Genomic DNA, 144,179 nt, shown 5'->3' with positions numbered 1-144,179 from the left:
TCGTGTTACATGTTATAAAGATAACATTATCTTAGGGATGAGCAAGAAAAGAAGGGTGATTGTTTAAAATGGTGTGTTTTTACATCATATTCATAGTTAAGTTCACTTGTCAACGTATATGGAAGAGAAGGAACCACAAGTGAAAAATTATTTCTACTAAATTAGCCTGTAAATATATCTTTGAGATAATTTCTTAATTGATATATGATATAGGCAGATGAGACTATCCCCATAGAAGAAATCCAGTAAGTAACATTTGTCTATGATGTTTGCCTTGGTTCCAGCCTTGGGTTCCCACCTTGATTTTCCTCAATGTGGACTATAGCTTTTATGATAAAATAAACACTTTTCCCTACAAATAGCTCTTGGTACAAGTTTATCACAATAACAAAGAAAACTAGAATACTAACTATATGTTTCAATTCTTAATAATAATAAACACTTAAACTGCCCAGAGTTTATACACTAGAATTAAGTGTAACCAGCTAATTCGAACTCTAAAGCCAGTTTAAGCAACTTAATAAACATTATGGAATTATCTTTTTCTCTATAAGTCTATAGTTCATGAATTAACTTTATAATCTTTTAAGAATCTGCTTTGTTTGCTCCTGAAAACTTCATTAGGATTTAAAACAAAGTAAAAAAAAAAGTCATTTGCTAACATTATTGTAAAATCTGCCTGAGAGAAGGAATGGTGAGACTGATTTCATTGAAATGCTCTTTCCACAGTAATTGTTTTCTGCAATTTTTCTAGCTGTGTTTCCCTTTCATGGCTTCTGTCCACCACAATTAGAAGCTAGTTTAATAATGGGTGAGAGCCACAAAATGTATTGATATAAATATATTAATTTAGAAGGCAGTGGGACACTAAGCCATTTAAACAAAACAGTAGTACCAAGGTCCTCTATGGTCTATGACCTCTCCAGCCCTGGGTTCTTGGCTAGTTTTACAGTACCAAGAAATAATTACCTTATCAAGGGCACCTTAATTCCAATTGATTATTCCCAGGACGGTAATGTCAATATTTTACAGATGGACATATCATGCAAGGTTGGCTGTTTCTACGTGAGTTCACATGATTTTGGCCAGGGCAAGAGTGTTGGTACCTTTTCTCCGCGGTCAGCGTGCATAGCAACTTTTGATATTATAATAGCTAACCAATAAGGTGCAGGATCCTATGTCTGAAAACTTGCTTTCTCTGCTCCTGCTGCTAAAGTGTGTAATATTTTCAGGCTTAGGGAACATTATATAAGAGGAATAGAAAGACTGTAATAACCAGAAGATGGATATGACTTCTAAAGAATTATGGACAGGACAGAATTGTAGTTGTAGTATTTATAAACTCTAACCAAAGACCATGCATGAAGATAACTTAGACCACTTGCTTAGATATAGCATATGGCCGCTCAGTCTCCAAGTGGATTTAGTAATAATGGGAGCAGTGTCTGTCTCTGACATGATCTCAGTGGCTGGCTCTTTGATTACCTACCCCTGGGGGGAATCCAGCTGTACCAGGCCACAGAGGAAGACAATGTAGCCAGTCCTGATGAGACCTGATAGGCTAGGGTGAGATGGAAGGGGAGGAGGACCTTTCTCATCAGTGGACTGAGGGAAGGGCATGGGAAGAGAAAAAGGAGAGAAGGTGGGTTAGGGAGGGCATGAGGAAGGGAGCCACAGCTGGGATACAAAATGAATGAATTGTAATAATAAAAAAATGAACTTTCAACATTCAATGGTTGCCTGAACACGACCTTATCAAGACCACCTTCTTAAACTTCCTGGCAAGGACAAGAAAAGGACTCATGAGGCCTCTCTGCTAGTTGAGGAGCTATGGGTAATGGGTGGCCAGTAAGGGAGGGTAAATCAGTTTTCTTCATCAACGAGTTCCATTAAATGTTGCCAATATCAAAGCAGTCAATCCCACACTGATGTGCATACAGGAAACAATAATTAGATTCAGTAAATTTGATATACATAAGCCTATGCATGCTTTAAAAAGTTACATGTAATAATAATTATTGGTAAAGTGTACAAGAATTTGAAGAGGTTATTTGTGGAAGGGACATGGAAGGAGTTGGCAGAGAGATGGAGGGGTAGGAATAAAAACACACTGCATTGATGTATGCAAACAAATTCAAGTGACTTTTCAATTTAAAGTATGCACTAGATAGTGAGGCAAGTGTTACTATATGAGATAATCATTCTCCACCATAAGGACCAAAGAACATGCTCCTAATGGCTAATTACTTCAAATGCTATAATAAAATGTTAAATATTTCTCTTATAAGCAGGAAATCATATGAGGTCTAAAAAGCTGAAGTAAGGTCAAGTAATATTAGCCTTCAGGAAAATATATGCATAAAATAAAATTCCAGATACATTAATAATAAAAACTCATAGCCAAATTTTGGGAAGAGTGCAAATAATCTTATTTTTAAAAAGGGGGAGATAAAAATACCTGAAGCAGATAGGAGCTCCACAAGGAGAGCAACAGAACCAAAAAATCTGGACACAGGGATGTTTTCTGAGACTGATACTCCAACCAAGGACCATTCATAGAGATAACCTAGAACCCCTGCACAGATGTAGCCCATGGCAGCTCAGTGTCCAAGTGGGTTCCCTAGTAAGGGGAACAGGGACAGTGTCTGACATAAACTGATTAGCCTGCTTTTTGATCACCTCCCCCTCAGGTGGGTGCAACCTTACCAGGTCACAGAGGAAGACAGTGCAGCCACTCCTAATGAAACCTGATAGACTAGGATCAGATGGAAGGGAAGGAGGACCTCCCCTATCAGTGGACTGGGTAGCGTAGCATGGGTGGAGAAGTGGGAGGGAGCTGCAGGTGGAATATAAAGGGAATAAACTGTAATTAAGAAAAATAAAATATTATAAAACAATAATAAGTATGATCATCATCTTCATCATCATCATCATCATTATAATGATGTCTTGGTGTATCAGAGAACCTAAAGAGAAAAGTTGAGTGGCGCAATATGAAGACTTTGAATGGTTGAAATATTCAGGAGTACCTTGAAGACTTTTAAAGGTTTTAAGCAAGATATGCCCACCTTACTGAGCATAATATTTTTTTTAATCCCTTAACTACTTACAAGAGAATGAATTGTATGGAATGAATGGAATTGGAGAGTTTGATTCAAAAGGTAAAAGAGGATAGAGTGTTGATGGGAATGTCAGTGACAGGTAGAAGAAACAGCCATAAGTACTGCCTAAATGAATCCTAAACATATTATGCTGTCATCTTTGACCAGATCATTTAAATAGGCACAATATAAAATAAATACCTCAATAATGACTTTAACTAGCAAGTATATTGATTTAACTTTTAGAATACATTTATAGATAGTTCTACCAAAGACCCTGTAAATGCAATAAATAAAAGATAATATTCTTTTTTATATTTCATTTCTTTTCAGTGTTTTAACTGATATTCAATATCCTATATATATATTGCAGAAGCCACTTCATCAGAAACCTGGAAATAAACTTCATTAGTAATTATGCTTTAAAATACAGTGAAAATTATTTTTTAGAGATACTCAGGTTGCATACTTCTCCTTACATGTTGTAACATAGCATAGTCTCCTGAGACGAAATCATTGTGTAGATTAAACTCAGTTCTGAGTTGGAACTATGGAATGTTTCTTCTTTTTCATTTAATTGTATTATCTTCAGCATGTTTTCTTTAACTGCTTCTATGATACTTCTATACTTGAAGCATTGTGATTGTTCATGACCACTTTTCCTCCTTAATAAAACCCTTCTTGTTCTCAGCAAGCAGCTTTCAAGCTGACAAGCACTCTCCATTTATTATCCTCATCACAAAGCCTCTGGTGGAATGCCACTCTGTTATCATTAGCGACCTAGGTGAGTCTGTTGAACCTGCATGGTAGGGACAATCTGTGCCTGATGAAATGCTTCAACTTCCAGTTAGGGAAATTTTGTTCAATCAATATAAAGTGCTGAGGTGACACATTCTGCTTTAAACTGTGCGGGGTGTTTTTAAGTAGTCGACTATGATACTCAGTGTCAAGGAACTACAATGATGTATTTAAGTTTGAAACGGCTTACTGACTTTAAGTGCTATAAATTCCCCGTTTGTGAGTGATAATTATAAGTTTGACTTTACAGAAGTTTGGCAGAGTCTCACCATTCTTCCAGCAAATACTGAGAGTGAGCTTTATTTTTGTTAATGGTCTATTTTAGTGGAATCTCTTCAGTCCTTTCAAGCAAGATAACAGAATAAGTCAGGGAAATTTTTTATGTGTACGTACGCATCACATTTTGAGTTTACTATAAAAAGTCCATATTTTCACAAGAAGGAAACAAGGCAGAGTATTCAAGATGTCATCTGAATGTGAAAAAATCATGAAGAAAGATAAGACAGTTAGACATTTCTGTTAAATAGAGATAAAGGCAAAATATCAGTAAATACACAAACCTGGAATAATATAAACATTGTAACTATTCCTATGCTCAAAAAAAAAATAAACAAATTAAAGAAAAAAGAGGAAAAGGTTGTATTCATTCATCTGAAAAAGATACATGCAACTATATTTTTCTAGAATAGGAGAAGTTATTGTTATCTAAATATAGAGGCAATGTTGATTTAGGACATACTCCTAATAAAATATGACCATTTTAAATTCTGTCAGCAACATCTTTAGAATAAGTGCTCACTGAATTTTTGCTCTATGCATTGGCATTCCTTTATCCCCAACAGTATAGGCTATCTTATGGAATCATCTTTAGTTATTGGAATCCTCAAACTGGAGACTGAATTCACAGAACACAGAGATGATATTTACAAACTACATCTATATTAAAAATTTCTGCAGTGTTTTATCCTTGTTGCTATAGCAGTATGATAAAATTGATTACAATACCTTGTATTTAATTAAGACTACTCAAATGAGACATTTTTTCTCTCATTTTCTAAATATAAAAATACAGATATCCTAATAACCATAAATGATTTATTAGAATTCTGGTTTCTTGTGCATTTCAATTTAGGTCGTAGAAATTAAAATTTTCACATAGTAAAAACAAGAAAGTAGCATGTGATAAACCTATAGCACATTTTGGTTCAAAATACTAACTTCCAAAACGAGAGCAAACCACTGTTAACTAGAAGCTGACTTTATGCTGCCCAGTGTCCTTGCTTCAGCCAACCAGTTAATGGATTTGCTTTTACCAAAGGCAATCACTTTGGTGTGGTGATTCTGTGTGAGAGTATTCTGTGAAAGAAATTAAACAGAACATTAGAAATCTTGATAAATGTAATCCTACATAATGTTCAGTTCAATTGTAATTCACTAAACTGTTTAGTAGTAGAATTGAATTTCACTGAAAGTCATTTCCTATCATCTGCAGTCTGTAAAATAAGTGTATGATGAAAAATACATGTGAGCAACATTAATCTGTGGATTGGAAGTGAGGCCCTCATATTTGCATGGTAAGTATTTAAAACCCGCAGCCCAAGTATATGCTTTAATTTGCACTGGTACTATTCTCCAAAATTTCTATGTTAAAACTTTGCTCTGCAGCGTGACTAGAAGTGGGTGCATATTTAAGTGGTGAAGCCTCAAAAGAGACCCATAGATTCTTTAGGTTACTTCATTAGACTGAATAATGGAACTCTGACCCTCTGTCTTCTGGAGTTTTTGGACATGATGTGAGAAATTGGCTCTGCCACACATACCACACCATACTAATAAGAAAACTTCAAAAATATTAAAAGGAGGAACTATGTTAGCTTCACATACCTATTTTTCATGCCTGAGTCAACCAATTAACCACAAAATGTTTGTTTGGAACAACAGGTGAAGTATTTCCACTTCATAACCTATTGTTAAAATTTGTGATGGGATAGATCTTAAGGGCAGATCAAGTTTGGAAGCTGGCTAACCTGGGGTAGAAAAACTCCAAAATCCATTGAAGCAGGACAGTCTCCCCAAGCACGGTTGGCTACCATGAAATGTTAAGCTAAGGATGCGAGGCTAAGCACTGCACTCAGGGTCAGTCGCTTTCGACCCAGAGAAGACCATGTCTGATTGCATGCGGGTTGATGCCCCAGGTCCCGCCTCTGAGAAAAAGGTATCAGACGGGTCTGATGCTGTTTGGGTGGATGACACCTAAATGAACATCGGTACAAAGTCCCAATTTATTTCTAATATCAGAGATCAGACCTCTACTCTTGCCTGATGCGTCTAAAACAAAAAGGGGGAACTGTAGAGAGCTGCGTAATGCCGCGCCTTAAAGATGGAGCTGGTTCCCGCCTTCCACCTTCCCGATGGTTTATATATTATTTGCTGTTGATTTTGATACAAGGTATTGTATATCTTCATTTGGGCTTGAATTCCTATCATCCTGCTGCTATTTACTTGAATTGTTACATCATAAGTATGTATTATAACTCTATTAATGCTTTATTTTTAATTAATACAAAATAACCCATGTATTGTACGCAAAAATGAAATGTCATTAAATCTATCAATTCATACGTATTTTAAATATCACTAAACATTTGTGCTGGTTTCCACCTCCCACCTTCCCGATGGTGAGTGCTCTCTGTCACAAACAGCTCCACATTTGGTTAAGGCTGAGGATCTGGCTTGCTTCCATGTATGTGGACCTATCTGCATTGCCCATGTGGCACGCTGGGGTTGGCTACCCAGAGGCTATTTTAAGCTGTGGGCTGGCTTTCCCCAGGGTCAGAAGATTGTTCAAGGTTCCTGAATAAACTGCATTGAGAAGAACAACAACAACAACAAAAGATCAGAAAGAAGGAAAGGAGGACCTCCCCTATCAGTGGACTTGGGGAGAGGCATGCATGCAGAAAGGGGGGAGGGGGGACAGGGAGGGGAGGAGAGAGGGGCTTATGGGGGGAAACAAAAGGAATAAAGTGTAATTAATAAAAGTTAAATAAAAAATTAAAAAAATTCATAACTTAAAATAAAATGAAAAGTAGAGACTAGAACCTCTCAACTTAAGTATCACTCACACGTGAGCACATATCACACTTAAAAGAAATAATGGAAATAAAGGCAGCATTAGAAAAATATATTAACATTTTTCTCTGTCCAGTTTAAATAGCATTCCATATAGTGAGAAGTTGCAAGAAAAATATTTCTAACTTTTATATTTATTTTGTGGTGTGTGTGTGGGGGGGGCTTGGGTATGTAAGTGTTATGCCACATATGTGGAAGCCAGAGGGCAATTGGTGAGTATCAATACTTTCTTTCTCCTATGTGGGTTCCAGGAAGAGCAAACTCTTGCTGTGCATGAAGGCAAGAACCTTCACCTGCACAGCCATTGCAACAACACATAGTTTTAAATTTTGAACAGTTTTTTAAAAAAAGATTACAGTAAAACCTGCCTGATAAAAGTTTCTTATTACCAGAATCAAATTTTCAGCATTTGTGAGGAAAATGAGTCTGTACTAGTTATGTCCAGACTGCTATGTTACCATTGTTTCCTAAGAAGTGATTTGCCAAAAAGCAAATCAACTATACACAGCATTTACATTGTTGAAGTTATTTATGATAGGTAATCTTTACTGCCAGTCTGACATTTAGAATCTCCATGGAAATGTGCTCTGAGTGTGTGTGTATGTATACATACATATATGCATATGTGTGTGTGTGCTTAAAAAAAAAGGTTTATCTAATTAAAACAAGTCAACCCTGACTGAGCAGAACCATGGCTGTAAGTGTTGTTTTATTTCCTCAGGGGAGGGGAAGAGATGAGTGCTATTGCCCAGTGTTTCAAGTTCTTTCTGACCTTTTACTGGCTGGTTCAGCTAGTCCCTTTTATTGTGGAATTGATGGTCATTGCCTGTTTGTGTGCTTGTTTTCTGTTGTTGTTGTTGTTGCTTTGAAGTTGTCTTTTTCCTATTTTTTCTTGTGTGTAGTTAATCTTGTTAGGCTGGAGTTTTCTTTCGAGTATCTTCTGTTGGGCTCAGTTGCTACATATATATTGCTTAAATTTAGTTATGTCTTGGAATATTTTGTTATCTCCATCCATGTTAATTGAAAATTTTTGCTGGCTATGGTATTCTGGGTTGGTATCTGTTGTCTCTTAGTGTCTGCATATCTGCCCAGGACCTTTTGGCTTTCATAGTCTCTGCTGAGAAGTCTGGTGTGATTCTAACAGGCCTGTCTTTATATGTTACTTGGCTTCTCCCCTTACTGCTTTTAATAATTATTTTTCTTTATATTTATTGTTTAGATTATTACGTGGTAAGAAGAATTTCTTTTCTGGTCTAGACTATTTGGTGTTTTGTAAGCCTCTTGTATGTTTATGGGCATCTCTTAAGATATGAGAAATTTTCTTCTATGATGGTCTTAAAAATATTTTCTGGACCTTGGAGCCTCTAGTCTTCTTTGTCATCTATACATATTATCCTTAGGTTTTGTCCTTTCACGGTGTCTTCAATTTCTTGGATGTTTTGTTTCAGGAACTTTTCCATTTTTATGTTTTCTTTGAGAGATAAACCAATTTCTACAATTATACCTTCAATGCCTTAGATTTTCTCCTCTGTCTCTTGAATTTTGCTGGTGATACTTACCTCTGTGTTTCCAGATCTTCCCTCTAAATTCGCCGTCTCCAGGGTTATCTCAGGTTGTGTTTTCATTATTGATTATAATTCTGTTTTTATGTGTGAATGAATTTATTCATTTCCTTCACATGTTTGATAGTGGATTTCTGTCTGTCCATGATGGGCTCTATTTTTTTTTGTTCCTCTTTATGTGTCTCATATAATTGCATGATCATAGATTTAAGATCATTTTCCTGTTTTTCAGCTGCATTAGAATATCCATCAATTTTGCGGGATACTGGTGAAGACATGATGTCCTGGTTTTCATTGTTTGTATTCTTACACGGGCCTCTAACCATCTGGTTGTCTGTAGCCTTGACTCTGTTCCTGGAGCCTGTAATGCAAACTGGGTCCACCTGTCTTTGGAGTCTGGAGTAGTCTACAGAATGATGAGAGCAGTCTGGAATCTCAAGTCTGGTTGTTGGAGCTTCAGATCCAGCTAAGGACGGGAGGGTGCTGGTATTATTGTCTTGAACAGTGTTGCTAAGGAGTTGGAGTTTGTGCTTTGGCAGAAAGCTTCTGTGGACTTGGGTACAGGTGTGTGCACCTGTGTGCTAGCTGGGACTCGGGCAAGGGGTACAGGCAAGGGCACAGGGGTGTAAGTTGAAAGACAAGGGGTGTGCCTGCGCAGGCTGGAGTGCAGATGCAGATTGGATGTGAGCACAGCATGCATGAGCAGGTGCCCGGATTTGCTCTGCCTGGGTGGCCACCTCCAGGAGTCTCGGAGGAGAACTGGGCCACACAAGCCCCCCAGTCTTTGTGCCTTTGCCACTCAATCACATCTGGGCTGCACAATCCTGGATCCATTATCTGTGTGCTGTCACTGTTTTCTTGGTCTTCACAAGGTGTCCAGCAGAACCGTGGCCTGGATGCTGGGAACGCTACTCGAGAAATGCTGCTGCTGCTCTCCAGGGGGCTGGAGGGATCTTATGTCTGGTTGCTATAGGATAAATGTCACTGGGACTGGTAACTGCTGGGGGCCCACGGTTCAGGACTCACAGTCTAGAGAAAGAGCCTCAGAGCCAGTACTTGATAGGTCCCAAATGTCCCAGGAAACCTGAAGCTGTCCTCAGGAGAGCAGGAGTGACCCCAGTGTCCAGTCACTGCTAGAGCAGAAGGTACCTGGGATTCTGCACTCACTGGGGTTTGCTATAAATGCCCGGGTAGGAGGGAGATTTGGAGTGGTTCCGTTTATGATTCCCAGACCCCTGAGACAGCCAGGAGGGAAGGCCTGTATCTAATTGTCCTCAACTCAGAGATATCACCTGTAGTCCCGGGAAGCCCCAAGGTTGATGTTCCGGATCCAGCTGCCTGTCCACTCACCAGTATTGGAGTCTTGGATTCCCTGCCACTCAAATATGGTGCACACTGGTCACCGCCATCCTGAAATCCCCTCTTGTGGGGTTTTTATTCTTCCCCCACACTTCCAGAAGACCCCTGAGCTCACCTAATGTTTGGCTGGGATCTCAGCATTTGTTTCACTCTGCTGCTGGGTGATGCCTTTCAGAGACTAGTCACACTAGGTTCCTGTCTGCAAGCACAGCAGAGTATCATTAATAGTGTCTCTCTTGAGGTAGATCTCAGGATGGGCAAGTCATTGGATGGAGCTCACTACAATCTCTGTCCATCTTTATTCCAAAACAGTGAAGTAACAAGAAGGGCCAAATTTTTGGAAGTTGCTTGAATCTCATTCAGAAACAGAATAAACAATAGAAATGGAAAAAGAGAGGTAACTGGGTAGGAGATGGTATGGGACGGAAAGTAGGCTGGAGATCAGATGTGAGGAGAGTGGAGATAGGGGGTGAGAGGTCTGGGAGAGAGAAGGGGAACTGAGGGGGCATCTCTGAGAAAAGCTGGAGACCTGTGACAAGGTAGGCTCCTGGTAGGATAGGGGGTGACTCTGGCAGACACTCTTAGCAATGAGGACATGGAGACTTACAGGAGGGGAACCCCAACCTACGCACAAAACCTTCAACCCCAAATTTACCCTACCTACAAGAAGGATAATGATAGATGTCACTTTTAAACATGGCTGTTTTCTTCTATACAGTAAACCTAATTCCCTTCACTGTTTGGGATTCAAGGTGTATCCTAAGGGCACATCAATATTCCAGCCAGATTGTACAGTAGTCCAGAGCATATCTGCATTCTAGCTGGATCATGGAGATCTAGAAGATCTTTGACTGTGACCCCTTGCCAGAGCAGCCATGTTCCAGGATGAAAATTTCTCTTCATGTGGTTGTGGCCTTTTTGCCAGAAAGGAGAAATCCAACATTCATTTCATATCCTGGAAATCCAACATTCATTTCACATCTTGGACTGCTGATGTAGCGTCATTATCTCAACTATGCTTTTCCTTCCATTGGCTCAAAAAAATCTCCAGAATTTTTCTTTTCTTTCACAATGAGAGAAATAACTAGTATCTTGTGTTAACAAGAAGCTTGGGCATAACAGATGTTAACATTTGATGGAACTGGACTGATAGGCTGCTATAATAAATATTACTAGGAACAGCAGGAAAGACAACTGTATGATTTTAGTCAAGAAAGAAACAAAATTTCAGAACTGATTCAAATTAATATTATAATACAAGGGAACAGGATAGATCAAGATCAGTTTTTAAGTACAAGTAGCCTTCCACTTAGAAATGTTAACGGAAAGCTTAGCTATTTACATGCAAATTCTACGAAATATTGGATTTCATTCTACATTCAAGGATTGAATGATCACTGCGCTAGGTATGATCATGAGAGAACTGCTTTGTTATTTCTTTGATCTTCTCTATGGGCTCATTAAATTGGTTTTATCATTAATATTTATAAGTTGAGAAAACGAGGTTTAGAAAGGTTAAGTTAATTGCTCAAGATCAGTCAATTAGAAAAGGAGCAAAGGACAGTTTTTCTCCCAAATTTAGCTTGAACCAGTAACAGTAACTTAAATGTTAGAAGACTTTTTTTTTCCTTCCATAATAAACTTTTTCAACAAAATATTTTCAAAAGTAAAAAGAAACATAACAACAGCAATGTAAAATTTCAGTTGGCTGCATTATTTAATATTCTGGTGCTTTTGTTTACAGCTATAATATATATATATATTATATTATATTATATTAGTATAATACAATAATGTTTTATTTTATCTGAAAATCCTTTGTTTACATTTATTTTATGTGGAGAAATGTTTTTCCTGCACATACGCAAGTGAATACATGCATGTAATGGCTATGAAGGCCAAAAAACGATGAAAGATCCCATTGAGCTGCAGTTACAAATGGTTGTGAGTGTCCAGGTGGGCGGGGAAAACTGAACCAAGTCCTCTGTGAGGGCAGTAAGAGATCTTAGCTGCTTAGCCATCTCTCCAGCCTTGCAATTACAGATTTTAAATAAAACTCTTCAAAAAAAAAAAAACACTTCTAAAAGAAAGCTTCTATAATTTTAGGTAATCATACATGAAGAAGTACAGCTAAGAGATCCAGACTATCTTTAAAAATGTTATTTAATCGGTTATCCTTTAAACATTCTGATATTATTCAGTACCTTTAATGAGGAATGTAATAGCAGTTTCTATGATTATTTACAGCTTGAAAATTGTAGAGAAATTTTAATTCAACAATGCGACTGCTCTGGCAAAGACATCCAAAAACCTTCTAGGTCTGTGTGTTATGGGTGGAATGCAGACATGCACCTTTAATTCCGCTGGCTAGAATACAGAGATTTAATCCCAAACAATGATGTCTACTTCACGGGCAGACAAAGTGATGAATCAGAGGAAGATCTGAGAAAATGAATCAGGGATATGAATCACCCAAATCTCCTAAGAGATAGGAAAAAGAGTTCAGGTGAGTTCAGTGCAGTTGAGTTGAATGCATTTGAGTTCGTCTGAGTTTGTGCAGTTCTGGTTAGTTCCATTCAGTTGGTGCAGTCAGTGCAATTCAGTTCCTGGAATTTAGAGGCAGTTTTTCGAAGCAGAACAATTCAGTCAGAAGCCAAGAGAAGCCAGTTTGAATCAGTCTTCTTGGAGAGGAGTTTGAGCTAGAACAACTGAGTTGACCCATTTGGCAAGGGTTTAGCAAGAGCTAGAAATGGTGAATTTATTCAGCAGCAAGTTCCAGAGGCTGAAGACATTCTAAGACTAGATTAGCAGATGGAGGCTGGAAGCTGAATCCTTCAAGGTCTGGGTTCACAGAAGATTAGATTGCATGGGGCTTAGAAGCTTCCAGGCATAGGCTTAGGAATACCTAGAACAGAGAAAGAAAAATCTGGGCTCAGTCCAAGGCCAGATTCATACATCTAGGGTGTAGTTGTTATTTCATCCTTTCTTCTGAAGAACTAAATATAGCATTTGCTAAAATGTGTAAATTAAACACCACAGTGCAATATATGATGCACTATGGATTCTTTTAACAAATGTGATTTATTCTTTTATCAAGCCATGATTGTTCAGACAAGATAGACAATAGGTAATCTTACTGCCATGACATCATTTAAAAGAGCAATAAAACTGGTGGTGAATAGTAAGTTTTATCTTTTAATATCAAATCACCAATCCCTCACCATTTTTACTTCTGAAATAAAAATAAATGAATAAACCTGAGACAGTTTTGAGTCATCTTAACTCATTGTCATGCCTCTCATTGATTTCCATTCTATTTATCATCAATTGTGTGCTCACTCATGAAAACAGACCATCATCAAGCAAAATTATCACTTATTTTCTCATGATACTAGATACAAAATATTAGCGCTCAGTATCTAAATTATGTGCCCAACACTAAAGAGTACTGAACAATTTTAATATCAGATAAGTTTTTCAGATGATGCGTTTGTATTTCTTATCCAGTCCAAGACAACAGAGGAAAGAGTTTACTTGGATCTTAGATTCAGAAGTTTAGAGTCTGCTACCATCATGGTGAGCAGCATGGCTGTAACGACACAGGCACAGCACTGAAACAGTCACTGGGAGCTCACATCCTGCAGCACAAGCATCAAGCAGAGAGTGCTAACTAGAAAAGGGATGGTCCTTTGACACCTCCAACACCAGCCACAGTGATATCTTTTCCCACAAGGCTGTACCTACTAAACCTTCCCAAACACTCCCATTAACTACACACTAAATATTCAAAGATGTGAGCCTGGGGAGTTCGTTCTCATTCAGTCCTTTGCATGTTAATTATTGCAACCTTAAAATTTGTAGAAATCTTTATTCATTAGGCTTTGTTACCAAAGAAATAAATTATTGTAATTAAATCACTGATATTTAAAAAAAATCAGGTTACTGAAGTTCATAGACATTTAACTTTAAAGTATACCAAGAAGACTATTAGGTATTATTTTATTTATATTGTGGGAAAATAATACCAGAATTGTTTTTACTCTTTTAAAGAGATGATCATCTATACTACATAACTTTCTCCTTTATAGTCCTCATGTAAGAGGGGTGAGGGAGATGCTTTATTGCATCTTGGTTTAGCAATGATTCACATTCACACTGGAAAGCAGAACAGAGCTGCCTAGTGCAGAATGACCTGAGTACACAAAAAGACATCAAGGTCTCTCTGCCTACAGGAAGCTTTCGCTCTCAAATGCACAGCAGCTCAACTTAGGCTCCTAGTGCTTCTAGAAGAGATCATTACATAAGGCATTTTAATGCCTTGAAAAGGACATATTGCACAGCAAGAAAGAACAAACTGAGTCAAAGCTCGAAGATCACACAGTGAGGTCCACGCCACGCTCACAGGTTGACTTCAGAAATCCCACTCACAGTTTTCCGCCATAATTTGCTCTGCATTTTCATCTTAAAAGTAAAACCCATAGTTTTATAGTTCTGAAAATGGCAAGGAATAAAATGGTCAATTAACTTAAGTTCATAGTTCTTTTATTTATTACTTAAGCAAATAGCACAAGGATGAGCTGAGTAGTGCATTTCACGGCTGGAGCTGTGGACTCAAATTTTAGATTCAGCATTAGGAGCTCAGAATCTTGTTCATATAAAATGTGAAAGCACCGAAGTCTGGCTTCTCCCACTACTCACCCAATCAGACTGCACAGACGGACTGTGAAAAACTAGCTCAGGGAGTGTTCCTGAGAAAAACAATGGTGATTCTCATAAACGTCTTCCCAAACAGCTGGATAAATCAGTCAGACAGACCTCAGTAGAAAAGGAAATAAAATGAATCTGTACGGAAAACCATAGGGACCAAACAGGCTTAATTAATATTCATGGGATCCTCATTGTTCTAAAAAGAAAAAAGATTAGGAACATCCCACCATTGTGCCACTGACTTCCTTAATGAACAAAAAGAAGTTTTCTTGTTCAGTTCAGTTTTGATATGGGACTGAATAATGCAACTATTCCATTTTCTTTGAATAAGCTATTGTCTACAAGGTGAATTATGTAAAAATTCTTTAAGGTTTCATTGTATTTTACACTAAAATAACTGATTATTTTAGTGTAATTATGATTATTAAATGAAGACATTTTAGGTTATATTATCAATTGGATTTATTTGTGAATTAAAATCATATACATAATTGTCATTATTTGTACTATGAAGATAACAGGCTTTTTGTATGTGTGTTTTAATAGGTGCCATACATGATGAGCTCATTAACTTTTATTTTTCTTTTCATTTAAATACATTTTTTTGTTTTGGATTTTTTTTCTTATAATAGTTTCAGGCTAATAATGGCACTAATACAGATTCACAATATAGTTTTAAGTTTATATTTGTAGCCTTGTAGAAGTTCAGCAATTTTTTTCATTCAAATGATTTGTGGCTCAGAAATGAATCCTTTGTAAGAATGCTTTCTATGCAAACACAAAAAACGAGTTTTAATTCCTAGAACACATGAAGGAAACTGTCTGCAATTCTCCCACTATGCAATGGAAGGGGAACAAATTTCTGGGACTTGCTGGCTGCAAGTTTAGATCCGGTTTGTTTAAGATGCCTGTTTACAAAGGAATAAGGCAGACACTGATAGAGCCAACTATCCTCCTCTGGCATCTAGGTGTGGACAGAGCCATGTATTCCATCACAAATAGGCACACACACACACACAGAGGCTCACATGTAGACACACACATACAAAAACATAGACAACCCAGGTACACACAGTCACACACACATAGACATACACATACACAGAAACAAACACAGACTAAAACATAGACATACACAAGCACACACACACACACAGACACACACACAAAGAAATGCACATACACACACACACACACACACACACACACACACACACACCATCTTGCTGAGGGACTCAGGGAGCTCCCTATTCAGGAAACAGACAATGAAAAAGGGTTCTAAGTAGATTAATGTTCTCTGCGCTTATACACTTAAAATCATGACTTCCTGGTGACTTTTCACCTTCAAAACAGAGACTTTTGTGCTTTTCCCACTGTTCTGTTGGATAAAAAGGGTGGACTGTTCTATTGGATTTTTAAATCTTCTAGGGGTGTGGCAGTGTGAAGATTGAGGTTGTGGTTCCTGTGACTGAAACCATTCAGCTTCATCTTCTTTATCAAAATAACCAGTCAACCATAGTAGCCACAATCACTCTACTCTGAGAGAAGGGAAAACAGCCTTTACCCCTAAACATATTAAAAGTCTCACTTTTCCCAACTAACTCAAGTTCTAAGACCTGATTCTCCCTACCTCACATCAAGAATACCCAACAGCACATCAAGTATGGGGGATGGGATGGTTGTTCTTGATTTTGGAATGGGTCGAGTGAGAACTAAAAACTGCCCATTGATTGTATTAATATGAATTTCAACAGCAACTTTGATGAGAGAATTTCATGATAATTTTTTGGGACCAACAGCTTGTTTATGAGACAGAGAAGAAAACTGTGAGAGGGGGGTGAGTAGTTATACAATTCTTTCAAAAAAATTATACAGAAGAGCAGAGATATTCAGTCATCCTTAGGAGGGAGCACATGGTTTAACACTGTAAATGACTAAATACAAACGTGTCTTTTGGGCATAAGAAAATGCTATGTTGGTCAGACACAAATACAGTTATATTTTTAACTTTTAAGGCATACACAATAGAGTAATTTGTCCCAGGCATGAGTGAAGAAGAGCAGCCTTTGCCCTAGGGAAAGGCTGTCTCTATTATTCTACTGCCATTCGAGTTTTCAAATGTCCCTAATTTCTTCTTCTAAGATTGTACAGGTTAAGACTTGACATGACTGTGAGTGATCACCTTCTCATTAGCTCTAACCCAAACATTTCTTCTCTCCCCTAAAGCAACTGAAGGCTTAAAGATAACATTTTGCTGTTGAAGGAAAAACACCAAGCAAGTACTGAAACCAGGGAAAATATAATTCTTTACATTTCCTTCTCCTTCTATGATAGCATATCCAGTACATAACCTATATTGTTATAGGTGTATTTGTGTTTTGTTTTGTTTTGACTTTTAAAAGGAAGACATAAGGAAAATTATCACTGGATAAGATTTACTGTGCTTAGCATGGTATTATTATTGACAAAACTTACATTGGAATAATAAAATATAGTTGGAGTCAAATAAAAAGAGAATTACTAGAAAATAGTCTTAACAAAATAAAATTTCAAATTAAATACTAAATTTGTCTAATAAAGGTCCTGAAATGTCTGTAATGTTATTTTACCATTTCATCATACATATTCTTATTGTCACAAGTTTGTTTTTCTGGTGATGCATATTCAAGTTAAGAGTGAAGAGTAATCTTTTCCGTAATTAAGGTTAGTTATTAGAATAGTGGAAGTTCTCTGATTCCTTCAGAGTCTGAAGAAGTAGCTTGAGGATTAGAAAGACTTAATTGGTCTTACAGAGGACCTTAGTTCAGTTTCCAGCAACCAGGTCAGGTTGTGTCTCACAAATCTCTGTAATTCTGCTTCAAAATTTCAGGTATCTTTTTGTGGATGTCCTAGGAATTTAGGATTATACATCTACACACACACACACACACACACACACACACACACACATTTTAAAATAAAATTATTTAAATAAAAGTTTCTTTCACATGTCCATAACAGAAACATTAAGAAATGTAATTGATTACTTTTATAGACAGGTTTATATCATTTATGTTTCAGAAGCATTATTTAGTTAAAATCATTAGTAGGAGAAATTAAGTTTATGTCAGATTCATTTATCATTTTAAGTGAATTGAGAATAAACAAGTAGAAATAGCAGCACATTTTACTGAAATAAAAAAGTTTCAACTCTTCATTCTCGAATAGGAAAATAGAGAATTGATGCTGGAATATGGATAAATCTGGTTGTTTAGTTGACTATACCTTAAATCACCTAAACCCCAAGAAGCTGGCACAACTGTGAAAGAATTTTTTTATTATTATTATATTATTTACTGTGAGAAGACTCACCTCTAAATCTGAATCATTTCAGTTGGGAGGACATGCCCTAAATCAAGATCATTTGAGGTCCAAAGACTCAGCTTACATCTGGGCCATGCCTTTTATTCTAGTGTAAACCTATTAAAATGATGTAGAAAAAGAAAGCTTTTGTTTTTTTTTTTTTTCATATGCTTTTCTTTAATTTCCCTGGCAGTTCATCTGTGCTGACGTTCAAAAAATCATTTGCTGGTGTTAGAACCTACTTCTTCAGAATTCCACTCTATACTGAAGACCATGCTAAACTAGACATCTTGGCTTGTGAATTCAACATTTGTCTGATTCTTTAACTTTGTTTTTATATTTTTATTTAAAATAGACATTTTATCATACCATTCTGATTCTGTAAATCAAACACCTTGAAAAAAGATTGTGAAACCTGGAAAGACATTGTATTCACTGCAAAAAGATTAACTTCTACTTTACCTGAAAATTGATAAAATAGAAGTAGGTTGAAATATAGCTTGTTTCTCTGCTTATTTATTCAACACATTTTGTCTATATTACTTGGATTTTTTGAATATGAAAACAGTAAAAAATAATATTCATGAATGCATTTTTATTACTCATGAAGAAAAATTACAAAAATTGCATTGTCAATTTAAAAGAAATAAAGTGATCATGTGTTTTACAAGTCAAACTTCTTGGTTGTTAACTATGAAGAAGATACATAAGTAATGCAAAAGTTATATTTGGAAGTCGAACAATGTAAAAAAGAAGTGGCAGTTTCTAGATTCCTTGAAGAGTCAGTTTTGTCAAGTGATGTTTTGCTGCAAACTGGCCAAATGAAGTTTTGCTGGAGGTTGGCTTGTGAGAGGGCATGTGATATTTTGCTGTGAGCTCTCTCATGCAAGGGGCATGATTTTGGCCAGCTGAGAGAATCTGTGGGTGAGGAAAGAAGATATGTAGAGGCCCATGCACAGTGAGGGATCACTCTTTGCGTCAACATCATTGCACTCATCTTCCTGCTTCGACATTTGACTTGCAGAGAGAAATGTAGAGCAATCCAACTGAGTTTTGCAGCTTTCGCTGACTTTGCTGCTTTGTGTTGGCCTTTGTGCTGGTATGCTGAGGACTGAGTTTGGTAATCCCCTAAAGACCTATTGACCCTAATCAGAAAGAAATGGATAAAAGATCTCTAATCTCCTCCCTAAGGTCAGGGGGTAGGAAGGGAGGTAAGGTGTTAAAATCTCTAAATAAAGTAGATTTGATGAAAAAATAAGCCTACATAAAAGTAACTCCTATAAGCATATTAAGCACAGACAAGAATTGCTATGAAAATTTATAATAGAATATTTCATACATATTTAAATCAAACTCTAATAGTAAATTATCTTTATTACTTTCTATTCATTACTGTTTTACTGTTACCACATAAGAATATTTCACAATAAAATATTTTATTAAACTCATTCTATTATTTCATTATTTTATTTGGAACACTTCTAACAATTTTAGAAATCTATTTTCATATCAAATCAAATTATGTTGAATTGAAACCTGAATACTATATGGACCAAAACTCAATTTATTAAACTTACACTATTCTACTTAGAAAATTATTAAATAATTCATTGAGGGTATCTCTGAATCTTCAATACAAATGTTTCTATTGTTACTTGTGGGCTTGTATGTGAGTTTTCCTGAGAGGGAACATTAATTTCCTCTAACATAATAAATTTAAATTATAAACATTAGATTTCTGAATGTGAAAATCATGTATCTCAGTATATAATAGTAAAGGAGAAAGTCAAAGATGAAGAGAGACAGTTTAAACAGACTTCTTTGGCTTTGATTTTTCTCCTAGGAAATTAAAAAAAAATAACTATGGACAGATGAATATGGAAGTGGTGGTGGCAATGAAGAAGATTAAGAACATATTTATGCAGACAGAAAATTACAGCCTGACAGGTTTCATAGATTTACAAATATAAAGAAATGCCAGAGGATGAATGCAAACAAAAATCAAAATCGTACTCATGTTTTCATCTGGATATAGAGTCTGGAAATAAAAAACAATGTTCTGGTCTTCTAGCATAATAAGAATCAGACAATGAGCAGGAGTCTTTTCAGGGACTGATACTCCAACCAAGGATCATGCATGGAGATAACTTAGAACCCCTGCACATATGTAGCCTATGGCAGTTCAGTCTCCAAGTGGGTTCCCTGGTAAGGGGAACAGGGGCTGTCTCTGACATAAACTCAGTTGTTGGCTCTTTGAACACTTGCCCCTGAGTGGGAAACAGCCTTGCCAGGACACAGAGGAAGACAATGCAGCCAGTCCTGATGAGACCTGATAGACTAGGGTCAGATGAAAAGGAAGGAGGACCTCCCCTATCAGTGGACTTGGGGAGGGGCAGGGAGGAAAAGAAAGAGGGAGGTTGAGTTGAGAGGGGATGAGGGAGGGAGTTACAGCTGGGATACAAAGTGAATAAACTGTAATAAATAAAAAATAAATAATGTATAACTAAACAACAACAACAAAAAACCCTCAAAAATCAACAAATGCCGAATAGATGGGGGCAGGGACACGTATTCACTGCTGTTCAGAATGTAATCTGGGGAAGCCACTGTAAAAATTAATGTGGAGATTCCACAAGGATCTAGAAACAGGTCCAACACATGACCCAGCTGAACATGTACTTGGTATCAAACATCAGCAATGCTAAGTCATTTAAAAGTAAGAATAGATTTAATTATATTAATTATTTTTAAAGAATTTTCAATTTAATTTTAAGGTTAAATTTAACAAAAGTAAAAAACATAAATCTTTAGAGACATGAAGGTAACATAACAATGTCATAGCAAACTAGAAGAGTTATCTTTAGTAATTCACATAAAATTGTGATCCAAATTCTTAATTTGTACTGAAGAGAAAAATATCTCGTCTAAGTTTTTGGCCAACAATGTTACATTAAAATTGTAAGCAAATAAGTATAATCTAACAAGACAGATATGCTAAGCTTTACAGTAAGTAAATCCAGATTTTTTTCAAGATATTTTACAATTTAGAATTCAAAATATGAACTTCTGTTCAAAATATGAACAGAAATCTCTTCTTCTTGAGTAAAGTACTGTTTTAAGACAGCTTACATTTTATTTTTTCAGATTAAAAGCACTCAGTAATTTATATGCAATTGCACTCCATACAGAAATTAAATCATGGCTTTAGAGGATTTCCAAAATTATTTTAAGTTGTAAAATTATATTTACTTTGAAGATACTGAATGATATTTAAGGAATTATTAAATGATGTTTATAATATATGAAAACATACTTTTCCTAGCTTTCAAAGAAGCCATTTAGTAAAACAATTTCACCTACTGAGGAATGATTACTAAAGTAATTATATAAATCTATTACATAAAAAATCAATTATTTACATGTTATAAGAGATTTTACTGTATGAAATTTCTCTGAATAGATACTGAGAGACCAAAAAGATTAAAAATTAGCAGATTAAGGCCTAAACTATTTGGGTGGAGAAGTCTAGTAATGCCCTGAGGGGAAGGACGGCCTTACTGCATTCTTTCCCCACCTACTAAAGATAACAGTTGCTAGGAAACTGGCCCATCCCCCTAGGGAGGGACACCAGGTCATTATGGTCTGGGGACCTTCCTATAGCCAATCAATTCAAAATGTAGCATTTTGACCAATAGATGCTTGCCAGGCAGGAATCGCCCCTGCCTTGGGCATGCTGGGAGGAACTAAAATCTATATATCACCCAACTAACCTGGGTGCGGCGCGCTCAGCTCCCACCGCTTTGGTGGTGGGGCTGTGTAGCCCAAGCTGCAGCTTGTAATTTTCAATAAAAAGACCCTCATGTGTTTTGCAACGAAGTTGATTCCTGGAGATCTTTTGGGAGTCGATTACTGGAGATCTTTCGCGAACTGGGTATAACAATACATACACAATTTTAGCAAAAAAAAAAATTTCTTTGTTTCATTTCCAATATTATTTCATCATTTAAAGAGTTAATTGAGAGATTTGTGAACATTTTATTCTAAATCATTTACTGAAGCTCACTTAAGAGCTCTGAATTGTTCATGCAACATACTTCCTTCATATCAAGTGTATGTTATAGAAATGAGAGGAACGAGTGATTATTTGCTGTTAAAATTTTGAATGAAAAATTGGAATCATAAGTGGTAATTAAAAAAACCCAAACTAAATTTTAAACAAAGCATCTGTTCTTGTGGCCTGCTATTTTCCCTTTCTTTTATGAGGAATAGCCTTGCATTTAATTCTACATGCAATTGCACACCACTACTTTTCGAACTACTCAATTATTTTTATAATTCTTTTTGTATTTTCTTTTCATTCTGAGCCAAACTTTTTTCAGCATACATTATTAGCAATTCGGTACTTAAAATATTTTTGTCTCTCCTTAAACATAGCTAAATAGCTTATGATTCATCCTGAAATACTGAGAATAGAAACAAGATGTTTATGTATATTGGAACTGTTAATGAATCACAAGTCCATTCATTACTCTTTCATCTGCAAGAAAGCACTGACTTCCACAGAGAAAGAGCATTGCAAAGACAATGGACCTTATGCAGAGCTAGTGCTTCTCAGGAAGGTTAATGGCTTGAATTGCTAGAATTCCAACATACAGGCTGTAATTGGGAGAGTCTGATAAAAGCCTGCAGGATTACATGAAAAGGAAACATCTGCTTCTCCACAGTAATGGGTAATGGCTCTTTCGCTCTAGTACCCCCCCTCCATGTTAATAGCCTATTTTCTAAAATCTCATTCATTAATATGAGGTTAAAAGAAAATATAAGCCTATCAAATTTAAATGAATTCATTCTGTTTCACTCTTTTATGTTCTTTTCAGGCCAAAGATGAGGACAATGATGTATTATGGAACATAAGTTATTTGGTACTGAAAAGTACACAAGTATTGAGAGACCAAAAGATTAAAAATCAGTGGCTGTTATTAATGTTTAAGGCCTGATGTAAGGCTAGCTGGGTGGGGACTTGTCCAGTAATGTCCTGAGGGGAAGAACTCTTCCTACTGCATTCTTTCCCTGCCCTCTAATTATACAGTTGCTAGGAAACCAGCCCTTATGACCAGGCCAGAACTGTTTGTAGTCTTGGCGCCTAAAGTGGACCAATCATTTCAAAAGTAAATTTCTTTTACCTGATCATGTAATACCAAAACATGTACATCATTCCTTGCATTTTTTCCCCCTTAAAAAGTCTGTACCCCTAGACCTAGGGGTTGCATTCCTCTTCTGTTTCTATAGGAGTCTATTTATTCCTGGTCTTTTGGGGTTTGTGAGCCAGGCATAGCAGTATCACTATTCTTCTGTTTTAAATATATACATATATATGTATATACATATATGTATTACGTTCTATGTAAGTTGGAGAATTAGTTACTCCCATAAGAAATATTACACATTATTATTTCTGATAATATTAATCTAAATCTTCAGAAAAAGGATTTGAAATTTTAGTGTAGGTGTAGGTGACAAGAATAGAAAGGTTCTGGATATTTCATAAACTGCCTGGCCTAGACTGTGGGCATTAGTATTTTGGAACACAACCTGCTCCTGTGATGTCATCATGTGTCGCCAGCCAGGCACCACACCAGAAGGCGTGGTTACTGTGCCCCTTAGAGGGTCGGTACAAACAAGTGCACCCTCTTCTCTCTCTCTTACCCTCTGGGTATACCCTCTTACTCTTTCTCTCTCTCTCCCTCTGTCTCTTTCTCTCTCTTGGGGAACCCTTCCCTTTTCTCTCTCTCTCTCTCTCTCTCTCTCTCTCTCTCTCTCTCTCTCTCTCTCTCCATGTCCCCCTTCCCTCCTAATAAATCTCTTGCAGAGAATATCGGTTGACTCCTGCTTCTTCTTAATTTTTAACATTGGTGCGTTGGCTAGGATTGGGATCCCCTAGCTTTGCTAGGAACCCTTTGGGACTCCGGACAGGACAGTCACAACTGATTTTTTCTGCTCTATCCCCCCAAACCAAGCCCCAGCATAAAGCCTCATCTTGCTCTGGTGTGCAGACCCCTTAGGGCCATGGCCATGCAGCTGCTGCCACTCAGTCCTCTCTGGTTCCCCTGGCTGCTTCTGCTCTCCCCAGGCTTGGGTCCCAGTGCCCACGCTCCAATCCAGTAGAGTCGCAGCTATACAGAACAGCTCCCGCTGCTCCAGCAGTGAAGGCCAGCCCCTCCCTGGCTTGGATCTCTGTGCTGTCTGCAGCAGCGATGGTTTGGTAAGAGGGTAGGCACTCTGCCTGGGTCCCCTGGGGGGAGGCGAGCCAAAAGGGACAGGTGTGTGTTTGCTATTCTGCCGCTAAGGCTACATGCACCAACAACAAGACCCCACCCCAGCCAGTGCTCCCGAGTCACAGAGACACTCAACGCAAAAATCAACTTTGCAAAACTTGGTAAAAAAATTCTAAAAGACCCAGCACAGCTGCGGAACTTTTAAATTTCCCGCGGGATGCCCAGCCACCGCCATATTGGCTTTGGGAGGAAGTGGGGTGTAACTATAGCGTAACAACATGGCCCAGCACCATCTTCAGTTCGGGCAAATAGGCCCAGCCTCCCACACACGCAGCCGTCTCTCCACACGCTCCTCACACCCTTTCCCAAGCTGCTTTTCCATGCTTTCTTCTATTTCCAAGCTCTCTGTTCCTGATTTCTATACACCCTACTCTTATATTTTAAAATATAAAAGTATAATTTAAATTCCTTATCTAATACTTTATATAATTTATATAATTTTCTCATTGGGTTTGCATTTATAAGTCTTAATCATAATTAACTTTTTATCTCATCTTTTAGACTAGGATATAGAAGCGGTCATCAAAAGTCTCCCATCTAAAAACAGCCCAGGACCAGATGGTTTCAGTGCAGAATTCTACCAGACCTTCAAAGAAGAGCTAACACCAATATTCTTCAAACTATTTCACAAAATAGAAACGGAAGGAACACTATGAAACTCATTCTGTGAAGCTACAGTCACCTTGGTACCTAAACATCACAAAGACCCAACAAAGAAAGATAATTTCAGGTCAATCTCCCTTATGAACATTAATGCAAAATTGCTAGACAAAATACTTGCAAACCAAATACAAGAACTCATCAAAGATATCATCCACTATGACCAAGTAGGCTTCATCCCAGGTATGCAGGGGTGGTTCAATATACAGAAATCCATCAATGTGATCTACCATATAAACAATCTGAAAGAAAAAACAAAAACAAAACAAAACAAAACAAAAAAACCCACATGATAATCTCCTTAGATGCCAAAAAAAGCATTTGACAAAATCCAACATCCATTCACATTTCATATTTAAAGATGTGCCTCACATATATAGTTAAAAATCCCTTAAAAGGGATATTTTCTTTTATTTTTTTAATTTTTATTTTTTATATTAATTACAGTTTATTCACTTTGTATCCCGGCTCTAGCCCCCTCCCTCATTCACTCCTAACCGCACCCTCCTTCCCTCATCTCTTCCCATTCTCCTCTCCAAGTCCACTGACAGGGGTTGTCCTTCTCCCCTTCCATCTGGCTCTAGCCTATCAGGTCTAATCAGGACTGGCTGCATTGTTTTCCTCTGTGGCCAGGTAAGGCTGCTCCCTCATCACGGGGAGGTGATCATAGAGCCAGCTACTGAGTTTATGTCACAGACAGTCCCAATTCCCTTTACTAGTGAACCCACTTGGTCAGTACCCAAGGGCTATATTCTTTTCTTGTCAATCCCTTTAAAATAGAGAAATGACTGCTTCCTTGAGTGCATTGGTTTAAGCATTTTGTAAGTAGAGTTTGAAATCCAACAGATAGATGTATGATCTGTAGAGAGTATTTCTGGTATTGTTAACAAAATTTCATGTCCTCTGTGAGTTTCATATTTTGTTTGTCCTCACCTTCTCTCCCACAAGAAGTGTTAGTGGTATTAATTATGAATATAAAATTTAATTAAATCATAGAAAAATGCTTTGAAGAAAAGATAGATATGGCTGATGATATGGTTTAAGACAAAAACCTACTTCAAAACATGAGAACCTGAATTTCATTCCTAAATACTACATGAAAAAAGAGGAAAACAGCACCCATGACTTACCTTTTGATATATGTATGTATGCATGTATGTATATATGTATGTTTGTATATATATTTACCTATGTATATTTATATATACGTATGAGTTGCCATACATCTCCCATGACACACATATACACACACACATACACTCACACACATACATACACACACACACACACACACACACACACACTCACACACCACACTTAATTTTTTAACCACACAATTCATTTTAATTGCACTCTATTTGCAAAATGATGTCTCCTCCTCAAATTCCAGAATGCTCACACGACCGGATTCAGAGTGGTAGTAAGATTTACAGTGTTATAAATGGGGTCCTCTCTAGACATATCAGGTCCACTGCATCTTTTCATGATATACAATGACTCCCTAATTTGTATGTGAAAAGGTATAAATCTCGAATGAAGAGACATGTAAGTAGGAAATGAGGGGCTAAAGAAGCATTTCAGAAAACTGGATGTGTCTGTTTTAGGAGACAATAGTGAGTTTATAGCCATTACTCAGAGTTCCTGTGTCTACAAACATTGTGCTTTTAGGGCATAGGAGCCATGCTTTTTTTTTTTTTTTTTTTTTTTTTTTCTGTTACAGCCCTTATTTCGGGTGGCATACAGGAATTTGTGCTTGTTATGCAGCTGACCCTATCATCAAGCTGTCCATCAGACCAGAAATCACTGTGCTTTAATTCCTACAGATGGTATAGAGCTGGAAAGCCCAGTGTTCTGTTGCTATCATATAATCACCTGTTTGAGAAGCATAGGATGAGGAGGGATCAATGATAAAGTATTCAAAATGATATTTTTTATTATTAATATTATTATTAGTTACATTTTATTAACTCTGTATCCCAGCTGTATCCCGCTCCCTTATTCCCTCCCAACCCCACCCTCCCTCCCTCATCTCCTCCCTGTCCCTTTCCAAGTCCACGGATTAGGAAGGACCTCCTCCCCTTTCATCTGACCCTGTTTTATCAGGTATCTTCAGGACTGGCTGTAAAGTCCTCCTCTGTGGTCTAGCAGGACTGCTCCTCCCTTGGGGGGTGGGGAGGTCAAAGAGCCTGCCATTGAGTTCCTGTCAGAAATAGTCCCTGTTCCCCTTACTATGGGAAACCCATTGGTTACTGAGCTACCAGGAGCTTCGTCCGAGCAAAGATTCTAGGTTATATCCATACATGGTCCTTGGTTGGAGAAACAGTTTCAGCAAAGACCCCTGTGCCCAGATATATTTGGTCCTTGTGGAGCTCCTATCCTTTCCATGTCATACTAACTCCCCTTCTGCCGAAGGTTTGGTTATGGGTCTTAGTATCTGCTCTGAAACGCTGCTAGGTAACCTAGAGTCTTTCAGATTTTAAGAACACACCTGCACTAAAATGAAACTGTGTTAATGGAGATGTTTTCTAAGTGTAAATTGCATCTTAAATTTTGAATGTGAAATTTACAGTATATAGGTAATTTTTAATATTTACTACATGTTAAAATAATCTTTTGTATATATTGAATTGAGTAAAATATTCAAATTTAAAAAAAAAACTAGTTTATCATTTTAGGATTTTGTTTTCTCCTTAACTCTCCTATTTTCTCATCCTCATTCTCAGGTGATGGCCTTGTTCCTCATTCCTCAACTGAATTCGGTTAACATTAACCCCACAAAAAAAAACATTACTATTTACATAGCCAAGCACGGTAGTGTGTGCGTGTAGTTCCAGCTGTCAAGAGACAGAAGCAGGAAAATTGGGAAAAGTGTAAAGCCAGTGTAGACCACATAACAAAATCTTGACTCAAAAAGCAACAGCAAAATGAATGAATGAATTAATTAATTAATTTGCAGCAGTTCATGACGATAACGTGTATTTTTTCCAGAAGCACATAAGCAAGCATTTCACTTTTTGTCATCTCTTTTTTCTTTTATTTTTATTAATTACACTTTATTTACTTTGTATCCCCCCTGTAGTTCCCTCCCTCCTCCCTTCCCAATCCCTCACTTCCTTCTCCACCCATGCCCCTCCCCAAGTCCACTGATAGGGGAGGTCTTCCTCTCCTTCTGTCTGATCCTAGTCTATCAGGTCTCATCAGGAGTGGCTGCACTGTCTTCCTCTGTGGCCTGGTAAGGCTGCTCCCCCAACAGGGGGAGGTGTTCAAAGAGCAGGCCAATCAGTTCATGTCTTAGACAGTCCCTGTTCCCATTCCTATGGAACCCACTAAGAGACTGAACTGTCATGGGCTATATCTGTGCAGGGGCTCTGGGTTATCTCCATGCATGATACTTGGTTTGACTATCAGTCCCAGGGAAGACACATGCGCCCAGATTTTTTGGATCTGTTGCTCTCCTTGTGGAGCTCCTGTCCTCTCCAGGTCTTACTAACTCCCTCTTCTTTCATAAGATTCCCTGTAATCTCCTCAAAGGTTGGACATAAGTCTCACCGTCTGCTTTGATAGTCTGCAGGGCAGAGCCCTTCAGAGGCCCTCTTTGGCAGGCTCCTAACTTGTTCCCTGTGTCTTTAAAATACACAATCCAAAGTGTAGGTGAGGCAACTGGCCCAAATCTTTTCTCTGTATGCATTAAAGACCCTTGAAATAGGTTATGTCTTTTAGTATTTGCAGCTTTTTGTCTCACCATTCTGACATAAATTCAGTAGAACAAACGGCCATTTCTAAGCCTATTCAAATCTGTCAGTTTTGAAATAATTTGTAAGCTGAAAATTCTCTGCTTTACACTTCTGAATTTTGAACACATACCTCTACTTTCTTATAAATATTTTATTTCACTATTTTAATTTTTTCAAAATATAAAATATTCCTTATATACATATTCCACCATCCACTCCTCACTGTCTCAGCTGATGTAATTCCATCTTGTCATGTGCTCAGGTCAAGTTTGTCAGATTTATTATTTTCTATCTTTCTTTCCTCAAATCATCTTTATATCTCCCTCATTTCTTCCACTTTTCCTTTTTTAACCATAAGAAAACCAATATTGTAAATTTAATAAGATATACTGTAAAATTTAGGACAACTTGCAAAATACACTGATCAAATTAAGTTTCTTAGTTTCCTCATAGTCATATTTCATTATTTTTAGATAATTTAGTTTGGCTCTGATAGTTCTTGATAAATGTGTAATGTGTGCCAGATTCTATAGCTCCATACACATTGCTGAAACTGAGAGCACTGTATTGATTAGAGTTAAAAGATAATTCCCTGTTTATATCACACATTTTCTTTGTCACTCCATCCACGAAAGGATATTGTTCATTCAATATCTAAGCTATGATGAATAGAGGTCTTCAAAAATGGCATTTAAAATGCATCTTTAATGTGACAATTTCTCTTGTGTTTATACCTGGTAACAGGATGATTTGATGGACCCTTTCTTTTGTTTATTTCTCTTTTTGAAGAATCCATGCTGTTTTCCATAAAGACAGCCCTAAAAAATGTTTCTTCCAGCAGTGTGTTAGAGTTCTCTTTTCCTTACATCTTCACCTGCATTTATTATTTGCTGCTTGGTGGTCCACACATTTAATCCTAAATCTCATGAGGGCGAGGCATGTCAGTCAGGTCTGCATAGCTTCTTTAAGACTAGCCTTAGATACATAGTAAGAACCTATCACAAAACAGCAAACAAAATCCTCAAACAGAGTTGATATAATGTTTTTACTGAGTGACCACATATCTAGACTTGAGCACTTTCTTGAGATAAAGGGCTTCCAGTGTTAAAGAAGAATAATAGCAGGCAAAATGGGGCGGCTGAATGATATAACACTTTTGTCTCCCAATGACATTTTCTACTCATTGTTTTCCCTCTAACACATGGAGTGCTTTGTTTGCTATCACCATATCTTTGTTAGAATCTCATATTGCCTTGACTACTTTAAATGGCTAACTCTTCTGTCCCTTTTGCTTTCTCAGTGGTAGTTCTTTTGAACACAGAGTAAAGTCTCACTCCTTCACAATCACTTCGAATCACCTTATTACCTCAGACTTTAGATTACATCACAAGCCCAATCAAGATTATGAGGAAGAAAAATAATGTAGTACATAATTTTCAAAATTAGAAAATCACTAGGTACATTTAGTTTTATAACATGTAAGCTTAAATGATAATTTTGATAGCTCATGAGCATAAGTTTCACATTAACTATTGCTGTTAAATATATTTCATTATACATATATAATGTAAGAATTGCATCTGCATGCATTTAAGAAAAGTATGCAAGTTTGATAGTGAATTCAACTTTAGTAACTATCATAGCTATATACATTTTAGACTTTTATATAATTGTAATATAAATAGTGAGTGTTTCTTAAAAGAAAATCAACTGTTACACCCTGAATAGTCTTCAATATAAATACCTTCTATTCTGTAAGTTCATTTTAAATTTTTGGTTTTTATTATTTTGATCATGTATTTGTGCATATGTCTGTATGTGGATATAAGCACCTGTGTGCAGGTATCAGTGGAGGTCAGCTGGTTAGTCACTGACTTATGTAGGTCCTGCAAAGAGAGCATTGGTCATCTGGAAAAGGAGAAAGCTGGCTTCATCTTCCAATTCTGTAGGTTCCTAAGTAGGACATCTTTATTTTAACTAAATGGTTTCTTCTAGATATGTCTGAAACTAAGTTAAAAAATTAAGTAGCAAATAACTTCAATAAGTGAGGTAACAGTAATAAATTAAAACATATGGAAATGGCAGCAATATGAGAAATTATGGCAAAGGTGAATCTGACATAAGCAAGAAAAAAGCAACACTGCACAGAGAACAACAGTAAGAATAAGTTCTGGGCAGCTTTGCTTTTTGTCAAATTCTAAAGATGTCAATTCTCAAAACAAATCTATTCTAGGGCCCCTGAAGTTTATAATGCTGGAAAAAACATTCTATGATATTCTCAACAAATTTTACATTAATAATGTTATGTAACTAATTCATTGTAAAATTTGTCACATTCTTTCATATGTCAGTTTACACTGCAAAGCTTCAAGAGAAGAATCAAATTTATGAAGATCCATTAGCATTGTAAGTGTAGTTTTCTAAAGACTCTTTTCACACTCTCCACCATTTCTGATTGGTTAACATAATGGAAAGTCAAATGACTTGTACTTAAGTAAAAGAAGAGACAAAAGTCACTACTGAGATCAAGTACTAAAGAATGGCATCATCTACTCCACGACACACATAAGCTTTTAAGATAGTACAATGTAGTGACAAGATTTTAAAAAATGATTGAAAGCTATCTCCTCCTTAATTGTACGTAGAAATACTGAGTGTTTTATAAACAAAATGTGTCTTCTTCCATCTTCTGATGTTGGAAGTCCTATAATTCCAAAACTTGTATATTTCCATAAAACCATAGATGCCAAGCTTAGCTATATAATAAATCTTGTAACAGTTTGTACAAATGGAGAAAGCCTACTTCAAAAACAAGGAAACAAAGAAAAATAAAAACACTTCTTTTAAGCCAAACAGGAAAATAAAGGCACTTACAAATGTCCTAATTCAAACAGACCTACTAGATGTCTACAGGACTATTCACCCAAGCTCAAAAGAGTATACATTCTTTTCAGCAGCACATGGAATGTTCTCGAAAATAGACCATATAGTTCGTCACAAAGCAAGCGTCAACAGATACATGAAGATTGAAATAATTCCCTGTATACTATCTGACCACCATGGACTAAAGCTGGACCTCAACAACAATGGAAATAGCAAAAAGCCTAAAAGCACATGAAAACTTAACAACTTACTTATCAATGACAGCTGGGTTAAGGATGAAACAAAGAAAGAAATTAAAGACTTCCTAGAATTCAGTAAAAATGAAGGCACAACATACCCAAATTTATGAGACACAATGAAAGCAGTACTTAGAGGAAAACTCATAGCACTAAGTGCCTTTAAGAAGAAATTTGGGGCTGGAGAGATGGCTCAGAGGTTAAGAGCACAATCTGTTCTTTCAGAGGCCCTGAGTTCAATTCTCAGCACCCACATGTGGCTTACAAACATTTATAACGATATCTGATGCCCTCTTCTGACGTGCAGGCAGAACACTGTGTACATAATAATTTTTTTTTAAAAAAAGAAGAAATTTGTAACATTTCATACAAACAACTTAATGGCACAACTGAAAGCCATAGAAAAAAAGAAGCAGACACACCCAAGAGGAGCAGACATCTGGAAATAATCAAACTCAGGGCTGAAATCAATCAATTAGAAACAAATAAAACTATGCAAAGAACCAATGAAACCAAGAGCTGGTTCTTTGAGAAAATCAACAAGAGACAAACCCTTAGCCAAACTAACTAAAAGGCAGAGAGAAACTATCCAAATCAGCAAAATCAGAAATAAAAAGGGGGACATAACTACAGACATTTGAGGAAATCCAAACAATCATTGGGTCATACTACAAAAGCCTATATGCCACGAAGTTCGAAAAACTAAAAGAAATGGACAATTTTCTTGATAGACCCCATCTACCAAAATTAAGTCAAGACCAGGTAGAAAAATTGAAAAGCCCTATATCCCCCAATGAAATAGAAGCAGTCATCAACAGCCTCCCTTCCAAAAAAATCCTAGGGCCATATTATTTCAATGCAGAATTCAACCAGACCTTCAAGAAGTGCTAACTCCAATTCTCTCCAAACTATTCCACAAAATAGAAAAAGAAGGAACATTACTAAACTCATTCTATGAAGCCAGAGTCACTTTAATACTTAAACCATACAAAGATCCAACAAAAAAGAGAACTTCAGACCTCTCTTATGACCATTGATGCAAAAATACTCAATAAAATACTTGCAATCCGAATCCAAGAACACATCAAAGATATCATCCACCATGTCCAATTAGGCTTCATCACAGGCATGCAAGGGTGGCTCAACATACGGAAATCTATCAATGTAAACCACCACATAAACCAACTGAAGGAGAAAACCCACATGATCATCTCCTTAGATGCTGAAAAAGCATTTGACAAAGTCCAACACCCATTCATGTTTAAAGCCTTGGAGAGATCAGAGATACAAGGCACATTCTTAAACATAGTAAGGGCAATATACAGCAAGCCTATAGCCAACATCAAACTCAATGGAGAGAAACTTAAATCAATCCCACTGAAATCAGGGACAAGGCAAGGCTGTCCATTGTCTCCATATCTCTTCAACATAGTACATCAAGTCCTAGCTAGAGCAATAAGAAAAGTAAGGGAGATCAAGGGGATATAAATTGGAAAGGAAGAAGTCAAATTATCACTATTTGCAGATGATATGATAGTATACCTGAGTGACCCCAAAAACTCAACCAGAGAACTCCTTCAGCTGACAAATACCTTCAGCAAAGTGGTAGGATACAAACTTAATTCAAAAAAATCAGAAGCCTTCCTGTATACCCAAGACAAAAGGGCTGAGAAAGAAATCAGGGAAACAACACCCTTCACCATAGCCACTAATAACATAAAGTACCTTGGTGTGACTCTAACCAAGCAGGTGAAAGACGTGTTTGAAAAAAACTTCAAGTCTCTGAACAAAGAAATCAAAGAAGACATCAGAAAGTGGAAAGATCTCCCATGCTCATGGATCGGTAGGATTAACATAGTGAAGATGGCCATTCTGCCAAAAGCAGTCTACAGATTAAATGCAATTCCTATCAAAATATCAACACAATTCTTTATAGACCTTGAAAGAAAAATTCTCAACTTCATATGGAGAAAAAAAAAACAAACTAGAATTTCTAAAACAATTCTATACAATAACAGATCCTCTGGAGGTATCTCCATCATTGATCTCAAGTTGTACTACAGAGCAATAATAATAAAAACTGGTACTGGCATAGAAACAGAAAGGTGAATCCATGGAACCAAATAGAAGACCCAGAAATAAACCCACACACCTATGAATACTTGATTTTTGACAAATAAAACAAAATCATTCAATGGAAAAAAGCAGCAGCATCAACAAATGGAGCTGGTCCAACTGGATGTCTACATGCAAAAAAAAAAAATCCATATTTACCACCCTGCACAAAACTAAAGTCCATTTGTGTCAAAGACCTCAATATAAAATCAGATACTCTAAGTTGGTTAGAAGAAAAATTGGGGAAGAACCTAGAACTCATTAGCACAGGAGACAACTTCCTGAACAGAACACCATCAACACAGCAACAATCAATAAATGGGACCTCCTGAAACTGAAAATCTTCTGTAAAGCAAAAGACACCGTCATCAAAACAAAACCACTGCCTACAGATTGGGAAAGGATCTTCACCAACACAACATCTGACAGAGGGCTGATATCTGGAATATATAAAGAACAAAAGAAGGTAAAAGGCAATAATCCAAGTAACTCAATTAAAAAATGGGGTATGGAGCTAAACAGAGAATTCTCTGTAGAAGACTATAGAATGGCAGAGAAACACATAAGGAGATGTTCAACACCCCTAGCCATCACAGAGATGCAAATCAAAATGACCCTGAGATTTCACCTTATACCTACCAGAATGGCTAAGATCAAAAACTGAAGAGATAAAGCATGCTGGAGAGGCTGTGGAGAAAGGGGAACTCTCCTCCATTGCTGGTGGGAATGTCAACTGCTCCAACCACTATGGAAATCAATCTGGTGCTTTCTCAGCCAATTAGGAAGAGTGCTACCTCAAGACCCAGCTATACCACTCCTAGGCATATATCCAAAAGATGTTCAAGTACAAAACAAGGACATTAGCTCAACTATTTGTGTAGCAAACTTATTCGTAATTGCCAGAACCTGGAAACAACCCAGATGTCCATCAACGAAGGAATGGATACAGAAATTGTGGTACTTTTACACAATTTGTACTACAAATAGAATACTACTCAGAAATTAAAAACAAGGAAATCATGAATTTTGCAAGCAAATGGTGGGATCTAGAAAAAAATCATCCTGAGGGAGGTATCCCAAAAGCAGAAAGACACACATGGTATTTACTCACTTATATAGACCTATAAGATAGGATAAACATACTAAAATATGTACAACTAAAGACAGTAAACAAGAAAGAAGTCCAGGGTTCAGGTAATCAATCCTCATCTAGAAAGACAAAGGAGATGGACATTGGAAATAGGAGAAAACAAATAACAGGACAGTAGCCTACCACAGAAGGCACCTGAAAGACTCTACCTAGCAGTGTATCAAAGCAGATGCTGAGACCCATAACCAAACCTTGGGCAGAATATACGGAATCATATGAGGGAAGGAGGAATTTGTATATCCTAGAGGGGACAGGGAGCCCCACAAGGTCCAAATATATCTGAGCACAGGGGTCTTTTATGAGACTGTTTATCCAACCAAGGACCATGCATGGATATAACTTATAACCCCTGCTCAGTCATAGCCCATATTAACTCAGTATCCAAGTGGGTTCCCTAGTAAGGAGGGCAGGAACTGTTTCTGACATGAACTCATGAGCTTCCCCTCCCCACTGAGGGAGGAGCAGCCTTGTTAGGCCACAGATAAGGACATTGCAACCATCCTGAAGATAAGCTAAAGCCAGATGGAAGGAGAGGAGGACATCCTCTCTCAGTGGACTCAGAAGGGGGCAGGGAGGAGATGAAGGAGGGAGGGAAGGATTGGGAAAGAGGGAGTGGGCTACAGCTGGGATACAAGTGAATGTATAAAATTATTTAAAAATAAAAAATATTAATATTAAAAAAGGAAGAGCTATAAATCTTGGTGATATATAGACAGCTGAGCATGCCTTCATTTCAGCAAGTTTTTGGCCAGAAAGCCTTTTCAACCTACTGGAAGCACGGAAGTCTTTGAAGAGCACTTATTTTTGAAGAAGATAAGTGAGAGAAACAAATCTGTTCTCTTTGAAATACAATTGCTTTCTTTGAAAAGAAATAAAATAATGGTTCTAGCAATCTAAATCAATCTCATAGAGTAATAGAGCCTACTAAGTGCTGTGGGAGAAGTCTTTGACACGGGTTATGCCCACTCATGAAATAAAAAGAGGAAATACTATTTACTAAAGCACCAAAGTACCCAAGGTGAAGAGAGTGGGGTGAATTAATCTGTGTAATGGAACCCAAGTCAGCTATTTACCAGGGGAAGAGAAAGATGGGTCTTAATGAGTGGTTCATATGCAATCTGTTCAAGAATGTGGGATAGGGATTCTCAGTTTCTGTCTGCCTTGCCTGTGGCAACGGTAAACTTTGTAGAAAAGAGGTGACACAGATGCAGGAGCTTCACATAGATAGACTTGATCTGTGAGAAGTTTCTTCCCATGAGGATTCTCTTCTATACCTAGCACTTCATCTTGTTCTTTCCTACAAAGTGTGATTTTCTGTGGAGAGCCGGGGTTTGGTCGCCATGGTGCTGGCTTCCGCCCTCAAAACTGGTAAACAAGTCCTAGAGCGCATGACCGTTTGGCAATAGCGCGCCAAGTCACAAGCCCAGCCCGGGGCGTCATATGGGGTGATGGGTGAGCAGCCAATCAGGGAATGATACGTCATCTCACACCACTCTGGTGTGAGCAGGGTGCGAGCTGTTTATATAAACAGTGCCACTTTGGGGCTCGGGGTCTTCCTCCTTTCATCGCTTGACTGTAATAAAGCTTGCTGCAGAAGGATCCTGTTGTCCACGTGCGTTCTTGCTGGTGAGACGATTACGCGGGTCGCAACACTTTTCTGGAATTATTCTCTTACTTTTAACGTTCTGTTGCTTTGTTAAATCACAGTTGCTTAAAGTGGAACAGTACAGCTACACTCTGCACAAGAAAGTACATACAGCAGAAAATAGATACTGTTAAACACCACAGTGGTAAAAACAAAAACAAAAACAAAACAAAACAAAACAAAAAAACATAGGTGCCATAGGTGACTGTGGCAAAAGGGCTCCTTTCTGCTTTTAACAGAAGGAAGCTGCCTAGTGATAAGCATTGAGTTTGTGATTTAATTGTGCTATTTGGGCAGGTATTAAGACCTTTCCCCTCTTCCTTCTTGAACACCTCCTACTGTTTCCATTACTAGACTCTCAAATCCAGGTCACTGCATTCATCCATACCACTATAGAGTCGGGTACCAGGCAAGTAGCAAAAAAAAATGCTACCCACTAAAATTAAGTAAATCACAGATGCTGGAAACTCAAAGTCCTATTTTCTTGTTATATATAAATTACACCTTACTGCAAAATTGATTGTTAATTTTAGATTACAATCCAAGTAAATCCCTCTCCCAAATTCTTCTTAATTAAAGATAGATACATACAATGAAATACACTGTCTTCCCTGTATTTAGTTTCATCAAAAGAGCCTACATTTTACAAAACATTCTCGTTACCTAGTCAAAGAGAATTACAAGTGCAATATTTGTGGAAATACTTCGGGTGATTAAAACTTAAACCCTACATTCATGAGTTATTTTTCAATGAATTTCCTGATGAGTTTTGTGTAGAAATATGGACAACTTCAAACATGGAAAATGTCAGATAGCTGGTATTTCTGGGTTTAAGTTAGGAAAAATGTGCTCCTTGCAGACAATGGAGATATCCAGTCATTACAACAAACTCTATGGAGCTGTGACAGCATGGCCTGTCTGACATTCTATAAATGGTAAACTCTGATAAAAGGCTATGATAACTTATAAAAGTGGGTATTATACAGAGCCTTGAAACATGAGTAAATGTTATAAAATAAAGCAGAAAGGACTACACTGTAGTTTGTCACACAGAGTCACAAATACATTATGAAAAAGAGGGAAGGGAGATCAGAACATCAGTTATTAAAGCAAGGGTTATGCTTTTCAAGCATTGGTTCCAAATTGTGTCATTGAGAAGATATATGTTGGCATCTTAATATACAATATTGTTGAATGTATCTGGGGATTTAAAATGAGAGCACTGTAGATTTAGAATTGATCTGATCATACTGTAGTTCAATAGATCCTTTATCAAATAATATTTGTTTCAGTTGGCAGACAGAGACATGTGCATACAGACAGAAACTAGTGTGAACATTCCACAAGAAAGTATTGATTTTCACACTAAAATGGAAAGAAGGAATGGAAACCATTCTGGTAAAAGCCTTCTTAGGGAACAACTCTACTCATGTCTTCAATTTAGTGTAGGGAAGAATTTACAGAAAATAATTATGTTGCTTTTGGAAACTTTACTTATAATACTTTACTTATAAAATTTGAAGAATTTAAAAGAACCTCCAGTGTTTTCATTCCTCTGCTAGCCTTGAAATAATCAGAAAAAAAGCAGTTGAAGTGTGGAGAGCTGAGATTCAGTCGCCATCTAATGGTGCTGACATCCTTCCTCAGAACTGTAAAGAACCTCTAGAGCACATGTGCGAGTTGTGAAAGCGCACCAAGCCACTGCTCAAGCCCGGGCCATCAGACGGGGTGATGAGTGAGCAGCCAATCAGGGTATGACATGTCACTTCACGTCACTTAGGTGCGACCAGGGCTTATATAAACAGTGCCACTTCGGGGCTCCCTCTCTCCTCCTTTCATCACTTGACTGTAATAAAGCCTGTTGCAGAAGGATCCTGTTGTCCATGTGCATTGTTGCTGGTGAGACAATCACGCGGCTCGCAACATCTGGTGCCGAAACCTGGGATCGAACCACCCGGGAAGCAGGGAGCCTGCCATTGCTGGTGCCGAGGAGAGCCCCCGTTTGCAGGGAGGATTCAGAACTGCAGCATCGAGTTTAGTTCTGAGAGGCATGTTTGGTCTTGATTTATCTCATCTTTCATTTCAGCTAGCAGAAGCCCTTATTGCCTTCCCTGTTGTGATTGTTGCCCTAGCCCTCTTTCTTTTGGTTTCGTACAAGCTTGAGGGTGACCTCGAAAGGGAAGAGATTAACAAAAAGCTAAGAGTAGGCACTAAGGGAGTGTTAGAGGAGATACAAGACAGCATGTCAGAAACAGAACGTGACAAAAGATTAGGGGCCCCAATGGATAGAAATAAAGACGTCTCTAAGAAAAAAGGCCTTTCTGCGGATGTTAAAGCTGCAGAAGCGAGAGGTAGGGGAAAAGACGCCCTGGGGGAGAAAGGTGAGAAGGGAAGGAGAAACACAAAAGAGAAGCCTTTTTATCCGATAAAAAAATTGGAGGAAAAAAATTGGAGGCTTTGGGGCTTGATAGCTCTGAATCTGAGCAGTTAAATCCCTCTGAGGAAGAGGACTTAGAGGGGGAAGCAGCCCGCTATGAGGAAGAACAATACCACCCGGATGAGCGGCCATTACTGTTGTATCAGAAGCAAAGTAGTATGAGGAACAGGAAGGGCACACTTTCTCAGTCGGCCGCTCCCATTGTCTCTAGTGCTCCTCCACCCTACACAGGGAGGCACTGTCTTTCAACAAAAGATAGACACAAAATTTTTCAGACTTTTCCGGTATTTGAAGATGTGGAGAGAGGCCTTGTCCACGTACCTATAGATTACCCTCTAGTCAAGGAACTGGCAGAGTCAGTTAATAAGTACAGGGTGGATGCTAATTTCACAATTATGCAGCTTGAGAGGCTAGGCTCTACAGCAATGACCCCAAATGATTGGCAGACTGTAGTGAAAGCTGCCCTCCCTAATATGGGAGTGTATTTGGAATGGAAAGCATTATGGCATGATGCCTGTCAATCCCAAGCTAGGGCTAATGCCAATGCAGAAGACAATCAACGACGCTGGACATTTGAGCTACTAACAGGACAAGGTCCACATGTTCAGCAACAGACAGATTATGATTGGGGAGCGTATGGCCAAATATCCGCTGCTGCAATTAAAGCATGGAAGGCCCTTTCAAAGAAGGGTGGGACCGAGGGCCATTTAACAAAAATTATCCAGGGTCCTCAGGAGTCATTCCCAGAATTTGTGGCCAGAATGACAGACGCAGCAGGCAGAATATTTGGAGACCCGGAAAGGGTCCGACCAATGATAGAGCAACTGGTGTATGAGAATGCTTCACCAGAATGCAAGGCAGTCATTACCCCCAGAAAGAGCAAAGGACTAACAGATTGGATAAAAGTTTGCCGAGGACTCGGAGGCCCGCTTATCAACGCCGGCCTGGCGGCAGCCATATTACACAGCAATAACCGCCCAAGTTCTGGAAACAATAAAGTTTGTTTTAATTGTGGCACAATGGGTCATTTAAAAAGAGACTGTCGTGTGTCTGTGCAAAAGAAAGTTCCTGGACTTTGCCCTAAGTGTAGAAAAGGCAATCACTGGGCTAATGAATGCCACTCAGTTAGAGATATTCAGGCAAAACTTATCCAGCATGAAACCCCCCTAATGAGAGGAATGAGAATATTCCAAAAAATGGGTCTCAGGGCCCCAAGTCTCAGGGCGCCCCAAAAAATGGGACACAGGCAGACAACAGGAGGGTTTATCCAGCTGTAGAGCAACAAGAGGATCAACAGGGCTGGACCTCCCTTCCACCTCCCAATTCTTATTAATGCCACACATGGGGGTGCAACCTGTCCCAGTGGAGTTTGAAGGCCCCCTGCCTGAAGGAAGTGTTGGTCTTATTTTGGGTCACTCCTCTCTCACTTTAAAAGGACTTATGGTCCATCTTGGAATTTTAGATCAGGATTTTACGGGACAGCTCCAGGTGCTTTGTTCCTGCCCCCAAGGCGTATTTTCTATTTCTCCTGGAGATAGGATTGCTCAATTAGTCCTCCTCCCAAGCCTTCATGACTGTTTTCCATCTACCAGAACACCAACGGGCACAAAAGGACTCGGTTCCACAGGAACAGATTTTGCTCATTTGGTAGTTGATCTTAAGACTAGACCTACCCTACAAATACAAATAGAAGGAAAAAGTTTTACTGGTATTTTGGACACAGGGGCTGATAAAAGCATTATTTCTTCCACCTGGTGGCCTAAGGCGTGGCCTGTTACACAATCATCCCACTCCTTACAAGGGTTGGGATATGAGGCCAGCCCTACAGTTAGTTCACGTTCTTTGAGGTGGCAAGCACCGGAAGGTGAAGGTTCATACCATATGTTCTTCCTCTCCCTGTCAATCTCTGGGGAAGAGATATTTTGCAGGATTTAGGATTAGCATTGACAAATGAGTATTCTCAACAAGCGGTTGATATAATGAAAAGGATGGGTTATAAGGAAGGAAAAGGCCTTGGTAAACAGGAACAAGGGAGATTACACCCGATTTCACAGGAAAGTAATACAGGGAAACAAGGCCTGGGTTTTCATTAGCTGCCATTGATGGTTCCATGCCCATATCTTGGCTCACAGAGGAAGCCGTATGGGTTCCTCAATGGCCCCTTTCCTCTGAAAAGCTGGAAGCCTCTACAAGGCTGGTTAAAGAACAGGTACAGCTTGGTCATTTGGAACCATCTACTTCCCCCTGGAATACACCCATTTTTGTTATAAAAAAGAAATCAGGAAAATGGAGGCTTTTCCATGATTTGAGGGCTATTAATGCACAGATGCGATTATTTGGAACAGTGCAACGAGGCTTGCCTCTGCTTTCAGCCCTGCCTAAGCAATGGAGAATTATTATAATAATAGACATCAAGGATTGTTTTTTCTCCATTCCATTGTGCCCACAAGACAGACAGAGATTTGCCTTTACCCTACCTGCTGTTAATCACCATGAGCCAGACAAAAGATATCAATGGATGGTTTTACCTCAAGGCATGGCTAATAGCCCCACCATGTGTCAATTGTATGTGCAGGTGGCTCTTGAACCAGTTAAACAGCAATTTCCTTCCTTGTTGCTGATTCATTATATGGATGATATTCTCTTGTGCCATGAGGAGTTAGCCATCTTGCAAGATGCGTATCCTTTGTTGCAAAAAATGCTGCAACAATGGGGATTGTATATTGCCACTGAAAAGGTCCAAATTTCAGAAGTAGGTTCCTTTCTAGGGACTGTTATTTATCTGGAACGAATAGTTCCTCAGAAAATAGAAATTCGCAGGGATCATTTGCATACCTTAAATGATGTTCAAAAATTATTAGGTGATATAAATTGGCTTAGGCCGTTTTTAAAGATTCCTTCTACTGAATTAAAACCCCTATTTGATATTTTGGAAGGGGATGCTCATATTTCTTCACCCAGAGCCTTAACACCGGCTGCAAGCCACGCCCTGCAAGTGGTAGAAAACGCTTTACAAGATGCCCAATTAAAACGTGTAAATGAAACTAAGACCTTTGACCTGTGTGTCATTAAAACTAAACATTTACCAACTGCTGTATTATGGCAAGATGGACCCTTATTGTGGGTTCATCCCAATGCTTCTCCTGCAAAAATTATTGAATGGTATCCAGATGCAGTTGCTCAACTTGCACTTCGTGGGTTAAAAGCAGCCATTACATACTTTGGGAAGGAGCCAAAGTTCTTAATAGTGCCTTATACAGCTCACCAAGTTCAGGTATTGACAGCTACCTCTGATACTTGGGCGGTGCTAGTTACCTCCTTTAGTGGTTTGATTGATAATCATTACCCTCGACACCCTGTTTTGCAATTTGCTTTAACTCAAGAGGTAGTCTTCCCGCATGTAACGTCCCAGGAACCACTTCGGGATGGACTGGTGGTTTATACAGATGGGTCAAAAACAGGAGTGGGAGCTTATGTGGTTAATAATAAAGTTGTTTCTAAGCAATATCATGAGACCTCACCTCAAATTGTGGAATGTTTAGTAGTGCTAAAAGTTTTGGAAAAATTTCCAGGTCCTTTAAATATTGTTTCTGATTCTAGTTATGTGGTAAATGCAACCAAAATCTTAGAGGCTGCTGGATTCATTAAAGCATCTAGCAAGCTTGCAAAAATTTTTCAAAGGATTCAGTTTGCCTTAATTACCAGAAGATCCCCTGTTTTTATTACACATATTAGGGCTCATTCCGGTCTACTGGGGCTCATGTCCATGGAAATGACCTGGCAGATCGAGCCACAAAGATGATTGCATTTGCCCTCTTCTCAAATTTGGAATTGGCTAAAGAGTTTCATAAGAAATTTCATGTGACAGCTGAAACACTGCGTCATCGATTTGACATAACTAAAAAGGAAGCTAGAGATATTGTAGCACAATGTCAAAATTGTTGTCAGTTCTTACCTATGCCTCATGTTGGGATTAATCCCAGAGGAATCCGTCCACTACAAGTGTGGCAGATTGATGTTACCCACATTTCATCTTTTGGTAAACTTCAATATTTGCATGTTTCTGTTGATACTTGCTCTGGAGTTATGTTTGCTTCTCCCCTGACTGGAGAAAAGACAGCCCATGTTATTCAACATTGCCTGGAGGCATGGAGTGCCTGGGGAAAGCCCAAAATTCTAAAAACTGACAATGTGCCAGCCTATACTTCTCAGAAATTTGGACAGTTTTGTCATCAAATGGGAGTGACCCACCTAACAGGTCTCCCATATAACCCTCAGGGACAGGGTATTATTGAACGTGCTTATCGCACTCTAAAATCCTACTTAATAAAACAAAAAGGGGGAGTCGAGGAGGCTCTGCCCTCAGTGCCACGAGTGACTGTTTCCTTAGCACTCTTTACTCTCAATTTTTTAAATTTGGACAGTCAGGGCCACTCGGCGGCTGATCACCACTGCTTAGAGCCTGATAGGCCTAAGGAAATGTTCAAATGGAAGGATGTTTTGACTGGTCAATGGAAAGGCCTGGATCCTATCTTAATAAGATCCAGGGGAGCTGTCTGTGTTTTCCCACAGGAAGAAAACAATCCATTCTGGGTACCGGAGCGCCTCACGCGAAAGCTCATGGCAGCTGAAGATGATCTTTCAATGAATATACCTGCAACTACTTGAAGAACTAAGGGCGGTGGTGGTGACCACTAATTCTACTCGAGTGGATTTATCGCTCACAGATGGCTTATTATCCTGGGTTTCTTCAGCATTTTCTTATTTTAAAGATTGGGTGGGGGCTGGAATGTTTGGTGCAGCATTATGTTGTGCCTTAGTGTTTTTACTCTAGTTGTTCTACAAACTCAAAACCCAACAAAAACGTGACAAGGTGGTGATCGCACAAGCACTAGCAGCCCTAGAGCAAGGCTCGTCTCCCGAGGTTTGGCTTTCCATGTTAAAAGAATGATAAACAGCAAGGTTACCTCTGCCTTTGTAGTTGTAGTGCCACAAAATTGGATGAGACTGGATTAGCAGCCCTTGCACTCCCGGGGACGTGTTCCCATTGCACGGGGATGGGTGCAATTCCATGTTGTCTCCTCATGAGTATAAAAATCAAATGGTCTGGAAAGTCAGTGACGGAAGAGTGCAAATAAGTCTCTGCCCACCTAAGACAGGACAGCCTCGCTGTGAGGAGGTTGCTCCAATGACGGGTAAGGGCTGAGCATTGCCTTCCACCAGGCTCAGACGTTGGTAATGCTCTCAAATAAATTGGCATAGCACCTCGTCGGCGGAAGGGGACTTGCTATATTTAAAACAAAAAGGGGGAGATGTGGAGAACTGAGATTCAGTCTCCATCTAATGGCGCTGACATCCTTCCTCAGAACTGTAAAGAACCTCTAGAGCGCATGTGCAAGTTGTGAAAGCGCGCCAAGCCACTGCCCAAGCTCGGGCCATCAGACGGGGTGATGAGTGAGCAGCCAATCAGGGTATGACACGTCACTTCACGTCACTTAGGTGCAACCAGGGCTTATATAAACAGTGCCACTTCAGGGCTCGCTCTCTCCTCCTTTCATCACTTGACTGTAATAAAGCCTGTTGCAGAAGGATCCTGTTGTCCATGTGCGTTCTTGCTGGCGAGACGATCATACGGCTTACAACATTGAAGGAAGAATGGTACAATTGGGGTTGGTAGTTTCATCCAAGAACCAGGGTCAGAGAAAACTTTCGTTTGAGTTTATACAAAATCCCAATAATAAACTGAGATGAAGTGAACTAGAATGTGAAATACACATTTTGACACACTGCCGTGTTACTTTCTATTTGTATGTGTCTCTATTAAGATAATTACCAGAAAACATTAAGCAATGGAAAACGTAAATGTATAGTTAAGAACAACTATTAGGCAAATTAATGTTTAACATGTAAGATTAAATAAATAAGCCTGCCAATACTAGTCTACGGATAGCTCTATCTGAATGGGTGTTGGCAGGTAGCCATTATTCAAATTATTTTTTTAATTTGTCACAATTTTAAGAAAAGACCACTAAGAAGAAATAATGAAAAAATAGTGGACTAGGAGAGGGGCATAGGAAGGGAAGATGAGGGAGGGTAGAAGATAAGGAAATGAGGGTGGAGGCTACAGCTTGGATACAGAGTAAATACATTGTAACGAATAATTTAAAAGAATGAAAAAAAATCCATAATATCCTTGTCTTTAATTGCTGAGTAATACTTTGTTGTGTAAATGTACCACAATTTCTGTATCCATTCCTTAGTTGAGGGACATCTGGGTTGTTTCCAGATTCTAGCTATTAAAAAATAAAGCTGCTATGAACATGGTTGAGCAAATGTCCTTGTTGTATACTTGAGCATACTTTGGATATATGCCTAGGGGAGGTATAGCTGGATCTTGAAGAAGCACTATTCTTAATTGTCTGTAAGGGCCAAAGTGAATTCCACAGTGGTTGTACAAGTTTCCATAACCACCAGCAATGGAGGAGGATTCCCCTTTTTCCACACCTCTCCAGCATGTGTTGTCACTTGAGTTTTTGATCTTAGCCATTCTGATGAGGGAAAGGTGAAATCTCAAGGTCATTTTGATTTGCATCTCCCTGATGACTAAGGAAACTGAACATTTTTTTTTTAAAGTGTTTCTCTGCCATTTAGTACTGCTCTCAATGACTGTCTCTGACATTAACTTAGTGGTGAACTCTTTGACCACACCCACTCCCTAGGGGTAGCAGCCCTGCCAGGACACAAAGGAGGACAATGCAGCCAATCCTTATGAGACCAGATAAGCTAGGATGAGGGGAAGGAGGACCTCCCTGAACAGTGGACTTAGAGAGGGGCATCAGATGAAGTGAGGGAAGGAGGGTGGGATTGGGTGGGAAAGAGGGAGGGGGTTACAGCAAGGATAGAACGTGAAGAAACTGAAATTAATATAAAAATAAAAATTTAATTAAAAAATAATTCTGTGTTTAATTCTGTACCCCATTTTTAAGTTGCATTACTTGATTTGTTGTTTTTTAAGAGATCTTGTGTTCTTTTATATATTCTAGATATTAGACCTCTGTCAAATATAAGGTCCCATTTTTTAGGCTGCTGTTTTTGTTCTGATGACAGTGTCATTTGCTTAGAGAATTTTTTTCAGTTTTGTGAAGTCCCATTTATTGATTGTTGATCTTAGAGCTCATGCTGTTGGTGTTCTATTCAGAAAGTTGTCTCCCATGCCAATGAGTTCAAGGCTCTTCCCCACTTTTTCTTCTAACAGGTTTAGTCTGTCTGGTTTTATGTTGAGGTCTTTGATCCACTTGGACTTTACTTTTATTTTTTTTTTATCAGTTACATTTTATTAACTCTGTATCCCAGCTGTATCCTGCTCCCTCATTCCCTCCCAAACCCACCCTCCCTCCCTCATCTCCACTGTGCCCCTTTCCAAGTCCACTGACAGGGGGGACCTCCTCCCCATTCATCCGATCCTGTTTTATCAGGTATGGACTTTACTTTTGTTCAGGATGATGAATATGGATATACTTGCAGTTTTTAAATATAGAGCTCCAGTTAGATCAGCACCATTTGTTGAAGATGCTGTCTTCTTTCCATTTTATGCATTTGGCTTCTTTGTCAAAAATCAAGTGTCTGTAGGTGTGCAGGTTTATTTCTGGGTCTTCTATTCAATTCCATTGATCTACCATTCTGTTTCTATGCCAGAACCATGCAGTTTTTATTACTATTGTTCTGTAGTACAGCTTGGGATCAGGGATAGAGATACCTCCAGATGATCTGTTATTGTAAAGGATTATTTTGGCAATTCTGTTTTTTTTTTTTTTTGTTTTTTTTTATATGAAGTTGAGAATTTTTCTTTCAAGTTCTGTAAAGAAGTATGCTGCTATTTTGATGGGAATCGCATTGAATCTGTAGACTGCTTCTGGCAGAATGGCCATTTTTACTATGTTAATTCTACTGACCCATGAGCACGGGAGATGTTTCCATCTTCTGATATCTTCTATTTCTTTCTTCAGAGATTTAAAATTTTTTTTCAAACAGTTCTTTCACTTGGTTAGAGTCACACTAAGGTACTTTATGTTTTTTGTGGCTATTGTGAAGGGTATTGTTTCCCTGATTTCTTTCTGAGGCCTTTTGTCTTTAGTATACAGGAGGGCTTCTGATTTTTTTGAGTTGATTTTGTATCCTGCTACTTTGCTGAAGGTGTTTATCAGCTGAAGGAGTTCTCTGGTTGAGTTTTTCGGGTCTCTCATGTATACTATCATATCATCTGTGAATAGTGATACTTTGACCTCTTCCTTTCTGATTTATATCCCCTTGATCTCCTTTAGTTGTCTTTTTGCTCTAGCTAGGATATTAAGTACTTTGTTGAATAGATATGGAGAGAGTAGGCAGCCTTGTCTTGTCCCTGATTTCAGTGGGATTGATTTATGTTTCTCTCCATTGAATCTGATGTTGGCTATAGGCTTGCTGTATATTGTCTTTACTATGTTTAGATATGTGCCTTGTATCCCTGATTTCTCAAGATTTTAAACATGAATGGGTGTTGGATTTTGTTAAATGCTTTTTTTTGGCATCTAAGGAGATGATCATGTAATTTTTCTCCTTCAGTCTGTTTATATGATGGATTACATTGATGGATTTCCATATATCAAACCAACCCTGTATGCCTGGGATGAAGCCTACTTGGTCATATCTTTTATGTGCTATTTGATTTGGTTTGCAAGTGTTTTAAGTATTTTTGCATCAATGTTCATAAGAAAGAGAGGTCTGAAGGGTTTTTTTTTTTTTGAGTAGTTTAGGTATCAAGGTGACTATTGCTTCATAGAATGAGTTTACTAATGATCTTTCTGCCTCTATTTTGTGGAATAGTTTGAAGATAATTGGCGTTACCTCTTCTTTGAAGGTCTGGTAGATTTCTGTGGTGAAACCATCTGGCCCTGGGCTCTTTTTGGAAGGGAAATTTTTGATGAGTAATTCTATTTCCTTGAGGAATATAGGACTATTTAATCTATTTACTTGATATCGATCTAATTTTGGTAAATCAATCTGTCAAGAAAATTGACTATTTCCTTTACATTTTCAAATTTTGTGGCATGTAGGCTTTTGTAGTAAGGCCTTGTGATTGTTTGGATCTCCCCAAAATCTGTTGACATGTTCCCCTTTTCATTAATGATTTTTCTGACTTGGATATTTTCTCTGTGCCTTTTAATTAATTTGTCTAAGGGTTTGTCTTTCTTGTTTATTTTCTCAAAGAATTAGCTCTTGGTCTCACTGATTATTTTTATTATTTTCTTTCTTTCTAATTCATTGATTTTACCTCTGAGTTTGATTATTCCCTATTGTCTAGTCCTCTTGGGTGTGTCTGCTTCTTCTCCCCCCTCCCACCCCCCTTTTAAGTGTACAGTCAAGTTTTTTGTATGAGATGTCTCCAACTTTTTTTATGGGTTCACTTAGTGCTATGAACTTTCTTCTTAGCAATGCTTCCATTGTGTCCCATAAGTTTGGGTACATTGTGCCTTTATTTTCTTTGAATTTCAGGAAGTCTCTAATTTCTTTTTTCATTTCTTCCCTGACCAAGCTGTCATTTAATAGAGAGTTGTGTAATTTCCATGTGTATGTAGGATTTTTGTTATTTTTTTTGTTGTTGAAGTCTAGTTTTAGGTTGTGGTGATCTGAGAGGGTACAAGGGTTCTGGACCTTGGAGCCTGAATCTTCTTTTTCGTTTCTTCCTATTATTTTTAGATTTTGTCTTCTGGCATCTTTGATTTCTTGGATGTTTTGTGTTTGGAACTTCTCAATTTTACTTTTTCTTTGAGAGAAGTATCAATTTCTGCAAGTGTATCTTCAGCACCTGAGATTCTCTCTTCCATCTCTTGTTTTCTGTTGGTGATGCTTACCTTTGGGGTTCCTGATCTTTTCTCTAAGTTCTCCAGATCCAGAGTTTTCTTTATTGATTCTAATTCTGTTTTCATTTCTTTCATCATTTCCTTCATCTGTTTGAATGTGGATTCTTCTCTTTCCATGGTGGCCTTTATATTTTTGTTCATTTCTTTTCTATATGCCACTAATTGTGCCTCTATTTGTTTTGCTCTAATTGTCTGTATTTCTTTGAGAGCTTTGTTTGTTTCCTCTTTATTTGCTCCCATTTTGTGGCTATTTCTTTGAGAGATCTGTTCATTTTCTCCTTTTGTGCCTCTAATAACTGGATCAGCATAGTTTTAAAATAATTTTTTGGTGTTTCTGATGAATTAAAATATCCATTGATTTTGGGGGTTGCTGGTGAAGCCATGATTTCCTGGTTTTGTTGAATGTGTTTTTATGCCAACCTCTAGCTATCTGCTTACTCCAACACTTGCTGTTTGTTCCTGGAGTCTGTGCTTCAGCCTGGGTCCATCTCTCTCCAGTGTCTGGAGTATTTTTTAGAAATGAGAGAGGCCCACTACTTTGAGAGTGTGTGTTGGTGTCTCAGCCGTAGCTGCGGGAGGAAGGTCACAGGCACAGGTTCACAAGTATGGGTGAGCAAGCACAGGCATGTGTATTGAAGTTTTCCTTGAAGGACAGGGTGCTAGATAGTGGAGATGTGCTTGCAATGTGGGGCTTAAGCGCAGGAGGAGGTGCGGGTGCTGCCACTGTTCAGGGGCACAATGCATATGCACTGGTTCCCTGAATACCTCAGTGGCTTATAGGCCTGTTGTACTCTCCTCCTTGTATTCAGATATGTCTGGGCTCCACGAATTGTTTGCCTGATTCCTCAGGTAGCCTCCCAGAACAGAGGCTTCAATGTTGAGAATACTGTCCCAAGAATCCCTATGTTGTCCACAGTGGGGGTGTGGGTGGGAGGGATTCGATCTCTGGCTACTATTTTAGAGGGACCCTAGACTTTGGGCGCTACATGTACTCACTTGAAGGTACACTCACTAGTTAGCAGGCCTAATTGGAAACACAACAGTTCCCCTTGTTCTCTACTCTCAGATTTGGGCCTGCAGTGGCAAATGAGAGTGTAGGAGATCCATCAGCTCAGTGGTGTCCACTGTTTATCTGCTGGGCAGGGAGACCTTAACTTGGAGTAGGCATTACTGTTGTCTCATTCATAGAGCATGGGAGGTTCCTGTTAGGGTCAGCTGCCACTGCTGCAAACCTGGTAGGCCAGTACAGTCACCCACTGGGAGGCCCTGGGAAGTCTATACAGCCACCCGCAGACCTGGGGCCCCAAGTACAGCAGCCTGCTGGGAGGCATGTACAGCAGCCCTCAGACGTGGGAGGTCCTTGCAGCCACCAGCGATCATGGAACTGGAAATCCTGCTTCTGTTGTCTCAGTTACAGAGAAGAAGCAGTAGGCACTGTGGACAACCTTTTGCTGAGGAGGGAGGCCCTTCAAGGGGACGTGCAGAGGGGTTTGAATATTCGCCACTCTCAGTTCCTGGAGATGTTCATGGATGACCTGGATCCTACTGGTCTCAGTCAAGGGTCGTGCCCTCTCACCAGGTAAGCCTCAAAGTCAATGTTTTGGCTTCAGTTGCCCCTCCACCCACCAATTTTGGAGTTTTGGGACCTATGCCTTTCAGATATGCTGGCCACTGGTTGCCACCATCATGGATCCCTTGCACATATTTTCTATTTTAGGAGTTAAATGTATAATATAAATTTCTTGGGGAAGGGTAAACTGTTGATTTTAAGCCCACTGTTCTCCTTACAAGATTATTTAGATAAGTTGATTATGATTTTTCTATTGCTAAGAACAATAAACAAGACATCATATTTGTCTATATTTTAACAGTAGATATTAACAAGGTTTATCTTTATCCATGTGAACAGATGTGTGATGGTATAACATTAAGATTTACATCTGCATATTTCCAACGATAATGACAGTCAGTATATTTCCAGAGCGTATATCAATGTGCACTATATATGTACAACCACATATAACATGTGCAAAAATTATACTTTCATATTTTGGTGAAGTGAATCTTGATATTTGTAACTCCTTTTAAGTGGATCTTGCGAATGAGTGAAAAGAATTTATATTCAGTTGCAAGACCTTTGCAGATTTACAAATATATTCTATCTGTGTACTTCTTATATTTCTGTCTTTTTTTCACATGGAGCCTAATTTTTTTTCTGAATTTAGCTTTTGAAAATGTCCAATATCAATTTTTTTAATCTGATTCTTGTGCTTTACTGTCCTCTCTAGGGCTTCCTGTGTACATGAGGGTGATGTCTTTTAAATACTTTTTGAAGAAGTTTTAGTTCTTATGTTAGATTTGTATTACCTTTTCTATTTTAATATTTCTTTTATGTTTTTATATCAGTTATTTTATATCTTTTTTTTCAAGTACCACTGTATTGGTGGGAGATAAATTAAAACAGGTTTGTTTTTTTCTCTTATATAGGTCTGAGTGGATTACTGTTTTAAATAATAACATTCTAATGCAAGTGGCATATGAAAAGGGAAAGGAAATAAGACAGAAGAAGACAAACAAGTCATGTTTGGGGCTTTTACTAAAATACTTTGATTTCATTCTAAAAAACAGGATACGACTAAAGCATATTAAGGCAAATGCTATAGTCAAATGTACCCTCTAATAAACACTCTGGCTTCAGTGAGAAAGAGCAATATCAATGAGCTGCTGCTGTCACATTTATAGCACCAAATATTTATTTACCCACAGTCTCAATAAAGAAATAAAAATGTGTTCAAAGAACAAGTGGAGAATTGATGGTTACAAATGTTTTCTCTTATCCTCAGTGTTAATCATTGTCACGTTACCATGTTAAATTCCCAGGGACTTGATTTATTAAGTCCAAGTACATGCTGTAAGAGGTGATGCTGAAGAAAACAAATGAAAAGTGTTTTGCCAGGGAAAGGAATTTAACTCTTTATTTTCTATTGGAAATACATTACTTTAACAAATGATTACTTCCTAAATGTTAAGCATGTATTGTCTTTCAGTAAGTATCCATGCAAACAAAGTAAATACATCCAGAGCCTGTCACATGTTTACCATTCTATGTTGAATGAGACAGAAAGAAAAGTAATGTTAAAATAGGTGGAATAATTTCACATTTCAAGAGCTGATAGTTTCAAATGTATCCTAATAAGTAGCCAATGTTATGATGATGAAGAGAAAAAGGAGAGGAATAAATGATTTTGTAAAGAAAATTAGTGTCTTAACCTTAAAGGAAAAAGTTTTGAAAGAAGCTATGCACTGATTTTTTCCAAACTGGATCATGAGGGGATATTCTGACAAAGAATCAATTATTTAACAATAGACATCTAGATTGGTGATGGAACTGTGGTACATTTCAATATCAAATTATTAATTGTTGTACAACATTTAGAAGATGCTTTACACACTAAACTTGATTATCATGAATTAGGATGTAAGCTTATTAAGACTGGATGAGAGTAGATATATGTTTTTTCATTTTTATTTTTTACTATCTATTTACTTTGTATCCTGGTTGTAGTCCTCTCCCTCATCTCTTCCCACTTTCCCACCTTCCCACCATCCCACTCTTTCACACTCCCACCTTTTTCCTGCCCAATTCCTCTCCCCTAGTCCACTGATAGGAGAAATTCTTCTTCCCTACTGTCTGACCGTACCCTTTAAGGTCCCATCAGGACTGCCTGGATCCTCTTCCTCTGTGGGCTGGCTAGGTTGCCCCACCAGAGAGAAGTGATTAAGGAGCAGGCAATCTACTTCATGTCAGAGATTGTCTCTTTTCCTGTTACTAGGAAACCCACTTGGAGGTGGAACTATGGGCTACATCTGAGCAGGGGTCTAGGTCCCTTCAATGCATGTGTTTGATTGATGCATCAGCCTCTGCAGTCCAACCTGAGCCTTATTATTTATTTATTATTTAATTATGTATTATTTATTTTTACTTATTATTATTATTTTTTGGCTTTGTTGGACTCCTTGAATATACCCTGCCCCTTCTGGGTTCACCTATATCGCCTTCTTCCATAAGGCTCCCTGTGCTCTGTCCAAAGTTTGGCTGAGTCTTTGCATCTGCTTTGATACCCTCCTGGGTGGAATCTTTTAGAGGAGATCTGTGGTAGGCTTCCATCCTGTTCTCTCTCTTCTACCACTTGGTGTGTATCTTGTTTTCCCTTTGAATGAGAATTAAACATCTTCCCCAAGGTCCTCCTTGTTTTTTAGTTTCTTTAGGTCTGTAGATTTTAGTATGTTTATCCTATATTATATGGCTAATATCCACTTATAAGTGAGTATACATGTGGATCTTTCTGCTTCTGGGTTACATCAATGATTCAATTAAAATGTGATAACAGAGCTAAACAGAATTCTCAACAGAGGGATATTGAATGGCAGAGACCCACTTAAACAAATGCTCAAAATGCACATCAAAACGACTCTGAGATTCCATCTCACACCAGTCATAATAGGTAAGATCAAACACTCAAGTGGCAACACATGCTGGAGAGGATGTGAAGAAAGGGGAACCCTTCTCCATTGCTGGTGGAGATCTAAACTTTTACAACACTTGGGAAATCAATCTGGAACTTTCTCAGAAAATGAGGAAGAGTGCTACTTCAAGATCCAGTTATACCACTCCTGGGCATATGCCCAAAAGATGTTCAACCATACAACAAGGACAATTCGCTATGTTCGTAGCAGTTTTATTCATAATAACCAAAATCTGGAAACAACTTAGATGTTCCTCAACTGAAGAATCTTTATAGAAATTGTGGTACATTTACACAATGGAATACTACTCAGCAATTAAAAAAAAAAAAAGGAAATCATGAAATTTGCAGACAAACTGATTGAACTACAAAGTATATATATTAATTGGTCTATAAGAATATTGCAGGGAAAGCTTTTATGATTTATGACAATCATTTTCTTAGATGCTAATTATAGCAATGTGTGTCTGCACTCCATTTACTTATTTTTTTTAATTTTATTCAATGGAAATAAAAGAATAAGAGAAATGCCTACTGTAGATTTTCTGTTGTCAAGATTGAATGCTCTTAAAAAACACTGAGAATGCAGCTTCAAAAAAAATCAGACTCAGAAAAGTTTGAAGTGTCTTTCTTAAAGAATATGTCATTCAAATGTTGAAATGTAAAAGCCATTCAAAGGCCAGATGCTAAAGGTTCAAATGAAAGCCTGTGGGTCTATAGGGAGTATAATTTTTAGGAGGTCGGTGCTAGGGAAACAAATTGAAATAGCCTGGAATGTACCCAGGGAGCATCTGCAGCCCCACCCATTGCTTGAATAGAACACAGTGCCTGTTTCAGGAGGTTGAGCTATTATTATGTCCTCCTTCACCAAGGTAATCCACGGTGACAGTACTGAAGGATTTTAACTGAAAACTCCGAAACCCAAATTAATGTCTTTTCCTTTTTTAAGTAAAATTTTTAAATATTCTTATAAATAGATTTTGTTGAATTAACAGAAAGCTAAAACAATGTCTAAAAAGAAAATCAGTTTATTTAAAAGAAAAATGTGTAACTCTATTGAGAATGACAAATAACACTGAAGTCCTGCTTTAATAAGTATTACATTATGTTTGCTCTGGTCCACTCCCTCCTCTTTATAATTTAAAGGTGATTCACAGTAGTATGTTAGAAGAACATTTTCTTTCCTTAATAACAGATTTTTGTTGTTTCTTCTATTCATCTTCACTTATTAGTTAATTTTATTTTTTAAAGGTTAATTGGTGTCTTTTTGATCAGTCAGTCATCATTATAACAAAATCTGTTGACCCAAATCTTAGATTCCCTGGGAAAGCTTACTTATTTCTGATAGAACAAAAATACAATAGTAATTTTCATACTTTCTAATGTATCAAAATCATATTCATCCAATTTTATACCAAGATCAGACAGATTACAATAAACATCTACCACAGCATCCTGTGTATCACTGATGTTTTGTGCCTTTCAGTAGCCTTTGTTTTCTGTTCATGTACTACGAGTTTGAGTTTACACCTGGGCAGGGACCTTAGGGTGACAAGGGTTGTTCTTATCCATCTTCTGAGCATAACATCACAGACAAGCTTTGATAGAAAACAGAAAATAATGGTCATTTGACATTTATAAAGGTATTGGAAGAACTAAGAAACCAACGTTCATGGAATTCACCACTGGTTGCAGAACCGGGCTTTTCTAGGAAGTGACATCTCCCATCCTGGCGGGAAGCTGAGACAGTTCTAGTCTAGACCAGAAATCCCAGCAGTCTCATTTAGCTGTAACAATATGGGGAAAACTTCCCAGATCCCCAGGAAAACAATGTGTCTAGTAAAACTTCCAATGTGAATCTACTGAAAATTAATGTCATATCTATTCTTTTCTCCTTTGCTTATTGCTGTTTGATGTCATTTTATGGTCATTTTCTCAAAGGCATAGTTTTGGTTGAAAAATACATTAAATAATAGCTTTTACTTTAGCCTCTAAAGAGTAGCAAGCTAAAATCTTTCAATATGCTTAGATAAACAATTGAGCATTAAAAATAAAACTGTAAGTGCAAACATGAATGATAACAAATGGACCAATTATGAACTTCATTTTATTTTAATATATGAAATGAATATCGTAAACATAAGGAATTTTCACCACAGATATTTAAGTCTTTCTATAAAGCACATGATTCCACTTTCTTATTCACATTTCCATTTTTTTTAACTCTACCATAAGGAAAATCTGAGAGTCCATGCTTATGTGTTTTTGTTCCTATTTGTCTATTTATGTCTATTTATATCATGTCTATTTATAAACATATCTATATTATGTTTATAGCCAAACTCCAAATTTCACAATTTTATAATTCATTTTTAATTTGCCTTTATTATAATGAGATCCATATTCCTTTGGTGTTTGAAGAGCCTTCCATTGGTTTTGTGTGCAAATATGAATCATACCTTTTCCAGGTGAGTCTTTCAACTCTGTCCTTGGTACACACTCCCAAGTCAGCATTCCTTGGATGCTAATTACTTCTGAGCACTCTTGGTGGGACTAAGGATCCTTGGCACCTGATTCTAACAGCTAAAAAGCGGTAATTCACTGCTTAAAACACAAACAATTTTGTTAAGTGCCCTAGATGAGAGGATTGTGTGTGATTGCACAGGGAAATGGAAGTATGTAACTATTTTATGATTTCCATGGCACAGGTGTGAATTCCAAAAAAAAAGTTCTTAAAGATTGATTTTCTTTCTTTCTTTCTTTCTTTCTTTCTTTCTTTCTTTCTTTCTTTCTTTCTCTTCAGAATTGATAATGATAAAAAACAGCTCAGTCAGAGAATTTTTGTTTGGCATTAAAAAAAGTACAAATTCTAAGAAAAGTATAGTTGAAGGAAGAAGCAGGAGGTAGAACTTAATCTCACTTCACAGTTTTGAGAATAAGTATATGGTATGTTCTCTACACACAGACTTCTATACACAGACTGCATAGCCAGACAAAAAACTCATTGTGGTCTGTTAGTACAAATGCCAGTCTCTCATGAGCCTGTTTACTTGGATGGATCCACTGATACATCACTTGAAAAGTAGCTATAATCACTACATAATTCATCAGTTGCTTTGAAAAGAATGGCTAACAGAGTTTTAGTTTTGTTAAATAGAATGCCTACAATTCATATCTTTGGACATGGAGCCATTGGAAATTTTTTGCCTAAAAAGACAACATGAAAAAAAATTAAGATTGGGATCCAGAAATGACATGGATACAATAGAAAATTCAAAATGTGTAACGTATTATATAGATCATTGTGAAAATGCATAAAGTGTACCTACCTCTCTCTATTCTTTATGTGTTATTATTATTATTATCATTTGATGATATAATGTTCTTTTGGAATGAATACAATTTACTCTTTTTCATTCAAATGCTGATTTCTCAACCCCACTATCTGGTTTCAGTCTGGACATTGCATTGTGATGTTTTTATTTCTAAGCATCACCTGTCTCAAGTTTGTGTAAACATGCCACCATTTGTACTCTGAATTGTAATTAAACAACCAGCCAGTGCTGTGCAAAGGAGAGCATAGGGTGGAACATCCTGGTCTGGAGGGGAGGAGAAAGAAGCTAGTGGGAGGGGTCAGAGAGGAGAGATCAGCAGGGGAGGACTTGGAACCATGAGGAGAGATGAACTGGACCTAAGATATGACTAAAAGCAAGTATAATGTGGGAAATCTGAATAGGAGGAAACTATGGGGACTTGGAGGTTTAGGATGGAATAACTGTTTCACACCATTGTGCTCTAGGTTAATTAAATATATCCCAGTCTCTGTGTGGTGATTTGGGTAAACAGCTGTTTTAGGAATAACCACTGTTTAACTAAAATATAAATCAATAATAAATATTAATAACTCACAACTATTATTATTAATATTATTATTATTTATTACAAGATATTAACTTTGTATTCTGGTTGTAGCCCTCTCTCTCCTCTCCTCTCTCTCTCTTCTACCCTCATAACCATCCATTATCCACTGATAGTGGAGCTCCTCCTCCCCTACTATCTGACCCTGGACTATCAGGTCTCATCAGGACTGTCTGGATCCTCTATCTCTATATCCTAGTAAGGCCATCTCACCAGGGGTAGTGGGGTGATCAAATAGCAGATGACCAAGTTCATGCCAGAGCTTTCCCCTGCTCTCCTTACTAGGGAAACACCATGGAGACTGAGCTGGTCATAGGCTACATCTGAGCAAGGAGTCAAGGTCTTTAGTTGATTCATTAATCTCTGCAGGATTCCCTGGGCCCACATTTTTTGGCTCTGTTGGTCTCCTTGTGGAACTCCTGTCCCTTCCACGTCTTTCTATCTCCCCCTTCTTTAAATAAGCTTTAAATAAGCATTTGAAGCTGACCTATTCACTAGTTCAAAGTTAAAAAAGTCAGGTAAAATTTGGCCAGGAAAAAAACATTAACATTTTTTAAAAAGAGTGATCTAGAATTGAGGAGATGCATCAACAATTAATAGCACTTACGCCTCTTGTAGAAGAGCAGAGTTTAGTTCCAATAACTCCTGTTAGATGTCACATAACAGCCAGAAAAAATAATACCCGAAGAACCAAAGCTTCTCTTCATGTACTCTGCCTATCAGTAAAGATTCAAAGTTTCATTCTATCAGATCTTGGCTCATTTTCTACACACATCCATCCCTCTTGGTTTTAGAAAAGTCTGACTGTAATAATACAGGTAATGCTGATTATATTATTCCTAATTGAGTTTTGTTTGCCACTAAGTTATTGATGGTTTCTAAGAAAAACACAAATTTCTTTTAGTGCTTGAATAAATTTAAGTTAAAAACAATCGTCAAAAATAATCTTAGAATGAAAGTATTAGTGAGATTTTCATTACTCAAGGACAGCTACCCTGCTTCTACCATATTTTATGAAGTATTGTTTTGCATTAAGTTCAGTTTTCTTAAAGGAAATTTACTAAAAAGATTATTCGTTATTTACAGTAAAATGAAATGTTTTCTTCTCAAAGTATATCATAGCAGACTAACCATAAGCATACAACTGATTATCATGATTATCAGCTAAAGAGAAATCTGTGCAGCAAAGCATTTGTTCCTGTGTGAGGTCTCCAGTTCAATGTTTTTTTTTTTTTTTTTTTTTTTTTTTTTCATTCTGTGTTTTGGAGGGGGAGGCGTTTTAATTTATCACTGGAAAGGAAAGATGTATTGAACTTGAACTTACATTTCCTGATGAAAGAGAACACTTTGCTCTCTATTCTCAATGTTGTTTTGTTAACTAATTAATTAGTTTGTTTATTACAATTAACTTTGTATCCCACTGTAGCCCGCCCCCCCCCCGTCTCCTCCCTAGTCCACTGATCTCCTCTTCCATCTGATCCTAGTTTATCAGGTCTCATTAAGGCTGGCTGCATCATCTTCTTCTGTGGCCTGGCAAGGCTGCACCCTCCAGGGGGAGGTGATCAAAGAGCCTGCCATTGAATTCACATCAGAGACAACCCCTGCTCCCTTTACTAGGGCACTCACTTGGACACTGAGGAGCCTATGGGCTTCCTCTAGCAGGGGTTCTAGGTCCTCTCCATACATGGTTCTTGGTTATACTAACAGTCTCTGCAGGTCCCACTAATATAAGACAAAGATATTCTCAATTTTGAAAAAAGAGATAAGTTTTAGCCTAGATTTGGGCACGTGTGGCTTGGTGTTTTCAATTATAAACTCCAAGCTGAAGACTGTTCAGTTCCCCCTTGGAATTTAAATGAAAGGATTCTGATTTCCTTAGTAATGAGTGATGCTACAGTGCTCTCCCACCTGAAGATCTAGGTTACTGCACCAGCTTCCTGCCTACCTGCACAGTTCTAAGTTCTGCTCATTTTGCCTGAGAAGAATGCCCTCTCTCTTTTCTTGATTTCACAAGAATAATTTTGTAAGAATTATGAAAATCAGATATTTTGAAGTTAAAGTTTTCTCTGAAGAATAAAAGAAATATCTTAAAAATCTATTTGCATTCATTTTTGCTATATTCATAAATGTCAATAATTAAATTGAAGTACCATTTATGTAGTATTATAATAATTATTCTAGAATTACTGACAACAATTACTTTTGCTTTGGAATTGAGCTGCTAGCACAAATGCAAACATTTAGTTTTGGTTAAATAAAACCTACTGAAGATAATTATTTAATGAATTGCACTTTAAATGACAGATATTTAAGAGCATATTTAGAATGATTTGTACAAACTCATATTACACAAATCCAAAAAAATCTTTAAAATTACTATTTTTCATTCTATCAGATCTTGGCTCATTGTCTACACACATAGACAAATCTTTAAAATTACTATTTTTTTGCTTCATTTGGAAAATAAATATTTTTGTGCACACATACAATATATTTGTAATTTCAAAATAAATTGATGCTGAAGACAGAAATTATAGGTTCCACTTAATAAAAATATGAAAACCTAAACAATATAAAAATGCATTAAGTGTTTTGGATAAGTTTGGATTAAATGTGTCTAAACCAGCACTTTTCAACCTGCATAATGCTGATACCTTTAACAGATTTTCATGTTGCAGTAACCCCCAACCTTTCCTTGCTACTTCATAGCTTTCATTGCTACTTCATAACTTTAATTTTGTTGCTGCCATGAATCATAGTATAAATATCTGATATGCCAAAGAGGTCAAAACGCACAGGCTGAGTACTGCTTCCTGGTCTAGAATCTAACACCTGGCTCACTTAAAAATATTTTATTTTAGGAAACCAAAACACAAATGAAGACAATGGCTATTCTCACGTATCTTAAATAATTGCTTTCATATGTAAAAACTAGATGACTATAATAATTAATGCTTCTGTTGAGAACAGTTTCAGAAGATCTATTGCAGCATTTTCCTCTTAAATTAAGTAAAGTCAGTAATAACTTTAAAACAGAATTTCAGATTTCCACACCTACTGCCCACTTTAAGGGACTCTAATCTTACATACCTCTGTAATCAATCAAACTTGCCCTCAGTTTCCTTAGATGAGAGATTCAAAACAATTCCTTTTTAATTACTGCTAGTGATTGGATAAATGGAGGTTCCCTCAGGTAATTGAAGGTTCCCATGTTCAAGTCTCTTCAATCCAAACCTTCCTACCTCTGTTTGCTCTCTCCAAGTTTTAAATGTACACCCAAAGAAATTTGCTCTATAAGCTGGAGAGATGGCTCAGCCATTAAAGTCCAGGTTCACAGCCATAAATATAAGAAATTTGCACTACAACCTACTTAATTTTGTCTTCTGACTATAACCAAAGCAGCTACCACTGGTGTTCCAGTCTGACCTCACAGACTTCCATCAAGCTGGACTTTCCTTCCCAGTCATGGATGTTCCCACAGACCCTGGAGAGCATCAAAACAAACTGTTCTTCCTGGACTTGGCCATCATGTCCACCTTTTGACCTCCCTATAGCACCCCCAGTGTCAGCAGGAAGTAGCCAGAAGATAATTTTCACCCGTTATTCATTTATTATTAGCGAAATTCTGGAAATGGTGTGCTTCAGGCCCAGGACAAGTAGCTCCAGGTTCTCCCAGCATTCCTCAGTCCCTGCTGCCTTACATGTCTGGCAACTCTCTACTGGCAACCCACTACCCTGAATTTTCCAGGGCAGGGGCTTCTGCTCCTCCTCTTGACCATGTAAACTGAACATTTTGTTGCTATTTTTTTTCTCTCTTTCTCTTACCCCCTTACATGGCAACCAAGAGCTGAATCCAATGGACCTTAACTTATATAATTTAACTTACCTTATGTGAGAAGCAGCCCAAGCTCCTCATTTTTTTTAATTACAGAAAAAAGGAGGAATGTTAGTATTTAGGCAGCCTGCTTCTGCGTTGCCTAACAACCTGTGATGTCATCATGTGTCACCTGCCAGGTAGCTACACCTGGAAGGTAAGACCTTGTCTTGATTCTCACTCCCCAAAGTACAACTTATATTTACTTATCAAACACTAAGTATTTTTCTGTAATTATTTTAAGTGCACTTAATTTTTGATGTTTAATTTTCTAATAAAAATTCTAGGTATCATATCTCTTGAATTTCTTAGACTCGTTTTAAAAATCTATTATGAATATTTAGATAATTATCATGGGTTTGCCTTTTTGCCTTTTATGATGACTTCCTAGGAAAGTAGGCCAAAATCAGATGGCCAGATCCAGAAAATAATAGTACATATTAGAATATTACATAGTTATAAAGAAAAATAAAAATCTATCATTTATAAAATGCAGAGAACTACAGTACATCATGTTAATAGAAATAAATTTTATCATAAAGATAGGTTTTGTGTCCATGAAGAAACAAAGAGCCCAAAATTAAGTAAAATACCAATAATAGCACCAAAAGCAAATTCAACTTGATTCCTCTGTTGAGAACTCTGTTTAGTTCTGTGGCACATTCTTTAATTGGGTTGTTTATTGCTGTTTGATTTCTTTACTTCATTATATATTTTGGGTAATAGCCCTTGGTCATCTAGAATTGGTGAAGATCTTTTCCCAATTTGTAGACTGTTATTTCATTCTATTGAAAGTTTTCTTTGCCTTAGATAAGATTTTCAGTTTTAATAGGTTCCATTTATTAATAGTTGATCTTAGAGTCTGAGCTGTTGCTGTTCTGTTCAGGATGTTGTCTCCTGTGCCAATAAGTTTGAGGCTCTTACCCATTTACTCTTCAAACTATCACACAAAATAGAAACAGAAGGAACATTACAAACTCATTTTCTTGAGGCCACAGTCACCCTGATACCGAAACCACACAAAGACCCAACAAAGAAAGAAAATTTCAGAGCAATTTCCCTTACAAACATTGACACAAAACATTCAATAAAATCCTCACAAATTCAATCTAGGAACAAATAAAAAATATCATCCACCATGAGCAAGTTGGCTTCATTCAAGGCATGCAGAGGTTGTCCAATATATAGAAATCTATCAATGTAATCCACCATAAAAACAAATTCAAAAAACATCACATGATCATTCCATTAGATGGAGAAAAAGCCTTTGACAAAATCCAGCACCTCTTCATGATAAAAGTCTTAGAGATATCAAGGATACAAGGCCCATACCTAAACATAATAAAGGCTATACACAGCAAGCCAATCGCCAATATCAAACTAAATGGAGATAAACTCAAAGCAAGCCCACTAAAGTCACAGACAAAACAAGGCTGCCCACTCTCTCCATATGTCTTCAATATAGTACTAGAAATTCTAGTTAGAGCAGTAATACAACTAATGGAGATCAAGGGCATACAAATTGGAAAGGAAGAAATCAAAGTATCACTATTCTCAGATGATATGATAGTATTAATAAGCGACATCAAAAATTCCACTAAATAACTCCTATAGCTGATAAACTTCTTCAGCAAAGTGACTGGATACATGATTAATTAAAAAAATAAGTAGCCCTCATATATACAAATGAAAAATGCAAAGAAAGAAAGTAGGAAAACCACACCCTTCACAATAGCCTAGAATATTAGAAATTATTACTAGGTAACCCACTTGGACACTCACCTGCCATGGGCTACATCTGTGCAGAGGTTCTAGGTTATCTCCATGAATAGTACTTGGTTGGAGTATGAGTCTCTGGGAAGTTCCCTGTGTTCAAATTTTCTTGTTCTGTTGCTCTCCTTGTGGAGGTCCTGTCCTCTCCAGCTCTTACTACTTCCCACTTCTTACATAAAATTCCATTCACTCTGCCTGACAGTTGGCCATCAGGCTCAGCATCTGCTTTGATAGTCTGCAGGGCAGAGGCTTTCAGAGGCCCTCTGTGGTAGGTTCCTAGTTTGTTTCCTGTTTTCTTTTTCTGGCTTTCAGAGGCCCTCTGTAGCAGTTTTCTAGGTTGTTTCCTGCTTTCTTCTTCTTCTGATGTCCATCCTCTTTGCCTTTCAGGTGGGGATTGAACATTTTAGTTAGGGTCCTCTCTCTTGCTTGGTTTCTTTAGATGCATATATTTTAGTGGGTTTGTCCTATGTTGTATGTCTATATGAGTGAGTATATACCATGTGTGTCTTTTTGCTTCTGGGACAACTCACTCAGGATGATCCTTTCCAGGTCCCACCCTTTACCTGCAAATTTCATGATTTCCTTATTTTTCATTGCAGAGTAATACTCCATTTTGTAGATGTACCACAATTTCTGCATCCATTCTTCAGTTGAGGGGCATCTGGCCTGTTTCCAGCTTCTGGTGTTCCATGCTTTTTTGATCACTTCCCTCTGCTGGAACTTCCCTACCAGGCCACAGGGGAGGCAGGGGAGGTAGAGGAATTCAGCCCTTAAGTGAATAGATAAAATGGGGTGTTTAGGTAAGGAGATTCCCTGAATAGTGGAGAAGGGAGGCTGGAGGGAGGGTGGGACTGGAAGGAGAGATGGAGGGGCCTCTGATTGTGATGCAAATTGAATTAATTAATATGACAAAAAGAGATTTTCATGGACAAATGTTTTGATATGTAATTATTCTTTAATATATATTAGTTTATTTACTTTACATCTGGAGGGTGTCCCCTCCCTTTCTTCCTTCTATTCTTCCCCACTTCACCTTCTTCTCCCTTCCCCTCTCCTTTCTACCAGAAAAGGTGAGCCCCAGTTTCCCCTTATTAGTGTTCCCTAGAACATCAAATCACATCAGGACTGAGCACATAATCATCTTCTGAGGCCAGGCAAGGTAATGCTGCCAGGAGGAAGTGTCTGAAAGCAGGCAACAGAGTTCATGTTAGAAACAGACCTCTACTTCCACTTGTTAGGTGCCCTATATGAAGACCAGTTTACCTGTCAGCTGAGTGGCCCTAGGTCCAAATCTTTCATGCTCCTTAGTTGATGTGTCACTCTCTGAAATGCCCATGGGACTGGGTTAGTTATCTTTGTAGGTCTTCTTGTGAGGCTCCTGTCCCCTCCATGTCCTTCCATCTCCCCCCACCAACACTTCCAAAAGGCCCCCAGAGTTCTGTCTTATGCTTGGCTGCAAGTCCCAGCACCTGCCTAGATCCCCTGCTGGCTAGAGCCTCCCATAAGACAGCCAAGTTAGGCTCCTGTCTGAAAGCGTAGCAGAGTATCATTATCAGTGTCAAGGGGTGACTCTCTACCTTAGCATGGTTCTCAGGTTGGACCAATTATGGTAACTGTTTTTATTTTCCTTTCCTTTTTTATCACATTAATTCTCTCCTCATTTTCACTGGCTGTGTCTTTGAGGACTGGTCAATTACCCACTGTGAACATATCCTTAGTTCCCTCTGCACAGGTATATTTTGAATAGAGATTTATGTATTTGTTATATATATGTAACCTGGAGAATTCTTTCCAATCAACTTCATATCTGCATGTCTAACAAACTCAAAAAACTTCTTTAAAGGTAAGTTTTGACTCAGTAAGCCCTCCATGCTGTACTTTCTGATTTTTTGTTGTTGTTGTTGTTGTTATAAAAGTCTTTGTCCTTACATAAGCAAGAATGAAGCTCTTTCTATGTCATTATGTCTCATTCTCTGGCCTATTCCACAGCTATATCTTGCTGCCCTATTCCTAAGAATTCAGTTCATTATAGATAAGTTGGTCTCATTCTAAAGTTTGAATATGTTTACATTTTTTTAAATTTTTCATCAATTACACTTTATTCATTCTGCATCCCCCCATAAGCCCCTTCCTCCTACCCTCACAGTCCACCCTCCCTCCTCCCTCTGCTTGCATGCCACTCCCCAAGTCCACTAATAGGGGAGGTTCTCCTCTCCTTTCTGATCTTAGTCTGTCAGTTCACATCAAAAGTGGCTGCATTGTCCTCTACTATGGCCTGGTAAGGCTGCTCCCCCCCAGAGGGAGGTGATCAAAGAGCAGGCCAATCAGATTATGTCAGAGGCAGTCTCTCTTCACATTACTATGTAACCCAATTGGACTCTGAACTGTCCTGGGCTACATCTGTGCAGGGGTTCTGGGTTATCTCCATGAATACTCCTTGTTTGGAGTATGAGTCTCTGGGAAGTTCCCTGTGTTCAAAATTTCTTGTTCTGTTGCTCTCCTTGTGGAGACCCTGTCCTCTCCAGCTCTTGCTATTTCCCAGTTCTTACCTAAATTTCCGTTCACCTGCCCAACAGTTGCCCATCAGGCTCAGCATCTGCTTTGATAGTCTGAAGGGCAGAGGCTTTCAGAGGCCCTCTGTGGTAGGTTCCTAGGTTGTTTCCTGTTTTCTTCTTCTTCTGATGTCCATCCTCTTTGCCTTTCCGGATGGGGATTGGACATTTTTGTTAGGGTCCTCTCTCTTGCTTAGTTTTTTAGATGCACAGGTTTTAGTGGGTTTGTCCTATGTTGTATGTCTATATGAGTGAGTATATACCATGTGTGTCTTTTTGCTTCTGGGACAACTCACTCAGGATGATCCTTTTCAGATCCCACCATTTACCTGCAAATTTCATGATTTCCTTATTTTTCATTGCTGACTAATATTGCATTGTGTAGATGTACCACAATTTCTGCATCCATTCTTCAGTTGAGGGGCATCTGGGTTGTATCCAGCTTCTGGCTATTACAAATAAAGCTGCTACAAACATGGTTGAGCAAATGTCCTTTTTGTGTACTGGAGCCTCTTTTGGATATATGCCCAGTAGTGGTATGGCTGCATCTTGAGGAAGCGCTATTCCTAGTTGTCTGAGAAAGCACCAGATTGATTTCCAGAGTGGTTGTACAAGTTTACATTCCCACCAGCAGTGCAGAAGGGTTCCCCTTTCTCCACAACCTCTCCAGCATGTGTTGTCACTTGAGTTTTTGATGTTGGCCATTCTCATGGGTGTAAGGTGAAATCTCAGGGATGTTTTGATTTGCATTTCCCTAATGGCTAGTGAGGTTGAGCATTTCTTTAAGTGCTTCTCTGCCATTCAGTATTCCTCTACAGAGAATTCTCTGTTTAGCTCTGTTCCCCATTTTTTAAGTGGATTACTTGGTTTGCTGCTTTTCAGCTTCTTTAGTTCTTTATATATACTGGATATGAGTCCTCTGTCAGATAAAGGGTTGGTGAAGATTCTTTCCCAATCTGTAGGTGGTCGCTTTGTTTTGATGACGGTGTCCTTTGCTTTACAGAAGCTTTTCAGTTTCATGAGGTCCCATTTATTGACTGTTGCTCTTAGAGCCTGTGCTGTTGGTGTTCTGTTCAGGAAGTTTTCCCCTGTACCAATGAGTTCTAGGGTATTTCCCACTTTTTTTTCAAGCCGATTTAATGTGTCTGGTTTTATGTTGAGGTCTTTGATCCACTTGGACTTCAGTTTTGTGCAGGGTGACAAGTATGGATCTATTTTCATTTTTCTACATGTAGACATCCAGTTAGACCAGCACCATTTGTTGAAGATGCTATCTTTTTTCCATTGTATGGTTTTGGCATCTTTGTCAAAGATCAGGTGTCCATAAGTGTGTGGGTTTATTTCTGGGTCCTCTGTTCGGTTCCATTGATCCACCATTCTGTTTCTATGCCAGTACCATGCTGTTTTTAAAACTGTTGCTCTATAGTACAGCTTAAGATCAGGGATGGAGATACCTCCGGAAGATCTTTTATTGTAGAGGATTGTTTTAGCAATTCTGGGTTTCTTGTTATTCCATATGAAGTTGAGAATTTTTCTTTCCAGGTCTGTAAAGAATTGTTTTGGTAATTTGATGGGCATTGCATTGAATCTGTAGATTGCTTTTGGTAAGATGGCCATTTTTACTATGTTAATCTTACCAAGACATGAGCATGGGAGATCTTTCCATCTTCTCATATCTTCTTCTAATTCTTTCTTCAGAGATTTGAAATTTTTTTCATACAAATCTTTGACTTCCTTGGTTAGGGTTACTCCGAGGTACCTTATGTCATTTGTGGCTATTGTGAAGGGTGTTGTTTCCCTAATTTCTTTCTCAGCTCTTTTGTCTTTTGTATACAGGAGGGCTACTGATTTTTTTGAGTTAATTTTGTATCCGGCCACTTTGCTGAAGGTGTTTATCAGCTGTAGGAGTTCCCTGGTAGAGTTTTTGGGGTCACTGACGTATACTATCATATCATCTGCAAATAGTGATAATTTGACTTCTTCCTTTCCAATTTGTATCCCCTTGATCTCCTTCAACTGTCTTATTGCTCTAGCAAGGACTTCCAGCACTATTTTGAAGAGATATGAAGAGAGTGGGCAGCCTTGTCTTGTTCCTGATTTCAGTGGGATTGCTTTAAGTTTCTCTCCGTTCAGTTTGATGTTGGCTATAGGCTTGCTGTATATCGCCTTTACTATGTTTAGATATGTGCCTTGTATCCCTGATCTCTCCAATACTTTGAACATGAATGGATGTTGGATTTTGTCAAAGGCTTTTTCCGCATCTAGGGAGATTATCATGTGGTTTTTTTCTTTCAGTTTGTTAATATGGTGGATCACATTGATGGATTTCCATATATTGAACCACCCCTGCATACCTGGGATGAAGCCTACTTGGTCATAGTGGATAATATCTTTGATGTGTTCTTGGATTCGGTTTGCAAGTATTTTATTAAGTATTTTTGCATCAATGTTCATAAGGGAGATTGGCCGGAAATTCTCTTTCTTTGTTGAGTCTTTGTGAGGTTTAGGTACCAAGGTGACTGTGGCTTCATAGAATGAATTTGGTAATATTCCTTCTGTTTCTATTTTGTGGAATAGTTTGAAGAGAATTGGTGTTAGCTCTTCTTTGAAGGTCTGGTAGAATTCTGCGCTGAACCCATCTGGTCCTGGGCTTTTTTTGGATGGGAGACTTTTGATGACTGCTTCTATTTCTTTGGGGGATATAGGACTATTTAGTTGATTTACCTGGTCCTGATTCAGCTTTGGTAAGTCAAATCGATCAAGAAAATTGTCCATTTCATTTAGACTTTCAAATATTGTGGCATATAGACTTTTGAAGTAAGTCCTAATGATTGTTTGGATTTCCTCAGTGTCTGTAGTTATATCCCACTTTTCATTTCTGATTTTGTTGATTTGGGTGGTGTCTCTCTGCCTTTTAGTTAGCCTGGCTAAGGGTTTGTCGATCTTGTTGATTTTCTCAAAGAACCAGCTCTTGGTTTCATTGATTCTTTGAATTGTTTTATTTGTTTCCAATTGATTGATTTCAGCCCTGAGTTTGATTATTTCCAGTTGTCTACTCCTTCTTGGTGTGTCTGCTTCTTCTTTTTCTAGGGTTTTTAAGTGAGCCATTAGGGTGCTTGAATGAGCTGTCTCGAATTTCTTCTTGAAGGCACTTAGTGCTATGAACTTTCCTCTCAGCACTGCTTTCATTGTGTCCCACAGGTTCGGGTATGTTGTGTCTTCATTTTCATTGATTTCTAGAAAGACTTTAATTTCTTTCTTTATTTCTTCCCTGACCCAGCTGTCATTTAGTAACAAGTTGTTCAGTTTCCATGTGTGTGTAGGCTTTTTGTTATTTCTGTTATTGTTGAGGTCCAGCTTTATTCCATGGTGATCAGACAAGATACATGGGATTATTTCAATCTTCTTGTATCTGTTGAGGCTTGCTTTGTGACCCACTATATGGTCTATTTTGGAGAAGGTCCCATGAGGTGCTGAGAAGAAGGTAAATTCTTTTGTGTTTGGGTGTAAAATTCTGTAAATGTCTGTTAGGTCCATTTGATTCATGACCTCTGTCAGAGACATTGTTTCTTTGTTTAATTTCTGTTTTGTTGACCTGTCCTTTGTTGAGAGTGGGGTGTTGAAGTCTCCCACTATTAATGTGTGGGGACCTATATGTGCTTTAAATTTTATCAATGTTTCTTTCACAAATGTGGGTGCCCTTGTCTTTGGGGCATAGATGTTCAGGATTGTGATGTCTTCCTGGTGGAATTTTCCCTTGATGAGTATGAAGTGTCCTTCCCCATCTCTTTTGATTAATTTTGGTTAAAAGTCTATTTTATCAGATATTAGAATGGCTACTTCTGCTTGCTTCTTGGGTCTGTTTGCTTGGAAAGTCGTCTTCCAACCCTTTACCCTCAGGTAATGTCTATCTTTGTGTCTTAGGTGTGTTTCTTGTATGCAACAGATTGCTGGGTTTTGTTTACGTATCCATTCTGTTAATCTGTGTCTTTTTATTGGAGAGTTGAGTCCATTGATGTTGAGAGAGATTAATGACCAGAGGCTGTTAGATCCCTTGATTTTGATGTTGGCTATGGTCATCAGGTTGTGTGCTTGGTTGCTTTTTGTTTTACTGAAGTGAGGTTATTTATTTCCTGTGTTTTCTTGAATGTAGCTAGCTTTCTTGGGTTGTATTTTCCCTTCCAGTGTCTTCCGTAATGCTGGATTTGTTTGTAGGTATTGTTGAAATTTGTTTTTGTCATTGAATATCTTGTTTTCTCCATCTATGAGGACTGAGAGTTTTGCGGGGTATAGTAGCCTGGGCTGACATCTGTGTTCTCTTAGGGTCTGCATGATAACCGTCCAGGCCCTTCTGTCTTTCATAGTCTCTGTTGAAAAGTCAGGTGTGATTCTAATGGGTTTGCCATTATATGTTACTTGGCCTTTTTCCCTTGCAGCTTTTAGTATTTTTTCTTTGTTCTGTATACTTACTGTTTTGATTATTATGTGGTGGGATGATTTTCTTTTCTGGTCAAATTTGTTGGGTGTTCTGTAGGCCTCATGTATTCTAATTGGCCTCTCCTTTAGCTTGGGGAAATTTTCTTCAATGATTTTTTTGAAAATATTTTCTGGGCCTTGGAGAAGGGAGTCTTCTTTTTCCTCTATACCTATTATTCTTAGGTTTTGTCTTTTCATATTGTCTTGCATTTCTTGGACGGTCTGTGTCAGGAATTTTTCGGATTTTACATTTTCTTTGACAGATACATCGATTTCTTCCATTGTATCTTCTACACCTGAGATTCTTTCTTCCATCTCTTGTAGTCTGTTGGTTATGCTTACCTCTGTAGTTCCTGTTTTCTTCCCTAGATTCTTCCTTTCCATTATTTCTTCCATTTGTGTTTTCTTTAATTTTTCCAATTCTATCTTCAGGTCTTGAGTTGTTTTGTTTACTTCCTTCACCTGTCTGATTGTACTTTCCTGTTTTTCTTTTAGTTCCTTCAACTCTGTTTCTATCATTTCATTCAGTGTTTTAAGCATTTCCTTTCTAAAGGCCATAAAATGTTTGGCTGCTGCTTCCTCTATTTCTTTACGGATGGCAATATTCTGTTTGAGTTTATCTTCCTCTATGTCTTACGAATCTTATTTGTTTCCTCTGTTATCATCTTCATGAGCATACTTGTTAGGTCATCTTCTTGGATTTCAGTTATGGTGGGGTGTCCAGGGCTACTTTCCCCTGGGTAACTGGGTTCTGGAGATGCCATATTGCTCTGTCTTTTGTTGCTTGAGCTTTTACGCTGGCCTCTACCCATTGTGTTATCTTAGGTGTTTGGGGTTATTTTCTGGTGGTTCCTGGGGATCCTGTAGTAGAGAGAATCCCCTTTGCAGAAAGCTGGTTTTTCCTGAAGGATGTCTTCTCAGCTTCTTGGGTATAGTCCCTGGATGGCTGGTGTTTTTTCAGGAGTTGCTCACCTCAGGGATATAGACCTGAGTGGTAACTGTGGTCTTTGTTAGTCGAAAGGGTTCTCCTCTCACCCAGGGAAGTCCTGAGGGCAGCTGCCCTGTTTCTGGGTTTCTTGTTGTAAATTTAATGATCAGCTGCTGTGACCCAGTTGGACATCATGCGCGCCTCAACTGTTTGTGCCTGTGTCTGGAGCACAGCTGAGTGCTGGCGCCTTGGCCCCACTAGACTGCTAGACTTTTTCTAGGGAAGGATTGGGTGATTTAGGTCAGTACAGTTTCCTTCCTTCCCCGTGGATTCTCTGAAGACAGGGACTCCCAGTGTCTTTTTTTGTCCTGGTGCACACTGCTCAGTGTCTGCCAGCTGGCTGGCCGCAGAAGCTGCCTGTGCCTGGAGCACAGCTGTGTGATGGCGGCTCAGTCTCTGCCAGCTGTCTGGTGCACAGAAACTGCCTGTGTCTGCCTTTGCGGCTTTTGGGAGCCTGAGTGCCTCCCTAAGCTGGGTAATTTTCCGGGGACCTTTTCAGGTTGGGGGTGAGCTGAGTGCTCTGAGATCAGACCCGCCGTTTCTATTTCCGGCGGCAAATCAGGCGCCCAGGCAGGCAGGGCTCTGTGCCGGAACCTGGGTCCCCGGCTCTGGCTCCGGGCTGGCTCCTGGGGTGCCCGTGGAACCCGCCCGACTCTTTTCCAGGGGATGTCTGGGTGACCTAAGGCCGGTCCCAATTGTTTCCTGTACCCTGGGGTTATCTCTCGACTGAAAATTCCAGTCTCTGATAGTGTGGTGCACATGGTTCAGTCTGGGACTGTGACCAGAGACCCTGGCTTGTGGCTCTGGGCTGGGGCTGGGGCTGGTGGCTAGCAGCCAAGCATCTGGCGGAACCGGGATCTCTTCCGCGGTTTAGCTGGGTGAGTTAAAAGCTGATTGAATCCCCCACCATGGGGTATCCTCTCACCTGGGAAACACAATGACTGTGTTTTATGGCCGAGAGTTCTGGTTGCTGGTCACTATGCTGATCCTGCTGTGCTGCTGCTCAGAATGAGAGTCCTCCCGGCGCCGCCATCTTGCCACCCCCCTATATGTTTACATTTTTATCCAAAATTTTACATTATTTTTTTCTAATTTCTCCAAAACAGTTAGCCTATTTTTACAACTTATATTTAGAACATAGATTTTTTTAAATTATATTAAAATATTCTTTTGTCAGTTCTGGGAATTGACAAGCATGTTTACTGTAAAATCTGATGACCTAAATTTGTTTTGGTGGGGAAAATAATCAACTCTTCCATATTGTTTTCCAATGTCGAGATGTTTACTGTGGCAACCTGAACCCATACACACACAAGCTCATATAGAAATACATATATTTAATAAAATTTTTAAATGTCATTTTGTTGATAACCTTTTGTTTTCATTGGTTTGAGTTCTCAGATTTCAATTAATGTTTGAAAACTACAGGTGATCACCTTCAGCTTCATCAAGTATTTCATCCTTAGACAATTGTGGTTTAATTCATTCTATCCTCCTTGAAATCACATATATTTATAAGCACAGGTATGTATTTATATATTATGAACACAAAAATGTCAACATTATGCTTTTGATTTATTTGAAACATAATATACAACTAGTATTTAAAACACAGTAAAAAGTAATAATATTTTGTTGTATGATAAAAATATATGTCACATGTTGTAAAATTTAATATTTTTCATAGTTATGATATTTCTTTAAATTTTGATCTTGAAATTAAATCTAATTTTTCCATAATCCTTATCTTTTTCCTATAGTCCTATATAGTTAATCCAAATAGGTCATAGTTGGGAAAAACTTTTTTATTCTTTCATTGTGAGAATGTGTCTACTTTAATCGCACCTTCATAAAATCTGAAAACCTCAGTGTTTCCTCTTCCTTTTGCTTAAATTGGAAACTGGTGAGGCCTGCTCCTTTTGTGTAGCATAACTGTAGCCATTTCTGTTTTAGCCCTAACAGCCACATCATCCCAAATTATTGCTGACGTAAAAGAATCTCAGTCCGGTTGTCCAAAAACTACATTTATGTTCAGCATACTCTGTGTCCTTGTTGTTCCAAGAAATTCCCCAAACATAAGTATTGCTAGTGCCAAATTCCAAGCACATTTTCAAGATTAGCTAGAACTGCTTATTAGCAAAATAACTTGAGTCAGAAATTACTACCCTGTTCCACTGTCACCCCCATTTCCCCACACCCATGTGGGCTGATTGCAATTTTCACCCTTTAAATATGCAATACAGCTTCCCCTTGACGACTCAGTTCAGATTTAAAACTGACCACTTCCCCAACCTCAGAAAATAAAACTTTCATTTTAAGTTTCTGTATCTGAAATGAGTTTTCTCAGCTGCCACCCTGAACCCAACAGATACCATTCTAGTTTCTATTCTGATTTTTTCCATTTACACTCATAAATATGTTCATATGTACTGGTTAGATTTCTTCCATTTTCCCAGGAAACTAAAGGTTTTCAGATTTTCAGAAAATGTACTTATGAATATGACTGGAAGATATAATTTGTACAAAAGAAAGAAATCATGATTAAATAAGTCTAAAAGATCTGATAATAGGAGTCCTTATATACACAGACAATATACTTAAATATTCTCAATAGTACTTGATGTTAATATATATAATAAAATAACTGAACCAGCTGGGCATTGTGGCACAGCCATGCAATCCCAGTACTCCAGGAGGCAGAGGCAGGCAGATTTCTGTGAGTTCAAGTCCAGCCTTGTCCACAAAGTGAGTATATGACAGGCAAGGTTATGCAATGAAAGCTTGTCTTGTAAAACAAACAAACAGACAAAAACCTGAAAAACAAACAAACAAACATCCCACAAAAATTAAACAAAAAATATTGGGCAAGTGCCTGACAAATTGGTGGGCATATACCTATTTTTTTTTAATGGAAAACATGATTAATCATATTAGGAATTAAGTTAATCCCAATAGAAATTGCACTGCAGTCAGTCCTGAAGAAACCTGATAAGCTAGGGTCAGATGGAAGGAGAGGACTACCTCACCTATCAGAGGACTTGGAAAGGGGCAGGGAGGAGATGAGGGAGGGAGTGTGGGATTGGGAGGGAATGAGGGAGTGGGAGGGAATGAGGGAGTGGGCTACAGCTGGGATACAAAGTAAATAAACTGTAACTAACATCAAAAAAATAAAAAATAAAAAATGCTAAAAAAAAGAAATTGCAAAATGTTTTGCAAAAAATATATCTATCTTAAATCAGTTTTCTATTCATGTTTTCTCCCCAAACCCCGTTTACAGTTTTCAAATTTTGCAATTGTATTTTCTTCAACACATTTTTTTTGAATTTTATTTTTTTCTTATCAGTTATATTTTATTAACTCTGTATCCCAGCTGTGTTCCGATCCCTCATTTCCTCCTAGTCCCTCCCTCCCTCCCTCATCTCCACCCTGACCCTTTCCAAGTCCACTGATAGGGGGGGACCTCCTCCCCATTCATCTGATCCTGTTTTATCAGGTATCTTCAGGACTGGCTGCAAAGCCCTCCTCTGTGGCCTAACAGGAATGCTCCTCCCTTGGGGGGTGGGGAAGCCAGAGAGCCAGTCATTGAGTTCCTGTTAGAAATAGTCCTTGTTCCCCTCACTTTGGGAAACCAATTGGTTACTGAGCTACCACAGGCTACATCTGAGCAGAGGTTCTAGGTTATATCCATACATGGTCCTTGGTTGAATGTCAGTCTCAGAAAAGACCCTGTGCCCAGATATATTTGGTCCTTGTGGAGCTCCTATCCTTTCCATATCAGACTAACTCCCCTTCTTTCTTATAATTCCCTGTACTCTGCCAAAGGTTTGGTCATGAGTCTTTGCTTTGAAAACACTGCTAGTTAGAGTCTTTCAGATGCGCTCAGTAGACTCCTGTCATATATTCAATGCACATTCCAGCTGTCTTTCTAAACGAGGATTGATCATCTTACCCCATGTCCGCTCTCTTGATTAACTTTTTTAGGTGTATAGATTTCATTATGTTTATCATATCTTATAGGTCTATATAAGTGAGTATATACTGTGTTTGTCTTTCTCCTTCTGGGATATTTCACTCAGAATGATCTTTTCTAGATCCCACCATTTGCCTGCAAATTTCATGATTTCCTCCTTTTTGATTGCCGAGTAGTATTCCATTGTGTAGAAATACCACAATTTCTGTACCCATTCTTCCGTTAATGGACATCTGGGTTGTTTCCAGGTTCTGGGTATTACAAATAAAGCTGCTATAAACATGGTTGAGCAAGTATCCCTTTTGTGTACTTAAGCAAACTTTGGGTATATACCTAGCAGTGGTATAGCTGGGTCTTGAGGAAGCACTATTCCTCATTCTCTTAGAAAGCGCCAGATAGCTTTCCAGAGTGGTTGTACCAGTTTACATTCCCACCAACACATTTTAAAATTTAAAAGCTTTCTCCTTCTGAAATGTTCTTGCTAAAATTGGGAGGGTAGTTTTCTTTAGTAAGCACAAAACTGGTACCAGTCTGTGCACTAAAACAAGGTATGCCCTGAAGGCAACAGTAACTGTATGTTCTTTTAATATGCCATTAAGTAATAGTATTCAAGTTTTACTTTTGCCTCCACTATTCTCCCTCCTATAGCTTCAATCACTTGTTTTTATCTGTTTTAATATTCCCTGTAACAGGCTATTAAATTGGATCCTTTTACTTAACTTTCATAAAGTTTTTTAATAGGCCTATTCATACAGGTGAGGGTAATTAGTAATCGCCAGTCTCCAATCAGCAATTAGCTCCAATTAAGGCTTGCCAGCTGCTCAGTCTTGCCTATGCTGGCTTCCTTCAGCTGCTCTCATTGCCAAAGCTGGATCACAAGTCAAGATAAAAATTTAAGAATCATTCATGTCTCATCACTCTGATGTACAAACTTTTGATTACACCATACCTCCCTTTTTCAAAGCTAATTGTGTATTTTGTGGGGTCTCAAATGCACACAGCTGTAGATACATCAGTATCCAGGTGGCAGAATAGAGAATAAAGTGTCTATTTCAGTGTGATGGAAACAAACTAGCATAAAATATACAAAGTAAGGCAAAGGACAAACCTTTCATAATTTAGCAATAAAATTAGAAACAATAAACACTAGGTCTGAGTTTCTACTGAAAATAGCCTAAAGATAAAAATTTGTCTTTTTTTTTTGTGCTTGTGAGAAAATATTTAGGAAAGTCAACTTAAAAATGGGGATGGATTAATTTGGCTCACAGTTTTAGAGCTGTAACACACTGCAGAATATAGTCTTGCTAGGCTGGTTCTTGATGAGTCATTATGCCACGGCAGCAATTTGGAGTGGAGAAAAATATGTATTTCATGGAAGCAGAGAGAAGGAGAGAGAAGAGTATGATTCTCAATACCACCTTAAAGCGTACATACTCCTCTTATGCTTTCTCTAGCTAGGCCTCATCTCATAGAGTCCCCATCTCTTCTCAACAGCAACTGAGCCTTCATTGGATGTAAGGATCTTTGGGAGATATTTACAAATCATAGCACCACATAAATGTAAAACACAGATTTACACATAAATGTAAATCATTACAATAAAAGTTAGTGTAAGTGTAAAGTGCCACTACTATATTTATCTGGGGTGATCACACTAGTAGAAAGGCAGAAAGCAAAGAAGGGCAGATAAAAAAAGGAGAAACTAAGAACACTATGAGACACATGTGATTGTTTTTCTTTGGTTATTTCTAATACTTCCTTGAATTTACATGCAGAATTTACAGCTGAAATGGTCTAAATAGAATTTTTCAAAAAAAAAAAACTAAAACAAATACGTTTGAAATGAGAGTATTTGTGAATATTAAATGTTTGCTAAAATTACTTGACAAGAGTGCTGTGTTGAAAGCACATGATCCATTTCTTCTTTATCTTCTAAGAAGTAATACTTTGGATGCTGCATTTAGGGTTGTGATTCCTTCTATTGATTATATATGTGTAGGTATGCTAAAAAAATACCCTGAAACAAACAACTTAAAGAAGTAAAGATTCATTTTGGCTCATTGTTCAAAAGTGCTGGAGAGAAGGACAGGTAACAGTACAATGAAGTTGGCTGATGGCATTTCCATGCAGAGAAGACATAGACATAGAATAAGAATGGGGTAGGGCTGGGATGTAAACCTTCCATCTTCCCCAGTGACTCAAAGATCCACCTCCCAAAGGTTCTCTAATCTTCATAAAACCACCAACAACTGGGAAGTCAGTGGTCAAATACATAAGACTCTGTGGACATTTATCATTTAAGCCACCACAGGCTTTGTTAATTATATGTGTGTGTGTGTGTGTGTGTGTGAAAACTATGCACCCCAGGCTGAGACTGTAGCTTCATAGTGGAGGAGTATTTCTCTAGTATGTGAGGCATAAATTCAGTTCCCAGCACACACTCTCAAACGATGCATGGTGCTTATGTCCAGGTAATGATCACCTTGTGAGAAAAGGACAATTTCTGGTCTATTGCCCTGCCTTTTTTCTATGCCACACATTGGTGACTATGTTTTGGTGTCAACAGTTTGGCATATTTTTAAAATCACATAAAAGTTACAATGAATCCTATGTTCAGTATAATTATTTATATACCTGTGAATATATTTTATTATGTTGCCATAAAGAGACAGACATTAAATATTCAATAAACTGTTTTTGTCATTATTACCAGGTGAACATATTAGAAATAATTTAAAATTTTACTCAATGTACTTATTTTGTTTTAAATATTAGTTGCTTAGGAAGTGGGGTTTTATTATATATATATATATATATATATATATATATATATATATACTTTAACAATGTTTAAAATGAAGTGCAAGATGAAAATCGTATGTCTCCATCAAACCTCTCCTCTCAGGGCCCAGAAAACTGCAGAAGAGGAGGAAGAAAGATAGTAAGAGTCAGTGGAAATAAAAGACACCAAGGAAACAGGGCCTTCTAAATGCAACAGGACTGGTTCACATATGAACTCACAGAGACAGTGGCAACATTAAAAGGGCCTAGACACTTCTAAGCAAAATGAGATCCCAGTGCTGAGAAAGAAAGAAGACACATGACCTCCGTCCTAACCCAGAATCTATTTTCAACTGATAACCACTTGACAAGGAAAAATTAGTTTTTTTCAATGGCATCTCATTGGGTGTACAAACCATGGTAAAAGGCAAAACTAATGTCCAGTAGCACATGGCCAATACAAAACAGACTTGGTGTCATTTTGGAGATTTTGTGTCTTGTAATACTTTTTGTTAGGGCTTGTATTTCTTTCTCTCTCTCTCTCTCTCTCTTTCTTTCTTTCTTTCTTTCTTTCTCTTTCTTCCCCCTTAAAGTACTTTTGTGTATATGTTATGGTTTCCAGTTTGTGTTTGTATGCAAGTTTTGTGGATGTTGATGTGTGTGCCTGCATCTCTGTGTGTTTCTTGTGCTTAATCTTTGGCTCTCTTTTCCTGTTTTGTACTATTCTTTTATTTGTTTTTATTATATTATATTTTGCTCCTATTTTTTAGATCCCCTTTGTTTTGATGAGTGGTTAGGTGAAAGGAATCTAGGAGGATTTGGTTAAGGACAAAATGTGATAACGTATTTTACAAAAAATAAAAAATAAAAAGAACATATTTTACAAAAAATATCAATTTTAAATAGAGGAAGAAGTTATAAAAAGTAAAAATATTCCATTGTGTAGATGAACCACAATTTCTATATCCATTCCTCAACTGAGGGGCATATGAACCCCTGCTCAGATGTAGCCCATGGCAGCTCAGTCTCCAAGTGGGTTCCCTCCCTGGTAATGGGAACAGGTACTGTCTCTGACATGACCTGATTGATCTGCTCTTCAATCACCTCCCCCTGAGGGTGGGGAGCAGCCTTACTAGGCCACAGAGGAAGACAATGCAGCCACTCCTGATGGGACCTGATAGACTAGGATCAGAAGGAAGGGGAGGAGGACCTCCCCCATCAGTAGACTTGGGGAGGGACATGGGTGGAGAAGGGGGAGGGAGAGTGGGATTGGGAGGGGAAAGTGGAGGGAGCTACAAGGGGAATACAAAGTGAATAAACTGTAATTAATAAAAATTCAAAAGGTAAAGATAAAGTAAAACTGCACTGGCTGCTGCACTGGCCAGGCCAGTGCCATGCTGCAGAGATGCATCCTCCAAAGGCTGAGGCATGTGGTGTTATGCACTAGGTAGATGGGAGTAGTCACAGCTGGGTGTTGTTTGCATATCAAAATGAGATCCAACTCTTTGGCCTTCAGAACTTAATCTTTATATTTTCTATTTATTGTCACTGTCAGTAATTTTGCTGTATAAATTGTAATATATGCAGCAATTAAACAATTTAAAAATGTTTGTAATGAAGATCTTTTCAGAGAATCAGTTTTATCACACAGACTAAATCCAATTCTGCCAATTGTTTCACAGCCAAGAATATTATATCTAAATAATTTAACAATACTTAGATGCACAGATTCTTTTTTCCTCTTTAAATGGGAAATGCTGTCATATTAATAAAATTTGTGAATGAAGTGTGTGCATGTCTCCAGTTATTAACAATTCAATCAAAACTCCAAATCAAGCCAAACCTCTTTATTGATGTCCTCTCTTTACATAAATAATAGACCAGGTCACAAACAAGTAATAATTAGTCATTTATAATTCTTAAGTGTGGATGAAATTAGTCATGAAGAAAACACTAATGTAATTATAAGAAACTGATCGCCAAGCAGCAGCAGCAGTAGCAGTAGCAGCAGCAGCAGCAGCAGCAGCAGCAGCAGCAGCAGCTGCAGCAGCAGCAGCAGCAGGAGCAGTAGCAGCAGCAGCAGCAGCAGCAGCAGCAGCAGCAGCAGCAGCAGCAGCAGCAGCAGCAGCAGCACATCACTGGAAAATGGACCAGTATTGCAGCATTTCTTTTTGGCCCAGAGCTGCTGCTGGTGGAAACCTGTCTCCTGTGTTTCTATCAGTAGAAACTTGAGAACCATTGAAGCACATTTACATTGTGGTTATTAAGGAAGTCCATGAAAAATCATACAAGGATCAAGACTATTACACAGCAATTTAATAAAAAACAATGTAAAACAAATTGCTTTGAAATTATTCATCAAATGTGTAGTATAAGGGCATTTCCACATCAATGAAAAAAATAACCCATCTAAAATTATTAAGACATTTCCTATGATTACTGATTCATGCTCTGGTTAGATATGTTCCTTTTCTTAAAAAAAAAAAAGGTTATGGTAAAATATAAACATTTCTTCAGAAAAATCTTAAGACAGAGAAAACTTTGAAAACAATAAGGGTCTCCCTATGAGAAGAATGAGTTGATCTCTAGAGAAGGGGAGATATGTATGGCAGTAATAGACATGATATGAGGAGCCAAGCAAGCATGCTAGTGGAACTCTGCCCCTCGGTTGACTTCTCAAAGGCTTGTATAACAAAGGACACTGAATCTCCCAAAACCAGGAAGAAGGGTCCTGTGTAAAGACCTTGTTTGTCCAGGTGATTAGCTCTCCTAACCTTCTCTCAAGAATAAGAAGTAAGCAGAAAAGCATTTGTAAAATAATGACTAAAATATAAAACAAAAGATGCCAGCCTATAATTCTATATCCAGTTAGAACACCTTTCAAAGCAGAAGATAAATATTGTCTCATACAGGCAAAATAGAATAAAATAAAATAAAAATAAGCAAAGAAGGAAAACAAAACAGGATATTTATCATTAACAGAAATACATTGCAGCAAGTTTAGAATAGATATTAAAAAGGACACAAAGTAGACACTAATACTATAAATATAAGCTAAAATTATGGTAAAGAGAGAATAATAAGCCTGTGTTTTACTCATTGATCGTAAAATAATAATGTAAATTAGTAGCTATGATTTATTATGAAATTTAAGTATTTGGAGGAGAAATTAATAATACAAAAATTTAAAGAAATAATAGAGTCTAAGTATACTTGCCCCATATGTGAAGTAATAATCATGTTACTTTAAGGTATGCTTAAATTAGTTAAAATGTATACTACATACTCCAGAAAATACAATGAAAAAAAAACAATAAAAATAAATGCACAAATCTTATGTTAAGACTACAGTAAAAATTAACAACTTTTTGAAAATAAAATACAAATTTTTGATGAATTTTAATAAATCTTAAATGAAACAGTGATAATTATTTTTTTTTCAATCTCTTGTATGGAAGAGAAGTGGTTAATAGTATCTGAGTTAGGGTTCCTATTACTGTGATGAAACACTATGACCAAAGCAACTAGAAAAAAGTGTTTATTTGGTTTAGGCTTCCACATCACTGTTTGTTATCAAAGAAAGTCAGGACAGGAACTCAATTAAACAAGGCAGGAACCTGGAGAGAGGCGCCTTGGTGAGGGGCTTCTTACTGCTGTGCTGAGCCTGCTTTCTTATAGAACCTATACGACAAGCTCAGGGATGGCACCACCTAAAATATGCTGGACCCTCTCATATCAATCACTAATTAAGAAAATGGCACACAGACTTGCCTACAGCCAGATCTTATAAAGACAATTTCTCAATTAGGGTTCTCATTCCCAGATGACTCTAGCTTTTGCAAGTTGCCATAAAACTAGGTAGCACACACAACTTACTAACTCATTTTATAATAATAGTATTATCCTTCTGTAAATGATAGCCCCTATATAAAAGGAAAAGTATTGGTTAATATGTCATTAACATTGATTCAAAACCTCTGAGTAAATTAGTTAGTTAACTGACTCTATCAGTGTATAAAATAAGTTGATATCAGGAGAGATAGTATCTTCTGTAACATTGCTTCACAAGTTAGCTATAAGTACAATGTAGCACTGGTGAGCATGCTAAGGAAATAAAGCCATCTGATATCAGTTGCTTGGGGAAAATAAAAGTCATGTGCCAAAGTCCAACATTCAATCATGTAATACAAACATAAATATTTGAAGCAACTGACAATATTTAGTAACTAGCACAATATTTAAGAACTATGTTAACAGATAGACAAAGTTGTCATAGTCAAGATAATGTTATTGTGGTGAGAAATCTGGTAAATAAAATAATGAAGTGGTATCAACTGCCCATTGACAGGCTTTGACTACAGCAGGCTGACAACTACAAAGAATATGTTTCCTGTGGAAAGTTTTTCATTGTTTCAACAAATGGTGTGTCAACATTTAGATATCAGTATGAAAATAAGACCCAAACAATTCATTTAGAAACAAATATATTTTTCATTAAATTATTACAAAGTAGATAATTTTAAATTAAATATACATCACAAATCATTAGGATTTCTCAGTGGAAACAGGAAGATACTTAAGTGACCTTAAAGATGGAGGAGATTTTAAATGTTTCTAAAAGAAAGACATATGACTGAAAATTGCTAATGTAGATTTTATTAAATTAAAAACTTTCAGTGTATGAAAGATACTATTGCCAGAAGAAAAACAAAAACACATAGTCAGAGAAAAAATTCCAAACAAGTATCATATTCAAAAGAAGCACAAAAATCTTAAGAAGCAAGATTATAACAGTATATTTATGAATTAGCCAAAGTTCAGCCATACAATGGCATGTTAATTGATACAGAAGCTGAATAGTCTTCACACAAAGACATGTAATGAATTCTAAATTCATATTGGTAAGTGAACAACTCCAGTTTTAAAAGACTACATAATATATTATTTCACTTAAGTGATTTTTTGAAATGAACTAATGATAATACTGAAAAAGTGTATCGGTAGTTCAGTTCCTAGAGGTTGGAAGTGGAGAGAAAGTTAGACAGGAGAAGTATGGGAAACTTTTTAAGGGTGCAAAACTACATGATATGGTGATAATGGACACAATATACATATGTCAAAACCATAAAACAATGGAGCACAAAGATTGAATATCCATGTACACAAGATTTTAAAACATTTAGAGCACCAAACTTCCTAGAAACAAATGCAAACTTTGACAAAGAAAGTGTAGGTGGCTATAAATACGTGTGAGTGCTGACCTAAGTAAGCGTGGAAGTAAGCATGTTCTTCAAGACTTAGAGAGAAAAACAAGTGTGCAGAAGTATTACACTTCACTTGGTGTTGTGTCTACCGCAGGGGAATGGGTGAGCAATTCTGAAGCTGCAAACAAAAGTTCAATGGATAAAATGAATGGTAAGTGGTAGGAGATCTGCTTCTTTTGATTGTATGAGAGTTTATAGCTAAGAAAGTGGGAGAGAATTTTAAAAGTCTGTTCTAAAGATTACACAGGGAAAATAGAATGAACTCACATTTAACTTTGCTTGCTTTGTCATATTACAGGTGCTTATAATAACAATGAGCACATCAGTGAAAAGATCTTGTCTTCTACAGCCACCTACCAGTAGAAGGAAAGAAGACACCGTGAAGAACGGGATGATTTTAGGATTGGACTAGAAATATATAAAAATGAGTGGACTGCTTCATTCCAGAGGAAAGGAAATAATAAGAAAAAAAAAAAAAAACATGCTAATGGAGGATTCAGAAGCCAAATGAAGGAACAAGGAAAAAAATGGCCTGTTTGGGCAAACAGTGGTTAAAAAGCATTAGCTTGTAACCCACACTATAAATAAATATCCCTGTATCTATGCCAGTGTGAATAAATTATTGCTGAATAAATAAATGTATGAGAAGTTATAAATTCATTCAAAATAACTTTAAATTATGTATTATTTCTTAAGCACCATTCTGAAGGAGCTGAAATATAATTTCTTATTCCTTGTGTGTAGGGTGTCATAACGACCTTTGAAAAATGTATAGTACATAAACAAAGGTGTTGTTGGGTAGACAGAAAAACTCTGGAGCAAAACCTGACAAGGATTTCTTCTGCAAGGTGATCAAACTTAACATCAACAAGGGCAAGTAACTAAAATGCCTACAAAATACCTGTCATGTTCTCTTCAAAACTGTCAAAATCATAAACAAGGAAAATCTGAGAAACTGTCACATCTGAGAGGTATCTGAGGAGACATCACAAATTTAATATGACATCTGGTGTGGGATTCAGGAATGAATACGGACATTAGGTCAAAATTAATGGGAATGCTAAAAATGTCAAAATAATCTATGAACTTTACTTGAGAATATGTACAAGTAAATTTTCGGTAATTGTATCAAAAGAACTGAATGACCACATGAGGTGAATAAGATCATCTTGGTTCAGGGCATCTGATAACTCTCTGGGTTGCTTAAATTGTTTCAAGTTTTTACAAAATGCTTACATCTTTAAAATCCATAATTATTCTCATGAAAGAAAAGTCTGTGTTGAAGGTCTATGCCACATTTAAAGTTTCTCCTTAAATTATATTCCAAATGAATTTCAAAGCACCATCAAAGCAATTTTCTACCAAAAGAAGGACATTTTTTTCTCATTATCTTTTAATTATATTTTGCAAAAATATAAGTAAGAACAAGGATAAATGGCTGCTTTAACAATGCAAAATGTAGATTAAATGATAAATACTTACTTTTTCTTCTTCTTTAAGATTATGTTCCACACGTAACATGAACACTTTATAATAAAAGGTTTACACTTTAAAAATAATAGTGGCTAAAATAAATGTTTCATGTTATATGTAGAATATGGATTAATGCGATTACTATTGATATGTGTATGAAAGTTTCTCACATGATTGAAAATAGGATTATCATATGATCATGCAATCTTCCTTTTAGGTATCACCCAAAGGGTTTGATTTCAATCTGTCAGAGAAGTGCTCCCACTTCTGTTATTTCTACTGTACTGCTCTCGACAATAGTCCAGATATGAAATTAATTCAGATGCCCAACCATAGATGAATGAATAAAAAAATGTGAAACAAGTACATAAGGGAATACTAGTGGGCTGAAACAAACAAAGGCCTTTTTCTGTGATTTACAACAGAATATATCAAATTGGAGACAACTACATACATGAAATAACTGCACCCAAGCACCATATATTCTTATTTTTTAGCAGAATTCAAAAGTCATATAAGCAGACCATCAAGAAAGGGCTGAGACAAATGGGAGGAGGATGTGTGTCACATACACAAGCCTCAGGCAGTAGTTTCTTTTTGAGATGCATATCCACTGCATAGCATTCCTTGTGAATGTTGTTAGTAACAGGTTATTTGAGGTAAGGGTTTGATCGTAAGCATTTGCGGGCATTGATGTATTGACTATTTTCAGATAATTAAGCATATTGTAACTATAAAACACAAGACCATTTTTGTCTCTACAATGAATCTATAACTATAAATTCTTAACATAGAGTAAATATTTTAAAACATTGAAGAAATATTCTGAGACCAGGGTATCAAAAGAGATACTTGCCGAACTTTGGCAGAGTGCAGGAAACCTTATGGAAAAAGAGAGAGATAGAAAGACCTGGAGGGCATAGGAAGTCCACAAGAAGACCAAGAGAGCCCAGCTGGGCTGAGGCGGCTCTGCAGATACGGATACTCCAACCAAGGACCATGCATGGAGAGGACCTAGACCTCTTGCTCAGATGAATCCCATAGGCTGATCAGTTTCCAAGTGGGTTCCTTAGAAAGTGGTACAGGGACTGTCTCTGACATGAACTCAGTGACAGGCTCTTTGAACACCTCCCCCTGGGTGTGTGTGTGTGGGAGGGGTAGTTGAGTGTGGCCAGGCCACAGGGAAAGATGATGCAGCGAGCTTTGATGAGACATGATAGGCTAGGGTAAGATAGAAGGGGAGGAAGATATAGAAGTGGATTAGAGAAACAGTCTCATAAAAGACTGCTGTGCCCAGATATATTTGGTCCTTGTGGAACTCCTGTCCTCTCCAGGTCGTATTAACTACCCTCCCCTTTTTTGGTTCCCTGCATTCTGCCAGAGATTTGGTTATGAGTCTTAATATCTGTTTTGATACACTGCTAGGTAGAGTCTTTCAGAGGCCCTCTGTGGTAGGCTCCTATCCTGTTACTTGTTTGCTCCTACATCCAATGTCTATCCCATTTGTCTTTCTAAGTGAGGATTGATCAACATACTCTGGGTCTTCTTTCTTGTTTATCTTCTTTAGGTGGATAGATTTCAGTATATTTAGCCTATCTTACAGGATTATATAAGTGAGTATATATCATGTGTGTCTTTCTGCTTTTGGGATACCTCACTCAGCATGATAGTTTCTAGGTCCCACCATTTTTCTGCTGAGACTGTTTCTCCAAACAAGGACCATGTTTGGATGCAACCTAGAGCCCCTGCTCAGATGTAGCCCTTGGAAGCTCAGTATCCAAGTGGGTACCCTAAGAAGGGGAACAGGGACTGTTTCTGACATGAACTTGATGGCAGGCTCTTTGACCGCCCCCCACCCACCGCTCCTCGAGAAGCAGCCTTGTTAGACCACAAAGGAGGACTTTGCAGCCAGTCCTGAAGACACCTGATAAAACAGTATCAGATGGAAGGGGAGGAGGTTCTCCCTTATCAGTGGACTTGGAAAGAGGCAGGGGAGGAGATGAGGGTGGGAGGGTGGGATTGGGAGGGAAAGAAGGAGTGGGACACAGCAGGGATACAAAGTTAACAAACTGTAACTAATATTAAAAAATAAAAATTGAAAAAAAAGAAGTGGATTAGAGGAGGGGCATAGGGAGAGAAGACAGAGGCTGGGTGAAAGTGGCAGAAGATGAGGGAAAGGGGCTACAACAGGGATACAAAGTGAAAATAAATAAATAGTTTTAAAAAACATTGTCAGGATATTTTTTTAATTACATTTTTATTTTTTATATTAATTGCAGTTTATTTACTTTTCATCCCAGCTGTAGGATTCTAAGAAAAGGTTAATCTCCATGAGGTAAAACTTCAACATAGAGCATTAGGTAGATCATTATTTATTGTGAATATTGGTTATGACTCTCAGTGATACTGTTAAATCTTTTCACAGATTTTTGATTAACTATTAATGTGCTTTTTTCCTCCTATAATACTTTTATTCTCATAAGTTACACATTCATTGAAGTTTATACTTCTTAAACGTTTTTATAGTGGTATAGCTGGCTCACGAGGTAGCACTATTCTCAGTTTTCTGATTTCCAAAGTGGTTGTATAACTTTACATTTCCAGCAACAATGGAGGAGAGTTCCCCTTCACATTCTCTCCAGCATGTGTTGTCACTTGAGTTTTTGACTTTAGCCATTATGATGGGTGCAAGACAAGATCTCGGGATCTTTTTGATTTGCATTCCCCTGATGACTAAAGAAACTGAGCATTTAAGTGTTTCTCTGTCTTTCAGTATTTCTTTGTTGAGAATTCCCTGTTTTGCTTTGTACTCCATTTTTTTGTATTAATTACAGTTTATTCACTTTGTATCCCAGCTGTAGCCCTTTCCTTATTCCCTCCCAATACCACCCTCCCTCCCACATCTCCCCCATGCCCCTCTCAAAGTCCACTGATGGGGGAGGTTCTCCTCTCCCTCCATCCTACCCTAGCCAATCAGGTCTTAGGAGGACTGGCTTCATTGTCTTACTCTGTGGTCTGGCAAGGCTACTCACCCCTCAGGGGGAGGTGATCAAATACCCAGCCATTGAGTTCATGTCAGAGACTGTCCCTGTTCCTGTTACTAGGACACCCACTTGGATACTGAGCTGCCATGGACTACATCTTAAAAGGGGTTCTAGGTTATATCCTAGAATGAATGGTCCTTGGTTGGAGGATCAGTCTCAGAAAAGACCCCTGTGTGCAATTTTTTTGTTTTTGTTGCTCTCCTTGTGGCACTCCTGTCCCTCCAGGTCTTACTATCTCCCCCTTCTTTCATTTGCTTCCCTGAACTCTGCCCAAACTTTGTTTATGAGTCTTAGCATCTGCTTTGATACACTGCTGGGTAGAGTCTTTCAGAGGCCCTCTGTGGTAGGCTCCTGTCTTGTTTCCTGTTTTCTCCTTCTTCTAATAACCTGGAAACACCTAGGTGTCCCTCAATGGAGTAATGGATACAGAAATTGTGGTACATTTACACAAGAGAATACTATTCAGCTATTAAAAACAAGGCAATCATGAAATTTGCAAGCAAATAGATGCTACTAGAAAAGGTCATTCTGAGTGAGGTAACCCAGATCAGAAAGACACTAATGGTATATACTCACTGATAAGTGAGTATTAACCATTTAATATAGCCATTTAATATGGGATAAACATACTAAAATCTAAAGGTCTGAAGAAACAAACAACACACAAGGATGGCCATAGGGCAGAAGCTTAATTCTCATTCAGAAGGGAAACAGGATAGACACATTAAGAGAGCCTACCACACACCTCCTCTAAAAGACTTCACCCAGCAGGGGATCAAGCAGATACAGAAACTCACTGACAAACTTTGGTCAGAGCACAGGGAGTCTTATGGAAGAAGGGGGATATAGAAAGACCTGGAGGGGACAGGAGCCCCAAAAGGTTACCCAAAATAAGAAAAAAAAGCTGGGCCTGGGAGGGGGGGACCAGGAAGAATGATGCTACAACCTAAGATCATACATAAAAAGTACATAGACCTCCTGCCCAAACATAGCCCTTAGACATCTCAGTCTCCATATGGGTGCCCAATAAAGGGAGAAGAGATAGTCTCTGACATTAACTAGGTTGTCTGCTTCTTTATTACTTTTCTCTGTGGGTTAACCTAGCCAGGCTACAGGCTACAGAGGAAGAGGATCCAGGAAGGCCTGATGGGACCTGATAGGCTAGGGTCAGACAGTAGAGGAAGAGGATGTCTCCTATCAGTAGAATATATTTTAAAATGTCATACTTCCAGAACTGTTATTGTGATCTGGTTAGAGTTTCTTAATTATTTACACATTTTATTTTCTGGCAGTACTTCAATATTTTTTTTTTTAGGATGTAAAAGTTATATTCCTATTTCATGACTGCATAGTCATATTAGCTTATGTATAAAGTGGATTTTCTTAATTGAATAATCTTGCATGTCACAAATAATCATCAGTCTTTGCTTATATTAATTGGTATATTTGTTTATTCTACAATAATGATGTGTTGTAGAAGAATAAGTACCGATATTTGACAAAGAAGCCAAATCCATTCAATGGAAAAAAGACAGCATCTTCAACAAATGGTGCTGGACCAACTGGATGTCTACATGCAGAAAAATGAAAATAGATCCATATTTATCACCCTGCACAAAACTAAAGTCAAAGTGGATCAAGGACCTCAACATAAAACCAGATACCCTAAATCAATTGGAAAAAAAAGTGGGGAACAGCCTAGAACTCATTGGCACAGGAGACAACTTCCTGAACAGAACACCAACAGCACAGGCTCTAAGAGCAACAATCAATAAATGGGACCTCATGAAACTGAAAAGTTTCTGTAAAGCAAAGGACACTGTCATCAAAACAAAACGACTGCCTACAGATTGGGAAAGAATCTTCACCAACCCTTTATCTGACCAGAAGGCTAATATCCAGTATATATAAAGAACTAAAGAAGCTGAAAAGCAGCAAACCAAGTAATCCAATTAAAAAATGGGGAACAGAGATAAACAGAGAATTCTCGACAGAGGAATATCGAATGGCAGAAAAACACTTAAAGAAATGCTCATCCTCATTAGCCATTAGGGAAATGCAAATCAAAACGACCCTGAGATATCACCTTACACCCATCAGAATGGCCAAGATGAAAAACTCAAATGACAACACATGCTGGAGAGGTTGTGGAGAAAGGGGAACCCTCCTCCACTGCTGGTGGGAATGTAAACTGGTACAACCACTCTGGAAAGCTATCTGGCACATTCTAAGACAATTAGGACTAGTGCTTCCTCAAGACCCAGCTATACCACTGCTAGGTATATACCCAAAGTTCGTTCAAGTACACAAAAGGGATACTTGCTCAACCATGTTTATAGCAGCTTTATTTGTAATACCCAGAACCTGGAAACAACCCAGATGTCCATCAACGGAGGAATGGGTACAGAAATTGTGGTATTTTTATACAATGGAATACTACTCAGCAATCAAAAAGGAGGAAATCATGAAATTTGCAGGCAAATGGTGGGATCTAGAAAAGATCATTCTGAGTGAAGTATCCCAGAAGGAGAAAGACAAACATGGGATATACTCACTTATATAGACGTATAAGATATGATAAACATAATGAAATCTATACACCTGAAAAAGATAATCAATTGAGCAGACATGGGGTAAGATGATCAATCCTCGTTTAGAAAGACAGATGGGATGTGCATTGAACGTATGACAGGAGTCTACTGAGCGCATCTGAAAGACTCTAACTAGCAGTGTTTTCAAAGCAAAGACTCATGACCAAACCTTTGGCAGAGTACAGGGAATCATAAGAAAGAAGGGGAGTTAGTCTGATGGGGAAAGGATAGGAGCTCCACAAGGACCAAATATATCTGGGCACAGGGTCTTTTCTGAGACTGACATTCAACCAAGGACCATGTATGGATCTAACCTAGAACCTCCGCTCAGATGTAGCCTGTGGTAGCTCAGTAACCAAAGTGAGGGGAACAAGGACTATTTCTAACAGGAACTCAATGACTGGCTCTTTGGTCTCCCCACCCCCGAAGGGAGGAGCAGTCCTGTTAGGCCACAGAGGAGGGCTTTGCAGCCAGTCCTGAAGATACCTGATAAAACAGGATCAGATGAATGGGGAGGAGGTCCCCCCCATCAGTGGACTTGGAAAGGGTCAGGGTGGAGATGAGGGAGGGAGGGAGGGACTGGGAGGGAATGAGGGATCGGAACACAGCTGGGATACAGAGTTAATAAAATGTAACTGATAAAAAAATAATAATAAAATCAAAAAAATAAAAGAAAAAAAATAAGAATAAGTACATGAAAAGTATTTTAACAAATTCACAAGCTTTATTTTAAAAAATATATATTAACATAAGAATGAATTAATATATATATTTCTGAACTTCAGTATCTTCCTCACAAAGAACACATAGTTCAAAGCTACTTAGAAATTCATATTCTATTCCTTGTCTACATTTATTCTTAAGATCACCTGTGACAGTATGAGGTTTGAGAAATTCAAATTATAGTTTCAAATATTCAATGAAGAGCGTGTTGCCTCTAAGAAACACTATAAATAATTTGTTCTTCAACATTTTATCATCCAGTTACAGAGGAATGCTTTATTCTAAGGGAGTCAGATAATTCTGCTTAAAGTTTTGGTTTCTACTAAGCTTTAAATTTTTATAGGGAAGAAGGATCAATTAACTAGTGAAAATTCTGGATTAAAGTATCTAAAAAATATCATATTCCTGGGAACAAAATTGCCATTAAAGTTAAAAAATATTAAATTAATGGTATTTTTTTATAGGTGTCTCAAAATACAGTGTCACTAACTAACCTGGACTTCTTTTCCTGAGTTTACCTAGCTTTTCTTCCTTGTGACAAAATATTCAGTAAAACTAACTAAAGAGGGGTGGTTCATTTGGCTTACAGTTTAAGGATGCAGTACCCACGAAGAAGGAAACAGTGTTGAAGGAAGCTCTGCTTGTGTTGGTGACAGCTGGAAGCATCTGATCCTGTTCATTCCGCAGTCACACAGCACAAAAGGGTGAAATCCTTTTGGTTTCCCTGTTCCATATTTCATTCAACTTAGGTCTTACTGACCACACTCTGGGTGGACCTTCCCTCCTCAGTCTATGTTCTCTGGAAATACTCTCACAGGCATTTTCAGAGGTGGGTCTCCTATTTGATGCATAATCTTGTCAAGTTGATATAACAGCATAACTATCACACCAATCTTCTGGTAGTCCAAAGGAATTTAGCAGAGAGTATAAGAAATACAGAGATATGGGGGATAATGTGAAAAATTGTGCCTTAAGAAATGCTAGACATCCTGAGCATAACATTTTAGCTTTTTATGGTATCCAACCATGCTTGGGGAGAATGTCCTGCTTCAATGGCTGTAAAGGCCTGAATGATCAAGGCTGCATCACACTGTTGTGAGACTCTAATCTTGCATATATACCACAGGCAAACCAAGGAGACCAACACCAGAAGGCTTGCTAAACGAACATCGGTACAAAGTCCCAATTTATTTCTAATATCAGAGATCAGACCTCTACTCTGGCCTGATGCATCTAAAACAAAAAGGGGGAACTGTAGAGAGCTGCGGAATGCTATGCCTTAAAGATGGAGCTGGTTTCCGCCTTCCACCTTCCCGATGGTGAGTGCTCTCTGTCACGAACAATTCCACATTTGACTAAGGCTGAGGATCTGGCTTGCTTCCATGTATGTGGACCTATCTGCATTGCCCACATGGCACGCCTGGGTTGACTACCCAGCGGCTATTTAAGCTGTGGGCTGGCTTTCCCCAGGGTCCGAGGATTGTTCAAGGTTCCTGAATAAACTGCATTGAAAAAAAAAAAAAGAAATGCTAGACAATTAACAAAGTAAAGCATAACAATATTTATATCAAAATAAAGTAATGGCATGTCATCCTTAGTATTTAATAAAATCTTTAACATTTTAAATATGCATTGGTTCATTGTTAGCAAAACACACATAATATTCTTAGATGTCACACAATATAAAATCTCTGTTATTTTTCTCCTGGGTTAAAAAGTATCAGTTTGTTGGATTTCGATCGTTAGCTCCCTGTGTACCACTTTAAACATCAAACATCTATCTCATTCTTTAACATGTTAACCTTAGTGAAGAATTATTTTCCCCTCTGCATTGCTTATTTAAATTAAACAGTCTTTTAGTCTATTATAACTATTTGTTTGGAAAATACATCATTTCCATACTATCAATAGGGTGAGGTCTTTGGAAATGCAAGTCAATACCTAATTAGTTTTTCTACAGTTGCTCTTATGAATCATATGAACATCAATATTAGAAACTATTGTTAATGTAATATTATTGCTGAAATGTTGACGCTTCTCACGTAACACTATAAATGGATTTTAGATTTATTCTAGATATACACATATTTGTAGGTTATGAATAAGTTAGATTCCTGGTATTTAGAAGTTCTTATTAATCACAGTGAGAAATTTATAATTCTTTGTAAATTCATATTTCTGATTTTGGATCTAATAGACCAATATATTTGGCTACAATAACTGATGATATTCTAATTACAAAACACTTATTTTTTTGTTTGTTTGTTTCAAATTGCTCATTTTATCTGCATGTGTTACAGACAGCACTTCCCCACCCTGGCTGATTCTAATCTAACTTCTTTTCTTTCTGTGACAAAGCAAAACACTTAGTTTTACTAGCAATACTGTCATGTCATCTTTTTAAATTTCAGAGCACATCAGCCGCTTTCGACCCAGAGAAGAGCATGTCTGATTGCATGCGGGTTGATGCCCCAGGTCCCGCCTCTGAGAAAAAGGTATCAGACGGGTCTGATGCTCTTTGGGTGGATGACACCTAAATGAACATCGGTACAAAGTCCCAATTTATTTCTAATATCAGAGATCAGACCTCTACTCTTGCCTGATGCGACTAAAACAAAAAGGGGGAACTGTAGAGAGCTGTGTAATACCGCGCCTTAAAGATGGAGCTGATTTCCGCCTTCCACCTTCTGGATGGTGAGTGCTCTCTGCCACAAACAACTCCATATTTGGCTAAGGCTGAGGATCTGGCTTGCTTCCGTGTATGTGGACCTATCTGCATTGCCCACGTGGCACGCCGGGGTTGGCTACCCAGAGGCTATTTAAGCTGTGGGCTGGCTTTCCCCAGGGTCAGAAGATTGTTCAAGGTTCCTGAATAAACTGCATTAAAAAAAAAAAGAATTATATTCAGATGATAATATAAATTATAATCCATGTTTATGAATAGAAAGAGAGACAATTAAAAGTTTATAAAAGTCATAGGTGATCTAAACAACTTCCCACATGGAGTTTAAGAATGTAGTATTCTTTGTATGTAGTAATATTCTAATGTTGACCCAACATAGCACACACATAGATTTTCCTGAGTCTTCTGCACTTGTGATATACTGAAAAGTTATACCAATGCTATGCCTCCAACTGTGCAGTTGGAGTTAGAATTATTTGCAGTTCAGTTAGAATTATTTGCATGGTTGAGGATTAGCTAGTATATCAGCTGGAACAGGGTGATCTAATTCCAAATTCTGGTATTCATTTACTCATTGAAAATATTCAGGCTGTTGTATAGAAGCTCAGCAGAGCATTTCTGCATGCTTCTTGCTGTCTGTCGAGCTCTCTGTGTCTCTGGGATATGATGATTTAGGCTTGCTTACAGCATGATAGAATCAGCATATTTATAGTTCTTATGTTGTTGCTTATTTTAGGACTACAGAAGTATAAGTGGGCATAGGCCCACAAGCAACACCGGACTCAGTTCATGCAGATCATAGACCATGTGGAACTGAGAAAGGCACAGCTCAAGTGTTACAACCATGTAAATATCAGGAAGTCTTTCAGGAGAGCATTCTTAAGCCAGTCTGCTCATTTGCCCTTCTTATTCTGTACAATGCATCCAAACACACAGGGAAGCCATTTACAATCTAGCATCAAAGCATTTAGCTCAGATTTAAGTCTGACATACAATGTAACTAAGGTCTCTCTCCCCTCCTTTTTTTTTTTTTTTTTGTTTTTCATCTTGTTTATCCTTCCTCTCCTTCACTTCCTCCCTGTCTGTCTCCCATCTCCCTCTCCACTCCCCTACTACTGCTTTTTCCTTTCTTTCCCTTTAGACCCTCTCTCTGGTTCTGGGCTCCATAAGATGAACAGCTTTGGTCTGAAACATCTTTTATCACGACAGATCCCAGGAAAAGCCAAGAGATTAGGGCTTAGAATCCCTCCATGACTATAATTGTATCCTGTTTCCTTTGATTAAGTCCAGGAGCAAACTGGACAGAACATAGCCAGATTTCTTCAGCCTGCAGCTCACCTGACCCCTCCATCATATTGGCAACTCAAGTTTCTCAGTAATAAGAATTCTTCCTGTAACCAATGTAAAGTGCCATTAATGATCTGGCCTCTCAATCAGGTTAAGATTCTCACGGGTGCTCCACGAGACCTCTATCACTTACTACCCATCTTGAGTGCTTAAGGTCAGTAGAAATATGCAGCAGCTGGTATTTGTTGTGAAAAGAAATGTAAGGCTTAACCCAAGCTTCCTCAACTGCCTGGACCCTATGACACCATTAAGTTCAGTCTCCTGATAGTGAGACCTACATTGCCTGCCAGTAGGGGAATTATGGCATATCAAGAAAGGAAGGGCTGATGAATATATGGCTTCTCAGTTTTCATAAAGTTGATGTCTGTTAATAATAAATGGAGAGTACTCACGTTTTACTGATTCCAAAGCAACTAAAATTGTAAATCCAAGTATGAACATTTTAAGTCTACTTATATATAAACTGATATTTCTTTAGACAAATTCTACTTAACAATTTTCTAAAATTATAGAAATGTCTTTAATTTTATAAAACAGTCTCTAGTTCTTTTTAGAGACTAAATGATTAAAATAACCTGCTGTAGCTGATGTGTTGACTTACTGTTAATTAAGAAAAATTTATATTTCAATTGTCAAATATTCTCAGTGTTTATCTATATTAACTGTATAAACTGTGTGTATATATCAGCCTACACTAACTGTATAAATAAATTTTGCGCACACACACACACACACACACATATGTTGCCTCAGTTAACTTTTTCAAGTATATAAGGAACTGTTTTAGAATCAATCCTCTTTCTCCATTCTTTTAAAAGGTGTGTCTCTAGATTGTAAATATTGTTTAGATTATAAAACAGTAATGTTCATGCAAGGTGTAAATCATGAAACTTTTAGGCTTAGAGTCAGAATTTGTATACCTCTACTTCTGCCCATTGATCATTGACCAAGGAAAAGATTTACAATAAGATAAAAAGAGTTAAATGTGGTGTGGTGGAAAATAATCTGAGCATATGATGAGGACATAGGATGAATAGTCAGTCTAGAGCAAGATGAAAAATGGGGTTCTCTTCTGACACACACAGAGATTCACATCCTGTGAATTGAGCATAATCAAAAGAAAGGACAATTTTCTTCACCAAAGGGAGGGGAAAGATAGTGTGGATGACTAAAATCCATGCATCTTGCCGTAATATTTACAGTGATTGGAATTAAATTAAATAGGCTATGGGGTAATTTCTATGAAATAATTAACAGAAAAGATTTATATCTGGCAATGCTTATAATGTCACAAAAGAAATAGCATAATTAATGATACCCAATTGCATGGGAAGGCCAAAAAAGGGACTTGATTAGTTGATATTAGCTGGGTTCTGGTTCAATTTCATTGCTATTAGAAATAAGAATAATGAAGTAATGTTTATTGATGAATGTTTTAGATAACTTCTGTTTTGGATTATTTTGTAAAAAAAATGAAAATGTAAAAAGCTTTGTTATTTTACACTAAGGAATATAGCTATCATTGAAGTGTTTTTGTAACCATGTACATCCCTACTCCTTATGAATTAGAGAGCAAAGAATATTTGCATAATAATATACTTAGGATTCCTCCTTATGCCTTTGTTTGTTTTCCATTAAATATGTAAGATTCTCTAAAACACCTAAACCTCAATGTGCTGCAGGCTGCATTCCAAATTTTTGTCTTTATTCCTTAGGTGCACATGTATGAGGTATTGAATTCATTTACAAATGAATCTGAAAGCTCTTTCTCCCAGTATCTTCCAGTATCACTACATCACTATTCCTTAGATATCAGTATTGTCTCGAAATGCACTGTTCATTACGCATTATTACTAACATATGCTCAGTGAGATTAGATTATGTTATAGTGAGTCTGTGAACTCTTTCACAACAATAACCCCATGGCCTATTTAATTTCATATCATACACTGTAAAAATTATTGTTTAGGTGCATGGATTTTGCCATTATTCATATATCCTAATTTTGCTTTCCTGTTGGTGAGAGAAACTGTCTTTTGATTTGATGGTGCCTAGTTCACAAAATGTGAAGTCGTTTGTGTCATTCGGAAAAGGAGTTCCAGTTGTTTTTCTTGCGCACTATATACCTTAGGGTAAGAGTTTTTCAGAATCTCAAAAACAATTTTAAGAATAAACAGTTTGTAAGACTATTTTCTTTTTTATTTCAGTAGAAATGCCTTTTTATGTCTCTGTATATCCTTGTCTCTGTCTCTTTATTTATCTCCCTCTCTGTCTCTTTCCCACAGGCTGTGTCAGTGTATGTGTGTTCTGTGTGCACATACATGTGTGTGTTAAGTTATCACTAGTGATTCACAATCGTCTACAAGAACTTCACACAAGCAACGTGTGCTTTGACCTCTGAAAGACTCTACCTAGCAGTGTATCTAAGCAGATGCCGAGACTCATAACCAAACCTTGGGCAGAGTGCAGGGAATCATATGAAAGAAGGGGGAGTTAGTAAGATCTAGAGAGGACAGGAGCTCCACCAGAACCAAATACATCTGGGCACAGGGGTCTTTTCTGAGACTGACACTCCACCAATGACCATGTATGAATATAACCTAGAACCCCTGCTCAGATGTAGCCCATGGTAGCTCAATATCCAAATGGGTACCCTAGTAAGGGAAACAGGGACTGTCTCTGATATGAACTCAGTGGCTGGCTCTTTGACCTCCCCCTCCCCCTGCCAAGGGAGGAGCAGCCTAGCTAGTCCACAGAGGAGGACATTCCAGCCAGTCCTGATGAGACCTGATAAACTAGGGTCAGATGGAAGGGGAAGAGGACCTTCCCTATCAGTGGACTTAGAGAGGGGCAGGGAGGAGATGAGGGAGGGTGGGTGGGATTGGGAGAGAATGATGGAGGGGGCTACAGCTGGAATACAAAGTTATTAAACTGTAATTAATATAGAAATAAAAATGTATTTAAAAGTGCTTAATACTTGTTCAGTGTACTAGAATACACTAGTACTAGAATGTACTATAATATACTAGAGTATCACTCAGTAGGCCCAGACATCCTCCTGCCTCTGTTACCCGCAGAGCTGGTATTACATGTGTGCCTGAACCATTCCTTTGTTTTATCTGGGTATAGAAAACTGAACTTGGGTGCTCATGTTTTCATATCAAATGCTTTTACCCAGTAAGCAATTTTTCCAACCCTAATCACTATGCTTTTAAAGCCTGTTTCTCTCTCTATTTTTAGGATGTCATAGAAAAATGGTAAATGATAAGGGCTGGAATTATTTGGAGAAAATGAGCACATACACATTAATAATAAAATAAACTATCCATAATTCAGAAATTCTAAAACAGGATCTTGAAGATTTATTTGTATATCTTTTTATAGCAGCATTTCTAGTAATTGCTGAGAAGTGGAAGCAACACATTGTTGTTTGAATGGCCAAATAAAACATTTTGGGAGAATAGTGAACTTTCTTTGTCTTATTCAGTGTAGAAATGAATACAACTATCATTGAATTTTATTAAACTACTTATCAGTATAAAACATATATGCTTGGAATTTAATGGCTTAAAATTAAAGAAGTTAAATTGACTAGGATCAGAAGGAAGGAAAAGAAGACCTCTCTTATCAGTGGACTTGGGGAGGGGCATGCATGCAGAGGGTGGAGGAAGGGAGGGATTGGGATGGGAGGAGGGAAGGAACCACAGGGGGGATACAAAGTGAATAAAGTATAATTAATAAAGAATTACAAAAAGAAAATAATAAAAAAAATAAATTAAAAAAATTAAAGAAGTTAAGCATCTAACTTTAAAGGCAGTATACACAATGCTCCTCAAATGTGAGTACTCAGTATTACCACTCTTAGATATCATGGATCTATTCTCTGAAGAAAAAAAATTGTTTTAAATTGATTGATTTTATACCATAATCTAATGTGAATTATACTTGGGAACATAATATTTACAACAAATTAAATATAATTCCAGATAATACTGAAACATTTTATTTTGTTATTTGTATATGTTTTATACACATGTACATGTGTGCCAAAAATATACACAGTTACTAATCTGATGAAGCATAACTTCATCACTCTACTCAACTTAAGTTTTTGAGACCAGTGCTCTCGTTGAACTTTGCATTCTGCAATTTGGCTCTAATAATTGGCCAGAAAGTCCTCTGATATGATGGAGTCCTGGGCAGAACTTGGATTGACATGTCCCTATGCCAATTGGGTATTTGGGTGGTGAAGAGATGAACTTATAGTTTGGAGCACTGTACCCATAGTGCCATCTCCCCAGCCACCTCCAAAATTCTGAACGCAACTTGCCAATTAGTTTTAAAACGGAAAATCACAACTGCACCAATACATTGATCTTTAGTTATTTATTATATTACTAAACCTTTAAAAATGGAGTTAGAATATCCTTCTTGAGTTTTGTGAAAAAATATGTGTATGGCAGAAAAATCTTTGTTATTTCTACATATTCTTTCCTTGCCACTTAAACCCTGCCTTTGATCAGTTCATAGCCCCAGGGCTGAACTAGTTTTTTTTTTATTATTTATTTTTTTATTTTTTTTTTATCAGTTACATTTTATTAACTCTGTATCCCAGCCGTGTCCCGATCCCTCATTCCTTCCCAGTCCCTCCCTCCCTCCCTCCCTCATCTCCACCGTGCCCCTTTCCAAGTCCACTGATGGGGGGGACCTCCTCCCCATTCATCTGATCCTGTTTTATCAGGTATCTTCAGGACTGGCTGCAAAGCCCTCCTCTGTGGCCTAACAGGACTGCTCCTCCCTTCGGGGGTGGGGAGACCAAAGAGCCAGTCATTGAGTTCCTGTTAGAAATAGTCCCTGTTCCCCTCACTTTGGGAAACCAATTGGTTACTGAGCTACCACAGGCTACATCTGAGTGGAGGTTCTAGGTTATATCCATACATGGTTCTTGGTTGAATGTCAGTTTTAAAGCTAATCATGACATTCTCATTCCTTTTGTCATTTTCATAACTTTCCCAGATTTTCTTGCAACCATAGATGTCCAGCTGTGTGTGTTCTAACCACTATTGTGATTGCTCAGTTAGTAAAGTTTTTGTCTTACAATGATGAGGTCTTCTTGGGTACCATATCTCAGCAACCATGTAAAAAGAAAGGTGTGAATGTGTGTGCTGTGATCCTAGCTGTGGAGAGGTGGAAGGAACACTATAGAGATTGCTCTCTGATCCCCACATGTGTGCTTCAACATGTGCATTGGTACTTGTACACACATATAAGGCCCTGACTATACATACACTTACTCTCTGTGATGGTTTGAATAAAAATGACCCCCATTGGCACATAGGGAGTGACATTATTAGGACATGTGGCCTTGTTGGAATAGGTGTAGACTTGTTGGAGAAAGTGTTTCACTGGAAGCAGTCTTTGAGGTTTCAGATGCTCAAGACAGGCTCAATGTCTCACATTCTTTCTAATGCCTTCAGATATGGATCTATAACTCTCAGATATTTCTCCATGCCTGCATGCCACCATGCTTCCCACCATAATGACAATGGACTAAACCTCAGAAGCCAGCCCCCAGTTATGTACTTTCCTTAGCTAAAACTCTTTCACTCTCTCCATTTTCCCCTCTCTCTTCTTCACCCTCCTCTCTCTCTCTTTCTCTCTGTCTCTGCCTCTCTCTCACACACACAAGACATATAAAAGCACAAACACAAAAACAAATATATAACACTCACATCTATTCATGCATTCACTCTTTTTTTTTTAAACTGGCAAAATCACAAACTTGTTTTCCAATATTTTTTAATGTAATACATCCTGTCTTATTCAGTGGTTCTATCTAAAATGTAGTGTAGGTTTTTCTATAAATAAGATAATAAAGAGCAGCATTTTTTGGATTCTTTCTCTAGGTTTCTTGCATTGTTCACATTGGAAAACAGATTCTTTCTTGAAATATGTTTAAAAATATTCAAAGAAGATATTAAAACTGTAAAGCAGCTTTCTATTTATCCTCTGTGTTTAACAAGAAGTTGAACAGATCAGGGGTAGATACATTTTGTTTTGTTTTCTTTTTTCATTTTGCATTTTTCTTTAAAAAAAATCTTTTTATTGAAAATATTCTTCATTCACACATTATATCCTAATTATAGTTTCCCCTTCCTGTACTCCTCCCATTCCTCAACTTCCTTACTCTCCCCTCCAGATATACTTTCTTTCTGTCTATCATTAAAAAAGAACATAGTTCTAAAGGATAAGCAAACATGGAAAATAAAATATAAAAGAGGAAGTAGTAACTGTCATATCAAAATTGGAGAGGGCAACCCAACAGGACTAAAAGAATTCCAAGAACAGGCACAATAATCAGAGACCTAATATTCTCACACTCATGACTCCCATAAAAATACTAACCAAAGAGCTAAAATATAAATTCAGAGTACCTGCATCAAACTTACATGGGCAATGCCCTAGATGCTTCAATCCTGTGAGTTATTATACACCTTGCTTAATTAATTCAGAGGGCCTTGTTTTCCTGGTGTCCCTCAGCTCCACTGTTCCTGACAATCTTTTTGCTCTCTTTTTAGTGTGATTCCCTGAGTTCTGAGGGAAAGGGGTTGAGAGAGATGTCCAATTTAGACATGACCTCTACATATTGTCTGGCTGTGGTTCCCATTTGCTGCAGAAGGAAGCCTCTCAGATGATGAGTAGATAAGGCACTGATATGTGAGCAAAGCATTAGTAATAGCATTAGTAATCATTCTATTTATTTTTTAAACTTTAATTTAATTTTATTTTTTAATTACACTTTATTTACTTTGTATCTTCCCCCCCCCCACTTCCCTCCCTCCTCCTCTCCCAATCCCTTCCTTTCTCCCCTTCCTCCACGCATGCCCCTCCCTAAGTCCACTAACAGGGGAGGGTTTCTTTTTCTTCCTTCTGATCCTAGTCTGTTAGGTCTGTTAGGTCTCATATATTTGGTTTTACCCTAGATCACTAGGCTATCTAGTCTCTGGTTCTTGATTACCCAAATAGTATTTTGGGTTATAAGTTCCTTTTCTTGGAGTGAGACTTAAATCAAATCAGTCATTGGTTGGTTTCCTCCACACATTCTGTGCAACCATTGTCCTAGCATATTTTGTTGGTTGGACAGAATGTAAGTAAAAAGTTTTGTGGCTGAGTTGGTATTCATGTTTCCCTTTCATTAGCTTGTGGACTACCTTAATGCACCAAAGAGCCTAGAACAGAGAGGTTTACTTGTTAGCACCAGCTCAATGTCTCCATGTTCAATGAATTTTGTGGATGTTGTCTTCAGCAATGGGCCCATCTGTCAGTTTGTGGAGAGAAGCCTTTGTTTTAGCAACATCGATGGCTCTTTGGGGATCTCCATGCCACCTCCTTGGCCAGCAACTAAATCGAATGCACCACTGGAAGCCTTTGAAATGGCCAGTTGAGACTCCATATTCTTCATTAATAAGAGGTCTCATTGGAATCACCTTCATTGATTTCAGGAAGATTCCACTTCACTAGGTCTCTAAACAACCCCCAAATTCAACACTCTCCAATTCCAGCCATCTCTCCCCTCACTCTTTCCTTCCGCCTTATCTCCCACACACTTGCCCCCATCCACTTTCACTCCACCCATAAAATCTATTCCATTTCTCCCTCCCAGAGAGATTTCTGCATCCCCTCCCCATCCTCTTTACCTAACCTCCCTGGATCTATGGATTGTAGTTTGTTTATCATTTACTTAAAATGGCTAATTTCCTCTTACACGTGCATTCATACCAGGCTTATCTTTTTGTGTCTTGGCTAGTTCACATAGGATCACTCAGGATGACGTTTTATTTATTTATTTTTCACCTTTCTCAATTCTCCTGCAAATTCATGATTTCTTTTATTTTAAGCAGCTGAGTAATACTCCATTGTGTAAATATTCCACATCATTTTTTCACCCATTTTTATGTTGCAGGACTTCTAGGTTGATTTCAGTTGCTGGCTATTATATATAAAACCAAGGTGAACATGGTTGAGCAGGTGTTCATGTGGTAAGATGGAATGTCCTATGGGTATATTCCCAAGAGCAGTTTAGTTGGATTTTGCAGTACATTGACTCCCAAATTTCTGAGGAACAAGCATATTGATTTTTATAGTAACTGTACAAGTTTGAACTCCCACTAGCAATTAAAGAGTGTTTCCCTTCCTCCACAGCCTCAAAACCATGAGATATCACACATATATTATTGCAGGTCAAGGATACGTAAAGATGACAAAGGCTGTCCTACACCCTTCCTGCCTACACACAGTGTATGCAGTCTCATAGTCATTGGTTATTAGGATAGAGTAAGCACAGCAACAAATTTGGAATAATCTTTGTATCGGTTCTCTCACATTTGGAAGCCTAGGATTGCTAATATATCGTCCTAGTACTTCTCTGAAACATTATTCTGCAATAAAACTTTTCAAAAAGCAAGATGTTTACACTAGTGCTGTAGGCTACTCTATTTTCTTTTACTTTTTTATTAATTTCTAAATATGTATATATATTTAAATAAAATGATATATATATATATATATATATATATGCTTAAATATAAGATGCTCAGTTAAGCTCTTCACAGATCTCTAAATATAAGTTTTCATGAGCCAGCACTAAGGTAGACCTTAGGTGCTTCTGAGTCAGACATACTTCTGTAAGAAATCCCATATTCAAGGTCCTATAAGCAATCTCAACAAAGTGATTTATTCACCAAGCTAGAGGTCAGTGAAAGCATTCCTTTGGTTTGTCCCCAGTCTCTTTGTGTTGTGAATACCTGTTGTTCACATCTACCTAGAAAGAAATCACACACTTGAGTTGGTTGCCTTTATAGATTGTAAATTAGAAATTCCTTGTCCTCAAAATATGTCTTTGGCCATCTCTGTGCAAGGAAAGTACCTAATCTCTCTATGACAAGGGTGACATCAACTACTGCTCATACAATTTGTAAAATGGTTAAAAATCATTTTTGTATTTCTGTTAGAGGATATCAGTATGTTGACCTCTGTGTCACAAACTGATTCACTGACACAGGAGGCACCCATTGGTGCCTACCAACAAGGCATCATTCCACGTGTGCCAGAGGACAGACATACAGATATTTATATGTCCCAAAAGATGCTTTGGAATCAGATGGCTGTAAGTGGCCTTGTTTATTCCTTTTCTCCCTGCATAGCATCAAATATCATTAGTGTTAGAAAAAATATAATTATACTTAGGAAATTATACTTACGTAAATTTAATTTAGAAATTCTATCATGAAAATTATCTTATAATATCACATTTTATCTTCTATTTTAATACTAAGTAGCACTAAAATTCTTTTTTTAAGATTTATTTTTATTATTTTTATTTTTTTATTTTAACTTTTCTTAATTACATTTTATTCACTTTGTATCCCCCCTATAAACCCTTCCCTCCTCCCCTCCTAATACCACCTTCCATGCTCCTTCTCTATGCATGTCCTTCCCCAATTCTACTGATAGGATAGGTCTTCCTCTCTTTCCTTCTGACCCTAGTCCATCAGATCTCATCAAGATTGGCTGCATTGTCATCTTCTGTGGCCTGGTAAGGCTGCTCCCCCCTCAGGGGGAGGTGATCAAAGAGCAGGCCAATCAGTTAATGTCAGAGTCAGTCCCTCTTCCCATTACTATGGAACCCACTTGGACATTGAAGTACCATGGGCTACATCTGTGCAGGGGTTCTAGGTTATCTCCATGCATGGTACTTGGTTGGATTATGAGTCTCTGGAAAGACCTCTGTGTTCAAATTTTTTGGTTCTGTCGCTCTCCTTGTGGAGCTCCTGTCATCTCCAGATCTTACTATTTCCCACTTATTTCATAAGATTCCACGCACTCTGCCCAACAGTTGGCCATAAGTCTCAGTCTGCTTTGATAGTCTGCAGGGAAGAGCCTTTCAGAGGACTTCTGTGGCAGGTTCCTAGGTTGTTTCCTGTTTTCTTCTTCTTCTGATGTCCATCTTCTTTGCCTTTTGGGATGGGGATTAAGCAGAGGAACACTTAAAGAAATGCTCAACCTCTTTAGCCATCAGGGAAGTGCAAATCAAAACAACCCTGAGATTTCACCTTACACCCATTAGAATGGCCAAGATCAAAAATTCAAGTGACAACACATGCTGGAGATGTTGTGGAGAAAGGGGAACCCTCCTCCACTGCTGGTGGGAATGTAAACTTGTACAACCACTCTGGAAAGCAATCTGGCACTTTGTCTGGCAATCAGACAACTAGGAATACCGCTTCTTCAAGATCCAGCTATACCACTCCTAGGCATATATCCAAATGAGGCTCAAGTACACAATAAGGACCTTTGCTCAACCATGTTTGTGTCAGCTTTATTTGTAGTAGCCAGAAGCTGGAACAACCCAGATGATCCTCAACTGAAGAATGGATACAGAAATTGTGGTATATCTACACAGTGGAATATTACTCAGCAATGAGAAACAAGGGAATCATGAAATTTGAGGGTAAATGGTGGGAACTGAAAAGGATAATCCTGAGTGAGCTATCCCAGAAGCAGAAAAACACAAACAGTATATACTCACTCATATAGACATATAATATAGGATAAACCTCCTAAAATCACTACACCTAAAGAAACTAATCAAGAGGGATTAGTAATTACTAATCCCTAGTAATTACTAATAATTACTCTGGCTAAAATTCTTTTTTTGTTTTGTTTTGTTTTGTTTTTGTTTTTTGGGGAAGAGTTTCTCTGTGTAGTCTTGGCTGTTTGGACTCTCTTAGCAGACCAGGCCAGCCTAGAACTTTTAGAGATTCACCTATCTCTTTCTCCAAAGAGTCCTGAGATTACTGGTTTTTGCCACTGGGCCTAGCTGACACTAAAATTCTTATTTTTCTTATTTTTTTTACAGTTTATTCATTTTATATACTGATTGTAGCCCTGTCCCCCAAACCTTCCCAGTTCTACACTTCCTCCCTCATACCCTGTATCGCCTTCCCTTAGTCCACTGAAAGGGTAGTTCTCCTTCTCTGCTACTTGTTGCTGGCTTATCAAGTCTCATCAGGACTGCCTCAATTCTCTTCCTCCGTGGCCTTGCAAGAGTACATTACCAGGGGCAAGTGATCAAAGAGGAGGCAATGGAGTTCATGACAGAGACAGCCTCTGTTCCCCTTACTAGGCTACCCACATGGAGACTGAGCTGCTTTTGGGCTACATCTGAGCAGGGCGTCTAGATCTCCTCCATGTATGGTTCTTGGTTGGTACATCAGTCTCCATATAATATAGGGCAGTCATACAATAATCTACAGACCTAAAGAAGCTAAAGAACAAGGATGATCCTAGGAAGAATGCTTAAATCTCATTCAGAATGGCAAACAGGATAGACACCAGAAATGCTGCAAGATAGGAAACAAGATGGGAGCCTATTATAGAGGTTCTTCTGAAAGGTTCCACTCAACAGGGATTGAAGCAGCTACTGAGACTACAGCTAAACTTTGGGAACAGCACAGGGTGTCTTATGGACACTAAAAATCTTAAGAGGAAAATATTAAAAGCTGGTTGGATATATGAGAGTGTATGTATGTGAGTGAGTGAATGTGTGTATGTTTGTGTGGGTGTGTATGTGTACATATATATGAGATAAGATGAGCTAAAATATATGTGCTGGAAGTTTAAAAAAAGTATGTTTCTTAAGGAAACTATAGATTTTAAGAAACTTGAAGGAATTGTGACAAAAATGAATCAAAACTCCATTTTGCCCCCAGCACAGAGAATACTTACTGCAATATATTATGAATGTACAAGATATAAACACATATTGGATTCAGCACATTCATTCTGTTTTTCTATGTCTATGTTTCAAACATCTTTTATGTTCTATTTTCATGTCTGTACAATGTATAAAAGGAATGAACAATAATTAATAAATAAATTCTCCATATTCTCTTAGTTTTTACAATAGCTTTTATCTTTCTAGTCTAAGACAATTGCCTTCAAAGATAATTACAGAGTCACACTCTTGTCTAACAACTTCAGTTTTCCTATGAGTGACTGCCTTATTTGCAGAACTTTGTTTTAAAAGGAGACTTTGATTCTTATTGTTTTTAATCTGATTTTTTACTTTTCTTCTGGAAACCTGTAAAATGTTCTATTTTGATTTGGCCTCGGAACTATGATGAATAAATATTTAAATTCTATACTTTATTGGTGACTTTGTGCACTGAAAACAAAAACTTTACCTTCATCACAAACTCAATGTATTTTCACATGATAATCTTATATAAACCTAATTTTCTGCTATAACTTACTTAATGACTTCTTAATTTTATTCTATCCTCTAATTCTTTGCTCTGACATCTTCAGATAACTCTTGCATTTCTATGTGCTATTAATTTCCTACATAAGAAATTTTAAAATACCATATATTTATTTGATAGTGAAATCTATGTATTTTGGAACAACAATGTAGAAAATAAATTTAAAATAATTTTCCCACATTAAAATTTCAGGTCAACTAAATGGCTCAGCTAGTAAAGAAACTTGGGGTCTCCAGGTGGTGATGTCATCAACCTGTTTCCACACATATCAGAATTTGAGGTTAACCTGAAGAATATGTTCCAGGAAAGCAGAGCTACACAGAAAATAAATCTTTCTCAGTCAAAAAACAAAAACAAAAAGAAGAGGAGGAGGAGAAAAAGGAGAAAGAAGCTCTAAGCCTGACATCCTGGGCTCTATCTTCTGTCCAAAGAAAAAGACTCCTAGCCATTTACCTGTGGCCTTTGTATGTGCACCATAGCATAAATGTATGTGCATATATAAACATGTATCAAATAAATATAATGAAATATTTTATGAAATTTTAAAATTTAGTTGTTTAAAATTTATTATGCAATGAAAGTATACTTGCTCCTGGGAAAGAGAGTTAGCTTCCTCTCAGGATGCATGTAGTCCCTGAGATGCAACCCATAGTCAAGTCAATAGTCCTACACCCAGAGATACTCATAGCACTGAAGGTACTCAGTGGGATAAAAAACAAACAAATGAACAAGCAAAAAACCCACAAGAAATTGGAAAAGACTGGTCAGAGGGGGCAAAAGGAAAGTAAGGGGAGGAGGTGTTGATGTGACCAAAGCATTCAGGTATGAAATCCTCATACTAAAATAAATTAAATTGAAAGATCAAATAATTAAATGTTGTTTTCTTCTCCATTGACTGAACCCACTAAATGGCCAATAGTCAATGAATGGTTAACTTTCATAGAATGACTAAAAACATAGAATGATTCTTTTAATCTTATTAGTTGTATTGTGTAATTTATTTTGGCAAGAAATGAAGTCAAACATATTTTCACTTTTGGAAATAGCTTGACTTTAAAAGGAAGCCTGAAGACACTGATGCACAAACCAAGGACCATGCATGGGGACGATCTAGATCCCCTGCTCAGATGTAGCTCATAGGCAGCTCAATTTCCATGTGGGTCTCTGAGTAAGGTGAACAGGGAATGCCTCTGTCATGAACTCAGTTGCCTGCTAATTGATTGCTTCCCTCTGGCGATGCACCATTTCCAGGCCACATAGAAGATCAATGCATATAAAATAAATAAACTGTAAGGAATAAAAATAAACAACAAACCAGGTAAAATGATTTATTTTCAATTTTAAAACATTAAGTTAAATTCAGTATGAAGGCAATGCAATTTCTACCACACTTTTCTTAAGGTATTATGGGATAACAACTTTCTGAAATGATGATGGAACTTTGAAGTCTGGATATTTGTATATGAAAACCAAAGTATGCCTATCCAGTTTGCCCTTCTGAATGACGTTTCAGATTCTTCACTAGGGTCCTCCTTGTTGTTTAGCTTCTTTAGGACTATAGATTTTAATGTTTATTCTATAGTAAACAGCTAATATCCACTTATAAGTGAGTATATACCATATGTGTCTTTCTCTTTCTGGGTGACCTCACTCTAGCTGATCTTTGAGGAGAAGATAGGGAACAGGACATGAGCCTTTCACAGGGGCCCTCTGAAAAACTCTACCCAGAAAGGGTATCAAAGTAGATGCTGAGACTCATAGCCAAACTCTGGGCAGAGTGTAGGGAATCCTATGGAAGAAGGGAGAGATAGCAAGACATGGAGGATACAAGTGTTCCACCAGAAGACCAACAGAGCCTTGCTGCAGAGACTGATACTTCAATGAAGGACCATGCATAAAGAGGACCTAGAACCCCTGCTCAGAGAAAGCCTATATAGGTTGCTCAGTTTCCAAGTGTGGTGCCTAGTAAGGGAAACAGGGGCTGTCTCTGACATGAACTCAGTGGAAGGTGCTTTTATCACCTCTCTCTGGGGGTGGGGGTGCAGCCTTCTTGACAGGCCATAAAGGAAGATGATACAGCAAGTTCTGGTAAGACCTGATAGGCTAGGGTGAGATAGAAGGGGAGGAGTTGTTCACAAATCCGTGGTTTGGGTAGTGGTATGGGGGAAGAAGAGGGAAGGTGGGTGGGGCTGACAGGAGATGAGGGGAGGGGCTACAGCCTGGTTACAAAGTGAATAAATTATAACAACTAATAATGAATAAAAATTTAAATTAAAAAATAAGTTATAAAAATGAAAATAAGGTATGTAGTAGTCACAGTCAGTGAGGCTCCTTAAGCCTCACTATTATTTTTGTGTATCAATTAATGTATCTCAGCTAATGGTGTAGTTCAATTTTGTCAATCTATATTTTAAAGTTTATTTTTTAAATCACTTTACATTCTGATACCAGACCCCTCCCCCTCTCCTCCCAGACCCACCCTTGTGCCTCCTCTCCCTATTCCCCCTCTTTTCTCAGAGAAAAGTGTCCCTTAAGGGGTGCCAACCCACCCTGGAACCTCAAGTCACAGCAGGACTAAGCTCATCCTCTGCTCCTGAGGCCAGACAAAGTAACCTAGCTCGAGTAATGGGATCCAAAGGCAGGGAACAGAGTCAGAGACAGCCCTACTCTCATTATACGGGGACAGTGTTGCATATCTCCTAGAAATGCAGAGGAGTCTAGGTCCATCCCATGCAAGCTTCGTGGTTGGCGGTTCAGTGTCTGTGTGCTCCACGGGCCCACATCAGTTTACTCTGTAGGTCTCCTTGTCATGTCCTTGATCCCTCCTACTCTCTCTATCCTTCTCCCCACTATTCCACAAAACTTCCAGAGCTAAGAATATTCTTTAGCTGTGGATCTCTGCACCTATTTCTGTTAGCTAGGGTCTCAGAAGACAGTTGAGCTAAGCTCCTTCTGCAATCATAGCAGAGTGTCACTAATACTGTCAGGGGTTGTTGGTTCTTTCCTGTGCAGTGGGTCTCAAGTTGGGCCGCTCATTGGTTTGCCATTCCCTCAATTACTGCTAAAAATTCTTTAAAAGCACCTTGCGAAGCTCCCGGGGTGTCACAGTCAGGATGGTGATCGCAGGTAACAATAGCACATCATGTCCTGAAACCTTGACCTTGGCATTTCAGTTTTCAATGGAAACAGAAGTAGTCATTCGTGTCAACATCATTCACCTGGCTATGAAGTAACTTAATGGAAAGTAACAAGTTCATTAAAAGTCTTGATGGCTGTGCTAGAAGCCTTTTCTGAAATAGGTTTGATAAAGGCCTTTTAACACTGAACTCACAAAGTAAATAGGACATGTGAGAGAGTAAAGACAAGATGTTGTGGAGAATGATTGATGAGGTGGTTCTGAGCATTATCCTTCGGAAACTAGGTATAGAGTGGACAAATCATCAGACCCTGAAGTTCACAGACTGAAGTAGCTAAACTCCATGTCTCTGCGAATAGGTTACATGTTACACAAACCAAATGATGAAGCAAAATTCACCATCTGTACTTACAGATTTTTTTCCTTTTGGTACAATAGTGTGTAAAAATCATCCCATTTAGAGTTCCATGCTAGATTTACAATAACTAAATGAATATTTTATTTTGTTTTAATGTTCACTTCTTTGTTTTTTTAAAGAGTGTTTATAATACAATATATTTATGTGAGAGAACAAATAATGGACTGTTGTTCTGTTATTAAAATTATAATAAAATATTTTCAATAAATATATTAGAGTTGTAAAAGTAAACAAAATATAATCAAAATTCTACATCAGGATTCATGAAAATACAATTTCATTACAAATATATTCACAGTCATTGAATTTTCCACTTCATGTTTTCAAGCACATTTATATTCAGGATGAGAGCAATGTAAAGAAAAGTCTTTACAGTTTGATCAGTACACTATGATTTAGTTTTGTGTGTATGATGTGCACAGTATTTTTGCTTTGCTCCTATAATAACTAGATAGTCAAAATGGTGACATCTTTGTGATGAGCAAAGATCTCGTTTTTGTCAACTACTGCTTTGGCAATATTTATGAATCAAAAATTAACAGAAGCTTAAATGTGTGCCATGAATAGCAAACACATAATCATGTTGTCAATAAACAGTTATTACTTTTAATTTTGAAAATATTATATATAGTCAATGTAATATAATAGAAATTGATAATGATGTATTTGAATAAATATCAACTATAATTTGTTAAATTGTAGTAAGACTATCTAATAAGAATTTCATGTATTTTATTTTGATTATATTCATTACTCAGCCCTAACTCTTCTACTTAATCTGCTATGTTATTTTCTATCCAACTTTCCATCCTCATTTTGTTAAACCTATTGAGTCCAGCTAATGCTGGCCAGATCCTCTTGAGTGAGTGGCCAGTCACTGGAACATGTACAAAAGCACACACAAGCAAAACAAAACAACAACAAAAATAAAAGAAGTATAAAATGAAATATTTTCTTTAAATATAATTATAAGAGAAACACAAAATAAACTCAGTGATTCCCCTTTTCTGCATTTAATTTTTTTTATAAAGATCTTGTAAGAATCTTAGATAAATGAATCCTTTACAATAAGTCTGAGAGAAAGTAGTCTTATAATATCATCATTTCGATGAAATACCACATTTAACAGAGGTTAACATGCACAGATCAATCCATGAATTTGCAAGCAACGCAATTTTGACTATAATTATAGTTCTAGTTCTGCAAAGCATCTGATGTGTATCTTCCCATATCATTGCTTAATGTTATCTAGACTAATAATTTAAGTCATTACTACAATGAAAGTGTTGTAATACTTCATAATTCAGCTTCCAGTAGTGAGTACCAATTCTGAACTTCTGCATATTTACAACACATCAGTCCCTTAAAAGTAATTTATTCCTGACATCAAGTTTTTTAATTAAATTTTTATTTTTTACATTAATTACATTTTATTCACTTTGCATCCCAGCCATAGCCCTCTCCCTCATTCCCTCCAATCACACCCTTCCTCCCTCATTCCTTTCATGCTCCTCTCTAAGTCTCCTGATAGGGGATGTCTACCTCCCCTTCCATCTGACCCTAGTTGATCAGGTCTCATCAGCACAGCACTGGCTGCAATGTCATCCTTTGTGTCCTGGCAAGGCTGCTCCTCCCTCAGTGGGGATGCTCAAAGAGTCAGCATCTGAGTTCATGTCAGAGACAGTCCCTCTTCCCCTTACTAGGGAACCCACTTGGATACTGAGCTACTATGGGCTACATTTGAGCCCATGGTTCTAGGTTATATCCATGAATGTACCTTGGTTGGAGTATCAGTCTCAGAAAATACTCCTGAGCCCAGATATTTTGGTTCTGTTGCTCTCCTTGTGGAGCTCCTGTCCTCTCCAGGTCTTACTCTCTTTCTTTCATATGATTCCCTGCACTCTGCCCAAACAACCCAGATCAAAGGAGGAATGGATACAAAAATTGTGGTACTTTTACATAATGGAATACTACTCAGCAATTAAAAACAAGGAAATCATGAACTTTGCAGGCAAATGGCGGTTTCTAGAAAAGACCATCCTGAGTGAGGTACCCCAGAAGCAGAAAGACACACATAGCATATACTCACTTATAAGTGGATACTAGACCTGTAAGATAGGATAAACATATGAAAATATGTATACCTAAAGAAGCTAAACAAGAAGGAGGACCTTGGGTAAAATGATCAATCCTCACTTAGAAAGACAAAGGGGATGGACATTGGAAGAAGGAGAAAACAAAAAAATAGGACAGGAGCCTATTAAAGAAGGCCTCTGAAAGACTCTACCTAGCAGTGTATCAAAGCAGATGCTGAGACATCAAGTTCTGATAAAACAATGATACAAGTATACAATAACATCTGTAGCTTAGGTCAGTCTGGCATCACACCTTTTCCTCATTGGTATGTAGTTTCTTATTACTCTAAACTTAACTCATTCTTTTTTAGCCATACATAACATTGCTTAAATGATTGAATTTAAAGCTTTAGGTTATGTGATGAAAATAAGTAGATAAAAGTATCCACTCTAACAGGCTTTCTCATCAAGTGTTTGGTAATAGCTCAATTGAAAAAAAAATTAAGCAGAAACACTTAATGAAGTACAGGGTCATTAAGAAAACGGCCTAGATTGATAATATTAATCGCCCCTCTATTAATTTTGGTGTAACACTTTCTCTTTCTGAGATTATAGTATAATTACCCCTTTCCCCTCTTTCCGTTATTCCACTAAAACACTCCTATATACTTCTTTTTGCTCTCTTTCAAATTCATGTGCTTTTTTCCTTCACATTAATTATTACGTGTCCATATGCTTAGGACAAAGGTCCCAGAGGATCCTGAGCTAGAACTGACACACTGCCTCTCCCTGAGGACAAGTATTCAAGCTGCTTGGAATACTGATGCAAGCTTCCAAAGGAAGAAAGCAACCAACGCTAGAACCCAGGTATTACGCATAAAAGCAGTATCAGAGGCCCTCATGCTATAATGACCCAAAGTTACAGTAGTGACACACATACTTTGATAGCAGTTCTCTAGTTGGACTTAGGACTTGTTTAACAGGAGGGAACTGATTTAATTGTTCTTGCATATATTTATTTTACTGAAATATTTTAATTATATATATGATAAATCCTTATACTTATTTGACAAACTCCTACCACTGTTTTCAGTATTTGATTATTCCTTACATTTTTTATTCATATTTTTGAAGTCAAATTGTATATTGGTGACAAGTCTCAGAATTGTTTATAGAAATGCATCAAACTGTTAGAATATTTGAAGAGAGAAAAGTTTATTTAAGACTTGCATTTACTAGTAAAAGTATACAAAACCAGTATTTCAGTTTTCTGAAAAATTAAAAATTATTTTCAGTATTAACTATACAAAATCAATCAGGAATAATTTGATGACATTTATTAATATATATAATTTAAATATTTATACATGTTAATTGTATATAATTTAAGTCTATAAATTTAAATATATATATATCTTTATATAACCAATTAAAAGAAAAGAATAGCTTAATAGAAGTAAGCATTAATTTTGATAATTATATTACTTTGGTCTACATTGTATTTGACATAATACAGCACTACATACTGTGTGATATCTTCTTCTCAAGCCTCTGAAGCTGTGATAACTAACTTAGTTTGTCAATTGTCTACATCTGGAATGAAATAAAACCTAAATGTCTTGGTACGCCTGCAAAGGGTTTTCCTTATTGGATCATTTGAGCTGTTAAGACCCACCCTAATCCTGGGGTTTTGATCTCAGAACACCCAACTCCAATCTTGTTCCAAATGCCTAGTGGCAGGCTATACCAAGGGACATGTAAGAAGGAAGAATTTGTTTTTTCCCTAATTGCCCTCATCGGCTTGCCTTCCCTCTCGCCATCATGTTCTTCGCTCCTGATGCTGAGACATTACTTTCCTGCTATTAGAATGCACGTATTTGTGATTCCATCGTAGACTGGGGGCCAACTGAGATATCCAGACTCGTAGATAAATACCATTTGTAAAATGTGATTATATAATATATAATTAATATATTATAAATAATATATATTATTACTTCTGTCAGTTCTATTTTCTAGAGAACCCAGACCAATACGGATGTCAGATTCAATGTCTCACCAGCTAACAGTTAAGAGTCTCATGCTATGATCAAATATGACAAAATGGTGGACGGTAGAAGTAAGAAAGAAAAAAATAAAAACATATTTGAGTTGCAGCCTCAAGCTGTTTTATAATCACAACTAAAGTATGTACAGATTTTTTAATCCTTCTTTGACTTCTTTCCTTAAATTATAAATAGTCTATAAGGTACAATGTCTTCAAGGCTCTTTTGTTCAATAAAGTTTATTCTTAATTTTTTAGAGTATTTCACAGATCTTTAATATGCTGTTTTTATAAGTTGATATATATTCATATGTTCATATTTTTAATTTTTAATACTAGTTATAGTTTATTAACTTTGTATCTCAGCTGTAGCCCCCTCCCTCATTCCCTTCCAATCCCACCCTCCCTCTCTCATCTCCTCCCTGCCCCTCTCTAAGTCCACTGATAGGGGAGGTCCTCTTCCCCTTCCGTATGACCCTCGCTTATCAGGTTTCTTCAAGACTGACTGCTATGTCCTCCTCTGTGGCCTATCAAGGCTGCTCCTCCCTCGGGGGAGGGGAGGAGGTCAAAGAGCCAGCCATTGAGTTCATGTCAGAAATAGTCCCTGTTCCCCTTACTAGGGTAACCCACTTGGATACTGAGCTGCCATGGGCTATATCTGAGCAGAGGTTCTAGGTTATATCCATATATGGTCCTTGGTTTGAGAAACAGTCTCATAAAAGACCCCTGTGCCCAGATATATTTGGTTCTTGTGGAGCTCCTGTTCTCTCTAGGTCATACTAACTCTCCCTTTTTTCATATGATTCCCTGCACTCTGCCGAAGGTTTGGTTATGAGTCTCAGCATCTGCTTTGATAAGTTGCTGGGTAGAGTCTTTCAGAGGCCCTTTGTGGTAGGCTCCTGTTTTGTTTCTTGTGTCTCCTACTTCCCATGTCCATTCCATTTGTCTTTCTAAGTGAGGACTAATCATCTTTCCATGGGTCCTCTTTCTTGTTTATCTTCTTTAGGTGCACATATTTTAGTGTATTTATCCTCTTATAGGACTATATAAGTGAGTATATATGGCTTACAGTCCATAATGAAATTAAGAAACATCAGGGACTCAAGGCAGGAACCTAGAGGTAGGTACTGTAACAGAGTTCATGGACTTACTGGCTTCTTTTCTATGTCTTGTTCTGCCTGCATTTCCATACAACTTAGGACCACCAGCCCAGGATCATCAAGCAGCAGGAATACCAGACTTGCTTACCTGGGAATACTCAGGATTAACCTGTAAGAGATTCAGAAATAATAAACAATTTTCCTATAGCCTAGCTTTTTCAAAACTTTTCTCATTTCATAATATACCATTCCTCTTATCTATAGTCAATGCAGGTTATGAACTTTTTATTCCCTAGTTTATGTTAAAAGATCTTACCTCTGGGCAGGCAGTCATTTTCCAACTATGGTCTGACCCTGCTTCTGGAAGTTATAGGAACTTGTTTCAAAGCATAGAACTTTTATTTTCCTGGTAGATTCTTTAAAGGTTCAATAACTCTTATTTTTAAATTTTCTCTTTTTTTTATTCTCATACATTGTTCACAGAAAATTAAAGTTTTCGTGTATATTTTAAGTTGTTGATTTTCTTTCTTTTTTTTTTTTTCTGTGTGTGTATCTCACTGAGAATTCTTTTTCCTTGAGTGAGTGTTTAAAATCCTTTAGGTGAATTTCAATTTATATAAATGATGTTAACTTAGTGTAATTCAAATATTGCTAAAAAGTAAACAAATAAAAACCATATAATAAAATATACCATAAAATTATTTAACAATATAAATCCAGGTAAAAAAACTAATACAAAATTCATATTAATTTGTGATAAATGCCAGTAAAAAGAGGCTAAACAGTCATTGTGTTTGTTTTTATTTTTAATTTAATGTATTAATTTATTCTTTTCTCTTATATTACATCCTGAGTACAGTTTCCCTTCCCTTTTCTCCTCCTAGTCCCTCCCCTCCCCACCTTCCTATAGGGAAGCTCTGAAAAGAATTTCAATTGAGACATTCTTATCTACTTTCATGGGTAGGAAGACCCGAAATGGCAGAACAAACAACAGCCCACAAAACAAAGAAAAGTCCTGACTTTGTAGACTTAAAAGGAAAGGCTCTTTGAGTTTAGCAATTTAGTGAAGATACAACATAGGCCATAATTTAGCCATAATTCATGCTGCCTTGGGCTTGGGGCACAAGACAATACCATCTTCCACCTACAGTATGAGAGCAGTTGAGTAGTACAGTATTAGACAGAATAGAACACTGGGACTTACATAACCTTGGGCTTCTGATAAGAGAGAAGTTATAGAAGGATTGAGCAAATCCTCTCTGCAGTGGCTATACCTGTAGTCTAGCAATAGCAATTATGTTAAATAATATCATTAAAAGAAATAAATGTTAGGAATTATTAAAAACAAGGAAATCATAACATTTGCAGGCAAATGATGGGATCTAGCAAAGATCATCCTGAGTGAGGTATCCCAGAAGAAGAAAGACACACAATGTTTACACGCCTGTATAAGTGGATATTAGATATATAATATAGGATAAACATACTAAAATCTGTATACCTAAAGAAGCTAAGCTAAGCAAGAAGGAGGACCCTGAGTTAGATGATCAACCCTCACTCAGAAAGACAAACAAGATAGACATTAGAAGAAGGAGAAAACGGGAAACAGTACAGGAGACTACCACAGAGGGCCTCTGAAAGACTCTACCAGCAGTGTATCAAAGCAGATGCTGAGATTTATAATCAAATTTTGGGCAGAATTCAGGGAATCTAATGAAAGAAGGGGTGAGGGATAGTAAGATCTGGAGAGGACAGGAGCTCCACAAGGAGAGCAACAGAACCAAAAAATCTGGGCACAAGGGTCTTTTCTGAGACTGATTCTCTAACCAAGGACCATTTGTGGATATAACCTAGAATCCTGCTCAGATGTAGCCCATGGCAGCTCAGTATCTAAGTGGGTTCCCTAGTAAGGAGAACAGGGACTGTCTCTGACATGAACTCAGTGGCTGGCTCCTTGATCACCTCCCCCTGATGGGGGAGCTCTTGCCAGGCCATAGAAAAAGATAGTGCAGCCAGTCCTGATAATCTAGGGTCAAATGAAAGGGGAGGTGGACCTCCCCTATCAGTGGACTTGTAGAGGGGCATGGGAGGAGATGAGGGAGGGTGCGATTGGAAGGGTATGAGTGAGGGGTCTACAGCTGGTATACAAAATAAATAAACTGAAATTAATATAAAAATAAAAATATTAAGAATTATTTGATATGTATGGAGGAAAAAGGAATGAATCGACAAACATTATTCAGAGTAGTTAACATAACTTGGCATAATGTTTCACTGATGAAAACGTGATGGACTTTATTATGTAAGTGTAAACAAATATCAATTCTGTATGCTTTCATTTTTTAAGCCTATTTTATTTAAGCTTAATTATGTTTCTTTCTCCTTCCTCCACCCCAATCCCTTTCAACACTCCAAATACTAAGTAGGAAAGAAAGATTACTGGTGAGAAGGAGACAGTTCTCTTTAGCTATTTTCTGTTGGTTAGAGTCATTGGGTTCCTAAACTCCTCTTTTCACCCTTTAAAACTCCCATTGCTAGGTAAGAGAAAAAAGTTAGTAAGGACATGGTATGTAGATCTCTTTAGATTTAGTTCGTTGGAGTGATTCCACTCTTCGTGATCAAGGTCTTCAGCCATCCAACAAACAGCAATCCAAAAATACATAAACCCAGCAATAGCAAAAGCATCAACAAGGATCAGCAGAAACATCAGCAGTATTCAGCACAAGCAGCACTGTTCCGCAGAAAGTGGCAGGAAAATTTCTCTAGACCTTTTCTTTTTCTTTCTTTCTGTTTCTTTTTTTTTCTTTTTAAGAAAAAGGTTAATTTAAGGCAGATAATCTAATTACACCAGGTAACCATTTTAGATTAATTATGCATCTACCAGAGAGTGCTAAACTTTTTTGTAAAATATTCTTGCTTTCAAAATCCAGCATTCTTATACAACCTATGTGACCTTTGTCAGCACCTGAAATGTGGGCTTGTTTTCCTTTGACTTTGTTTGTTTTTTGTTTCTTTTTATTATCATGTATTACAATTTATTCAATTTGTATCCTGGTTGTGGCCCCTTCCTTCCTTTCCTTCCAATCTCACCCTCCCTCCCTCTTCTCCCCCTAGTCCACAGATGGGGGTGGTCCTCCTCCCCATCTATCTGACCCTAGCCTATCAGGTCTCATCAGGATTGGTTGCATTGTCTTTCTCTGTGGTCTGGCAAGGCTGTACCCCCTCCCTTGGGGGGAGGTGATCAGAGAGCCTGCCACTGAGGTCATGCCAGGGACAGCCCATGATCTCTTACTAAAGAACCAAGAGACTGAGTCCATAAGCTACATCTATCTGAGCAGGCATGTTAGTTCCTCTCCATTCATGATCGATGGTTAGGGTATCAGTTTCTGCAGAGACCCCAGGGTCCTGTTTTTGTTTTTCTTTTTCCTTTTTTGTTTCGTTTTGTTTTGTTTTGTTCTTTTGGTATCCTTTTGGAGCTCCTGTCCAATGCAGCTTTTTCTATCTCCCCCTTCGTTCATAAAATTCCATGCACTCTGCCGAAAGTTTGGAAATGAGTCTCAGCCTCTGCTTCAATACCTCAATCAATAGTCTTTCAGAGACCCTCTGTGGTAGGTCCCTGTCCTGTTTGCTGCCTTCTCCTGCTTCCAATCTTTATCGTGTTTCAGCTTCAGAATGAGGATCGGGTTTTCATAACTGCAAATGTGATGTTAATTCCACCTCTTTCGTGGGACTGAACTCTATAAAGTACTTAGTGTATATTAATTAACTAAAACTTTTTAAGGGCATTTTTATGTTTATTTGTACATTTCTTTTTTATTTTTATTAATTACACTTTATTCACTTTTTACCCCCAATAAGTCCTGCCCCCTCGCCTCCCTATCCCACCCTCGCACCCCCTTCTTCACGCATGCCCCTCTCCAAGTCCACTGATAGAGGAGGTCCTCCTCTCCTTCTTTCTGATCTTAGTCTATGAGATCTCATCAGGAGTGGCTACATTGTCATCTTCTTTGGCCTGTTACATCTAAAGAAACTAATCAAGAGGAGGACCCTGACTAAAATGCTCAATCCCTATCCGAAAGGCAAAGAGGAAAGGCATCAGAAGAAGAAGAAAACTGGAAACAAGCTAGAAACCCGCCAGGGAGGGCCTCTGAAAGGCTCTGCCCTGCAGAGTATCAAAGCAGATGCTGAGACTTATGGCCAACTGTTGGGCAACGTGCAGAGAATCTCATGTAAAGAGTGGGAAATAGTAAGATCTGGAGAGGACAGGAACTCCACAAGGAGAGCAACAGAACCAGAAATCTGAACACAGGGGTCTTCTCAGAGACTCATACTCCAAACAAGTACCATGCATGGAGATAACCTAGAACCCCTGCACAGATGTAGCCCATGGCAGTTTAGTGTTCAAGTGGGTTACATAGTAATGGGAGGAGGGACTGCCTCTGACATAATCTGATTGGCCTGCTCTAAATAAAACCTTTATAAAATAATTATTTTCATGTTTCTTCCACCTAGAACTTTTAGATGAATATTAGGGTTTTTTTGGAAATTTTTTCATTATTTTATAATTATAATATAATTATAATAACATAACTATAATTATATAATATATTATATATTAATATATAAATTATATATAATATATTATATAATTATTTATTATTATTTATTTACTTTGTATTCTGGCTGTATCCCCCTTCCTCATCTCCTCCTGGTACCACCTTCCCTCAGTCTTCTCCTCCTTTGTCCTTCCCCTAGTCCACTGATATGGGAGGTCCTCCTCCCCTTCTATCTGACCCTAGCTTATTAGGTCTTATCAGCACTGTGTGGACCCTCTTTCTCTGTGGCCAGGTAAGGTGACCAAGCCAGGGTGAGGTGATCAAAGAGCAGGTAACCAAGTTCATGCCAGTGACTGCCCCTATCTAAGGAACCCCCATGAAGAGTGAACTGCCCACAGGCTACATCTGAGCAAGGGGTTTAGGTCCTCTCCATGCATGGTCTTTGGTTCATTCATCAGACCAACAAAGCCAGAGCTTTTCTCTCAGGGAGTGAATTCAGTAGAAGCATCCTGTCTTTCTTTCTCTCTGGGTTCCAATTTATGCCTTCTTAGAGTCCACTGTAGGATATTTTTCAGCTTGCAAAAGCCATGCACTCTGCAGGAGGCAATTTCCTGTTGACAAGAATCATATGTCTCGTCACATAGCTGTTTCTCAGCTAACAGATCACTGGCCTCTCTCAAGGCTCCTGTGAGGTAAAAGCACTCCAACATCCCACACTTGAAACTGTAACAAAAACTTACCCACACAACACTACCAAAACTTCCACTATAGAATTTTTTTTTAAGAAATAAAACAATTCAATGCATAATGTATATGTTACTGAGCTATGGGGCAGATAGATTCAATTTCCCCAGTATGTGGTGACCCACTGCATGAAACAGGTTACATGACCTTTTATAGCCACAGAAAAGACAAAGAATCAATGTGCAAACACAGTACTGAGGTGAGGTCACAGGTAGGCAGGCTACAGCAAGTTGTAGGAATTTATACAATTTTAGATGTTGATTCTATCACGCTTTTAGCTTTAGGGTTGATATAAGTCAAGGAAGTCAGACTTAGCCAAAAATTCAAAGAGATGTTTTATGCAGTAATAAAAATAATATTAATTCAAAGCATCTAAAGATTGCCAAAGACAAGTTTTCTCTTGACCTAAAATATCTCATCTCTTTTCAAACATGGGATTCTACTCAGGCAAAGTTAAATAATCTTCAGGAACTTTAAGACAGATATAGATGCTTGTGTTATGGCACATAGTAAATTTTAATGTAAATAAATAAAATTATTTTAGAAGGTTGATATCAGGAGCCAAACAAAACTTTGACAATAAAAGGCGATAGTGTCTGTAAATATATGACATGTGTTTAGTAGAAGGCTGTGAAATGTGGAAGGGTAAGGGAATATGTTGAGCTAAGCTACAAGACAACGAAAGTCAGATGAAAAATGAAAAGTAAAAGAAACACCAGAAAGCCTTCTATTTTAATTAATGTTATCTCCCTGCAGGCATTAATGTTAACTTTTTCAACAGGAGAAAATGTTATATATTTGTGTATAATATATATCAAGTATATAACTATATGTGTATGAATATATGTGTATTTATATATATTTGTGTGTATGAATATGCTAGGAAATTGCGCTCTGAGGTGAGAGAAGTGTAAACAATGAGAGCCAGATTTCTCTTTTTATAGAATTGGAATCTCTATCAAAACTAGAAAAGGGTAATCTATACTTGAACAGATAGGGTTTGAGACCTCAGCAAATAGCATCAAAATACAGTGGGCTATTGTTAGGTTATAGATTGTTAGCTTCATATTGTGATATGTAAATATATATGTATAAGCTGTGCATGTATGTCAAACCTGTCCCACCACTTGGGAGAATTATCAGAATCAACATAAGTTTGAGGTCACTCTGGGTTATACAGTAATTATGAGGCCATTCTGGGCTCTGTAGCATAATATTTTCTTAAGAAAAAAAAGTAAATACAAGAATAATAAATATTTTAATAATAAAAATTAGATTTTTAAAAGGAGAAAAAAACACACAGTTTGGGTACTTTATCAGTTAGTATGAAGAAAGAGCAAAACAAAAGAAATTATAGTCTTTTTGTGGTGAGACCATTTGAGTAAGGTAGCATAATGTTAACCCAAAATGTAAAAGACATAGTCTTGAGTGTACTACAGTTTGAATAAATCTTGAGTGCTATAGTTTGAATAAGTGTCTCCAAAGAATGTATTTGTTAAAATCTCAATCTGAAGCCTACGGCACTATTGGGAGGTGGTATAACCTTAAAGAAGTAGGGACTAACTTCAAGGTCTCCAGTCATGTTAATGTCACCTTTGAAAATTATATTAAGGCACTAGTTACCTCCCTCTCTGTTTATGAGACACCATGAGCTAATCTTCTCTGTCTGTCATGGAAGCCTTCAATGGGTTACCATCGTGTTATAAAACCAAAGACCATGGAGTTAGCAAATGTGAACTGATGTCTCTGAAACATGAGTTAAAATAATCCTACCATTCCAAAACTGGTTATTTTGTATACCTTCTAATAGTGACAGGAAGCTATCACATGGTCCCAAACAATTTTATAAAAAAATGAAAAGAAAGAAAGAAAGAAGGAAGGGAGGAAGGAAGGAAGAGCTCTGTTGAAGAATTCCAAATGATTTGTGTAGTTTTCTCAGCCAAGGAAAGCAACAGTCCACATTCAATGTGAGATACATAAAGACTTTCATTCAGAATTCAAGATGGGAAGAGAAGAGCTAAACAGTAACCACACTGGAGAAAATTAACACAGCTCCTTAGCTCTAGCTTTCAGAGCAACATGAATACTCACTACTATGTTGATGACAAGTTTCCCTTCTAAAGTATGTTGAAAATTTTCTCCATGAAACATATAATCTCAATGTAATCATAAAAAATAAATAGGATAAGAGATGGCTCAGAAGTTAAGAGCACTGTCTGCTCTTCCAAAGGTCCTGAGTTCAATTCCCAGCAACCACATGGTGGCTCACAACCATCTGTAGTAAAATCCGATGCCCTCTGCTGTCCTGAGGCACACATGCAGGCAGAATACTGAATAAATAATAAATAAATCTTAAAAAATAAAACATTTAAAAATAAATAAATAAATAAATAAATAAATAAATAAATAGGATAAATCTCATGAAAGGCTGACAAGTGCACCCGAAAACACAGTATGAGCAGTAGTCTGAGTAGTTGAAGTCGCTTTGCAAGAAACTGAAGAGATACAGTGATTGATGTGCTGTGTTATTCTTGGTAGGATTTCGAAACAATAACATTGGGTTACAGAATGAGATTAAGGAGCTGTGAATTAATTATAAAATCTAATTAAAATCTCACAAGTACCTGGTTAATTATTGTCACCAACGGGTTGTACTGATTATGTACTTTATGATTAAAGTGTATATATTAGGCATCTTTTCTGACCTTCTTTACACTGTTCAAGTTTTACAGTTTTCTAATCAAAAGCCCTGGGACTTGTACACAATGTTCTCCATGGCATAGATATACTGCTATCTTTACGTTTTATTACCCATCCTTTTCTCAGTCTGCCTTAACCATACTTTATCTACAGTGGTACATCTATCGTATACCTGCTCAACCTAAAGGGGCTTCTAAATATATTATTAATTTTGCAAATATTTGCCAAAAATAACAAATATTTTTCTTACTAGAGAAAAATTTTCTGATGGTTACATACAAAATAAATACTCTCTTCCATGACACCTAAACATACCCATCTTTCTTACTCAGATTTACTCCATTTAAAAGAATTTGTCAGAGTTAGACATGATATACACGTCTATATGTATTTACTGTAAGCATTTCTGCTTCTGTTATATACTAAGAGAGGGGATGACTGCTTATTCACCATTCTGTATAAGTCAAACTTCAACGCATTGTCATCCTTGGATGGCATTCCTCAGTCGCTTAGGGGGCATGCAACGGACTGTTGAGTGCATATGGAAATTCCATAAATACACATTACCATAATATACCTAATACATATACAGAAAGTGTTTCTTATAGCAAGAATGCTAATACCAGTTTTCACCTAAATTTCCATGAATTTTGCACGTGTAAGTTTGCACTTTATATCTGTGCAGCCCTTTATAGTGCTTCCATTATAAAATCTGCATGTGGTGTAACGCCAGCTGCAGAACAGTGTGGCTCACAATCTGGAATATATGACGTTTAAGCCTGTGACTGAACTGGAATATGCAGTTTAGCAATGTAGTAAAAATGTTCATGAGCTCCACACTAAAAATCACAGTAAAATGTTATTGTCAAACAGACTTTTAGGATTCATTTCAGAGACATCCTGAGTTTATGCCAGGAAAAAAATAGTTTACTAATATCTAGTTCATGAACTTTACCACACACATACACACACACAGAAAGACTATTAGGTTACATATTAGCATAACAATTTGGAGGTGATATAAAACTGTAGAAAGATATGAGAGACGAGAAATAAAATAATGTTTCCTACTGAGGACTCAAATCTGTTTTAAACACCAAATGACCCCATAAAATTTCATTTAACTTTTTTCCAACTGTATAAAGTTGTAGAAAAGCTGTGCTGTAGATTCAATATTTTCCAATTAGTCAATTCAAAGAATGAGAGGCAAAACCAGTGACCCCTGCATTCAACATCTGCTTTGATAGTCTGCAGGGCAGAGCCTTTCAGAGGCCCTCTGTGGGAGGCTCCTAACTTGTTTCCTGTTTTCTTCTTCTTCTGGTATCCATCAGAAGAAAGAAAAAGAAACCCTCCCCTACCAGTGGACTTGGGGAGGGGCATGTGTGGAGAAGGGGGAAGAAGGTAGGGATTGGGAGGGGAGGAGGGAGGGAACTAGAGGAAGGATATACAAAGTAAATAAAGTATATTTACAAAAAATTATTAAAAAAATAAATACTAAAATACAAAACCTAAAAACAAAAACAAAAACCAGTGACCCCTCCAAAAAAATACTTGTTATTGGGATTCAGGATTCAACAATGAAAAGTAAGCCCTAGATAGTGTCTCTAATATCCTCACACACACATTCCTTGTAACTAAAACACTCAGTGTCCAGAAACAGAACTCTCACCTCTTTGGACTGTCACTCATATACTTCATAGAAACAAAAATCAGCTATGTGTCCTGAATATCCTTCAGTGGAGAGATTTCCACAGCCATCCAAACATTTATATTAGAGCCAGTTAGGTGCTCAGTGCTAACTATTAATCTCAACTTTGGTGAAAATATAGGACATGGGCAAATACTGATTATTCAGGAAATACCGATAGAATACTATGTATATTCTTATTTTATTTATTTATTTATTATTTATTTATTGTTTCAGTTTATATTGTAATCATAGCCCCTTTCCTTCTTTCTTCCCTCCTCTCCTCCCCATCACATCTCCCCACCCTCTTCCATGTTTCCTTTTCCTCAAAAAACTTTACCCTCGCACCCCCCTCCCACCAACCCACTCCTGTACATCAAGCCACCTCAGGACTAAGAGCATCCTCTTCTCCTGCAGCTTGACAAGGTAGTACAGCTATGGGAATGTGATTCAAAAGAGGCCAAGAGAGTCCATGTCAGGGGTCTGCTCTAATTGCTAGGGGACCCTCATAAAGAATTAGTGGCCCATAAAGAAATACCTGTCAAGAAATATACATAAGAAATGTACTCTAGGAATGCAAATCTCTCAAAATCTATTTGGAAAGTTATGAGGTAGATTAATGTCTTTTAAAATCTTAAGTGTTAACCTACCATCTTGATTTATTTAAGAAAATAGGTCTGTGGTTACATATAAGATAGATATTAAATATAGAGACTTGGTTGCTCTTATTCAATCTAAATTTAGGAATCTTTTCAAGGGGAGAAGGAATTGCTAAAAAGATCAATAGAGAGTTAGTGGACCTAGTCCATCTTGGATAGACAAACAGATAGGCATACACACACACACACACACACACACTCCTCAAGCAAATCCTAATGTACATTTCTCACTTTTAGTTCTCATTTGATTATTGAATTTGGAGGAGTATCATAAATTATGTGATGACTAAAAATAGTTATTTTAATTTATTTCTTCTTTTGGCTGTGTTCAAGTTATTTATTGTCATCAATCTTTTAAATTTTGATTCCATTCAATATTCATATTTTTTATTTCAGGGATTCTACTTAAAATGAAGTGAAGTAAATACAATCAATAGGACAGGTAAAGTAACAGACAAAAAAAATCATGTTATTTGTCATATTCAGAGTAATCAATGCAAAAAAGAAAAAAGTGGTGCATGCCAGGAAGTCCAGCACTTGAAAGGCCATAGCAGCTGGATGGGAAATGTGAGGACAGGGTGGCCTTCACAGTGTGCTCTTGTGCAGTCTGAGCTATAAATGAGATTTTTTGGGTTTATGTTTTTTATGTTGCTGATTTTTAAAGAATATCCTAAGTACACACACACACACACACACACACACACACAAACATGAGAGAGAGAAGAGAGAGAGAAAGAGAAAGAGAAAGATCTAATGATCCAGTGCTTTTACGTACTTATAGACATCCTTAAGGATTTGTTGAAGGAATGGACTTAGAAATGTCTTAAAGACAGTTACATAATTGAATTCAGTATGTTATGGATATGCTCATATGTCTGCATGTGTTTCTGTCTACTCTAATGTGTCTGGTGCCCATGGAGGCCCGAAAAGTAACTTGGTTCCCCTAAAACATGAGTTACAGATGATTGTGAGGTCACATTGTGATGCTAAAACCTGAACTCAATTCCCCTGCATAGCAGCCAGTGCTCACTGAGCCATCTCTCAAATTCTTCATCATTGCATGTTTATGACGTTTTCACCATTTCAAATAATACAATCTTATTATATCACCGTTTCTTTAAATTATGAATGTACATCTCAATTATTAACAGTAAATGTATGTAAATTTGACATTTTAATTATATGTATTAGAGTTGTTACCATCAGGACACAGAAGAAGCATGTAACTCCCCAGGATAATCTAGTTCTCAGTGAATACATAAAAATTTCATAATGTAAGAGAATGTAAAATAATTTGATTTTTTCATTTTACAGAAAAACAGGATTCTCTATTCCCAGTGAAAAGGATTTTTAAAGTGATCACTATTGTAAAGGATTTGTTTTTATTTTTAGTTATGTTTACATATGTGTTTTTATGTGTATTTGTACATGTGACAAATATAGGTGCCACTACAGACAGAAGGCATAACTGAATTCTCTGGAGATAGAGTGACAGATAATTATTAGATGCCCATGTGGTTTATGGGAACCAAACACAAGTTGGCTGCAAGAATAACTGAACAATCTCTCTACCTTGAAGAGATAATATTCAAAAGTACCCTTTTTTTTCAAACAACAAAACAAAGCAGGACTGAGGAAAGTTCACACACATTGTTTAATACATATGTATTATTTTAGGAGGACTAAATAGAGTTTCCTTGTGTTTTTATTTTTAATCATCACACTTATTGGTATATATTTTCATAAAAAAAACTAACAAGCAAATTTCTCCTCAAAAAATAGTTTCATTTGTATTTACATTGGGACACCACAAATTCTTAGGTTGTTAAACTTTCCTTGATTGTACGAATATGATAGACTCAGGTCAAATAAGCCAATCAAAGTAACCACATTGCTTTAGGCTTCTAGTGTCACCGTTTGTCAATTCCATAAAGTACAAAAATTCTCTCCGTATTGTAGTTAATTTTCATTGGATCTAGAACAGAGAAAGAGAAAAGGTAACTTTCCTTATCTTATTTTCAAATATACACTGTTTAACTCATTAAAGGTTATCTGAAAAATCACTGGGTAAGATATTTAGATCAGGTCAGAGTAGCATATCAATAAATGACAGAATGAACAAAATCTAAATGTTAGAGGATTGAACTCTGGACTCACTTCATCTCTTTTTCCAGTTTTTTAATAGATTCTGGAGGGAAAATTAATTATTTTTGTGAGGGCTTATTGGTAGAATGAGATGAGAGAAAGCCCCACAGTTTTGGTTTCTGTTTGTTTGTTTGTTTGTTTTTGCTTTATGAATCTGTTTAAAAGGCTTGTATTTGAGTTCTACATACCCTGAGTCATTGTATTGCTTCATTTTCAGGCTTGAGATGCAGAACTGAGGGCAATTGCTCACTGGGGCAATTGATGCCAAGACAATGTCAAAGACAGAGTTAAGTACACAGGACAGGCTTGCTGGTGGTGAATCAGGGAAACCTGGGCTTTTGACAGATAAAATTGCATATGAGACGTTCTGAGTGAATATCAGTCATACTGCCGTGTGTGAAAGGACATGGTGAAAAATGAAATGTCAGTATGCTTTATAAAATGTTTCTAAAAACAGGAAAAGAAAGAGACAAAATATGAAGATAACCTGACCTCAATGCAACATTATAGACTTATAGACCCAAACTATTGTAATGTAAATTACTTAGTCTGTGTGAAGATTTTATAATTTTCAAAACTTTTTATTACTTGTTTTTACTTTTATGAATATCGACATAAATCACTTGATAAATTAATCAAGTTCTAAAAGAATGGTATTCTTATATATGAAGCATATATTTTTCAACTTTAAAGCTGGTTTTGAAAAGACTTTTAACACAAAATAGGATTCCATATGCCCATAAAGTTATACAACACAGGTTTCTTGTCTAGCTATGAAGAAAAAAAAATTATATCAGTTACTAGTTATTGTAAAATTTGTTGTCTTCGTGATTTTTTTTGTATTGATTTTGGTTTTTGCACAGTTTCTTCTTTATTTTATTTTTTTCTGATCCTTGCATTTGGAAATGGAGTCCTGCAGGTTCCCACTAGCGTCCAGGCCTGGCTTCCATAACTCACCCACAGATTTAGTAAATACTCTGATTTTTCCTATATATCCTAAAGATATAGTTTCCAAGGCAAAGCAGTCAAGTGTGCTCTTTGGGAAAAAAAATAAAAAAGGAATCTATTGTCAGGTCAAAAGAAAAGTTACTGGAATACTCCCATCACAGTAGCTTAACTTTATGAATTCACTTCAAAACTGGATCTGTATAAACAAACAATCATTGTTTATTAGTTCTAAAAGTTTATCTACTTTTTGATTGAGGTTAGACTGATTGCAGCTTTAAAATATCTCCCCTCCTTCTCTTTCTTACTGCATAACTGATAATTGGCAGAGTGAGACATTCATACAATATAGTCTTATCCACAACCAGGATTCCTTCACCCAAACCTTTTATTCTAACATCAACAAAAACACAAACCACTCTTCTACTTTCTTCCTTCCTGCTTCCCACCGGCCAATGTATTAGAACAATTTATCCCCAGATGGTGGCTTATGTTTGAAGGTTGCAGGACTTTAAGGGGTGGGAATAGATCTAGATGTAATGGGTCAGTATGAGTCGAGACTTTTATTTATAGCCCAATTGTTGGGGGTTGGTCTGGTGCTCTGTAAACTGAATTCTGGGTCCTGAGATCAAGTTGCAATCTGGAAGTAAGCAATGTCATTCATTGATCAATATTGTATAAACATTGCTCCCTAATTATCTCTGATTGGTCAATAGAGTTGCTAACAGCCTACAGCTCGATGAGAGTCAACAGCAGGCAGAACTTCCACTCAGGGGGAAGAAAGAAGTCAGACTAATGAGGAAGAGGTAGAGAAAAGACATGGACATGAATGGAACAGAAACAGCCCAGGCAGCACAAATATTGCAAGTAATTCAGACCATGAGGCAGGGAAGTAACTAGCCTAGTAGAGAGAGTTAGAATAGATCATAACTGACTAGTTATAGAGCCTAAGCTTATTAGTAAACCTAAAAGGACTTTGTGTCATTTACTTGGGAGTTGGAACAGATGAATAGAAAAGTCCCCGCAAAAGTACAACTTATAGTTTTACCTAATCCTGCTTCCTGCCCTATCAGCTTTCTGTCCATTGAGATGTAAGCAATTAGGTGACTGACTCTTCAGCTGTCATGGAGCTGTAAGCTTCTAAGTCTTCCTTGCTATGGTGGAGTCTATCCTCTCACACTATATGAGCCCTGAAACATCATTCTCCCAAAACGTTTTGTGACAGGTACTTTCTAAAAAGAACAAAAGTCATAACTAATACATGGCTCAAAAACTTTTTAGAGGAGCTTTAGAATTAAGCTGTTTTTCCTAGAAGGATCCATTAGGTAGGTGATAAGCTTTTTGAAACTTGCATCTCTATCTCTCAGTATGAGTTATATACAGTCTCAAAATCCAACCCCAATTTTGGAAAGATATCTATTCTAACATAACAAAATGGCTACTATAATAGTGATTTATGGGATACAGATCTAAACAGAGAATTTTCAACAGAGGAATATGAAATGGCAGAGAAACACTTAAAGAAATTCTCAGCATCCTTAGTCATCTAGGAAATGCAAATCAAAACAACTCTGAGATTCCATCTCACACCCATCATAATACCTAAGATCAAAAACTCAAGTGACAAAACATGCTGGAAAGGATGTGGAAAAGGAGGAAAACTCCTCCACTGTTGGTGGGAATGTAAGCTTGTACAAGCACTTTGAAAATCAATCTGGCACTTTTATCAGAAAATGGAAGTAGTGACATAAGAAAGAAGGGAAGTTAGTCTGATGGGGAAAGGATAGGAGCTCCACAAGGACCAAATATATCTGGGCACAGGGTCTTTTCTGAGACTGACATTCAACCAAGGACCATGTATGGATATAACCTAGAACCTCCACTCAGATGTAGCCTGTGGTAGCTCAGTAACCAATTGGTTTCCCAAAGTGAGGGGAACAGGGACTATTTCTAACAGGAACTCGATGACTGGCTCTTTGGTCTCCCCACCCCCGAAGGGAGGAGCAGTCCTGTTAGGCCACAGAGGAGGGCTTTGCAGCCAGTCCTGAAGATACCTGATAAAACAGGATCAGATGAATGGGGAGGAGGTCCCCCCCATCAGTGGACTTGGAAAGGTGCACGGTGGAGATGAGGGAGGGAGGGAGGGAGGGAGGGAGGGAGGGACTGGGAGGGAATGAGGGATCGGGACACGGCTGGGATACAGAGTTAATAAAATGTAACTGATAAAAAAAAATAAAAAAAAGAAAAAAAAAAGAAAATGGAAGTAGTGTTACTTCAAGATCCAGCTATACCACTCCTGGACTTATATCCAAAAGATACCCAACCATACAACAAGCTCATTTGCTCAACTATGTTCATAGAAGTTTTATTCATAATAACCAGAATCTAGAAGCAATCTAGATGTCCCTCAACCAAAGAATGGATACAGAAATTTTGGTACATTTACACAATGGAATACTACTCATCAATTAAAAACAAGACAATCATAAAATTTGTAGGCAAATGGTGGGAATTAGAAAAGATTGTCCTAAGTGCGGTGTCCTAGAAGCAGAAAGACACACATTGTATACACTCACTTATATGTGGATATTAGACATATAATATATGATAAATATACTAAAATCTACAGACCTAAAGAAGCTAAACAGCAAAGATGACCCTAAGGAAGATGCTTAATTCTCAATCAGATGGAAAATCAGTGGAAGCAGTTGAAGAGAGTAAACAGGACTGCAGCCTACCACAGATGTGATCTAAAAGACTACAACCAGCAAGGGATCTAAGCAGATGCAGAGATTCACAGACAAATTTTGGACAAAGCAGAGGAAGTCTTATGGAGGAAGAGGAATATAAAAAGACCAAGGGGGGATAGGAGTCCCACAAAGACACCAACAAAGCCAACAGTAGGGCCCAGAAAGAACTGAAGAGACTGCTGCATCTACCAAAGACCATGCATAGAGAGGACCTAGACCCCCCTACTCAGATGTAGCCTATAGACTGCCCAGTCTCCATGTGGGTTCCCTATTAAAGGAAGAAGAGACAATCTCTGACATGAACTCGGTTGCTGTTCCTTGATCATTTCTCCCTGGTGGGATGACCTAGCAAGCCCAAAGGCAGTCCTGATGGGACCAGATAGGCTAGGGTCAGACAGTAGGGGAGAAGGACTTCCCCTAAGGGTGGATAGGGAGAGGGATAGGGAAGGAACTGAAAGGGAGGGAGAGTGGGACCAGAAGAATATGAGGGAGGAGGTAGAACAGGGATACAAAGTGAATAAATAAAAAATAATAGTAATAATAAAAATAATAATAATAAAGAAAAAAGAAATGAAAGTTAATATAGACACAAAAATGTTTTTATTTAATTTCTTTAATGTTTATGACTGTTTGCATATATGTATGTATATATGTATGCATGTATGTATGATGTTTGTATGTATTGTGCCCTGTGCATGCCTACAATCCATGAAGGCCAGAAGAAACAATTAGACACTATGGAACTAAAGCTACACATGGATATAAGATACCATATGAATACTAGGGACTAGGGACTAGACCTAAATCTTCTGCCAAAAACAAACAAACAAACAAACAAACAAAAAAAACCCCACAATTGTTTTTAGTCACTGAATTAATTCTCCAACCACCAAAATAATATATTTTTAATTAAAGAAGATTTTTACTAATGACTTATCTTCTTAACCACACAAAAAAGATTCTTAAAGAATCCCTCTAATTTTTAACTTTATTTTATCTTTGAGATTATACTTTAATTGCGATATCTCTCCTTCCCTTTCCTCCAAATCATCCCGTATGTCCCTTACAACCATATTTCAAATTCATGATCACTTTTCCACTAATTGTTATTGCACGGATATACACATACACGTTTATATATTCCTAATATAATCTGTAGAGTTCACATAATGCTGTATAAGTGTGCATGATTTCAGATCTTACCTTTGGTACGAGACAATCAGTTGGTGTATTTCTCCCTGGGGAAGGCAACGTTTCCTGTTTCTAATTGCTTTAGAGGCTTATGGTTCCTTGTATATGGTTGAGACCTCACGGACGTTTTTCCTTCGAGTTTGGCATACCTCTTGTTTCCATCCTTGATCACCTCATATTGAAGCTTCTAACTTTTAAGAAATAAAACAAATCCAGCATTTAGTAGTTTGATGTGAAAATATATCAGGACTAAGATGTACTGAGACAATGTTGCAATAAGGAAGATGCTAAAAATTGGGTTAGGAGTCTTCTAGGATTCATTTTTCTCTAAGCAAAAGTTTATTTAGTGGCTCTTACTATATCACTAAGTATGTTGACTGACTGTTGTTCTTTCCCAGATAGTAACAGCATATTTAATGCTATTAATAAAAAAAAGATGATTCTGTTAAGCCTATCCCCATATGATGAACGCTGCCATGATAATTATGTATGTATTACTAATGTGTGTGAGAAGTTATAAAAATGTAATGAAAAATAGATTAAAATGATACACATATTGTTATACATATAGATATAGAAGCAATATATATGCATATATACAAAAATACATACACACATACATACTGTGATGAAATCCATATTTTTGCCTTTAAATTTCTGAAAAGTATGAACATATATATATATATATGATAACTTTTTTTAACTTTTTACTTATATTCATTTATATGTTTTCTGGAATATCAAATAATAAGAATTAAATTTGTTATAGCCTTTAAAAGATATTATATTACTGATTTATAGAAGCTACCGATTAATATATTTGCATGAATAATTCCATGCATATATATTTATAAAAGTAACTAGTGCTCTTCAGCTTTTGAATTATTACCAGTCCACAGAAATAAAATACTAATTAGGTGCTGAATTGATTTTCATTTTTCTGTATGAGTACTAATGATTTTCAGTATTTTAAGAATTATTTATTAACATTCTGAGTTTTTATCTGATTTCTATTTTATTTTTGATGAGTTTTCTCACATATTTAGAGAACAGATGTAGATTACTGGGTTTATAAAAAAATAAAAAGTAGGGTTTTTGTATTACTTTAAATTTAGTGTTTTACAATATAACGATATTCTCACGTATTTTTGAAAGTGACAAAATGTCTCAGAAGATGGAATGGTTTCTCTGTTTTCCTCCCAGAACAAATTCTAACCTTTAAATGGCAAAGTTTCAGTTGTCAAAATATACAGTGCTATCATGCCCTATTAACCTAGAATAAAAATAATTGACATTGGCTGAAGAGCAACAGCAGGAGCATGGTCACATTTCCAGCACAAAGCCTATCAAGGTTTCCAAAGTGAAATGGCTACCTTATTGATGTTTCACTTTTTAAGGGTACAGAACAGACTTAAAAGTGCATTTTAAAATAAACTTAAACACTGTAATGTGATTCAATTAATATTTTCTTCACTTTTAAAATCACATTACTAACTTCAAAAAATATTTTTAATAAAATAGGGCTTGAAATTTATTAGAAATCTTCTGTAGAGTACAAAGAATAAAAATAAAATTTTCTTTAAATATTAGAGGTGTATATTTAAATACTATTAATGTAATACTAATTCATTAAGTGGTTAGCTTATTGAATTAGTCAGAAATTTTTAGAGGAGCTCAAACAATAGGAGTATCTATATGCTAACAAAAGGACTCATTAAACCTTTGCAGACTTCAGAGTCCAAGAACCAGGTAGATGTTCAATTCACAGCAGTGGGACCCTCAGCAGTCCTGATCTAACACTGGAGGGCTGGAAGATTGCTAGAGAGTGGATCCTCTGTCCATCCCATGTCCCCCAGTCAGTCTTGGAACCCTCATAAAACTGGCTTTGAAACCAGTAAAGAAGGAATCAGCAGCAGCAGTAAGAGGGTTAGTGATTTGGGCAGTGACAAGGAAGGACAATGGAGGATGAAACAAATAGTTTCCTTTGTCTGGGTCCTTTTGTACCTGAGTTGCAAAAAGCTGAATTGCTGTAAGTGCTACCTACCTTTAAGGTGGGTATTTATGATCAATTAATGCCACAAAAACAGTTCCCCAGAGATGTGCTTACTGACCGAACTGATGTAGAATATTCTTCAATTAGGGTTCTCTGCTCAGGTTATTCTACTTTGTGAAGTATTTTTTCAAGTATATATTATAAAACTCAAGTCATAAATATGTGTGGTTCCTTGAGTATTAATTGTTTCTTTAGATTAAAAGCAGTGTATCAAAGCCGATGCTGAGACTTACAAACTTTGGGTAGAGTGCAGGGAATCCTATGAAAGAAGGGGGAGACAGTAAGACCTGGAAAGGACAGGAGCTCCACAAGGAGAGCAACAGAACCAAAATATCTGGGCACAGGGGTCTTTTCTGAGACTGATACTCCAACCAAGGACCATTCATGGATATAACCTAGAACCCCTACAGAGATGTAGCCTTTGGCAGCTCAGTATCAAAATGGGTTTCCTAGTAATGGGAACAGTGACTGTCTCTGACTTGAACTCAGTGGCTGGCTCGTTGACCCCCCCACCAAGGGAGTAGCAGCCTTACCAGGCCACAGAGGAGGTCAATGCAGTCAGTCCTGATGAGACCTAATAAGCCAGGGTCAGATGGAAGGGAAAGAGGACCTCCCTTATCAGTGGACTTTGAGAGGGGCACAGGAGGAGATGAGGGAGGGAAGGTAGGATTAGGAGGGAATTAGGGAGGGGGCTACAGCTGGGATACAAAGTGAATAAACTGTAATTAATATAAAAATAAAAATTTAATTAAAGAAACAAAAAAGCATTCAATATGTTTTTAACATTTTGAAAAAAACTAGGTTATTATTACGTATAGATGAGAAGCAGAATTATTTTTGTATTACTCCTGAATTTGCAAGCAAGTAATAGAGCACTAAGGACCTATAAACAGCTTTGGACCCCTCTACCGGTTTATGTATGCTAACCTATGGTAAACATTTCTTAGATTTTGCCTCAATTAGACATGTCTTTTTCCATAGTCAATTTCTGTCTTAGTTATGATTTTCATTGCTGAGATAAAATACTGTGTCCAGAGTCAACTTGGTGAGGAAAGCATATATGTCAGATTAGATTGCCACATTATATATCAAGAAAGACAAAACAAGGAATCAAGTTGGGAAATAGGAGGTAGAAATTGAAGCAGAAGTTATGCAATAATGATCATGCTTACTGGAATGCTCTGCATAACATTCTCAGCCTGCTTTATTACAAGATATAAATCAAGGATCAATTACCACGGGATGGCACCACTCATAACAGATGAGCACTTTCACATCACTCACCAATTAAGAAAATCTCTCACTTGAGTTTTTGATCTTGGCCATTCTCATGGGTGTAAGGTGAAATCTCAGGGTTGTTTTGATTTGCATTTCCCTAATAGCTAGTGAGGTTGAGCATTTCTTTAAGTGCTTCTCTGCCATTCAATATTCCTCTACAGAGAATTCTCTGTTTAGCTCTGTTCCCCATTTTTTAAGTGGATTACTTGGTTTGCTGCTTTTCAGCTTCTTTAGTTCTTTATATATACTGAATATGAGTCCTCTGTCAGATAAAGGGTTGGTGAAGATTCTTTCCCAATCTGTAGGCAGTCGCTTTGTTTTGATGACGGTGTCCTTTGCTTTGCAGAAGCTCTTCAGTTTCATGAGGTCCCATTTATTGATTGTTGCTCTTAGAGCCTGTGCTGTTGGTGTTCTGTTCAGGAAGTTTTCTCCTGTACCAATGAGTTCTAGGGTATTTCCCACTTTTTTTCAAGCCGATTTAATGTGTCTGGTTTTATGTTGAGGTCTTTGATCCACTTGGACTTCAGTTTTGTGCAGGGTGACAAGTATGGATCTATTTTCATTTTTCTACATGTAGACATCCAGTTGGACCAGCACCATTTGTTGAAGATGCTATCTTTTTTCCATTGAATGGTTTTGGCGTCTTTGTCAAAGATCAGGTGTCCATAAGTGTGTGGGTTTATTTCTGGGTCCTCTGTTTGGTTCCATTGATCCACCATTCTGTTTTTATGTCAGTACCATGCAGTTTTTAAAACTGTTGCTCTATAGTACAGCTTAAGATCAGGGATGGAGATACCTCCAGAAGAGCTTTTATTGTAGAGGATTGTTTTAGCAATTCGAGTTTCTTGTTGAGAATTTTTCTTTCCAGGTCTGTAAAGAATTGTGTTGGTAATTTGATGGGCATTGCATTGAATCTGTAGATTGATTTTGGTAAGATGGCCATTTTTACTATGTTAATCTTTCCAAGCCATGAGCTCAACTGAAAACACATGCTGGAGAGGTTGTGGAGAAAGGGAAACCCTTCTCCACTGCTGGTGGGAATGTAAACTTGTACAAACACTCTGGAAATCAATCTGGCACTTTCTCAGACAACTAGGAATAGCGCTTCCTCAAGATCCAGCCATACTACTCCTGGGCATATATCCAAAAGAGGCTCAAGTACACAAAAAGGACATTTCCTCAACCATGTTTGTAGCAGCTTTATTTGTAATAGCCCGAAGCTAGAAACAGCCCAGATGCCCCTCAACTGAAAAATGGATGCAGAAATTGTGGTACATCTACACAATGGAATATTACTCAGCAATGAAAAATAAGGAAATCATGAAATTTGCAGGTAAATGGTAGGATCTGGAAAGGATCATCCTGAGTGAATTGTCCCAGAAGCAAAAAGACACACATGGTATATACTCACTGATAAAGACATACAACATAGGACAAACCCACTAAAACCTGTGCATCTAAAGAAACTAAGCAAGAGAGAGGACCCTAACTAAAATGTCCAATCCCCATCTGGAAAAGCAAAGAGGAGGGACATCAGAAGAAGAAGAAAGCAGGAAACAACCTAGGAACCTACCACAGAGGGCCTCTGAAAGCCTCTGCCCTGCAGACTATCAATGCAGATGCTGAGCCTGATGGGCAACTGTTGGGCAGAGTGAAGGAAATTTTATGTAAGAACTGGGAAATAGTAAGAGCTGGAGAGGACAGGGTCTCCACAAGGAGAGCAACAGAACCAGAAAATTTGAACACAGGGAACTTCCCAGAGACTCATACTCCAACCAAGGACTATTCATAGAGATAACCCAGAACCCCTGCACAGATGTAGCCCAGGACAGTTCAGAGTCCAATTGGGTTACATAGTAATGTGAAGAGGGACAGCCTCTGACATAATCTAACTGGCCTGCTCTTTGATCACCTCCCCCTGGAAGGGAGCAGCCTTACCAGGCCATAGTAGAGGACAATGCAGCCACTTTTGATGTGAACTGATAGACTAAGATCAGAAAGGAGAGGAGAACCTCCCCTATCAGTGGACTTGGGGAGTGGCATGCATGCAGAGGGAGGAGGGAGGGTGGGATTGGGAGGGGAGGAGGGAGGGGCTTATGGGGGGATGCAGAATGAATAAAGTGTAATTGATGAAAAAAAAAAGAAAATCTCTCATAGATCCATCATATGAAAGCACATTGTCAATTGTTATTCATTCTCAGATTACTTTAGTTTGTGTCAATTTGATAAAAACAACAACAACTGCAAACCAACATCAACTAAGTAACAAAACACAACCAGGATATTAATTATCTTGCAAAATATATGTTTAAAACATTAGGCTCTTTATTGGATTGTCTGCAATGATGTACATTAGTAAAACCATCATGGAAATCTGTGAAGGTTACTAAAAATTTTAGAAAGTATAATTTTATGGTATGGCAATTTTACACATGAATAAATGACCCAAAGAAATGAAATCAGCATATCAAATACAGAACTCCCAAGTTTTCTGTAGTATTGATCACAATTGCCAAGAAATAGGAACAATTTAAACTCCTAACAATTGATGATTAGATAAAAAATGAACATATGAAGTAAAATACTATTTAAGGATCTGTAGAAAAAAATCTGTAATTTGTGGCTATATAGAAATGACCTGGAAATTAACATGTCATGAGTAAAAGACTAGGTACCACATACACAAACAAAAGTGCAACATCATTATCTCTATGTAGAAATATATATATATATATATATATATATATATATATATATATAGTGATTACTGATGGCTGTGAAGGGTAGGAGGGAAGAGGAGATGGAAAGGGCCTCTGTAAAGGGTATTAAAATAGATCAGAAATTGTGGTATTTTTATACAATGGAATACTACTCAGCAATCAAAAAGGAGGAAATCATGAAATTTGCAGGCAAATGGTGGGATCTAGAAAAGATCATTCTGAGTGAAATATCCCAGAAGGAGAAAGACAAACATGGGATATACTCACTTATATAGACCTATAAGATATGATAAACATAATGAAATCTATACACCTAAAAAAGATAATCAATTGAGCGGACATGGGGTAAGATGATCAATCCTCATTTAGAAAGACAGATGGGATGTGCATTGAACGTATGACAGGAGTCTACTGAGAGCATCTGAAAGACTCTAACTAGCAGTGTTTTCAAAGCAAAGACTCATGACCAAACCTTTGGCAGAGTACAGGGAATCATAAGAAAGAAGGGGAGTTAGTCTGATGGGGAAAGGATAGGAGCTCCACAAGGACCAAATATATCTGGGCACAGGGTCTTTTCTGAGACTGACATTCAACCAAGGACCATGTATGGATATAACCTAGAACCTCCACTCAGATGTAGCCTGTGGTAGCTCAGTAACCAATTGGTTTCCCAAAGTGAGGGGAACAGGGACTATTTCTAACAGGAACTCGATGACTGGCTCTTTGGTCTCCCCACCCCCGAAGGGAGGAGCAGTCCTGTTAGGCCACAGAGGAGGGCTTTGCAGCCAGTCCTGAAGATACCTGATAAAACAGGATCAGATGAATGGGGAGGAGGTCCCCCCCATCAGTGGACTTGGAAAGGGGCACGGTGGAGATGAGGGAGGGAGGGAGGGAGGGACTGGGAGGGAATGAGGGATCGGGACACGGCTGGGATACAGAGTTAATAAAATGTAACTGATAAAAAAAAATAAAATTAAAAAAAAAAAAAAAAAAAAGAAATGAATTCTAGAATGCTACTCTACTATAAATTAATCATAGGTGGAGGAAAGGAATCTGAAAAGTTTTAAACACAAAGAAACTATAAATATTTGAGGAGATAACTACTTTTAAGTTTATTTAAATGTTGTGCAATGTATAAGATTATATATGCACAGATGTACAATCTTAGGCCTACCTAGTTTCCTACTCTATACATTATTTTACTTATTTACAAGTACATCTATTGTATTGGTTCTATTTATCTAGATAACTTACGAATACTGTACCTTATCTTTCATTGAAAAGACAGACATAAATGAATTTAAAACAACATGAAAGTTAAAATGGGAGATATCAGAGAACTCATTGACTTTACATGGGCAATTTTATTTTTTTTTGAAAAATCTATAAAAAAATCACATCATTGTTTTATTCAGCAAAATTGCATATAAATCACATAAGTTTATTTGTATTAAGTATACATAAAAATTAAAGTTAAGGATAACAATGCTCCACACAATGGACAAAGACTAATAAACATCCCAGAACGAGGCTTGAAAAATCGCATTCGATGTGGTTCAGAGTCTAAGAGATTCTTCTAAGTATACATGCTATTGTTCCTACCCTTGGCTAGCTCACAGAAGTTGACAATAAGTCTCCATTGCTGAACACACCATGCACTTCAGACTTAGGGGATGAAAGATCTAAGCTGGGGCTGACATGTAAAGCTCCTCACTGAGGATACATGGGCAATTTTAAAGAAGACACATTGCATGAAATCTCAAGTAAAAATTGGTGAATCCATTGATTAAATAATGACTGGTTTATTAGAAAATTTCCATTAAATAATGAAAGATATATCATGGTAGGTGGCACCTTCATTGTGTAAAACAATGAAGACTATTTTATAGAATACATCCTTTGTAGAATTATAAAAACTAAAAGTCACTATTGAGTGAGAAAGAGATATAGAAGGCAGCTTTGCTATTAATCATGAGGCATGGACACACTCAGAGAAAGCCTGCTGCAATTTAATTCTCTTTGCCCCAATGCTACACAACAGTTGTGAAGTGTCCCTTTCTTTAATGATTATTGCTTTTTTGTCAGTGACACCCTAGAGGCATTTTGCCCATTCATCTATTACTAGTGATGCCTAATCAGTAAGTTGCCTTTGCCTAGGGACAGAGCCTATTTTCTGGTTAATCTCTCTTCTAAACCCACTATAGAGACAAAGACTAATCAAAACTGACTCATAAGTTCCTTACAATCACCTTGGAAACATTCCATCAGATGCTAAGCTTTATAAAAGGTGTTTCCCTAATTGTTTGCATGGAGTTGCATTTTATATTATCTATGTAATTTCTTTCCTTGCTTTATCAATTCAATAAATTTGTCTTTAACCAACTATATGATTCTATCTAGTAGCCTTTGATTCATTAAGTTCTTGCATATAGTAATCATTAAAGATTGAGAAGAAATGTAGATGTAACAAAAGAATATTCACTAAGAAAGTTTAGCCGGTATTGATTAAAAAATTATGAGGCTCATACCTGAGAAAATCTGGTTCTTCCTCTCTCAGCTGTTATTATTTATCTGTTGTTCTTCATCAAGACTTGGGCCCCTAGTGAGATTCTTCCCCATCCGTGTTGGCATATCAGTTGGGATTGTCATTGCTTATGTCTTGTTTAGACAATTATATTGTTGAGATTATCATATGTATTCTGATATACATATCTGTAATCCACTGAGTCCATTTAGTATTGCTCATCATAATTTAAATAAATAAATAAATATTAGATAAAAGAGAAAGTATAAGCATCCACAATAGGATACAGGAAGATATACAGTCCCCAGATACCTACTATTCAAATAAATTTGTGAAGATAGGTAGAATAAGCCTACCTTCTACATAATCAGAGGAATTATGAATGGTTGAAACCATGTTTTCATAATGCCATTTAGCAGTATATTTACATATCTTTCTTGCTTGATCATATAACTTACCTTAAGAAACCAGTTATGTGTGTCAATCAAATTGTATAGTGGCATTGCCAACCCACTGGCAGACATAACATGTGGCATAATCCTGGCCAGGACAAGGTGGATCTACTGGTACATGACTCATTTGGAACACTGCTTTTCCCCTGCTTCATCCTGAATAGATATGGCTGTACTCAAGTGAGTTGTTTCAGGTATTCTGAGACCACAGGTTGAGTTTAACTATATCAGCAGGGATAAAATTTAAACCTCTGGATCTGTTCTATGTACATAGAACTCAGGACAAGAATATATTCAAGAGTAATATAATTAAATTCTATTAGAAAGTTAACTGTAGAGGAATTTTAATCCAGCAACCTGCCTGCTCTGGCAAGAAATCACATCCAAAAACTTTCTAGTTCTGTGTGATCTGGCTGGAATGGCATACCTTTAATCCCACTGGCTGCAATACAGACAGTGCCTTAATACACACCTTTAATCCAAGAGGGTAAAGTTAGTTTGCATAAGGAAGCACTCATGTATGAAAGTTACATCTGACTCAGGGGTAGAAAAAAATGAATAATACAAGAATGATTTGACAGAATGATTGAGAGATAAGATATGCCTACCTTTCAAAAGGACAGAAATGAAAGTTACTTAAGAGCAGTACAGTAAAGAGAGTAGAGTCAGGTACAGTAGAGAGAGAGAGTGGAAAAGACAATTAGGTAGAATAGAGTACGGCAGAGAGTCCAGTAGAGAAGACAGTACGGTGGAGTTGAGTTGAGGTCCGTTGGTTGGCATTCAGCAGGGAGTCAGCTGAGAGGCAGTGCAGTAGCAGTTCAGATTAGAACACTCGGTTCGGGTGAGTGGAGTTAGTGGGGTTGCTTGCAGGTCAGTTGCGTCCATGAAGTGCATAGTTGGAGACAGAGAATAAGAAAAACATTACTACATGAAGTTGCTAGAGTTAGTTTGAATCAGAAGTGGGAGAAGCCAGAATGAATCAATCAGCTTGAGAGATGTCTGAAACAGAACAGCTGAGTTGAACCATCCAGTCAAAGTTCAGAAGGAACTAGAAAGGGTCTGCAGGAAGCCTCTGAGACAACTATTACGTCTGGCAAATAAAAGTTACTTTTACAGTTCACAAAGTATATTGGAAAAATAAAACATGATCTTAATTTTAATGACCTCACAGTTAGATTAGTGGATTTTTTTTCCAAATGCTGTTTTGTTTTCTTATTGTAGGTACACCTGCCAATATAAATGAGGTGATAGAAAAATTAGTAAAATATATCATTTTGTTGTATGTGTGTATAAATTTCCCTCATACTCTTTGATTTTGCTTGTTTTCAAATTCAGTATTAAAAACCATTTTTGAATAAAAGAAATCACAAAGAAAATTTACAGGCACAAATCATATAGCTTTCATTCTCCAGGGCACTGTCATAGAATAAAAGAGAGTATAATACAGCTCTGGGTTAACCTGACTCTCTTCTTTGCCATGGGCACTTCTTTGACCATAAACCCACCAGTTTCTCATTTGAAAAATAAGGGTAAATCCTCAAGAGAAATATGAGGAACAGAGACAATGTATGTGATTTAGCTGCTTAGACCTGTTTAGATCATGG

This window comes from Meriones unguiculatus, chromosome 11, assembly GCF_030254825.1.
Source record: "Meriones unguiculatus strain TT.TT164.6M chromosome 11, Bangor_MerUng_6.1, whole genome shotgun sequence".
Lineage (NCBI taxonomy): Eukaryota > Metazoa > Chordata > Mammalia > Rodentia > Muridae > Meriones > Meriones unguiculatus.
The sequence above is the reverse complement of the archived record's forward strand: the minus strand, read 5'-3'. Positions refer to the sequence as shown.